General features: G+C 36.0%; 1 protein-coding gene and 1 long non-coding RNA gene across 7 annotated transcripts; one reads left to right on the plus strand and one right to left on the minus strand.

Annotated features, from left to right (window-relative positions):
• The first annotated feature begins 4,988 nt into the window (after nucleotides 1–4,988).
• TINAG (tubulointerstitial nephritis antigen) lies at nucleotides 4,989–99,834 on the plus strand. Of its 6 annotated transcripts, none has more exons than XM_032299735.1 (12): nucleotides 4,989–5,070; nucleotides 10,652–10,960; nucleotides 22,112–22,175; nucleotides 22,832–22,921; nucleotides 34,515–34,629; nucleotides 45,927–46,050; nucleotides 49,970–50,120; nucleotides 54,006–54,186; nucleotides 55,632–55,677; nucleotides 58,787–58,910; nucleotides 90,542–90,587; nucleotides 99,347–99,834. In XM_032299735.1, exons 1-12 carry the CDS (start codon nucleotides 5,004–5,006, stop codon nucleotides 99,479–99,481), a joined length of 1,452 nt encoding a protein of 483 aa, XP_032155626.1. In that variant the 5' UTR covers nucleotides 4,989–5,003; the 3' UTR covers nucleotides 99,482–99,834. The 6 variants fall into 6 exon arrangements, with proteins under 6 accessions (XP_032155626.1, XP_032155630.1, XP_032155629.1 ...); XM_032299738.1 differs by lacking the exon at nucleotides 4,989–5,070 and adding an exon at nucleotides 9,840–10,035; XM_032299737.1 differs by lacking the exon at nucleotides 4,989–5,070 and adding an exon at nucleotides 10,048–10,168.
• On the minus strand, nucleotides 91,506–93,068 carry LOC116565854. Its single transcript, XR_004275624.1, has 3 exons — nucleotides 92,988–93,068; nucleotides 92,717–92,722; nucleotides 91,506–91,716 (listed from the first exon to the last, which is right to left on the minus strand). It is a non-coding gene; the product is annotated as an uncharacterized LOC116565854 (long non-coding RNA).
• Nucleotides 99,835–144,179: the final 44,345 nt, after the last annotated feature.

Consider the following 144,179-nt stretch of genomic DNA (forward strand, 5'->3'; position numbering starts at 1 on the left):
TGTGTTTTTGTAGTGGCTGGTAATGGTCTTTCTACATTCAGCACTTCCTTCAAGACCTCTTGTAAGGTAGATGCGGATGTAGCAAATTTTCTTAGCATTTGTGTGTCTGAAAGATTTCTCCTTTGTTCATTAAGCTTAGTTTGCCTGGATATAAAATTATTGATTGGGACTTATTTTCTTTAAGAATGCTGAATATAGGCCCACAATCTCTTCTGGCTTTTAGGGTTGCTACTGAAAGGTCCACTGTTAGCCTAATGGGGTTCCCTTTGTAGGTGACCCAGCCCTTCTCCCTAGGTGTCTTTAAATTTTTTTCCTTCATTTCAGCTTTGAAGAATCTGTGTCTTGAAGACGGTCTTCTTGAGTAGTATTTCACAGGGGTTGTCTGCATTTCCTGAATTTGCATGTTGGCCTCTCTAGTAAGGTTGCAAAAATTTTCATGAATGAAATTCTGAAATATGTTTTCCAAGCTGTCTGGTTTTGCTCCCTGTCTTTCAGGGTTGTCAGTGAGTCGCAGGTTTGGTCTTTTTACATAGTTCCATATTTCTGGGAGATTTCATCCATTCTTCTTTGTTGCTTTTTCTTTATTTTTATCTGACAGTTATTTTGAATAACTAGCCTTTAAGCTCCAAGATTCTTTCCTCAGCTCGGTTGATTCTGCTGTTAATACTCACAATTATATAGTGACATTCTTGAAGTGAGTTTTTCAGCTTTATGAGATCTGCTTGGTTCTTTTTTAAAACGGGCACTTCATCTTTCAGCTCCTATATCATTTTGTTATATTGCTTAGAACCCTTGGATTGTGTTTTGCCCTTCTCCTGAATCTTGATCTTCCTTCTTATCCACATTCTGAATTCTATTTCTGTCATGTCACTGATTTTGGCCTGGTTAAGAACCATTGCTAGGGAACTAGTGCTGAGGAACTTGTTTGGAAATAAGAAGACACTCTGGTTTTTTAAGTTTCCAGAGTTCTTGTGCTGGTTTTTTCTCATCTTTGTGGGCTGATGTTCTTTCAGGCTTTGAAGTTGCTATTCTTTGGATGAATTTATCAAAGTTTTTATCTTATTTGATTTCCTTGGGTGTTTGCTTGTGGTATTAAGTGGGCTCAGTCAAGTGGCTTCATTACTAGAAGACATTAGGGGGAAAAGGTTCAGATCAGCACTCCTGAACTGTATACTCTAACTGTGGGGTTCTGATATTGGGCCCCTAGGCTTTGTTCTCCAGGCCTCTTGAGTTTAGGAACCTGCTGTGGTAGAGGGGCCAAGGTGTTCCTGGACCATTGACCACAACCCTCTGACGGGTAGGGCCAGTTGAAGTGCTTCATTGGGTGGTAGCAACAGGATCCATGCCCTTTCACACACGGCAGCAGAAGTAGCAGCAGTGGCAGTGTGGTGGGCTGCTCACTCAACTGGTGGGATGGGGCCTAGCTGGTTCAGAGGGCACCTTCCTGCATGCTGGTGTTCACAGAGGCATTGGTGGCAGCATAGGAAGGCAGGGATGCTGGCATCCATCTGTGCATTTGCACCAGCAGCAGTGTTGGTGCAGGCACGGGGCATTGGTGGCCTCCATACATGCGTTCACCCCAGCGGTGGTGGCGGTGCAGGGTCAAGGGGCCAGGCTGTTGCTGTCTGTGTGTGTGTCTACACTGGTGGCAATGGTGGTGCAGGGCAGAGGCTGGGCCACTGGTCTCTGTGTGTGTGCATGCATTCTTGCTGGTTATGACAGCAATGCTGGGAGAAAGCAAGGTGCACGCATGCTGGCAGCTGTGGCATGTATGGTGAACATGTCCATGTGCCCTGGTAGGGAATGGGAGGTGAGGTCCACTCACGCTCATGTGTGCTGAGAAATTGCTATGGGAGGGGGTGACTGTGGGCAAGTGTGTGCTGGCAAAGAAGCATGGGGGAGGCTTCATTTGGGGGAGGCTGCCAGTGGGCTGGTGCACACAGGCTGGGGCCCTTCTGCTGGATCTCTCCAATGGTCAGGTGTGGTCTGCCAGCACATGAGCTATAATGGGGTGGGAGGCACCCTGATTGGGCATTTGAGGCTGCACTTCAAGTAGACTCAGCCAGGCTAGGACCCCAGGAAGGGCCAGCAGACAGCGGGGACTCAGGTTGAACTGGCTGCCATCTCATGGGCAAGATCACCCTGCTCTGTTCAGGTCCAACAGTTCTGCTAAGACTGCTCTGCATGGTAAGCCTTTGGGGAAGGACATCCCTGGCCATTCTCCACTGTAGACATTCCCACACCAAATCTTCTGGGCTTTGCACAGGCTGAAGTCCTGTCCCTACCACCATTCTAAGCAGCTCTCTCTGGCAGCTCATGTGTCTACAGGAGGTGTAGGGGTCTCTTGCTGCCAGGATTCCAGAAGTTCCTGGTGACAGTGGGTCCTTCCTTGCCTTTTCAACTCACTTCTCTCCCCAGGAGTCATTGGGAGCCAGGAATGAGTCCCAGACATGGTAGCCCCATGCAGGTTCCTAGTTCTCTGCCTCTTAAGCCCAGCATCTGTGTCCTCCCTTCATTCATTCTCAAGGCCTTCTCTCCAAAAATCTGTTCAGTCTTCCTGATGTCCCCATCCCTCAGTGGCAGATGCTCCTCCTGGCTGCATGTAGTCAGCCACTTTTATTTATATTTTTATATAAATAAAACTGTCATGTTTTGAAAAATATTACTGATTCCTAATTGAACATATATCAGCAAAGAGGAGAAGCTTATGTTTGGTTTTAAGTCCTTTTAGTGTAAATGCATCTAGAGGTCACATGTCAAAAACTTTCCAAAGTCCCTTCAGACTTTGAAACTCATCAATTTAAAATCAACCTTTGGCAAAATATTTCTTTGCAAGTAAAGGAGCTTCTGTGTGGTTCCAGTACTTTCTCATCTATTATCTTATTTAATTCTCAAAGCAGCTCCCTAAGTTTGGTATTATACTTCCAATTTTGATATTTGAGTTAACCAAGCCTCTACGAAAATACCTAACTTGACCAGTGTCACCTGGCTAGGAAGGGATTTCAATCTGATTTGATTTGAATCCAAAGCTAAGAATCATTCCATTATGTCATGATGTCTCTCATAAAACAAATACATGAGGGATGTTTGGAATTTTCATATAGTTTGAGAGAAACTATTTTTAAAACCCAAACTTCCCATAGAGCCCATAAAGTTCTAAAATAAAACTCTTTGCCGAAGACTTACCACTGCATTAAGACTATTCAACCATCTTACTGACAGAGTCGTGCTTCAGTCCTGGCTGATGATGGGTAATGCCACTCATTTCCATGGCTTTTATCATCAGCTATGTGTTGACGGCTTCCAAATCTACACTGTAGCAATGATGGAAGTCAGTTTTTCATTAGACATATTCATCCAGATAACCCACTAGAATATCAAACTTAATAGGTTTCAAACTGAGCTCATCTGTGTCTTAAACTGCTTCTCCTAAGCTAATGTTACTATATAGTCATTTATGAAAGGAAAATGAAACTCACCTTAGGCAACCCTTATTCCTTTATCCCCATAGCCAATTTGACATATGACCCACTTAATGCTTTTCTTATTTAACTTTCTATTCCAGAACCACTTCTCAAGGGCAAGTTATCATCATCTTTTGCCTAGACTATTGTATAGTTTCCTGACTCACTCCCAGCCTCACAGCTCAGTATCATCCAATGCATCCTGTATTCTGCTAGCATAATAATCTATTGAAAATGCCATTCTGACCATATCCTTGCCTTGTTATGAATTTGAAATAACTTTCTATTTCAAGGATTCTTTGCTTGCTAAAAGAAGACACAGACTCTGGTCAATGTAAACCAAAAGAAAAGAAAAGGAACTTGTTAGAAGAACACTAATATTCATAGAAATTAAAGAAAAGTTGAATGACCAAGGATCTTGGTCTATAACTTATGATGAGTTTTGGAAGTGTTGGTGTCTGAATGACTCACCTCTTCCTGCTTTATATACTAGTCACTCCACCGAAGATTCAAATTGTCAGGAGAGAGTGATTGGCTTAGCTTATGTCATATGCAGACACTTCTGGGAAGTGATAAAGGTAAAGACCGATTACTGATGGTCTCACCAGGACTTTGCAAAGTGGGAAAAGAACAGATCCCCCAAAGAAGGCCATGTGCCATAGGAATTGTTGGGAGACCAAAAACAAACAACTCACATTTTTTTTTTTTCATTTTTAGAGTAAAGTCTATACTTTATACGATATCTTTGTCATTCAAGCCCCGAAGTGATCTGGCCCCTACCAGCTTTTCAAATATGCTATGTGTTATATTCTGTTTCTTGTCTAGAAATTCTGTCTACTTTACAAATATCCTACTTACCATTTAAGATTGAACTGAAATGCCGTTTCTTTAGCATTGTCTTCCCTAATGCTACTAGGAAGCATTGACGACTCTTTTCTTTGTGCCCCTGTTCGCCCTCTACATATGCCAGTAATAACACTTATCAAGCCTCAATGCAATGCTTTCTTTATAAGTTGGCATCTCTGGCCATACTGGCTTGATCTTTGAGGATTAGAATCAGGTTTCATTAGTCAGTATATTCCCAGAATATGGTATGCGTCCTGCAATACATTTGGAGTTCAACATACGCTTTTGAATAAAAGAATGAGTAAATAAAATGAACTTCTTTCCCAAAAACATTATACTACTACAAGCACCTTAAGAGAAAGAGCTAGCAGGCCTATTTCTTATTTTCAAGTGCCTCTTGTGAAATAAAGCACTAAATAAACATTTTTATTAGCTCTAGAAGTAATGTTTTTGTATTTCCCATAATGTTTTCCATTTAAGCATATTAAAATTAGATTTTGATGTAAAAAGAGATATTCTTATATGCACATATTTTTTTCCCATAATAACTTTTTTTCTGTTAGCTTTTTCTCCATTGTACTCTATTGCTAGTCTTTTCGTCTTCATGCATTTTCCTTCATTTTTTATTTTTTACTTTTTGGTTTCTTTGGGGTTTTGTCATTAGCAAGTTTGAATGGCTCCTACACAGTCTACATGGAGGCAAAGAACTGGCAACATAATCTCTGTGGGAGGCCCTTGAACCAGAGTGGAGATTGGTCAGGTGGGCAGTGAAATGAGGTTTTTGTCAGGGCCTCTTTTTCTCTTTCTTCCAGACTCAAATGGATGTATCATCTTGGCCTATTTGAAGTTTTCTTTGGTGCTTGATGGTCTAAACCGAATGTCCTCTCCAGGCGGTCTTAATTTGCAAATGCATACTACACAAATCACCATACTGTGCAGTTCTGTGTTGGGAAATAAAAAACGGAAAAAGATGTTGAAATTGCTGTTGCAAAAAAAAGTGAAAAACAAGAAGAAAGTAGAACTCAAAGTACCTGTTTAGTTATAATGAGAGGTTAGAAGGCCTTGAGCAAAATTGCAAAAAGCCTGGACCTACTCCACGATAACTCTTTTCCATTTCATGAGTCTGTTAAGTTCTTCATTTTTTTAAAACTTTTCTCAGCAATGTATGATTAGAGGCCAAATTTGCATTAACTGGTAAACTTTCAGAGAAGAGCGGAGTTTCACTTGAGTGCATAACACACAACCAATCAGTGAAAAACTCCACAGTCTTTCCCTAGATCTCTACCTTTGTCCCCCACTCGCCTTCCCATACTCCCTCTACCTGAGTAATATCTGCATTTGAAAAGGTTCTGGAAAATTTATTCATGTCATAGGCTAAGACCAGACTTCAGACAAGAGGCCAGGGTAAATATGTAGACAGAAACAATCATAGGATGGAGCAGGGAAAGGCTCACTGAGCTTGCTGACAAACACTCCATTACTGGCTGTAGGATACTGCTTAGGCACTTGAGCCACTCCTTCATCTGTAAAACCTAAAACAGGAACAGTACTCATACTGTTTGCCATCACAGACTGTTGCAACAATTACGTGAGATTTTATATATACATGCTAATACCTAGTGTGTATTGTGTATAAAATAGGCATTTATATATCTATATACAGATATATGTTGTAATTGTAATGTGGGCAATCTTCCAGTCTCCCATAACAGCTTAATTCAAAGATAAATGCATCCTATAGACAGAGACTTCTTTTATATCTCATTAAAATTCTTTATCTAAAATTTGAATTAACTCAGTTGAATAGAAATAAGAAGAAGGCAGCTTCAAATAATTAATGTATGGCCCCATGTGTGAGGAATGAGCACATGGTGCTCAGCAAGCATTTTCCCTACTCTTTGGTGCCACTCCCACCAATCCTTCTCACCTCCTCATGAGACCATCCTAGATATCTTGTGAAGCTGAAGAGATCAAGCCTTGACCTTCATAGGTGAGTTAATATTACTTATCTTACCAAACAGCACTTATTACCAAATAAAATTTTTTCACACCCCGTAATTGAAATTAATAAATTTCTAGTGATAGAAATTAAGACAATCCAATATATTGTTTTTAGCAAGCCTATCTTCCTGTTTTCTCTGTCTCTCTCTTACACACACACACACACACACACACACACACACACACACACACCCCGTTTTGCTCTACATTGAAAAAGGGACTGTATTATGTCCCTCAAAAAACACAGATAGGAGAAAGTGGCTTCGTAGACCATGATATTTCTTCTTTAAGGTTTACATTTTACATATATATATATATATATATATTATTTATCATACTTTAAGTTCTAGGGTACATGGGCAGAACGTGCAGGTTTGTTACATAGATATACACATGTCATGGCGGTTTGCTGCATCCATCACCCCGTCATCTACATTAAGTATTTCTCCTAATGCTATCCCTCCCCAATCCCCCCACCTCCTGCTATCCCTCTCCTAGCCCCCTACCCCCAACAGGCCCTGGTGTGTGATGTTCCCTTCCCTGTGTCCATGTTTTCTCATTGTTCAGCACCCACTTATAAGCGAGAACATGCGGTGTTTGGTTTTCTGTTCTTATGTCAGTTTACATCTTTAAATATATCTGAAAACTGCCAGTTATAAACATGACTGCAATTTCTACTTTTCAGTCCATTTTTGCAGCATCTAGCTAAGATCTTATGTCAGGAGGTTATTTGATAAGCTTCATTCTTTCCAAGATAAAATCAGGAGGTTGCAATCTCCTCCATTGTTTCTTGTGCAATGGAGGTAGCAAAAGTAATCATGAGAGGGACTGCAGCACTTTTCTTCTCCCCTAAAATGTCCCTCATCCAAGGTGAATGGTCAAGGGTGTCTGCTACTATCCTACCAATGGACTGAAGGAACTGGCTGAGAGGAAAGTTGATGGTGTATGGGACCTAAGAGGTAAGGGAAGGAATAAGGTAAATGGTGTCAGAATAAAAATCATAGATGGAATAATTATCTGGGAACCCTGGCACCTTATCTTCGGAGTCTAGAAGAAAGGAAGGTGGCTGAAAATGTAGATAGGTTTATGGGATTTATGACAGGAAGGTGTGGGATTAACATTTGCTATGTTTGTTTTCTTGGCAACCTCTGGGAGGAGGTCATCTCTAGAAAATGAGAAAGTGAGTTAGGAAGGTAAGGAGGTTTGTAGTAGTCACAAAGGGAAAGGGGAGACAAAGAAATGTAAGTAGCACTTAAAAGCTCTGCTAAAACAAATAACCCAAAATTTATGGTGTCAGCAATTTTATGCTCTAGTATATCATCTCCAGCAGCCCTCAATAGAGAAAGTAGAGGGGGCAAATGCAAATTGCAGGATTTATTTATTTATCAAATAAATATTTATTGAGCATCTACTATGTGTTAGGCACTGTGTAAGATGCTTGAGATAAACCATGACAGAATAGACAAAATTATTTGGTCTTTTAGTCTTCACATTTGGAGGGGAAATGCAGAAAATAAAGCCAATTAATAATATTATAGTATATCATGATAAGTACAGAGAAGGGAATAGAGCTTGTTGAGACAGAAGAGGGTTTCTCATTTTGGATAGGGAGTGTGAGAAAGACCTCTCTGAGAGGTTGAAAGAGAGCTATTCAGTTTTCTGGAAAGCATGATTCAGGCAGAGGAAACAGCAAGTGCAAAGGTGCTAAGACAGGAGTGTCCGTGGTAAGTTTGAGGAATGGGCAAGAAACCCAGTATGAGGACAGGACCAATGTGTGCAAGGAGTAAAATGGTATAAATTAAGTTCAGAGAGAGAAGGTTGGAAGTCCACTTTGGATAGGGTCTTGTGGCCCATAGCTTTTCAATTGATTCAGTGTTGAAAGTTTGAGGGACTATGAGGTGTAAGGACGGGGCACGGGAGTGTTGAGAATGTCAGTGAAAGTAAACTTCAAATGATCATTGAGAAGGGAAGGAAGTGAATCCAAGAGTGGGCAGGTAAATTGGGAGCCTCGTGAAGAATGGGAAGAGAATCAGGAGAATGAAAACATAGAAAGCAAAGGATGAAGAGTTTCTAGGTAGGGGGTATGCTTATTAATGAAAATTAACATTTATTTAGCGTGGCTGATGTTCTAAGTACTTTGTGTTATTATCACATTTAAATTTCTCACCCACCTGATGTGGTAATAAATATTATTTTCCAAATGTGCAGATGAGCAAATTGCAGCATAGAGAGAATAAGCCACATGCTCAAAGACATGCTGCTGGTCAGTGGCAGAACTAGGATTTGAATTCTATTAGTCTAACTTTTATGCTCCCTTCCTCTTTTCCCTGCAGTTTTGCTGAAGTATAATCGACAAATAAAAATTGTATGTGTTGGGCCGGGCGCGGTGGCTCACGCCTGTAATCCCAGCACTTTGGGAGGCCGAGGCGGGTGGATCACGAGGTCAAGAGACCGAGACCATACCGGTCAACATGGTGAAACCCCGACTCTACTAAAAATACAAAAATTAGCTGGGCCTGGAGGTGCATGCCTGTAATCCCAGCTGCTCAGGAGGCTGAGGCAGGAGAATTGCCTGAACCCAGGAGGCGGAGGTTGCGGTGAGCCGAGATCGCGCCATTGCACTCCAGCCTGAGTAAAAAGAGAGAAACTCCGTCTCAAAAAAAAAAAAAAAAAAAAAAATTGTATGTGTTTAAAGTGTACAACTTGATGTTTTGATATGCTTTGTATTGTAAAATAATCACCCCCATCAAGCTCATGGTGATATCCATCACTTCATATAGTTTCCATTTTCTTCTTTCTTTCCCTGCCCCGCCCTCTCTTTCATCTTTTTTTCCTTTCTTTTTTTTTTTTTGGTGAGCACACATAACATCTACCCTCCTTGAATGCTCATAAGACACCTATATGTCTAGAATGAATGTAGATCCATGGGAAGTGGCTGGTAGGAGGTCATTGGTAAGAGTTGATGGGAATGGAGGCAGTACTTTGTAGTAATTTAGTGACTCAGTAGATAGCAAGGAAGTGGAGGCAGCAGGTGTTGGATTGAAGAGACAGGGGCGTTATGGATAGTGACATCAAGATAATGTAGATTTTTTTTTTAAAGAGAGACTTACATTGGTTTATAGCCTGAGAGGAAGGTGCCAGAAGAAAATGGCACAATGAAGACAAAAGTGTGAGTTGAATAAAATATAGAGCAAGGTCAAGGAACAAGTTTGTACGGTTGGAGTTATGAAATAGCCTGGGAAAGGAATACTCCATTTTATAGACAAATAACTGAGGACCAGAGAAATGAATGGTGAACCTAAGGTTACAGAAACAAACAGTAGCTCAGGGACCAGAGTCCGGGTTTTCTGATTGCCAAGACAGGTGCTTTCCACTAGTTCACCCAGCAACTCCTGCTGAATCATCCTCTGCTGGTTACTTATCCTCATTCCAAAGGAAATTATTGTAGTTAATGAATAAATACAGTGTAGCCAAAACCCACTGTAAACGCACAGCTCTATAAAACACAAAAGACACCTTGTCCTTCCAGTTTCCTTCACAATGCCCTCCCCTCAGCTCATTCGCACTGAGTAATGACTTTTCTTGACTATAAACTGCTTTCAAGATACTGAAGCATCCCAGTATTTATACTAAGTGGGGACTCAGGTGGAGGGAACTAAGGTCACCCTCAGGGAATTTCTTGCTGAATTAGGTTCCACTAAGCCTTGAAATCAAAAAGTTTCTGGTAGGTAAATGGAGTACAGATGGGAAATCAAACCAGTGTGTGACTGGGCATGATTTAGAGCAACTGTTATTGATATGACAGATCCTAGCAAGCAACCTCATGAGAGCCTGGATTTTGGTTGCAATGCAAGCAGGTGAAATGAATAATTGCACTTTTGACTTTTGAATTTCCTGCACCTTGCCAGTGGTTATTACAGCCATAATCTGGGCCATGTATATTCTAAGGAGGCTTTTGATTTAAGAACCTAGATTTTTTGAGAGGCATGCAATGTTCATTGTACCTCTATGCATAAGATTTTATGTAGATACATTGATGATGCAAAATTTTTACGAAATATACGTTTTTAACTTTGGGAGAATAGTTTATTTCTAACATACATTATCTTGGTCAAACATTGAAATTCTTGATTAATGTTTAACTATAAGAAGTATACTCAGTTCAAGCAAAGGATCAGTTTCAGGTTTCAGGCTGAAGTGTCTTGATGACTGGAATTCAGGTTCCAAGCAGAAGCCCACAAGGCCAAGGGTACTGGATATAACGGAAGTGGAAGCTATACCTGACTTTTAGAGAATGTGGACCAGATATCAGATCTTAATCTTCTCTTATCTTACTACAGAAATCTGGATGGAGAAGCAGTATTTATCTCAAAGAGAAGTGGATCTAGAAGCTTATTTCACTAGGAATCACACCATTTTGGAAGGTACCCGATTCAAAAGATCCGTTTTCCAAGGGAGATACTGTAGGAATTTTGGTTGTTGTGAAGACAGAGATGATGGCTGTGTCACTGAGTTCTATGAGGCAAATGCATTGTGCTACTGTGATAAATTCTGTGACAGGGAAAATTCTGATTGCTGTCCTGATTACAAGTCCTTTTGCCGTGAAGAGAAAGAATGGGATCCTCACAGACAGCCTTGGTATCCAGAAGGTAGGCTTTGGGAATGTGTTTCAACATTATCCTCGTTCATAACAACAAGATCTGAAAAACTTTCTCTTTTTTTCTTCTTTATTTTTTTCCTTCTTTCAATGAAATAAAAACGACTACTGTGATTGAGAAAATAAATTTATTTGGATTGTTAACGTGCTTTTGTTTGGATATGGGGTTCCTGTGTAATACCAGCACCTTCAGGTAAGTTCTGATTTGACAGTCCTGAGTGCTGACTGGAATCCTGATCAGTGAGTTTTGAACACTCACTCAATTTATATAAGGATTACTTACAATTCTTTCTTCTCTTCTCTCTCTCTGCTTTGTATTGACATCAGGATTCTCAAGCCTTTTTGTTTGTAACCTCTTAGTCTCAAAAAAGTCACAAGATTTATTATCTGTAAATTTAGTTGTTATTTCAAGGGGCTAATAGACGCACTAGCATTAGAAACTGTGGTAATAGTAATGCTATTAAAACTAGGATAAAATAAAATAAAGTCAGTCACCTAACTGTAGTAAGTGGTACTACTCTGCCTAAGTAATAGCAAATATATTCTTCATGTGTATTTTTGTTTTGCTTCGTTTTTTTTTCTAGTCTGGGAATTTTAAAATTATCAAAAAAGAGGATTTCATACAAAGTCGTTGAAAATATCTAAGGTTAAATGGATAAACACAACGTAAAGAGGATGATAGTATTTACTATTGATCTAGAGGAGAATGACTATGGATTTTGAGCATTTGATATAGCCAAATTCTGCAACAAAATCAAACAAAATTCTACAACTACATTTAGATGAGGCTTTATTTTTCTGTCTCTTACTGTATTAAATCTCCTCAGCAGAACTTCAGGGTTAATCAGAGGTCTCTGTCACACTGTGGTAAATGGGCGATGGTGATTAGAAATCACAGTTAGAAGACACTTTAGGGTAAACTAGGGGCTTGGAATCCTTATTTCAAAAATCCTGATGTCATTTAAAAAGTCAGAGCAAGACTCTGTGTCAAAAAAAAAAAAAAAAAATCCAGATGCCATACCCTTTATTCTCAATAATGTCATCTTGTTTGTAAAATTTAGGAAATGCCTCTTTATGTGTTTACATATGCATTATTTTATATTTTCCACCTAACTGTTATTTATCCGAGGCCTTTACATTTTTCCAATAAATAGCTTTTCCTTCTTCCTTCCCTCCACCCCTCCATTCTTCTCTCCCTTTTTTCCCCTTCCTCCCGTCACTTTGTGTGTGTGTGTATGTGTGTTGCTGCTCTGTCACCCAGCCTGGAGTGCAGTGGCAGGATCATGGCTCACTGCAGCCTCGAACTCTTGAGCTCAAACAGTCCTCCTCCCTCAGCCTCCTGAGTAACTAGGACTACAGGTGTGTGCCACAATACCCAAAGCTATTTTTTTTTATTTTTTTGTAACGATGGGGTCCTGCTATGTTGCCTAAGCTGGTCTCAAAACTCCTGGTCTCAAGCAATCCTCCTGCCTTGACCTCCCAAAATGCTAGGATTACAGGAATGAGCCATTACATCCATCCTTTCCTTCCTTTCTTCCTTCCTCCCTATGTCCTTTCTTACTTCTTTTCCTTCTTTATTTTCTTCCTTCCTTCCTTTTATTCCTTTAATGTTTATGAGCCATTCCCATCTTTCCCCAATGGGAAACTCCTTTTAAAAAAATTTTACATACCCTTTTACAGCATGTAGTCTTATCTTGTACAGAGAAAAGGAGAGAGCATGTGCTTGAATTATTAATTTATGTAGACCATATTATGCTACAGGCCTCATTCTGTTTCTTGATTTTCTCAGACAGCAGCATGTTTTAAAACTCTTCCCATGTCTCCACGGGCTAGTATGACTAGTCTGTACCTTCTGCCTGATGCCTAATTCTCTATGATATCCCTTCATCTCATCTAATTCCCTGCTTCCTCCATGGTGGGTGGACACCTAGGTTGTCTACAGCTCTTTGCCATCATAAAGAAGTCCATGAAGGACAGCGTCATGCATGCCTTCTCATCAACTTGCATGACACAGGCAACACTTGGATTGCTGAGTCCCAGCTATGCATTTAATCTAAGTCTTGCCAGATAGCTCTCAGAAGTAGGTGCATGAGTTTATACTCCCCTAGTACTATATGGGGACACGTTTCTAACAGTATTATCCAGACGGGTAAGCTTTACTTACATAATCAGTAAAACATGATTTCTCATTGTCATTTTAATTTGAGTTTCTCTAATATCTACTGGGTCTGAGCTTCTCATAATATGCTCATTAATGTTTGCTCTCTTCTTCCTGTGATTTACTTTTTCCCATCCACAGCCTTGTAATACAACTTAATATCTGGTATAGCAAGTTAACTTATTCAACCCTCTTTTTTAAGGATGACTTAGGTCATGTAGACATTAATCTTCCATAAACGGTTATTGAATACACTTTTCTAGTTCCTCAAAAAACTTTAGCTAAAATTTTGAATAGAATTACATAAAATTTATAGACTTATTTGTACATAGTTGAACTCTGTAATGTGATGACATCTCATCAAAGAGTATAGGATGTTTCTCCACTTACTCTGATTTTTAAAAATATCCTTAAATAGATTGAACACTTTTCTCCATAGTAGCCTTATAATACTCTTTGTTTATTCCTGGATATTTTATGATTTATTTTGTATTGCTTTATTTATTTATTTATTTTTTGAGACAGGGTCTCGCTTTGTAACCCAGGCTAAAGTACAGTGGCACCATCATGGCTCACTGCAGCTTTGACATTCCTCAGGCTCAAGTGATTCTCCCACTTTAGACTTCCAAGTAGCTGGGACTATAGGCCCGTACCACCATTCAAGGCTATTTGTTTGTTTGTTTTTTGCATTTTTAGTAGAGACTGGGTTTCTCCATGTTTCCTAGGCTGGTCTCAAACTCGTGAGCTCAGGCATTGTATCACATATTTTAAAAATATAATTTATAGTTGGTTGGCTGTTGTTATGAATAAGTCTTATTTATTCATGAGAGCTCATGTCCTATGCGGCAATTTTTCTCAATTCTAATACTAGAAATGATAGCATATTTCTTTATCATTGTAAAGATGTCTACACCAAAACTCCAAAGTAAACATCATACATAATGGAGAAATTATGTATAGGTTCCCTTTAAGACTAGTAATAAAACATGAATGTCTACCGTTTTTGCTACATTTAACAAGAAGATTTTTGTTATGCTCTTAGAGAAAAAATGAAGTAAAAGAGTTTGAAGAAAAGAAATAAAACTTTCATTATTTGTGGATAATGTGACATTCTACATAGAAAAAATAAAACCAACAGAAAATAGCATTAATATGAGTTAGAAATATTTAAACCAGGGGTTTTTATTAAAAAATCCAGATGTTTAGCTACTCTTGTAAAGTTGAAATATCTGACAGTTCTTGGTCCAGGGTCTTGTATGGTAACCATCAGTTAGAGATGAGTGGTGAATGAAACCTTTTGGTAACGTTTACCTTTTGGTAAATTTCTATTTTACCGTATACCTCACCCCTTGCTATTTCCTCTCTGACCCACTTCTCTCATTTCTGCCAGGGGTTAATATGTCTGTAGTTTCTGTAAGTGGAGCTCCTCATTTTTGTACAATATACAACTTGCACAACTGCGCATGGTCCCTTGGGCCATTCCTATTGTATGTATTTTGAAATTGAAAGAAGGTGATTTCTTTGAAAATAGAAGGTATATTTCACAGAAAAATAGAAAATGTATGTTTAAAAATAGAAAATATTTTCTATTAAACATGTATTTCGCATGTATTGTCACATGACAAAAGAGAGAAGTTCAATGAAAATACACCTTTAAAATGTGATTTTAATGTTGAACTTCTCTATTTTGTCAAGTAGGTATGATCATTAAAATAATAGGTGAAGTTAATATATGTTAATAACATGATGATAATACATAAGGCATCATAAGGAGTCCTGTGCCTAGGATTAGTTAGTGTACTTATTTAAGTGTAGTTTCTAATAGTGACAAGATTGGGCAGTCAAGGAAATTCATCCCTCATAGAACCTGCGTATGGTAGATACTTAATTAGCAGACCCCTCTGTAACATACACGGAGTAGCAAGTTTTCTGCACTTGATCTTAGCCAAAAGGCCGAGTAGCAAGTTTTCCATTGTCTTAATGAACCCACTCTTCCTCCTCCTGCAAGCTAAGATTTATGGAATACTTACTGTGGAGCCAACAACTGTTCCAGGCACTTTTCAGTTATTCATTTATTCATTATTTAATTATTCATCGTTTAATTGAATATTACTTTATTTTAATTAAATAGCAGCTTTCTGAGAGCAAACGTGGTGATTTACTTATTGTATACTAGCTATGGTGCCATGAAGAGGGAGGCCTAGTAAATATTGGTTGAATTTGGATTAATTGATATTTAGAGGGTTTTAATTTTCTTTCAAATTTTATATTTGTTAAATTAAATAATAATGTACTTATATGATTTAAAAGAATAAAAATATTTTCATAAGTAGCTTTTCATGCATAAAGTAGTTTTTAAAAGATATTTGGAAAGTATCAAAGTATTATTGTCTGTAGTTTAAATGTGCAATTTCTTTATTATTTTGGATGCTGGAACATTAACAGGAGTAATTGATAGTGTTTAAAACTTTTCATATATCCACGATTGTGGTAAGCACTGAGGGTCATAAGAAAACAGTATTATAAAGTTCCAGACCTTGAGAAACTTAGCATCTACATAGGTAAAGAGACTTAGGTATGTGAAACAATTAGGAAGCATTGTGTGACTAGTATGCCATGTGCAGACAAAAAACCCTGGAAAGCTGAGTATATTAAAATGGTTAATGTTTATGCACCATGTAAGAATATGTCCGATTGGTGACAACTCTAACTAAAATACATATTTCTAACACATAGGATATTTTGCCTGGATTCACTTTGTCATTAGAGACCAGGCTCCATGCAGCCGTCTTCTTCACCATGCTGGAAAATGGCCCTTGTAGTCATTATCTAGTTTGGCTCTTCATGCTCCAAAAATATATTTGAGTCCCAATAAAACAAATGGGAAAATAAAAATTTAGTTTTCACATTTTGAGAAGACATTCTAAAGCACACCAGCACCTCTGCTTTATCTCTTTGGCCAGAACATAGTCACATGGCCATGCCAATCATCAAAGAGATGTTTTGCTTAGCTGTGTGGTAATGTGCTTAGCTATGAATGGGGTTCTGATACAAAAGAAAAAAAAGGAGAGAATGGTATTGGGAATAACCAGCAATCTCTGGCAAAAATTAAGAATGTAGAACCACATCACAACACAGTGACTATTTGGATGTCTGCCTTTTGTTAATTTTTTTTCAAGTCTCAGTTTAAAAGCATGAGCTGTAATGTTTTTAATGTGCTGAAATGTATTCGAGTTTTTCTTATTTGAGACATATAGCCCATACAAAAGAGTAGTTGCTATATCCAATTTTCTTCAATATCCACTTTTTCAATACCCAATTTTGCTTGAGAGCGAGAATTTTGCTAAGACTTTAATTTAGCGTTATGTTTTATGTAGAACATATGTTACAGGTATAGATTTTGCTCCATTCACTATGAAAGGAAGTAATTAATCATTTCATTTTGCAGCAAAAAGTTCACATTAGACTATAAGCACTTCTATTCAGATAATTTTTCTTCTTTTATCTTCCTTTTGAAAGTAGCTACTTGAAAAGAAAATAGTGCTATACAATATTGAAAAAATGTGCAAAAGTAGTTAAGATAAAAATACAATATATATTATTTACAATATTGTTTGCATTATAAAGGAACTTTCCTCTGAGATTCTATGATCACTCACTGATCTCGTAGATATTATTTTTCAGATATTTAGTTATATGGGTATTGTCTAGTTCCTCTTATTTTTCCTGTCCTAAGAGCTCTTTAAATCAAGGATTTAAAACTATGTACATTATCTTCAGGATTAGAAAAATAAAAATACTGGTAAATATGTTTTACTTTCTTCATCCTATGTTTTCTTTGCCATATCTGATGGTAATTTCCAGTAAAGTGTTTCAAATGTCAGGGTGGGTGTCGTGGCCCGCACCTGTAAATCCAGCACTTTGAGGTCAAGGTGGGAGGATTTCTTGAGGCCAAGAGTTTAAGACCAACCTGGCAATACAATGAGACATCATCTCTACCAAAAATATTCAAAGAACAAGACTTCATCTCAAAATAAATAAAAAAATAAAAATTAGCCAGTCATGGTGGCATGCACTGTAGTCTCAGCTACATGGGAGGCTGAGGTGGAAGGATCCCTGAAGCGCAGAAGTTTGAGGATGCAGTGAGCTATCATCCCACCACTGTGCTCTAGTCTGGATGACAGCATGAGACCCTTTCAAAGTAAAAAAAAAAAAAAAAAAACACCAAATATCAGATATGGAGAACCAGTGGTAGAGTTGAAAACAGCTAGAGTGAATTTTCTAGACATAACCTTTTGGTGCAGCAGATCTTAAGGAGAAAGTCTAGTAGACCATCTGTCATGAACAGACCTAAGCTAATTTGATTATGCACAATATGTGTGTGTATAATCCAAATCAAAGAAAAAAGATAAAAAATGTGTGTGAGTCACTGACATGTTTGAATCAGATAAGGGTTATTTACTTCTTCTCAGCCTCCTTAACTATACTACAATGACAATAAATCGCAGTCCATTCTTTGCCACATATGCTGACACTTATAAAAATACGACACAAACCAATTTATACAACCTCTGCAAGCTTCGTGAAGTCTCCAGTTTCTGTCCTTTTAGGTGTTCCCACATCTACATTGCATTAAAAATTTATTGGAGGCACATGTGATAACACTTCAGCGGTATGACTCTGTTACCTGTACAGTGGCTATCAGAGAATGACAATTCCTCCTACCTACTTGACTGGACACAGTACACAGGACAAACATCAATCCTAGAGCACCAAGCCTAAGAGTGCAGGTGCTTCTGAGTTTAACAGATACATATAAACTATGGGATATGAAGGTGGGGTGTGACTTTGACATATTTTAGGTAATCCTCATAAGTAAAAATTATAATTTAACCAATCGGAGGTAGTTACTTATCAAAATTATGCTGATTAACAAGTCATAAATTTTAACAGTAAAACTCATTTCTGACATTTATTATTTTAATACTTTAGTGTTGATCAAAATATGGATAATGGAAGCACTTGTAGCAGCTGCTCCAAAGTCTTACCTTTGAGAATGAATGCCACTGAACAACCCTTCAGGGGTGGAATCCTGATTAGAGCAAGTAACTGCCTTTCCTGCACTAAAGTTTAGATGAGCACAAATATTTGTAATACACTGTGGTGAACTATTTTAAAATAAATTATAAACAACATATTATTATCTTTTTGCAATTCAAGAAGTGACGTTTAGACCAGCACAGATACTTATAATACACTGTGATGAATTATTTTAAAATAAATTATGGGCAATGTATTATCATCTTTTCTCAATTCAAGAAGATAAACTATTTAATTTTCCAAATACTTGATTTGCCTAATATTACTTTAAAGGCTGTTAAAATTGCAAAACTGCCTTAATTTCAACAGTCATTAGTTTTTGCTTTGTTTTATTTTATTGGTCAATATACCGTGTGTGTAACCAATTGATTAATTAACTCACTCGGAGGTGCCCCAGACATACTTTACTGAGAAAGTGAAACTACCAGACAGGAATTCTTTCATCTCTTCACAATCAGAGTTTTCAACCTACCTCCATCTGGGTTACTGCTTACCTTGAATTGATTCCCTGTCTTGACCTCTGAATCCCATCTTCTCTTGTCTTTTCAGTACTTCCATCTTTACCATTCTCTCTCCCTTTCTTGCTCTTTCTCCTGAAGAATCTTTTTTTTTTTTTTTCTTTTCTCCTGGTGATATGGTTTGGCTGTGTTACTACCCAAATCTCATCTTGAATTATACCTCCCATAATTCTCACCTGTCATGGGAGGGACCCAGTAAGAGGTAATTGAACCGTGGGGCAGGTTTTTTTCCCGTGCTGTTCTCGTGGTAGTGAGTAAGTCTCACGAGATCTGATCATTTTATAAATGGGAGTTCCGCCATACACGCTCTTTCTTTCCTGCCACCATATGAAGCTTCCCTTTGCTCTTCCTTTGTCTTTTGCCATGATTGTGAGGTCTCCCCAGCCATGTGGAACTGTGAGTCCATTAAACCTCTTTCCTTTATAAATTACTCGGTCTTGGATATGTCTTTATTAGCAGTGTGAGAACAGACTAATACACCTGGATTAACCGTTAATTTATAAAATGTGTTTTTTTCTTTCCCAACTTTACAAAAGCTCTCCCTTAACTCATGCCTTTAACCAGGTACCATCTCATCCCCTTCTTTCCTTGCGTGGCAAAGTAACCGAAAGAAAACTTTCACTTCTTATTCCAAGTCTCTCATCTGCCCATTCCTACAGGAGGTGAACTTCCTGCAACTTCACTGAAATCTCTCTTGGCAGGGTTATTCGGCAATTCCCACATTACCAAATGTAATACTCAGATGTCTGTTTACTGGTTCTTGGCCTCTCCTCATTACTGTATGCAGCTGACCACCTTGAGTGTATGAAACACTTTCGTAACCCTGTTTTTGATGACACCACCCTTTCCTCAATTCCCGGTCCCTCACAGGCCACTTCTTCCCAGTTTCCTCTTCTGAATGTCTGTGAAATGTGGTGTTTTGAGCTCAGTCCTGGACCACTTTCTCTTATCTACATACACTCTATCCAAACGACTCTTAGTCTTCAGTTTAAAAAAGTAGATATGGATGTTGGTGTCTCCCAAATTCATGCTCCAGCCTTGGCTTAACTCTGGTCTTTTATAAACTGCTGTCGACTTGATATCTCTGTTAGGATGTCTAGCCTAAGTTTTATCTAAATCTAAAATATGCAATGTAGTAGTCTTGATTTCTTGACACAAACCTGTTTCTTATCTTAGTGATAGCTGCACCGTTTTTCTCCATTATTCAAACCAAAGTCCTAATGAGATAACTTTGATTCCTTTTTCTCTTTTTTCACCAAACTCAATCCAGGAGTGAGTCCCTTTGCATTACCTCCAAATTATATCCATCTGCTTCCCTCTATCCTCACTACTATTATGCTAATCCTTCATTCCTCTGGGAACCTCCACCCCAGTCAGTTCAACAGGAGTGATAAATGCGGAGATTAGGGCAGAGACATTTTGAGTAAGGCCTTATAGGTTACAATAAGAAGTTTGGTCTTACTCTAAATTTGATGAGAAACGACTTAAAGATTTTAAGTAGGAAGCAGCATTATATATATTTTTGAAGATCTCTGTAGATGCCGTGTGGGAAATGAGGGATCCGTTGGAGTTGGGAAGGATTTGTAGTAAAGCAGAGAGTGGACTGTGTCTGGGTTTTGTGTCAGCACCTGGACCGGGGTCAGGTGTAACCGAGTATGGCTTTTGTTCAACAGATTAATTCTCGTATGAGATTAAAGCGAATGTAGTGTCTCGTAGTTATCTCTTACACGACATTAAGGATGGATGACCAAGAAATGGAGGTTTTGTTAACATTAAATTTAGTGCTGATGATTTTGGGTGGCTTGGTAATGGCATTCTCCTGTCTTCAAAATTATTAGCTGAGTACAAGTCAGAGAAAGGACAGTCTTTTTTCTTTAAGGCCTCTTGAGAGCTCTGTTCCATTTATCCATGGAATTCATAAGTTGAACACTCAAGATTCACGAAGTATGATTAAAAATCAGCCTTGTTTTTATCCCACACTCTTGATTTTTCAGAATGGTTAACAAAGTACTTCTCTTGAATTTGAATGAAAACTTGAATTGTTGCATGGATTTTCTGTTGTTTCTAGATGATTAAAAAATTCTAGGATCTCTTGAGATTAGAAACATACCGTGAATTCAGTTATGATAGGTGTCTAATCTTATGTAGCAAGTAAAACCATGAATTGGATGTGAAGTTCAATCTTCCCCCATCTTGGGCTTGCTGCATGAGGAAGACTGTGGTCAGGAAAGAGGTGGTTTCTTTTCTTATACCATGATTGTGAACTATCAAAATTCCATGTGGAAGGGAAGCATAGATGCAAATACATAAATCACTAGATGTATTAAGTAAAATATTGAATTGTAAAACATTCAGGGGAGGGGCAGTTATGAAATATTTCCTATTAAAATATTTTTTGGAAAATCCAAGGATAGCTAATTCCCTAAGTGACTTTGTAACGTTGTGGCTAGAAGTTAAACCAGGTCTCTCAGAATGCTTTCTAATCCTATAGTTTGCCCTATGATTTTATGAATAAAAGATTAAAACTCATTTTGTTTAATTAGAGGCCATTGGCATAAAATATCAATTACTTGTTTCTGTCAAAAACAGTTTCACTAGACAAAGTTGAGTCCCTTTTGCTAATTCAGTGTTAATTTTAAATTTGCGCAGATCATATTTTCAAAAGGAATTTAAATTTTTAACCAGAGCACTATTTTTACAATATGTTACCAAAGGTTTTTATATGATAATTCATTGTTCATCATCTTTGAATAGTTGATATATTCTCATAAAACAATAACTAGTTTCAGTTAATAGTTAAGAAACATTTGGATTTGGAAGGCAAATGGCTACAATCTTATTGATTTCATGAATTGTCCCTATTCAGATCTTAAAAAAAAAAAAAATAGAATTTGTCATTGTAACATAAATTCCATGAAATTACTTGATATTTTGAGTCCAAAGTTATGAGCTATTTGGTCTAGTCATATCCAATTAATTATAAGCACTAAGCACTTATGAGACTTGATTAGTTGTTTTTTAAAATGAGAAATGCCATAAATCAATTCAAATACTATTATATTGCTTACTTACTTAAAAGCGGTATTTTTTGAGCATAGTGATTAATTCTTTGGTAATCCTGTTTTCATGCTTTACAAATCCTCCCTGTTGGAACATAATATGCAGTTTAAGGATAAAAGTATTGAAACAGGCCCAGAAGAATTTGATACACAAACCTTGGCATAAACCAGACATGGATTTCTATCAGCTTGGCACCAAACATTTCTGCCTATTTGAAAAGCTAACCATGATTTTTGATTACTTTTTATGTGAATGTACTTTATTACTTAGTTTAGCATTTTGATTTGTTTACGTGTTACTTTGACAGGTTGCTTCAAAGATGGTCAACGTTATGAAGAGGGATCAGTAATTAAAGAAAACTGCAACTCCTGGTAATAAATTTAAGTGGCACAGAACTGAGTTCTACTGTCTGTGTATGTTTTCTTCCAATAAAAGAAATATTTGTGAAACAAAACATATATTTAAGTACATATAGACAGAATCATATGTCATAAGACATCATATACCTGTACCTTTTTGTAAGTATATTTAATTTTAAGGAATTTTGAAAATTTAATCATGAATGTGTTTTAATGTTTGAGGTTGATGTTCTAGATAATAAATCTTCATCATACAGCAGGTCTGCGTTCATTATACCTCTTAATTATAATATTCTGATATTCTACAGGCAAATTGTGTTTTTTAAGCACAATAACTATATAAAAGCAGGCTGCTTTAAAAGGACTAGCCTGCAGAAAGCTTCCAAATACAAGTACATTGAATCTACTGTCCAAATTGGCTTATGTTTTCAAACTTTACGGATGTGTGATCATATCATTTGTTAATTGCCTGGAGTAGAGGATAACAGCATCGTGAGTGGTAGCTAACGTATGTTTTACCGTTTATTTTTGCCAAGAATCAAATAACCATATGGTTAACATTAATCAAGAAATTACATTTTATGCCTTAACAATGTGTAATTCTTGTTACTAAATGAAATATACTTCATAAAGACCAAGCCATTTTTGTAACTGTCGTGTCTTTGCAGCACATGCTCAGGACAGCAGTGGAAATGTTCCCAGCACATATGCCTTGTTCGTCCAGAATTAATTGAACAGGTCAATAAAGGAGACTATGGGTGAGAGAAATCTTGCTTTATATGCTTCTTGACACTCCCATTTACTCTTCAGGTTTCAGTGTATTGCTTGGTTTCTATGAATGGTCATTGTTTAAAAAGAAAGAGTGGGAGAGAAATAGGAAGGGAGATAGAAAACATTTAGAACTAGAATGCAAAGGTAAACATTAAATAACATTGAATAATTAACATGAACAAATAAGAAAGCTAGAGCATAGCTCTAAATTATCTGGGAAAGAGTAGCGTTATAGTGTAGGTAAGGGAAGTGTAGAGAAAGCTACTTTGGATAAGTATTTAGTCAATATCAGGAAGTCAGCAAAACTGATTTATTCGTAATAACCATCTCTCCCTCTGCTGCTGCCCTGACCAAGCCAATCACATGCTTAGCTATCATGGGTAGAATCTGACCTGAAAAGGATGGTAGTCGATCTTGACCCTCCAAATAACAAGCCAATCTAAATAATTTCACTGAAATAATGGTTCTCTATCCAATGTCACTTACAGTTGAATCAAAAGACAGATTGAGCTACTTTACTTTGCTGGTACACTAAAGATTGGGATGATTGACACTGAAACTTTGGAAATAGCTGATGCTCTTGTACAAACTGATAAATTAGGTGACTTCTCCATTTAAATAGAGGGAATTAAGACATAGGCACTGGCCCGGTGAGGTGTCTTACACCTGTAATCCCAGCACTTTGGGATGCTGAGGCAGGAGGGTGGATCACTTGAGGCCAGGAGTTCAAAAGCAGCCTGGACAACATAGTGAAACACTCTCTACTAAAAATACAGAAAAAAACTAACTGGGCATGGTGGTGCATGCCAGTAATCCCAGTTACTTGGAAGGCTAAAGCACAAGAATCACTGGAGCCTGGGAGGTGGAGTTTGCAGTGAGCCGAGATTGTGCCACTGTACTCCAGCCTGGGCAATGAGGGGTAAAATGCTGCCTCAAAAAAAGAAAAAAAAAAAAAAAAAAGAAAAAGATATAGGCACCAACACTGACTGTGATTACAGAACTAAAAGGAAGAGGAACAAGCTAGGTGGCATCTGCTTCAGAATTTCTCTGCTGCCATTGATCTAACCTTGATATACCCTTGATAACATCTACATTTCTGGAAAATACTTAACATAAAAAGATCTATTATCAAGCAGTTAGAAAAGTGAAATACTCTTGAGATGGATTTTTATAAAATAGAAGTATAATCTCCTTCCACACATAACATGTTATTTCCCAGCATAATGGGAACACTGAATTTCAGTGTATTCATTTTTTTTTCTTGGAAGATACAAAATATAGAAAGTCACATTTGTTGATATTAATATTCTTAAACCATTCTCAGTTCCTCTGCGTGTGTGTGTGTGTGTGTGTGTGTGTGTGTGTGTGTGTGTTAAACCACTATTTTAGATGATAACTTGATGACATTTTAAGTATTTCTAGGGAAAACAAATTATAATTTTCTGAGGCTAAATCATATTTAAATTATTCAAAGAACATGAGACTATGTGTCACCTTGAGAAATTATTTGAATCAGATTCCTGAAAAGGTTCAAATGCTAGACCTAATTAACATACATTTCCAAGAAACCAAAACAGAGCAGCCTAGCTTTCCACTGTTAAAAAGCATATGAGAAACCGCAGTCTAAAACAATGTGGTACACTTAAGAAAGTACACTTAGGGCTACAAAAGTTATTGGGAATGCTATTAGGTTGGTGCAAAAGTAATGGTGATTTTGGCCAAAGCTACCATTACTTTTTGCACCAACCTAATATCTCCCTTAGAAGGAAGAACTTTCTTTCTCTGATTTATTTATTTGGAGAATACTCTAGGACTACTTAACAGGCATGAGCTTTGCATTTTAGTAGCAAATATTAAAACACCACAGAACTTTAAAAGATTAGAAAGTGAAAGATAATCGGAGCAAAAGGAAACATACAAAGTTCTGATTTTCAGCTATTCCCTCTTTATGATGCTCAAATTGTTTTTATGCATGAAAATATAATCATGTCATTTAATATTTATTAAGTGCTTTTCAAAATAGCCTTTATCAAATATGCGATCTTTACTTTAAAACATTCCTTTCCCACATCTTGACAGTATTTTAGATCCAAGTCCTTACTTATTCTATGTAATGTACTTCAGTGCTTATTTATTCTCTGTGTTACTTTTTAGTGCAATCAGTCGATATTAATAAACCTATGTCCCCCTGGTGGCATTGCTGAGGATACAAATAAATAATTTTGGCCTGGCGAGGTGGCTTATGTCTGTAATCCCAGCACTTTGGGAGGCCAACGCGAGTGGATCACTTGAGGTCAGGAGTTCGAGACCAGCCTGGCCAACATGGTGAAACCCTGTCTCTACCAGAAATACAAAAATTAGCCGAGTGTGGTGGCACGGGCCTGTAGTCCCAACTACTTGGGAGGTGGAGGCACTAGAATTGCTTGAACCCAGGAGGTAAAGGTTGCAGTGAGCTGAGATCATGCCACTGCACTCTAGCCTGGGCCACAGAGTGAAATTCGGTCTTAAACAAAACAAAACAAAAGACAAATAATTTCTGTCTTAAAGGAATTTACCATATAGTTGAGGAGCCAACATTGCCATTACCTTTATAAAAGGATTTCTAATAATAGGGCGGAATATAAGTGCTAAATTAGTGGCACAAGTAATAATCAGCAAGTTAGCGGAATAAAGGGAGACACATAAGTATTTCCATTATCTGCTGGTGTATAACAAACCATTCCAGGATTCAGCATTTTAAAGCAATAAGCTTTTCAACTTTTCACATTAGCAATTTGGAATAGGTTCAACTGAGGCTCTTTGGTTTCTCTTTTCTGGAATTACTCTTGTGTCTATAGAGCCGCAACAGAGGCTGAATTGTCTAAGATGGCCTCACGCTATGTCTTGTGGTTAATGCTGGTTGTTGATTGGGCCATGTGTCTCCAGCAGGCTAGCTTTGGCATTTCCTCATAATTATTGTTCTAATGAGGCACAAGTTCAAGGTGCACAAGTCTCCCTTGAAGCTCATGCTTGAAACTTCCACAATATAAATTCTACCACTTACCAAGTTACTAGACCAGCTTACATTCAAAGGCTAAGTAAGTAGATTCTTTCTTATGAACTCAAAATTTGATCTACTGGATAAGCTGGCTTTGATTTTTCACTGGTTTCTCAAAACCAGCTCACCCCAAACTGCAGTGATTAACTCCTACCTATTCTTACTTACTGGCATCTTGCTCTATCTGGTTAACTTGAAAATTTGAAGTTAGTTTGGTTCTGCGTTTCTTTTACTCTCAGTCAGTAGTTATTGCTAACTGCCATACTAAAAGTTTCTCTTGGATATTTACTTCTTCCATTCTAGACTACAGTGTAATGCTTTTCTTTATCAAGCCTAATTTGAAATGACCTGACTTTGTTTCCAGAAATTCTCAATGGTACTGTGCTGCTTGTGAAATATAAGTATTGCCCTTAGCATAAATAACTTGTTGGTCCAAAAGTTTTTTTACTACCTTATCTTTTATACCATTTTCGGCCCTTGTGTCCCTATCCTCCCTCTTAGTTTAAGAATTTAACTTATCTGTCATTCCCTAAACATGCCATCCAACTTCAAACCTATGTGCTTTGCTCAAGAGTTGCCTTTTCTTTAAATAAATGCTCTCTTCTTTTATATCTGGTCACCAAACTTATCCTCAGCCTTCCAGATAGAGTACTAAATTTGCTTTATGTAAAAATGTGCCAACTCCTTCAGGCAGAGTTATGTTTGAATATTTTGATCATATTTTGATCTACTGCTAATAAATGACACAGGCTGAAGTCATTTCTATCTTTGTAGTCTTTCTTAAGGTATGAATTTCTTGAATGTAGAGAAATTTATTCATATCTATGTTCTCAGTGTTTATCAGAGAATATGATACATAAATTAAGAAAGTTCAATAAGTGCTAAATTGGATTAGAATGAAAGTTATGAGTCTAAATGAAGAAGGATGTTATAGGTTAGTCACACCTCTCACATTTTTTGAGCATATATTACAGTAGAACATATATTTTACTTGTGATCTAGTACACACACATGTGTACACACATCAACACACCCAGACACAGACACAGAGAACTTACCCTCACTATTTGTAATAAACTCTATTTCCTATTATTTCACCTATCTTCCATTTTATTTTCTTAAATTATCACCCTGCTCACCAAATTTAGTGCTTAATTAAATAACCTATGAATATCTCTGACCTGATGTTTGAAACCTACTAATGTAGGGCAACAAAAACATACTTTACTGATGTCACAGTTTTGCCCAAGGCAAGTCCTGTCAACCTTTTGAATTATACAGTATTTCTTGTATTCAGAGGTTCTTTTATTGAGATACCTTGGGTAATGAAGATTGCATTATAAATTGTAGCTGAGTTTCTAAAGATTTTATGAACTAACAGATCTTATACAAAAGAAAAGCATTAACTTGCCAGATATATTATTATTTTTTTTTATTGTACTTTATGTTCTGGGATACATGTGCAGATCATGCAGGATTGTTGCAAAGGTATATAAATGGCAAGGTGGTTTTTTACCTTCATTCCCCCATCACCTATATCTGGTATTTCTCCCTTCTTTGTCTTTCCCCACCCTCCCCACCACTGCTGACCCTCCCCTAGACCCCTCCACTGACCGCAGTGTGTGATGCTCCCCTCCCTGTGTCCACGTGTTCTAATGGTTCAACACCCACTTATGAGTGATAACATATGGTATTTGGTTTTCTGTTCTTGTATCAGTTTGATGAGAATGATGGTTTCCAAATTCATCCACATCCCTATGAAGGACACGAACTCATCTTTTTTCTGGCTGCATAGTTTTCCATGCTGTATATGTGCCACATTTTCTTTATCCAGTCTATCAATGATGGACATTTGGATTGGTTCCAGGTCTTTGCTATTGTAAACAGTGTCGCAGTGAACATAACGTGTGCATGTGTCTTTATAATAGAACAATTTGTATTTCCTTGTGTATATACACAGTAATGGAATTGCTGGGTCAAAAGGTATTTCTATTTCTAGGTCCTTGAGGAATTGCCACACTGTCTTCCATAATGGTTTAACTAGTTTATACTCCCACCAACAGTGTAAAAGTGTTCCTATTTCTCCACATTTTCTCCAGCCTCTGTTTTCTTCAGATGTTTTAATGATTGCCATTCTAACTGGTATGAGATGATATCTCAACATGGTTTTGATTTGCATTTCTCTAATGACCAGTGATGATGAGCATTTTTTCATGTTTGTTGGCCTCATATATGTCTTCTTTTGTAAAGTGTCTGTTCATATCCTTTGCCCACTTTTGGTTGGGTTTGTTTGCTTTTTTCTTGTAAATCTGTTTTAGCTCTTTGTATATTCTGGGTATTAGCCCTTTGTCAGATGGGTACATTGCAAAAATTTTTTCCCACTCTATTGGTTTCCAGTTCACTCTAATGATTGTTTCTTTTGCAGTACAGAAGCTCTGGAGTTTAATTAGATCCCATTTGTCTTTTTTGGCTTTTGTTGCCATTGCTTTTGGTGTTTTAGTCATGAAGTCCTTGCCTATGCCTATGTGCTGAATGGTTTTGCCTAGATTTTCTTCTAGGTTTTTATGGTGTTAGATCTTATGTTTAGATCTTTAATCTATCTGGAGTTAATTTTAGTGTAAATTGTCAGTAAGGGGTCCAATTTCTGCTTTCTGCACATGGCTAGACAGTTTTCCCAACACCATTTATTAAACAGGCAGTCCTTTCCCAATTGCTTGTTTTTTTGTCAGGTTTGTCAAAGATCAGATGATTGTAGATGTGTGGTGTTGCTTCTGAGGCCTCTGTTCTGTTCCATTGGTCTATGTCTCTGTTTTGGTACCAGTACCATGCTGTTTTGATTACTGTAGCCTTGTAGTATAGTTTGAAGTCAGGCAGCGTGATGCCTCCAGGTTTGTTCTTTTTGCTTAGGATTGATTTGGCTATGCAGGCTCTCTTTTGGTTCCATATGAAGTTTGAAGTGGTTTTTCCCAGTTCTGTGAAGGTCATTGGTAGCTTGATGGTGATAGCATTGAATCTATAAATAACTTTGGGCAGTATGGCCATTTTCATGATGTTGATTCTTTCCAGCCATGAGCATGGAATGTTTATCCATCTGTTTGTGTCCTCTCTTATTTCATTGGGCAGTGGTTTATAGTTCTCCTTGAAGAGGCCCTTTACATCCTTTGTTAATTATATTCCTACATATTTTATTCTCTTTGTAGCAATTGTGAATGGGAGTTCACTTTTGATTTGGCTCTCTCTGTTATTGGTGTATAGAAATGCCTGTGATTTCTGCACATTGATTTTGTATCCTGAGGCTTTGCTGAAGTTGCTTATCAGTTTCAGGAGATTTTGGGCTGAGACAGTGGGATCTTCTAAATAAACAATCATGTCATCTGCAAATAGAGACAATTTGACTTCCTTTCTTGCTATTTGCATACCCTTTATTTCTTTCTCTTGCCTGATTGCCCAATACTATATTGAATAGGAGTGCTGAGAGAGGGCATCCTTGTCTTGTGCCAGATTTCAAAGGAATGCTTCCAGTTTTTGCCCATTCAGTATGATATTGGCTGTGAGTTTCTCATAAATAGCTTTTATTATTTTGTGATATGTACCATCAATACCTACTTTATTGAGGATTTTTAGCATAAAGCGCTGTTGAATTTTGTCAAAGGCCTTTTCTGCATCTATTGAGATAATCATGTGGTTTTTGTCTTTGGTTCTATTTATGTGATGGATTACATTTATAGACTTGCGTATGTTGAACCAGCCTTGCATCCCTAGGATGAAGCCTACTTGATCATGATGAATAAGCTTTCTGATTCATTCAAGCTGTTGCATTCTCTTTGCCCGTATTTTATTGAAGATTTTTGCATATATGGTCATCATGGATATTGGCCTGAAGTTTTCTTTTTTATTTGTGTTTCTGCCTAGTTTTGGTATTAGGATGATGTTGGTCTCATAAAATGAGTTGGGGAGGATTCCCTCCTTTTGTATTGTTTGGAATAGTTTCAGAAGGAATGGTGTCAGCTCCTCTTTGTATGTCTGGTAGAATATGTCTGTAAACCTGTCTGGACCTGGGCTTTTTTTAGTTCATAGGCTATTAATTGCTGCCTCAACTTCAGCCCTTGTTATTGGCCTATTCAGGGATTCAACTTCCTCCTGGTTTAGTCTTAGGAGGGAGCAAGTGTCCAGGACTTTATCCATTTCCTCCAGATTTACAGGTTTGTGTGCATAGAGTTGTTTGTAGTAATCTCTGACGGTAGTTTGTATTTCTGTGGAATTGGTGGTGATGTCCCCCTTATCATTTTTTATTGCATCTATTTGGTTCTTCTCTCTTTTCTTTTATTAGTCTGGCTAGTGGTCAGTCTATTTTGTTGATGTTTTCAAAAAACCAGCTCCTGGATTTACTGATTTTTCGAAGGGTATTTTGTGTCTCTAACTTCTTCAGTTCTGCTCTGATCTTAGTTATTTCTTGTCTTTTGCTAGCTTTTGAGCTTTTTTGATCTTGCTCCTCTAGCTCTTTCAATTTTGATGATAGGGTGTCAATTTCAGACTTTGTTTTGCTCCTCATGTGGGCATTTATTGCTATGAATTTCCCTCTAGACACTGCTTTAAATGTGTCCCAGAGATTCTGGTATGTTGTGTCTTCATTCTCGTTGGTTTCGAAGAACATCTTTATTTCTGCCTTCATTTCATTGTTTACCCAGTCAACATTCAGGAGCCAGTTGTTCAGTTTCCATGAAATTGTGCGGTTCTGAGTTAGTTTCTTAATCCTGAGTTCTAATTTGATCACACTGTGGTCTGAGAGACTGTTTGCTATGATTTCAGTTATTTTTCATATACTGAGGAGTGATTTACTTCCAATTATGTGGTCGATTTTAGAATAAGTGCGATGTGGTGCTGAGAAGAATGCATATTCTGTGGATTTGGGGCTAAGAGTTCTGTAAATGTCTATTAAGTTCACTTGGTCCAGATCTGCATTCAAGTCCTGGATTTCCTCTTTGATTTTCTGTATCATTGATCTAATATCGACAGTAGAGTGTTAAAGTCTCCCACTATTGTTATGTGGGAGTCTAAGTCTCTTTGTAGGTCATTAAGGACTTGCTTTATGTATCTAGGTGCTCCTGTATTGAGTGAGTACATATTTAGGATTATTAGCTCTCCTTGTTGTATTGATCCATTTGCCATTATGCAATGCCCTCCTTTGTCTCTTTTGATTTTTGTTCATTTAAAGTCTGTTTTATCAGAGAGTAGGATTGCCACCCTGCCTTTTTTTTGCTCTCTATTTGCTTGGTAAATCTTCCATTGCTTTATTTTGAGTCTATGTGTATCTTTGCACATGAGATGGGTTTCCTGAATGAAGCACACCAATGGTTCTTGGCTTTTTATCCAATATGCTAGTCTGTGTCTTTTGACTGGGGCATTTAGTCCATTTACATTTAATGTTAATATTATGTGTGAATTTGATCCTGCCATTGTATTACTGGTTGGGTGTTTTGCCCTTTGGATGGTGTGATTTCTTCATTGCCTCATTGGTCTTTACCATTTGGTCGTTTTTTTTTCTGCAGTGGCTGGTACTTGTTTTTCCTTTCTGTGTTTATTGCTTCCTTCAGGAGCTCTTGCAGGGCAGGTCTTGTAGTGACAAATCTCTCAGCAATTGCTTGTCCATAAAGGACTTCCTTTCTCCTTCACTTATGAAGCTTAGTTTGGCTGGATATGAAATTCTAGGTTGAAAGTTCATTTCTTTAAGCATGTTGAATATTGGTCCTCACTCTCTCTGGCTTGTAGAGTTTCTGCCAAGAGATCTGCTGTGAGTCTGATGTGCTTCCCTTTGTGGGTGACCTGACCTTTCTCTCTGGCTGCCCTTAGTACTTTTTCCTTCATTTCAACCCTGGTGAACCTGATTATTATGTGCCTTGGGGTTGCTCTTTTAGAGGAGTATCACTGTAGTGTTCTCTGTATTTCCTGTATTTGAATGTTGGCCTGCCTTGCTAGGTTGGGGAAGTTCTCCTGGATAATATCCTGAAGAGTGTTTTCCAGCTTGGATTCATTCTCCCCATCATCTTCCAGTACACCGATCAGGCGTAGATTAGGTCTTTTCATGTAATCCGATATTTCTTGAAGGCTTTGTTCATTTCTTTTCACTCTTTGTTCTCTTTTTTTCCTTCCCTTCTCCTTTTATTTCATTGATTTGATCTTCAATCTCTGATATCCCTTTTTCTGCTTGATCTATTCGGCTATTGAAACTTGTGTATGCTTCATGAAGTTCTTGTGCTGTGTTTTTCAGCTCCATCAAGTTGTTTATGTTCTTCTCTAAGCTGGTTATTCTAGTTAGCCTTTCATCTAATGTTTTTTCAAGGTTTTTACCTTCCTGGCATTGGGATAGAACATGTTCCTTTAACTTAGAGAAGTTTGTTATTACCCACCTTCTGAAGCCTGCTTCTGTCAATTCGGCAAATTCGTTCTCTGTCCTGCTTTGTTCCCTTGCTGGTGAGGGGTTGTGAACTCGTGGTGGGGGAGAGACGTTCTGGTTTTTGATGGTTTCATTCTTCTTGCACTGGTTTCTCCTCATCCCTTGAATTTTTATAGTTTTGATCTCAGGTAGCTGCCTGGGGAGGCAGCCTTTCCTTTATCTACCTGTGGAGGTGCTGCTGGGCTGCCACAGATTCAGTAGAGCTACTGCATCTTTTATTTACTCAGGAAAATTAGGCTGGCTTCTGCAAAGGCGTCTTCCATTACGCCTGCCGAGCTGGATAAGTTCCTGGTCACTCTCTAACTGACATTCTGGGTGTCTAACTCTGGAGTGAGACTTTTTTGACCTGCTGGGCTTTGTGCGGCAGGGGGACTGATCCTGCCATTTGGGCTGTTTCCCTGGATTCCATTTCCCTTCTTACCAGCGGGACGGGTAGCTCCATCCCACTGGCTTTTTGGCTTTCTCAGCGTCTGCTGGTGCTTCTGCCTAGATCTATGCTGACTCCCCAGCTGGCTGAAGTTGCTGTTCTGCTCTGTTCAGGCAGCTCGCTAAGGCTTTTCAGCCCAGCGAAGATCTCCTGTTCTGTGGGTTGTAGAGGGCTTGGGTAAAGCACTGTATCCGAACCGAGGTCTCAGGGGGATCTCCCAGTCCTCCAGCTGGTTGCACGCTTCTCCTGGGTGGGGCAGTGCCCCACCTTGCTGAAAAATGCCCTATTTGCTTTATACCCACTGTCTGACCCGACCCACAAAATGAACATGGTACCTTTTTTGGAGGTACCACTCGGCTTCTGCATCTCTCTCGCGGGGAGCTGCTTTCTGGAGCTGCCTCTTATTCAGCCATCTTGGGATTGCCAGGTATATTATTAAAAATTAAGTTGTAGGCCAGGTGAGGTGGCTCATGCTTGTAATCCCAGCACTTGGGGAGGCAGAGGAAGGCATATCATCATCTACGGTCAGAAGTTTGAGACCAGCCTGGCTAACATGTTGAAACCCCATTTCTACTAAAAACACAAAAAATTAGCTGGGTGTGGTGGTGCATGCCTGTAACCCCAGCTATTCGGAAGGTTAAGGCAGGAGAGGAGAAGCACTTTAATCTCGGAGGTGAAGGTTGCAGTGAGCTGAGATGGCGCCATTGCACTCTGGCTTGGGCAACAAAAGCATAAAGTTGTCTCAAAACAACAACAAAAAATTTTCAATGTTTCATAATAGCCTATCACATTATAAACAATTTTGGTGATAAACATAACAGGACAGGATTTAGATTTGACAAAAGTACTGCAAATATATTGACCTCAAGTTGTAGATAGTTCAGAATAGCCAATGATTAAGTTTCTTGTATATTTCTAATTTTTTATCTACTATCATCTGTAAAAAATTTTTGTCTTCAAATTTCAATATTAAATTTTGAAGAGAAAGTTTTTTTTCTAATCAATGGCACAAAATATGTCTCTACAAAAATATGCATTTTTGTTACCTAATTTCACATCAACTGATTTTTATTACTGAGATGACTGAGCACTTAAATAAATTCATTTATTATATAATATAGAATATGTCAATATCTAATCAGCACTGATGTCATTTTTAAAAATTATAACTATTTTGTCATTCATTTCTTATGTATACTTTTTTACCTGGTGAATTTCTTTTCAAATCTAAATTGTAAAGAAAAAGTATTAAACTATTTAATGTATAAGTATATTTCTGTATATTTAAGCTTCTTTCTAAGATGCATTTAATGGCATTTAAAGGAAGCTGCATATATTGGCCTTATTAACACTTAATCCCTTTTAAGTGTTAATATGTATGTAAAAATTTCAATTTCTTAGCATTAGCCTATATGAATATGGCCTTGTGTTCCTCATATGAGTCACTAAAATTCGTAAAATGGATCTTATTTAGGAAGAGTATCTCATACCCTTGATTTTTTAAATTATAATTCATCATTTACATAAAGAATATCTAGCCTTCAATAATTCTCATTATGTGAGAATTGCTGCTGTTGAATTTCAGAAATATAAAGGAATGTGTGTTTACAAAAGTGATGTCACATAACCTGTATATATTTTTCTCTTTCATCTGTAAGGCAGTTGGACAGCACAGAACTACAGCCAATTTTGGGGAATGACTTTAGAAGATGGTTTCAAATTTCGCCTTGGCACCTTGCCACCTAGTCCCATGCTCCTGAGCATGAATGAAATGACAGTAAGTGTTCTTTCTGATTCATGTACGTGCATGTATTTGTATAAGTGTGTTCATGTGTACATCAAAAGCAGTTTAAAGTTACTAAAATAATGAGTTTTCAGCTTTCAGAGTCATAATTTTGTCACATAAATACAAAAATCCTTTCCCTAATGGTTGTTAAATCCCTCAAAAGCTTCATGTGGGCTTTGCAAATTTACTGTTATCAATTAGACATTGTCTCCTTAAGAATGATTGAGTGGGCTGGCAAGATGGCTGAATAGTAACAGCTCCAGTTGGCAGCTCCAGGTGAGATCAACACAGAAGGCAGGTGACTTCTGCATTATCAACTGAGGTACGTGGATCATCTCATTGGGAATGGTTAGAGAGTGGGTGCAGCTCACGGAGGGTGAGCAGAAGCAGGGTGGTGTGTTGTCTCACTCTGAAAGAGCAAGGGGTTGGGGAACTCCCTCTCCTAGGCCAGGGAAGCCATGAGGGACTATGCCATCAGGAACCATGCTATCTGGTCCAGATACTACACTTTTCCCATGGTCTTTGCAACCTGCAGATCAGGGGATTCCCTCAGATGCCTATACCACCAGGGCCCTGGGTTTCAAGTGGCCAAAACTCAGTGGCCATTTGGGCAGACACCGAGCTCAGGAGTTTTTTTTTTTTTTTTTTCCATAACCTGGAATGCCAGTGACACAGAAGTGCTGACTCCCCTGAAAAGGGGATTGATGCCAGGGTTCTGAGTGGTCTTTCTTGACAGATCCAACCCCCATGGAGCCCAGCTAAGATCCACTGGCTTGAAATTCTTACTGACAGCACAGCAGTCTAAAGTTGACCTGGGACACTCCAGCTTAGTGGGGGCAGGGCCATCCACCATTACTGAGGCTTGAGTAGACAGCTTTCCCCTCTCAGTGTAAACAAAACCACTGGGAAGTTTGGACTGGGCAGAGCCTACTGCAGCACAGCAAAGCCGTTGTAGCCAGACTGCCTCTCTAGATTCCTCCTCTCTGGGAAGGGTATCTTTGAAAGAAAGGCAGCAGCCCCAGTCAGGAGTTATAGATAAAACTCTTGTATCCCTGGGACAGAGCACCTGGGGGAAGGGGCAGCTATGGGTACAGCTTCAGCAGACTTAAACCTTCCTGCTTGCCAGCTCTGAAGAGAGCAGCAGATATCCTGGCACCATGCTCGAGCTCTGCTAAGGGACAGACTGCCTCCTCAAGACCTCTGTGCTTCCTGACTGGAAGACACCTGTCAGCAGGGGTTGACAGATACCTCATACAGGAGAGCTCCGGCTGGCATTGGGCAGGTTTCCCTCTGGGACAAAACTTCCAGAGGAAGGAGCAGGCAGCAATTTTTGCTGTTCTGCAGCCCCCTCTGGTGATATCCAGTCAATCCCTTTACTGGGGATATACCCAAAGGATTATAAATCATTCTACTATAAAGACACATACACATGTATGTTTATTGTAGCACTATTCACAATAGCAAAGACTTGGAACCAACCCAAATGCCTCTCAGTGATGGATTAGATAAAGAAAATGTGACACATATACACCATGGAATACTATGCAGTCATAAAAAAGGAGGAAGGATGAGTTAATGTTCTTTGCTGGGACATGGATGAACCTGGAAACCATCATCCTCAGCAAACTAACACAGGAACAGAAAACCAAACACTGCATGTTCTTACTCATAAGTGGGATTGAACAATGAGAACATATGGGCAAAGGGAGAGAAACATCATGCACCGGGGCCTATTGAGGTGAAGGGCAAGGGGAGGGTGAACATTAGGAGAAATACCACATGTAGATGATGGGTTGATGGGTACAGCAAACCACCATAGCAATGCATACCTATGTAGCTAACCTGCACATTCTGCATGTGTAACCCAGAAATTAAAGTGTAATAAAAAATTAAAATAGATAATCCAAAAAAGCACAATTGAATGTTCATTTACATTGCCAATGACTTCACACAAATAACAATTTCAGATTATTGGTTTTTCAGTATGCCAATGCTTCAGCAAATCATGGTTCCTATTTTTCTTTTTTACCTAAACATAGTCATTTTGTCCTGTCTGTAGGAGTATCCATTATCAGAATAAAATAAATGTTGGTATCTTCAGACATATATGCTATGATGATTAGTAAAAGTTGATCCTCAAAAATCCTCAATATTTTTGTTAAAGAATATCTTCAGATTTTGTCTGATGACCTCACAAACTCCCTTGTAAAATTACCTCAATTTTCCTAACATTCGTATACTTTACACTATTATACTGGTTTTTCCCCTTTCACTTTTTAGAGACGTCATCATCTGCTAATAGGTACCTTGCACAAAGAAGTTTCTACCTCACTTGTTATTACAAACCTCTTACTCTCAGAGCTGCAATGTTACCACCCAGTGTGTGGTGTTCCCCAGGCACATGTATTTCCCAGTTGAGATGTTGATTGTATTCAAGGCCTGTTATGAATGCTCAGGGCAAAGTGGTGCTTCCAGGCTGCTGGAGTGTAAACTCTCCGTTCCCCAGTGAAGACATCTGGTCCTGGCTGCCTGGAAGCTCTCAGCATCTTTAGCAAGCAGGATTGTTGTTTGCTTTTGGATGAGTTATAAATGCACGGGTTTCTCTTTAAATGTTTAATGTACTTTGCTTTTGAGTGATCATCACCTGAGTTATTATTCTGACTCAAGTTCCAGTAGCAGGGCCCTCTAAATTATAACTATTATCAGAGAAGTTAATAACAGACATTTATTGAGTAGGTGTGTGTTAAAGTACTTAGCAATTTCATACATGATCTCATTTAATTTCCCCAGCAGCATGATGTAGTGGATACTATGATTACTCACATTTTAAAGGCAGGCAAATTGAGATTGGGAAGTTAAATCACGCTGAGATTGAGAGAGGTTAAGAGCCACCCCAGAATTACTTGTATTGCATAGCCAGGACACATCTGAAAAATCTGTCCCTCTAAAAAGTTATTAGAGTTCCAGTAGAGTCAATAAGCGTTGGCTAATTCAGGTTCAAAGTAGTAAAAAGACTTAATCTCTTAACCAAAGCTAGTTTTCTGAAATGTTCAGCTTTGATTATTTTTAGGTCTCCCCTACAATAAGGAAGATTTACATCTTTAGAGATGTGGCTCCAATTTGTGGTTTTGAGTGACCTAACCGTATGGTCAACTGAAAAAGAGTAACGTTTTTCTGTTTTATGTCTCATTTTTGTTCCTGTCCAGCAGGAAAAAAATAATAGGCAGCAAGCATTATTTAAGAAAAAGGGACAGCCCTTTATAAGGTCTGCTCTTTCACTTGCTTTTATTGAGGGCCATGGTGGGCCACACACTCACTTATGTGTGTCTATATATTTCCTGAAAATTTTATTTCTAATGTATCGTTTGTAAACTAATTTCTGCAGCTTGGAATATTTTATGTTCTAGAGAAAACGAGTTACATTTCTTTCCCAAGTTTCCACTCACTATAGCAAAAAAAAAAAAAAAAAGAAATTTAATTCAAAATCATTTATTGGCTCCTGGGGATTTGTTTGCATAAAAATCACTGTGGTGATATTTAAATTAAAACTCTTAATTATGAGTTGGGAAGAATTTAAATTACCTAGTGCTTTGAATTATTGTAATAAGTTACAAGTCCTGGAATTGCCAAGTACTTCCAGGAAAGCAATAAGAAAAATTTAACTGAACCAATAAGAGTTCTATTACGCTTAGCATATAAGTCAAGGAAATGCATCTTATTTCTAGGGCACAGTAGTTAAGGACTAAATTTCTGAATGTTAGAGATGTTTTAATATCTAGCCAGGTGAAAGAGAATCAGAAATAATAGCAGGTATTTCTAGGAAGAACTTGAAGTATGAACTGAGTTGAACTGGAAACTATAGGAAGCTGTAGCTACTATTTAGTTCTATATAGCTAGTTCTTAGCCTGTTGATTACATAGAAAAACCCAATATGTGATATCAAACTACCTCCAAGTACAGTGACAATGAATTCCTTTTTGTGGGAATTCTTCTGGATAACTGGTTCTCGCCCCCCCACTGATTTTTTCTAACTTTAAAAAAACTGTTTTCAACATACATACTATGCATATAGCTAGGGTTAGGCAGTAGCTAACATATGATTTAAAGCATACTGAAAAATTTCCATGCACCTCTGTCTCCAAATATCTCCTTGGCCATATTGCTTAAATAAGAGTTGGGATTTGGGAAATTATTATCTCTGGGTGGGAAAGATGAGCCATGAGTCATCCTGAATTCTTGAGAAAGCTCTTTCCTTCCCTGGCTGCTTTTCTGGCTTCATTCCTTAGCTTAAGTCATTATTCCCATAATGCGTCTACTGGCTCCTCCACTTACTGCCTCAGGCTCCTTCTGCACAAAATGCCAATGGTGGTAGTATCTAGCTCATAGGGTTGCATAAGTCCCATCAAATACTGGATGAGAAATGCTTAGCACAGTACTTTAATATAGTAAAGTATTAAATGCTATTATATAATATAAAGTTGTTCTTTCTCCCTTGTATTGACCTTGGGAGAATAGCAGTGTTCTGAGATAAGTTAATGTTGTAAGGACTAAGTTATTAAAACCTTCATTATTTGGAGCATTTCGTTTGATAACGGTGTAGCCCTGGATTTATTGGCTCTGATAGAGCTTATGTATTTCTGGCGAACTGAGAGTTCTGTGATGCTCTCCTATCAAATCACAATCAACTTTGTACCTGATTGTTTTGTCAGACATAATGTTCAAGTGCTTCTGAATTTGGGAGATAGTGCCAGGAAGCTTCACTTGTGTTATGTCTTCTTATAAATATTAAAAATATTTTGAAAAAATAATGTTTTCACACAGAAATGTGAAAATTAAGAGTTCATTTATATGCTTGACTCCGTTAAAATTTGTTTCTTTAACAATTTTGAAATTATTTATTCCCCAAGGAGACAAATTAGGTTACTAAAGTTATTAACTGTAAATATTATGTCTAAGGCGGAACTATTTGGAAACAATTAAAATATTAAGGCTAGTATGGCATTTAAAACCTGTTGGTAGACTATATTATATAATATCAGATTGATGTAAGTAAAACATTCTAAAATTGTTTGGGTCAACCTCATAGCCAACCAGTATGGCATCTTTTCTCAGTCATCCAATATATTGGCATTAGCTAACAAAGAAAAATAATCTTATGCTTTCTATAGTTTGCTGGAAATTAAGGAATTATTTTATAATAAATCTTTTAAAGCTACTGATTTTTGAGATGAGGAATGGAAAATTTTTTTTAATCATCTGGGCACTTTATTCTTACACATAGCAGCTGACTGACTAGATTTTTTTCTCTAGTCATTTGTTATAATACAAGGATTTTTTTTTTCCTTTCAGAAATATATTTCAATGACAGCCAAGTATTGAGGCATGAGAAATACCTTTGAACATCTCAAAGTGAATTTTCCAAGTTTAGTTTTTACTGTTGATGGGATTTGATTTTTTTTTTTTTTTTTTTTTTTTTTTGAGACAGAGTCTTGCTTTGGTATCCCAGGCTGGAGTGTAGTGCTGCTATCTCTGCTCACTGCAAGCTCCACCTCCTGAGTTCAAGCAGTTCTCCCTGCCTCAGCCTCCTGAATAGCTGGGATTACAGGAACCCACCACCAAGCCTGGCTAATCTTTGTATTTTTAGTAGAGATGTGGTTTTGCCATGTTGGCCAAGCTGGTCTCAAACTCCTGACCTCAGATGATTTGCCTGCTTCGGCCTCCCAAAGTGCTGGGATTATAGGTGTGAGCCATGGTACCCAGCTAGGATTTGAAATTTTTGTTTTGACTAAGAATAACCCTGTCTGAATAAATATCTCCTACTTGATCGCAATACTGTATGCCACCCTTATGAACAGAAGCCTCTCTAGAAACCGAAACATTGAGTATTAAAATGAAAAACACAGTTGTATAGTTATATACTTTATATAATATTGAGCAATAATGACCATTTTCTCCACAAAATTGTTGTTTAGCTCCCACACACATGAACGTAAGGCAAATGGCATCAGGCTTCTGGAATACAGGAAGACTGATGGTGCCGCAGAAGAGGGACAGGGCCAGATGCTATGTGGAGTCTGTGTTTGTATATGTTTCCTTCAGCTCATCTCAGAATTTTCTCATCCATGTAGGGAAAAGCTGATGATAGAATAGGATGATAGTTGTTCTTGCTGTCAATGAATTAAGAATTTTAAATTTCAAAGAGTTTCAAATTGTCTTTCTTCTTACTATTTTCTGTCCCTCTCAGAATGGAACCTCACACCCTTCGGTAAACTTTAGAAAATATACACCTGGCCTCACTCCTTATTTACCAGCAGTGTAGCAGAATGAATGTATCTCAAATCAGTTTTCAGGTTTCCAGTTTGATTTTTCTGCGCTAGCCACAGTGTGATGTACAACACTGTGGTAAAATTGGGGTGGCTTGAACGGCACAGTAGGACCTAATTGATTATTGCAGAAGAAATCTTCACAAACAAATGTAAAAATTTATTAATTTATTCCCTATGAATAAATGTTTTTGGTTGTTAAAAAGTAGCTCCCTAAAGTGATTTCATGTGTTCATAGTACAGGCACCTACTGTCTGGCCTCCCCATGTCTGGGCCTGTCTTGTCCTAAAGTATGTTTCATAAAACACTAGTTCATTGATCTGCTTCACAATAAAAATGATATGAAGTAAATAAAATAAAATAATATATTTTGCACTGGGCCAGATCCTAACCATTTAACATCGTGAACATTATTACCATGTTTTAGAGCTCACGTACACTAGCAGTTTATAAAAAATACTGAGTGAAGTCAAAAATCTAATTTTCAAAACTGGTGTTTCTCAGAACTATTTTATTAACTCCCTTTGTAATTATGTATTAAAATTCTTCAGAACTAATGTTCTAAGGAACTCATTTAGGGAAATATCACAGTTCATTCATTTTCAGATGCACATTTTTTTTCACTTGTTAACACCTCTAAAATTGAGATGCTTTCTTAAATTTGATGATGTCTTAGGTTCAATGAAAATATGACATTGCCCTAGCCACTTTAATGGCAAATATGTGTGCTGTTTTCGTTATGATTAGGCTCAGCTGAGAGTGACAAGAATTCAAAATGACAATTCCTTAAATAAGATAGGAACCAATTGCTCACCAGCAAATCTAGAAGTGGGTAGCCCTGCGCTGGCATTGTACTCTATGCTGTTGGATACCCACACTTCTTTCTTCTTGTTGCTCCATCACCCAGCACCTTTATCTCCAAGATCATATAATGTTTCAAGGGGACTGCTGTATGTCAATCCATAATGCCTACTGAACAAACATGCCAGTGGTGTTTTTGCCAGCAGAAAAATACAAAAGATCAAGACAAAGGATCAAAAGTCAGGGGCCAGCTATCTCTTAAGGAAAGATGAAGCTGCCAAATGATACTTCTGTTTACATTCCATTAGGGTAGAGCTTAGTGATAGCAGCCTGGGTAGGGAGGTTGATGGGGGTGTGTGAGGTGGGGCTGGGAAACATAGTCACTTTTTGAACCTGAATGTGCTAGATAAAAGTTCTATTCCTTTGAAGAAAAGGCAGAACTGGAGATGAGCTAACACTACCTGCCATAGGGCAGTCACTGTACATATTGATCTTTACAGGAAAAAGATCATTAAAAAATTACTCTATTATAAAAAACTAGAGACATATCAAAGGATACCTCTTTTAAAGGTAAGGCATAAGGACAAATATTGAAAATGAGAAATTCATTTAGCCATTAGCAACTAGAAAATTAGCCCTTTTATCCCCAGTATCAAATAGTTCTGAAATCTCTTGGTATTCATGGTCCCTGGGCTTCAATTGTAAAGGTCATGCCATAATTACATTCTCTGTTGCTTCATTTGCTTCTCAGGTCACTATGAGCATCCAAGTTTAAGTGGGTAGGGGGAAATACAACTAAAGATAGAGGGGCTGATTCATACATGGGGTGTTATACAGATAGAGACTCAATTGTAAGAATGTCTAGAATTTATTCTGAGGTTCCTGAGAAAATTGATCAGTTTGTCTCCAGCTACTCTGTGATGGCATTTCCACCATGCTTTTAGAGATTTTAATTTGATTAAATGCAAAAGTTATACAGTTCTCCAGTATGTATCATATTTAATCCTCATATTTGCCCACAGTATCTTTAATTTCTAATTTTTAAATGGAAATACTGAAGCAGGGAGACTATTCACATTGAACCTCAAATTTGGCTAATATTGATTTGAAAATATAATTAGATCCTGATTAAAATATTTTTCAACATTACGATTAAAAGAATTAAGCATGTCTATATGAAATTCATCTCTTAAAAATGAATTTCTATCTACTTAAGCCAGTGCCATTTTGGAATTTCTGTCACTATCGGCTGGTCTTCTTGATTCTTTTGCTTTATTAACCAAAAAATATTAATTAAAAACAAATGTATCATTCATTAAGGTCACAATTCTATTACCAATTCCTAACAGCTGTTATTCTGTGATGCTTACCTTTATTTAGAAACTCTAAAAAACTTAACAGAGGAAAACAGTATTTTTGAAATAATGAGATAGAAAATTTTCTGTGTTTTTACAATATCATATTAGCTGATAACATGAGGTAAATAAAAAATATGTATCTGCTGGGCCTCAAATCCTAGGAGCTTGTTTTTAGGAAAAGCAGTAATAAATGTAAAAATCTTGAAAATCCAACAGATGAGCTTCATAAATTGATCTGTATTAGTGGATTGGTAAATATGTTTTGAATAAAAATGTCATTTTGTTTGTTGTTTATTGCCTTGTCTTAATGAGAAGGATTAGCCCTTTTTTTTTTAATTTTTAAGGAAAAGATCATAAAAGCTACAAATACATGCTGGTATTATAATTTAACTTAATGTGACTGGAAGAAAACATACTTTTACCAGATGGATATGTATTTCATTATTATTATTAAATATGTATTGAGTATTTCCCATATGCAAAGCACTCTGGTAGGCTTTCAAATGTGGAGGTCAAATTCTAAATAACCAACCCTGCTGAATTAATTTTTAATTTATTAATTGTTAATTAATTTAAAGTAATAGTTATATGTTCATTGTATCAATAGAGCAGAAGGAACATGCCCTAGCTTTGTCATTAAATAGAAATTTTATTTATTTTATTTTTTTTTAAATTTTAAAGCAATAAAATAATAACTGGTACTCCATTTCTCTGAAAACATGAGGCAACCTAGTATTATAAATGCTTAAAGGCGCACTGACGAATAATATAAAATTGGAAGGCATGAGTTTTAAGATATGTATATTTCTGTCTCAGCTAGAAAGGTACCTTTCGAAGTGAGTCTATATCTCTCAAATTATCTACCCAGAGCAATAAATACGTTTTGCCTCAACTCTAAGATTCTGCAATGCAGTTCATCTAATGGCATCAAAACTTCCGAATCACTTGGTTTTCTATGATACTATCCTTCAAGTTATCATGCAAGCACTTCACAATGATTTGCTTGATGTTTTTGGCGTTTTCTTACATCATCTAAATAGCAGTAATGGAACTTAGGATATAGTTCAGGTGGTAATAGTTCCCTAAATCAAAACTGAACTCCCCTATTAAAATACAAATTGATAAATTATTTTGGATGAAACTCTTTTCAAGCAGACGTGTAAATTCTAAATGTTCCTTGTTTTAGCCTTGGAAGCTGTTACGTACTTATACTAGAAGTAATTTTTTTTTTGCAAGATACCAAGCAGATCAGTAATATGACTGGTTCAAGTCAAAATCATAAAACTTTTACATTGGTAGAATTTTGTATTTTACAGACATTTTACTTCTGCTGCAAATTATCCATTTATTTTTGATAAAGTAGGGAAACAATAGAAATGAAAGTTAAGAATTTTGAAACTTGGGTGTAGTCCTAGTCCAGTCTCGTTCAGCTGAGGGACTTAACATGTCTTTTAACTATTAAAAGTTAGTTTTCTCATTCACTAATAGAGCTAATAATATTTGTCCCTGATTATATCACATAGGAATATTAAGAACATAATCAGTATGAAAACATTAACACACTTTCAAAACTTTAAAGAACTCTCAGAAATAATTGGTGTGTGTGTTGTATGTGGGTGAGAACATGTATACGCAACTGATAAAAAAATTAATAAATTGTTTATAAGCCTGATTGTTTTTGGAAGTAAAAGTCATCTCTTTAGAAAAGTTTGGGAAATAACAGGTTATTGTGTTCTAGATTTTCTTTTAATGAAATGACCAGAACAAGTTTCATGCAATTTAATTGCCTTCTTGGAAAGATGGTGGCCAAAACTGACTTCGTCAGGGCTTTAACCTGGGCCCTTAAGACACCATGGTTTTGCACAGTTGCTCTTAGACACTTTCTAAAGTCCTTTTTTTTTTCTGAGATGAAGTCACACTGTTGCCCTGACTGGAGAGCCGTGGGGTGATCTCGGCTCACTGCAGCCTTCGCCTCCCAGGGTCAAGCGATTCTCTTGTCTTCTTGCCTCAGTCTTTCAAGTAGCTGGGATTACACGTGCCCACCACCACACCTGGCTAATTTTTTTTTTTTTTTTTTTTTTGTATTTTTAGTAGAGATGAGTTTTCACCATGTTGGTCAGGCTGGTCTTGAACTCCTGACCTCGTGATCCACCCACCTTGGCCTCCCAAAGTCCTGGGATTACAGGTATGAGCCACCAAGCCTGGTCCTGAAGTCCTTTTTAGTATACAAGAATTTTATAAATATTGTTCCAGTGTTAGTATTTGTGCTGCTGAAGTAAGCACAGATTTTATAAATATCAACCAATTCATCCCAGTTTTATTTCCTAATAGCTGGTGCAAAATTGATGTGGTCCTTGGGGCTCTATATACATATAATACATAATTGTCAGAAATGTACCCTTTCAAAATTAATTTCATCTCAGAATCACATACACTCTTTAAAATAGGAGAGAAAAGTAAACATTGTTTATGAGGACAAATTTGAATAATACCATGTAGTCTTCCTACGGATGAGGAAAACTCTGATTCAAGGTGACAGAAACATTGGCTGATAGTTTTGCACTGTGCGGTAACCTGGAAAAACCATTCTATGTATTGTTCTCATGACTTTGTGTTAGGTTATGAGTCCCCACATTGAATTGTCATTTTTAACCATAAAGTGAAATAGAAATTCCACATAGCTATAGTTCATCTGGAAACTTGGATGTGTTTTTAAAATAATTGTAACTTTATAAAAAGGCATGACATTTTCCTATTGAGACATACTTGAGAAAATCTCATACATGTACCTTTTCTTTTTCTTTAGGCTTCTTTACCTGCAACAGCTGATCTTCCAGAATTTTTTGTTGCTTCTTATAAATGGCCTGGATGGACTCATGGCCCATTGGATCAAAAAAATTGTGCTGCATCCTGGGCATTTTCCACTGCAAGTAATAAAGTCATTTTAATTCCTTCCTTATAAGCTACCCCTTTTGTCTCTAGAGACTGAGAGAATAATTAAACAATTAGAATATTTAAATATTAGCATATGATCAAATAAAATCTCATTGTGAATGAAGAAAGTAACCTGAAGATTATGTAAAAAATCCATTTTTCATCTAAAAGTTGTATTTTATTTTTAGAGTGCAATTTTAAATAGCGAATCAAAAGAGTGACAAAATAAAATTGCTAAAATGCATTTGTCTATTCAGAGTTAAGGCCAGATAATAAAAAGATGATTAAGGTTCTTCTTCATTCATATATTATTTATGATTCCAATATACATATAGATACACCCACATAAACCTCATTTTCTTTTTTCTTTATATAGCTTGCAAAACTGTAATTAATCTAATTTGGTATAAAGTAAGACTTTAAAACTAATAATGGATCAAATGGATTTTATTTCATTTTAAATAAATATAAGCAAATATATAGGTTCTGACTCAAAAGTAACATAACTGATCTTCTAATCAGATTAGTTTCCAAATTAAGTCTACTGTTACTCAAAAAGTATAAACAATGACTCTTTTATAGTTTTATGTAAGTTCACAAGTCCAGTAAATTAATTACAGGCTAACCCTCAAATTTGGTCACCAAAATTATCCTCAAAGGAGTGCTGAATATATTTCAGCAATTAAGTGAAAGCTAACATGATGATGATTGGCCTTCATTAAATTATTTTCATAAAACTAAGCTCTAGGGCTTGCAGGTAACTTTTAACAGTGCAAAAACAGTTTAAAGTCATGGAAGGATTGTGAATAAGCACATAGGCTCTTTGAGAGGGAGAAGCCAGCTCTGAAAGGTGGCATATTCTGGAACAGAGAAATGCTGATATCTTTGTCTAAATATCATTGCTCCATGGTATCAATCAGACAATTCCAGAAATACCTTTGTTAGTGCCATAATGGTAGCCAAGCTCACCCCAAATGGCTACATCTGTCAATTCACTGCTGCCCACACCCCCTCTCTGGCTGTCTTATGCTGTCCTTGATGTGTTAGGGACACACATGGAGAACTTACTAAGCCAAAATTTGTTTGCCTATTGATAGTTAAGACAAGATAATAAAAAGAAGATTAAGTTTGTTTCAGATGGGTGGAGAGAGATTTAATATAATAAACCATCTGCCATTTTTTGTTCATGTGGTTAATGTGTTACACCTAGCAGGTGATCAATAAGAATTTTGTCTAAAATTTACATTATGCCAATATTTCTGAAGATGTCTAAGGAAAAATGTTAGTGGTGAAATGCTGAAAGCAACTTGCTAGGCTGGAGGATTTATTTTGGTGTTCCAGGTCACAACCCCACAGACAGCCTCTGTTCTGTGCCAAGTCAGGACTGTTCCCCTACCTAATGCATGGATCATCAGAGAGAGGCTTCCTTCTGTGATTCCAGAGGATGTAGTTTTGTATCCTGTGTATTCAGTATGATAAATTAGGGCATTTTTTTTGTTGTTGTTAAAGTAAATTATAAAGCTCTAGAAAATTATGTGAGAAAGCATTAGTTACAAAAAAGGATTATCTCTCAGAGAAACTAAAAGCTATAAAATGGAATAAATAAGACTCTTGACAATATGCACGTATATTTTAAAAAGTTATTAATCAAATCAAATTCAAGCTGTTTGTCAGAAGCTGAAGAGATGAAGGTGTTTGTTGTAGTGGGAGTAATACGTGTCACATACATTTGAAGACAGAATAAAATAAGCAGGGGAAAGAATAGAGCATGTCTCAGAGGTAACGTCCAGTGAAAGTTTTTAAGAAGAGGGTGGGAAACAATTGGTTGAAATGAGTCACTCTTAAATCTTCTGACCTTTTCTAAATATTTCATGTGAATTTTGACTAAACCACCACTGAGATTCAGAAATGTCGGTATAAGAGCAACTTATTGCATAACATTAGGATTTAAAAGACTTATCCTTTAGATGGAATCTACAGATTCATGAGGCTGGAAGAGATTTTAAAGGTCACCCTTTTCAAGCCTGTAGTATTATAAAGGAGGCCCAAGTAGGTAAAGTGGCTTACCTGAAGCCAAAAGATGAGAAATATCAGAGATATCCCTGGAAACCAGGCTTCCAAATTTTGGGCTACTATTTTATCTACACTATAAAAAGTATTTTCTAAATGAAAACACAGTTTCACCAACATTTTAAAAAATTTTAATTTTATTCTAAATCTTTGTGCTGAATGTCAAAGCATTAAAAAATTTCTCCTTTCTTTGATGAAATAGGGAATTATTTTCTTGACACCATCAGAAGTTGTATAATGTCATTTGCTCCTATGAAATATATCCTAGTACAGTAGTAGACGGAAATCGAGTAGGGAGTTGGAGGTTACAAATTTAACACATATTGACATCTAAAGAATGCCAGCAATTGCCCTACAGCATTGTAACATGCCGCAGTTACATTAAAACCGTGTGTATACAAAGATACATATGTAAATTAATTAAATGGATTATTTTAGAAAAATTTTAAATTGGCACCTTGAGGAGTTTCAGGACACTGACAATTTTGATGAGAGAAATACTATAGCTTTCACTAAGAAAAGTGAATGAATGGAAGAAAGGTTATTATTTTGTTGCCGTTAATTAAAAGTGAGTAAGAAACTAAGCACCAAGAACAAGACTGTACCAGATATTCAACAACAAAAAAAAGTCTGTACTGAAGTAGTACCCACTCCAATTTTTTCGTGATCTCCTTACTCACATTAGTTTATTTTGGTACCATGATCAAAATGATGACATGTGTAGGATTTTGCTATTGGTTGATTAGTTTCCCTAGTCTATTATTCTACGAGGGAAGAAGTATCTCTCTTGTTTCTTGTTCATCATTGTAATTTCCAGTGCTACAGTGCCTGTCAGCTAGTAGGTGTTTAATAAATGTGTTGAGGAAAGGAATGAACCAATAACAATGACAATTCTAGGGAATTATTTAAACAAAAGAAGTTTTAATAATAAAAATATTTGTGTGTGTGTGTATATATATATATATATATATGACTGTCATAACTATATTACTAGTTGTATATAGCATTACATATAATCAATTACATATATAGCTATTTGATAGTGTATATATAATTATATAGCTATATGTGATAAATCATATATGTAACTAATGTTAGTTAATAATTACAACTGTTAGTAATTGTAACTAAATAAATATATTCAGCTTGTTTTATATATAGGTATAAATAAGCTGAATTCCATGTCTACTGAAACAAGATTAAGATAATAATGTTATGAGCACAAAAGTGTGCAATGTAGCTTTTAGATATTGTAGAAAATAAATTCATATTAGTCTCAATTAGCTTAAGTATTGTCTCCTGGGTAGCTAAATTAGATACCAGTTTAAAAACAAAGGATTCAATTTTATTCCAATATAGTAGATGACTGAGGATGAATTTCCAGTTAATATTTCTATGGTTAGTTTTCTTGATTACCCCAGTTCCAGTTTAGTTACACTCATTTAGAAAACATATATTGCCCATGACTACATGCAAGATACTGTTCTCGGTGCAGGAAATAGAAATATAAGGAACTTATGGCTCTCGCCCTCCAAGAGTTTCACTTGACAGATTCCTTGATGAGGAGTTCAGAAGTATATAGAACATCAAAGGAAAAAGAAACCAGAAAAATCTTTGAAGCAAATAGGACAATGGAATAATATCAAAATAAGACAAAAATTATGACAAAGTATGACACAGTTCAACTGGTTGGAATACATAAATATATATTAATGCTTTTTGGCTTTAATTATTAATTATACACAGTTTTAAAGACTAGCTTAGGGTTCAAACAAAAAGGATTATGTATGTTATTAGGAATGCCATGTACCATTTGAATGTTAATTGATACTCTGTTTGAAACAGGTGTGGCTGCCGACCGAATAGCAATTCAGTCTAAGGGAAGATACACAGCCAATCTATCCCCTCAGAATTTGATCTCTTGCTGTGCCAAGAACCGTCATGGATGCAACAGTGGAAGCATCGATAGGGCTTGGTGGTACCTGAGAAAACGTGGGTAAATAGCTGCCTAACGTGTTTCTAGGATTTTTATGAGTGGTACATTGTGTTAGAACAAGGAAAAGAACCACAGTATTTTAACAAAAAAAATTTAAATATATATATATATACACACACACACATACACACACACACTATATCTATATGAATATAAATATGCTATTTAAATATACACTATATTTGTTATTCTATTGAAATTAGAAGCTATTAGACATACTTCTTGAAGAATGTATGTATTTCTAGCTAAATTAATATAAATTTTACTTTTGAAGATGCAAGTAAACATTTCTTCTTGTTGCTCTGATCCAAGTGAGTCCCCACAGACAGAATAAAGTAATCGGGGTTGCAGATCTCTCTGCCGTGCTTCTCAGTTACCCAGGTTGATGAATAGATAATGCCAGGGAAAATTAGGCTAAAAATAAGAATAATAATGTAAAGAAATAATTTACAGTTGTTTTAATTCATCAGTATGGTTCATTAATTGTCTCCAACCCATCCGATGAAAAAATGGGAGGTTACATTTCCTTAGTCTCATGGAGCCTGATACCCATATAACATCCTCTTTGTCTGCTATAAGAGCTGATCCACCAAAAAGCTGAATTATTTAGCTAAGGAAGCTGCTTCTGATAAAGAGTGGTGTGTATATGTACTGCTCACTTGCTCTTCATCATTCACTCAGTGCTCTGGGTCTGCTACAGGACCAGTTAGATGCTATAGAAGATAGTGGATGTCATATTTTGTTGGGTTGCAATAAATTGCTTTAAATCTTTTCATGTTTTGCCTAAAATGTGATGCTTTGAATGGGCAACTTAGGCTGATACTTTCCTGGTGTACTAGTGCTTGGTTGGTTTCTGTTTTGTATTATGATAAAAAATAAAAGCCCTTTAGGAGCTTAAAAATGTAAATTATCATTGAGACCCAACTAAATCTCATTGTATTGGACTGCTTGGGGTGCTGTAACAAAATTCCGTAGACTGAGTGACTTAAACAGCAAACACTGATGTTTTGGAGGCTGCAAAATTCAGGACCAAGTTGCTGGCTGATTAGGTTTTTGGTAAGGGCCTTATTTCTGGCTTTCAGATGGACCCCTTCTCGCAGTGTCCTCACATGATGGAAGAGAGCTCTGGTTTCTTCCTTTTCTTATAAGGGCACTAATGGCACCTTATGATGGCCCTACCCTCGTAACATCCTTTACAGTGAATTATCTCTCAAAAGCCTACCATCAAATATCATTACATTGGGTATAAGTGCTTCAGCATACAATTTTCTTTCTTTTTTTTTTTTTTTTTTTATTATACTTTAAGTTCTGGAGTATGTGTGCAGACCGTGCAGGATTGTTACATAGGTATACACGTGCCATGGTGGTTTGCTGCATCCATGCCCGCATCATCTACATTAGGTATTTCTACTAATTTTATCCTTCCCCAATTCCTCCTCCTCCTGCTATCTCTCCCGTAGCTCTCCCATCCCCCAACAGGCCCTCATATGTGATGTTCCCCTCCCTGTGTCCATGTGTTCTTTTTATTCAACATCTCAGTTTATGACTGAGAACATGCGGTATTTGGTTTTCTGTTCTTGTATCAGCTTGTTGAGAATGATGGTTTTCCAGCTTCATCCATGTCCCTGCAAAATACATGAACTCATCCTTTTTCAAGGCTGCATAGTATTCCATGCTGTGTATGTGCCACATTTTCTTTATCCAGCCTATCATTGATGGGCATGTGGGATGGTTCCAGGACTTTGCTATTGTAAACAGTGCCCCAGTAAGCATACACGTGCATGTGTCTTTATGATAGAATGATTTATAGTCCTTTGAGTGTATACCCAGTAATGGGATCACTGGGTCAAATGGTATTTCTATTTCTAGGTCCTTCAGGAATTGCCACACTGTCTTGCACAACAGTTGGACTAATTTATACTTCCACCAACAGTGTAAAAACATTCCTATTTCTCCACATCCTCTCCAGCATCTGTTGACTCCAGATTTTGTAATGATCACCATTCTAACTAGCATGCGATGACATCTCAAAGTGGTTTTGATTTGCGCTTCTCCGATGATCAGTGATGATGAGCTTTTTTTCATGTTTGTTGGCTGCATAAATGTCTTCTTTTAACAAGTGCCTTTCATATCCTTTGCCCACTTTTTGATGGAGTTGTTTATTTTTTTCTTGTAAATTTAAGTTCTTTGTAGATTCTGGATATTAGACCTTGGTCAGACGGGTAGATTGCAAAAATGTTTCCCATTCTGTTGGTTGCCAGTTTACTCTAATGATAGTTTCTGTTGCTGTGCAGAAGCTCTGTTTTGGCTTTTATTGCCATTGCTTTTGATGCTTTAGTCATGAAGTCTTTACCTATGACTGTGTCTTAAATAGTATTGCCTAGATTTTCTTCTAGGGTTTTTATGGTGTTAGGTCTTATATTTAAATCTTTAATCCATCTGGAGTTAATTTTTTATAAGATAAGGTGTAAGGAAGGGGCCCAGTTTCAGCTTTCTGCACATGACTAGCCAGTTTTCCCAACACCATTTATTAAGCAGGGAATCCTTTCCCCATTGCTTGTTTTTGTCAGGTTTGTCAAAGATCAGATGGTTGTAGATGTGTGGCCTTACTTCTGAGGCCTCTGTTCTGTTCCATTGGTCTATATATCTGTTTTGGTGCCAGTATCATGCTGTTTTGATTACTGTAGCCTTATAGTATAGTTTGAAGTCAGGTAACATGATGCCTCCAGCTTTGTTTTGTTTTTGCTTAGGACTGTCTTGGCTATGTGGGCTCTTTTTTGGTTCCATATGAAGTTTAAGGTGGTTTTTTCCAGTTCTGTGAAGAAGGTCAATGGTAGCTTGCTGGGGATAGCATTGAATCTATAAATTACTTTAGGCAGTATGGCCATTTTCATGGTGCTTTTTAAATTGACACAGTTCAGTCCACAGCACTCATCATTTAATACAAATGTAATGCATTTAATGCAATATATTTTAGGTTGTTTTGAGTGTTTTCAATGGTTTTGCTTTTGTCATATTCTTTCCTCAGATAGTCATACTGTGTTGCACACTATTACATTTTCAAGAGCCAATCCTAGTGGATACTTCTATGGCCATTTCAGCACAGAATATTGACAATATCATTTCTATGATTTTATTTTCCTTACATTTACCTTTTTATTCAATATTATTAAGTTGGAATTTGTGCTAAATAATTTGTACTTTGCTATGTTTAGTTTCAAAATCAGAAGTGAAAATCATTTTCTCTGTCTTTTAGATCATACACACATCTGATCGTTTTCTACTTTATTAACTTTAAATATTATACTAATAACATGCTGTTGCTCCCAATGTACCATGAACCACCGATATATAATAGTTTGTATTATGTGAACATATCTATACCTTAATAAAAATATAAAAACATGAAAACAAAACAAAATAAAAACTTTAATGCTACAGCTTGCATAATTTTAATATCCCATCTAGGAATAGTCAGATTCATTGTCTTATTTATATTAAATTTAGCTCTTCCAAATTATAATTACATATACAGGTTGAAGTGGTCCTTCTCCTATTAGTATTACCACAGACTTAATATTGACAGCCATTTTTTAACTTCAGGAAATTCTATACTACAGATACAATTATTTATTAAAAATTGATTGAAGCAAGATTTTAAAAATTATAATGAAGTAATAGGAGGGTAGGGAAGAGTGTAATGTCATTGAGCTTCTGTCACTGTTTTAGTCATTATTAGTCACTATAATCAGTCACTATTTTGAAAATTATGCATGTAAGTAATCAGAATAATTAATGAATATTTATTCAGTAAAATTAAATATAAACAGGATATTATGGCATTTTCCTAAATACTACCTTTGTGTTTTTGCTTATTCCTCATAGGCTGGTATCCCATGCATGCTATCCACTTTTCAAGGACCAAAATGCTACAAACAGTGGATGTGCCATGGCAAGCAGGTCTGATGGACGAGGAAAACGGCATGCCACAAAGCCGTGTCCCAACAACGTAGAAAAATCTAACAGGATCTACCAATGTTCTCCTCCATACAGAGTCTCTTCCAGTGTAAGTGTAAATGCAAAGAACCAAGAATAGTTGACTTTCTCAAACGTATGTAGCTCTGCTGTAACAAAAAACAATTTAAAAACTATTTAAAACTATTATATTCTAAAATAATTATATTATTTTCATGTATGATTTTTAATATTTTTAAGTACTTTCAGTTTTGGTATCATGTCTTACCTTTGTAATATTAGCAGTGTAAAAATTGACTTCAATTAAAAAAATGTCCAAGGAAATAGGGTTTTAAAATTATGTTTCGTAATATGTATATATAAACATATTTGAACTTGACAATTAAAAGCTAAGTTAAACACTTTTTCACTGACTTTTTGGTGGAGTTAGCTCATTTTTCCAATCCTTTGTCTCATTCAACAAAATAATTTAAGAGGACCTGGGTCTAATAGGAAAAATACTCCCTTGGATTCTAGGTTGTCTGTTAAAAGCCTCAGCAAATTTACTTCACCATATCAGTGTTACCCAAGCCTTCTCATTTTCAGAATTTGCGAACCTCCAGTGCCTCCCAGCTATCTCCAGAAGACAATTCAGTATTTAACCATGGCACACTGGCCTTTCATGAGTTGGTTTTGACTTACTACTTTTGTTCACTTATGTCCTGCCAGCATCTGCCGCTCTATAGGGACGTATGTTCCTTATATACAGAACTAGTCTCTGTTCCCCAGATACACCGTGCTGTGTTATACTTTTCCACTTACCTAGGTGATAATTCTTCAGATGCAAATGGTTATTAAACCTTTCCATTGAGAATGCCAAACAAATGTTAAGGCCCAGATAAAAACTTTATCTTCTCTGTGAAGTTTTCCTTGATTTCTAGGCAGCATTAATTTCCCTTTTTTGTTTGCAACCATAACACTGTGCTTGTCTCTACAATTGATCTCATTATATAATAATGGAATTAGTAGTGTCATTCAACCAAAATGTAAATACCTTGAGTATAGGTGCAGGGTTAATACTTGTTCCTGTCATAGTTTCTGGCAGGTACTTTGTGCTCAGCGTGCACAGAGTGAATGAATGAGTGCCCTGCCGCCCTGCAGAGGGCTGCATTATACATTAGGAGACATCATAGACATATTTGTACTAAAACTACTGTAACACTAAACAATCATTTGAGATAGTTCTTGTGAGAAAAAGACTAGTGGTACTATTAATCTCCACTATATCCACTCTATTGTTTTAACTTACCTTATTTATTTTTTTAACCATAAAAAGAGATTGTATTTTATCTCCACTCCAAAATTACTATTTAGTGATAAATGTCATTAAAATAAATGGATGCTTCCTGTCTTTAACAATTTCATTAATGCAGCATAATAACATGAGTTTTTCAAAGGACAATTGGGAGTGAATTGCAAACACTTAACATTGCACACCAATCAATATGTTTAGTATGCTCTGATAATGATATTGCTCATCCATATTTTTCCATCCAGGAAGCGGAGATAATGAAAGAAATCATGCAAAATGGGCCAGTTCAAGGTAAGCCTGGATGAAATATAGTTTTCTCTTATTCATTCTTTTAATAAGCAACATTACATTGAGCTCACATAATAGGAGTTTAATAAAAGAAAGAAAATTTTCACTTTAAGAGTATTCAAAAGGGTTCAACAGTTATAAAATTAGTGCAGTTTTGAGAGATATGCTTAACTATATCTTAATTAGCTGCCATTTTATTTTCAGAAGATAGAGTAATTTAAAAATTGAACTCTTAAATACTACATATTTGATGAATGTCTCCAGAGTCTTTTCAGAGTGATCATGGGCCAACAGAAAGTCAAACATGAAATGCCAACTGATTAATTTGTAATGAAGTTTACTTTATTCAGTCACATTTAAGAATCATACATAGTGTTTTCTTGTCTTCAGTTTAAATGTATTACGTAGTGGATTAAAACAAATTGAGGATTAATATTTTCCTTCTATTAGCTCAAAGTAAATAAAGTACACCGGTATAATTTTGCATTTTACAAAAGGCTATTGAATTTGATCAATTTTGTAAATGTTTTATGTGGAGTAAACTAACAGTAAATAATAAAATAACAGTTACTTATTGTACATTGCCTTTGATTTATATTATCTCTGATAATAATTTATTTTGCTTACCTGTTGAGTTTTATTTTGCACCAATGGCCTGGATAAGGGTAAATTCACAGAATGTATTCCCTGTATAAACATTGGCTTGAAGTGCATGGAAAAACAAATCCAATGAGGCCAAAAATGAAAATTTACGTTGTGAATTCTGAAGGGCCTGGAATATATTATCAATAAAGTGGAATAAAAAATAGGCCAAAATTAAATGTAAAAACATTTGGTGCATACTTAAGGAACTAGTGCCAATTTTAATTTTTCTGAACACTGATCTAATTATATTGGTTACATATATATAGACAGGAATCATAAATTTTATAATTGTGTGGGATGAATTTTTATTGATCATTTTCACTACTTGGCATTTATTAGGAACCACAGCTTACATAAACATGTCCTGAATTTAATTTTTAAAAATTGTGGGACGTTATGTAAAACCTGAAACAAATGAAGGAAGTTTTCTGTTCCCCCTTACAGCTTTGTAAGCTGTGTATTTGTTGGTCATTTTAAGAGTAAGGGGAATAATCTTTAATTTCAAGGCATGCTCCACTAAGTGGTGCTTGTGTGACAAATTTAAAGGCTCACAGGCATTTGAACTCAAGGTTACATTAAAAAATCCCAACTTTGGCATTTGCTATTTAAATAACTGGGCAATTTACTTAACCTTCCAGAATCTTCAAGTCATTGTACCATCGTTTCAAGCATTTTTCTTCCCTCTCTCCCTCTTTTTTTAAATCAGTCAAACAATTTTGAATTGTAATTATTTCAAATTGAGAAGATGTAAATACCTTAGGTTTATTTTATGGCCATATACTGAAATGCTCATAAATTTCAAAGAATGAATCAAAAATAAAGAATAACATTTAAAAGCAATAAAGCAAAAATGCAAGTTATTCAACACCCAATTTACAAAGGTTTCTTGAGAACCTGCTTCCCACCCGCCTAAGCCAGGAGCAAGAGATGAACAACAATCAAGGCTCTCATCCATGTTAAAATTCTGTATCACGAGTTTACTGTAATTTTCCAAAAGTAAAATTGCGTGATCATAACTTATACAGTTATATTTGTGGATTTAAGTGGGTTTATATATTTGTGAATTAACTGGGTTTGGTATCAGAAAGAAGCCATCTTTCAGGTAATTATAATGGCTTCTCATCCTTTTTCTTTAGTTGGCAGTGTTTTTCAGGAATAATGAATATATTTTGTTTATGACGCTTAGAGAAACGTTGAATCATAAGACCTAAGAGAGTGAATTGTTCTATAGAAAAGAAAAACCATAGCAATATCTTTACATTTTTATAAATGAATAGAATGTTGGTTGACTCTTCTTGCTATCAATGTTACGGGATTGCCTGGTTGTTATTGTCTGGCTTTGCATACAGCATTTCCCCTGTCTCAGCACAAAAGAGTGTAAAAGGAGATAGAACCCTGAATGAATAACATTGAGTACATTCTTCTAAAACCTGTAGGATTAAAAATAAGTCTAGGTGATGGAAAGAGAACAAAAGCAGAGATCTGCATAGAGTACAGTTACATAAATTCTTAAAATCCTATAGGAATGTGTTTTAGAGTAGATAAAGAAGTTTTAACCTTTTGTGACTATTTGCATAGCATCAGAAAAGGCATGGAACATTGAACACTGAAACAAAAAGTGGAACATTACAAAGTTATATTTAACTTTGGAGTATAAGTTTTTGTTTTAAGGATCTGTCAAACACTACGTTAGTTCCTATTTTATTTAAAATGCTTGTCTAATTAAGACAAGCATTTTACACAGTTATCAAGATATACATATCTAATCCCAACTAAAAAATTTTAAATTCATATGTTCTAGAAGAGAAGTTTAGAGTCTTCATCCTGAATTGCCATAGCCCTTCCACAAAGCAGCACACAATAGAGAAATGAAGTAATCTAGGTGAGGGAATGAAGGACAGGTGTCTAAAGTGTAAACTCCACTTTTCCAAGTGTACAACACTGCTTATCTCTCCAGAGCTGGGAGGATGAAATCCTGTCAAAGTTTTCTTTTGCCAGGAGTTTGCTTTTTTTATTCCAGCTCACCAAAGAAAGATTCGTATTTACTTATGAGGATTAAAGACAATTGTTTTAAGCCCAGTTTGCTAGGCTTTGCTAGCTTAATTGGAGCTTTAAGAGGCTTGTGATAAAGCACAAGGTTAATGGAGAAATAGCAATCACAGACCAAGTATAGTGTGCTTTTTCTGCAAGGGCTTAATTTTTGGTAGTAGAGTCTCTGCTGATTAGACTAGATGGTGTTTTAAAAGCATAGTGTGTACTTAATAATTCTAAATAGTTAAAAGTTGTTTTTATAAGATAACAAAAGATATTTCAACTAATTAAATTAAGTAGGGAAGAAAATAAGGCTGAATTGCACAATCCCTTCTTAGATTCAACTCCTTGCAATTTACCCATTGATTGTTCTACGAAATTTTCTGGTGGCTTTTAAAGATATTTTAATGCTGTGTTCTGTTGAATTTTATTTTAGCCATAATGAAAGTCCATGAGGATTTCTTCCATTATAAGACAGGAATATATAGACATGTTACCAGCACAAATAACGAATCAGAAAAATTTCAAAAGCTTCAGACACATGCAGTCAAACTCACTGGGTAAGGCAATTAAAACAAAATACTCCTGTAATGCTTTTGGAAAGTGAAACTGAAAATAAGAATATGTAATGTTTTAAATGCTAGAATCCCTTTTGTAGGAGAGATTGTGATATAAATGAAAAATGATCTAAACCTTGATACTATTTAGTCATTACTTTAAAGTCCAGTAAAAGGCTAACTCGGCATTTTGGGGACAAAATGATCATATTCTAGCTCTTACTTCCTGTCACTATGTCCTTAAGAATCTGTTCTAAGGGCAAGGAAAATATATTATTGAAATAACTTCTACATATGGCATAATCAAGGAAAGAGAGCAAATCCAAGGTGTATTATGGTTTGAGGAAACTGTTTTGAATAGAATTGCAAATAGCAAAGATTAAGCAGGAAGAGAAGTAAGGTCACCTATAATTCAATGTAAGGTTACTTTATGTGAGAATTGCAGAAAGTAGATTGATCAAATTTGTAAGTAAAATATATTAATCTATGCAAGAGCAAGAAAGAAGTTCAGAATTTGGTGGTGGGATTTCAGGAGTAGGTAATTTTAAAAATAGGCCCTATTCTGAAAGACAGTGTGGTTAGGAGACCACTTTCCCAGCACCTTCTCAATTTGTTCTGACTAAAACATCTCATAATGTCTCCCTCTAATTCAAATGAAATGCTATAAAGTTTTCTTGTCCATCTAAAATCCTCACTCTTCTCATCTTGCATATTATGGTAAATAACTTCATTCCTATTGAACATGTCCTTAATGACTTAATTTTACTAAGCCTACACAAAACAACCTCACCTACAATCAAATTATCTTCTCCTTACTGATCTTTGAAACACCTTTAAATCACTTCTAAGCTATGTAGACAAACTATCCTGTGTGACGTCTCTTTAATCGTTGTCCCTATTTTGTTTTCAATACTCAAATATTTCAATTAAATAATCATCACTTTTTTTAATATAAGATAATACTGATTTTACGATGCATTGATTTCAGGAATGTGAAAATACGAAGAATATGATGTTTCATATTAATGTAGGATACTAAATCTACAAATGGAAAAAATGTAATGCATATGTGTATGTACGTATTTATAAATGTTTTCACCATTCAGAGATAATAACCTCTGTTGAAATTTCTGAGTATTTTTAATGAATCTCCTAGGTATATAACTATAGAGAAACAAGAAAGAAAGAAAAGAAAGAAAGAAAGAGAAGGAAGGGAGGAAGAAAGGGAGGGAGGAAGAGAGGAAAAGAAAGCGATTTCACAGGAAAACAAGATACTGTAGTACTTCAGATCTTTTGAGAAGGAAAATTTTTCTAATGTTTTCACTGACAGCGTATTAAAATGCCAGTTTCTAACATTCTTTCAAATACTGCATTTGAAAGAAATGCTTTTCCATTTTAATAGGGTTATAAAACTGAATAGTTTTAATTATTCAGAATAACATCTTTAGAAGCCTATGGTAGCTTCCTATTACCCTACTTTTTAAGGTTATATGGAATAAGATGATTGCCTTAATTTTTAAAAAGTGTATCATTTTTAATAAAACGAAGTCATATTCACTACTAAAATTAATAACTAAAAAGATATTAAAAAAACCAAAAACCCAAATCAGGCCAGATGCAGTAGCTCATGCCTGTAATACCAGCACTTTGGGAGGCCAAGGCAGGTGGATTGTATGAGGTCAGGCATTTGAACTCTTATCTTTACCAAAAAAATACAAAAATTAAGATGGCCAAATAAGAACAGCTCTGGAGCGCAGGTCCCAGCAAGAACAATGCAGAGGGTGAGTGATCACATTTCCAAACGAGTTTTTACTGCCTGCAGACTAGGAGATTCCTGGGCAAAAAAGTGCTATGAATTTCCAGCACAGCTGTTTCAGCTAGTGCAGCTGGTTTCAACACAAAAATTCATACAAATCTGGGCAGCCATTTCAACTGGTGCCTTGAACACCTGGGAGACTGAGCCACCCATTTAACTGAAAAAGAGGGGGCTGAAACAGGGAGCCAGGTGATCTGATTCAATGGATCCCACCCCTACAAAGACCAGCAATCTGAAATACTCGGGTTTGAGAGTTTCACAGCAAATGCAGCTGGAGCCTGGACTGTCCAGCTTGATTGGGGGAAGGGCATCTGCCATTACCAAGGCAGTCCACCATCACTGAGACAGTCCACCATTACCAAGGCAGTTCTAACTGTATCTCTGTAAACAAAACTGCAAGGAAGTTTACACAGCAGCTGGGCAGAGCCCGCAGCAGCTCAGCAACACCTCTTCTGGCAGACTGTGACAAGACTACCTCCTTGCAGGGCAGGGTATCTCTGAAAAAAGGCAACAGCACATCAGGAACTTATAAATAAAGCGCCACCTTCCCACCACAGAGCACCTGGGAAAAAGGCAGTTATAAGTTCTGCTGCAGCAGACTTAAACATACCTGCCCAGCGGCTCTCAATGGAACAAGAGCTCCCAGCACAGCACTTGAGCTCCTATAAGGGACAGACGGTCTCCACAAGCAGCTCCCAAACCCCTGTATATCCAAAGAGACACCTTGTAAAGGAGAACTCAGGCTGACATCTGGCCTGTACCCTCTGGGACGAAGATAACAGTAGAAGAAACTGGCAGCAACCGTTACTGTTCTGCAGCCCCTGTGGGTAATCCCCAGGCAGGTAGGATCTGGAGTGGACCTCCAGCAGTCCAGCAGCAGAGGGGCCTGACTGTGAGAAGGAAAACTAAAAAACAGAAAGAAATAGCTTCAACATCAACAAAAAGGATGCCTACTCAGAGACTCCATTTGAAAGTTACCAACTACAAAGACCACAGGTAGATAAAGCCATGAAGATGGAAATAAACCAGCACAAAAAGGATGATAACACCAAAAACCAGAACACCTCTCCTCCTCCAAGGGATCGCAACTCCTCACCAGCAAGGGAACAAAGCTGAATGGAGCATGAGTCTGATGAATTGACAGCAACAGGCTTCAGTAGGTGGGTAATAACAAACTACTCCGAGCTAAAAGAACATGTCCTAACCCAATGCAAAGAAGCTAAGAACCTTGAAAAAAGGTTTGACAAAATGCTAATGAGAATGAACAGTGTAGAGAAGAATATAAACGACTTGATGGAGCTGAAAAAAACAACACAAGAACTTCACAAACCATATAAAAGTTTCAATAGCCGAATTGACCAAGCAGAAGAAAGGATATTAGAGATGGAAGATCAACTCAATGAAATAAAATGAGAAGGAAAGATTAGAGAAAAAAGAGTGCAAAGTAATGAACAAAGCCTCCAAGAAATATGGGATTATGTGAAAAGACCTAATCTGTGTTTGATAGGTGTACCTGAGTGTGATGGAGAGAATAAATCCAAGCTGGAAAACACCCTTCAGGATATTATACAGGAGAACTTCCCCATCTAGCAAGGAAGGCAAATATTCAAATCCAGGAAATACAGAAAACACTACAAAGATACTCTTCAAGAAGAGCAACCCTAAGGCACATAATCATCAGATTCACTAGGGTTGAAATGAAGAAAAAAATGTTAAGGGCAGCCAGAGAGAAAGGTCAGGTCACCCACAAAGGGAAGCGCATCAGACTCACAGCAGATCTCTCGACAGAAACCCTGCAAGCCAGAAGAGAGTGGGGCCAATATTCAACATCCTTAAAGTAAAAAACTTTCAACCTAGAATTTCATATCCAGCCAAACTAAGCTTCATAAACCAAGGAGAAATAAAATCCTTTATGAACAAGCAATTGCCAAGAGAGTTCATCACCAGCAGACCTGCCTTACAAGAGCTCCTGAAAGAAGCACTAAACATAGAAAGGAACAACCCATACCAGCCACTCCACAAATGTACCAAATGGTAAACAGCATTGACACAATGAAGAAAGTGCATCAGTTAATGGGAAAAACAACCAGATAGCATCAAAATGGCAGGATCAAATTCGCATGTAATGATATTAACCTTAAATGTAAATGGGCTGAATGCCCCAATCAAAAGACACAGACTGGAAAATTGGATTAAAAAGCCAAAAACTATCAGTGTGCTGTATCCAGGAAACCCATCTCACTTGCAAGGACACACATAGGCTCAAAATAAAGGGATGGAGGAAGATCTACCAAGCAAATGGAGAGAAAAAAATAAATTAATTAATTAATTAAAAATAAAGAAAGAAAGAAAAAGGAGGAGTTGCAATCCTAGTCTCTGATAAAAAGACTTTAAACCAGCAAAGATCAAAAGAGACAAAAAAGGGCATAACAATAGTAAAAGGATCAATACAACAAGAAGAGCTAATGATCCTAAATATATATGCACCCAATTCAGGAGCACCCAGATACATAAAGCAAGTTCTTAACGACCTACAAAGAGACTTAGACTCCCACACAATAATGATGGGAGACTTTAACACTCCACTGTTGATATTAGACAAATCAACAAGACAGAAAATTAACAAAGATATCCAGACTCGAACTCAGATCTGGACCAAGCAAACCTAATAGGTATCTACAGAACTCCCAACTCCAAGTCCACAGAATCTACATTATTTTCAGCACCACATCACACTTACTCTAAAATTGACCACATAATTGGAAGTAAATCACTCAGCAAATGCAAAAGAATGAAAATCATAGCAAACAGTCTCTCAGACCACAGTGCAATCAAATTAGAAATCAGAAATAAGAAATTAACACAGAACCTCACAACTTCATGGAAACTGAACAACTGGCTCCTGAACATTGACTGAAAAAACAATGAAATGATGGCAGAAATAAAGATGTTCTTCGAAACCAATGGGAACGAAGACACAACATACCAAAATCTCTGGGACATATTTAAAGCAGTCTCTAGAGGAAAATATATAGCAATAAATGCCCACATGAGGAGCAAGGAAAGGTCTAAAATCGACACCCTATAGTCAATATTGAAGGAGTTAGAGGACCAAGATTAAAAAAACTCAAAAGCTAGCAGAAGACAAGAAATAACTAAGATCAGAGCAGAACTGAAGGAGATAGAGACACAAAAAACCCTTCAAAAAAATCAATAAATTTAGGAGCTGGTTTTTTGAAAAGATCAACAAAATAGAAAAACTGCTAGCCAGATTAATGAAGAAGAAAAGATAGAAGAATCAAATAGATGCAATAAAAAATGATAATGGGGATATCACCACCAATTTCACAGAAATACAAACTACCATCAGAGATTACTACAAACATCTCTATGTACATAAACCAGTAAACCTAGAAGAAATGGATAAATTCCCGGACACTTGCACCCTCCCAAGCCTAAACCAGGAAGAAGTTGAATCCCTGAATAGACCAATAACAAGGGCTGAAGTTGAGGCTGCAATTAATAGGTTACTCACCAAAAAAAGTCCAGGTCCAGTTGGGTTCACAGCTGAATTCTACCAGACAGACAAAGAGGAGCTGGTACTACTCCTTCTGAAACTATTCCAACAATACAAAAAGAGGAAATAGTTTCCAAATCATTTTATGAGACCAACATTATTCTGATATCAAAACCCGGTAGAGACTCAAAAAAAAAAAGAAAAACAGAAAACTTCAGGCCAATATCCATGATGAACATAGATGCAAAAATCTTCAATAAAATACTGGCAAACTGATTGTAACAGCACATCTAAAAGCTTATCCATCACAATCAAGTAGGCTTCATCCTGGGGATGCAAGGCTGGTTCAACATACACAAGTCTGTAAACATAATCCACCACATAAACAGAACCAAAGACAAAAACCACATGATTATCTCAATAGAGGCAGAGAAAGTCTTCGACAAAATTCAACAGCACTTTACGCTAAAACGTCTCAATAAACTAGGTATCTAGGGAACCTATCTCAAAATAATAAAAGCTATTTACAACAAGCCCACAGCCAATATCATACTGAACAGGCAAAAACTGGAAGCATTTCCTTTGAAATCTGACAAGGATGTCCTCTCTCATGACGCCTATTCAATATAGTATTGGAAGTTCTAGCCAGAGAATCAGCCAAGAAAAAGAAAGAGTATTCAATTTGGAAAGGAGGAAATCAAATTGTCCCTATTTGCAGACAACATGATTTTGTATTTAGAAGACCCCATCATCTCAGCCCCAAATCCCCTTAAACTGATAAGCAACTTCAGCAAAGTCTTAGTATACAAAATCAATGTGCAGAAATCACAAGTTTTCCTATACACCAGTAACAGACTAACAGAGAGCCAAATCAAGAGCTAACTTCCATTCACAATTGCTACAAAGAAAATAAAATACCTAGGGATACAACTAATAAAGGATGTAAAGGACCTCTTCAAGGAGAACTACAAACCACTGCTGAAGGCAATAAGAGAGGACACAAACAGATGGAAAAACATTCCATGCTGGTGGTTAGGAAGAATCAATATTGTGAAAATGGCCATACTGCCCAAAGTAATTTATGGATTCAACACTATCCCCATCAAGCTACCAATGACCCTCCTCATGGAACTGGAAAAAAACACCTTAAACTTCATATGGAACCAAAAGAGAGCCCACATAGCCAGGGCAATCCTAAGCAAAGAGAACAAAGCCAGAGGCATCACGCTACCTGATTTCAAACTATACTACAAGGCTACAGTAATCAAAACAGCCTGGTATTGGTACCAAAACAGAAATATAGACCAGTGGAACAGAAAAGAGGCCTCAGAGGCAACACCATGCATCTATAACCATCTGATCTTTGACAAACATGACAAAAACAAGCAATGGGGAAAGGATTCCCTGTTTAATAAATGATGTTTGGAAAACTGGCTAGCCATGTGCAGGAAGCAGAAACCAGACCCCTTCTTGGCACCTTACCCTAAAATTAACTCCAGATGGATTAAAGACTTAAACATAAGACCTAAAAACCCTAGAAGAGAACCTAGGCAAAACCATTCAGGACATAGGCACAGGCAAGAACTTCATGATTAAAACACCGAAAGCATTGGCAACAAAAACAAAATATACAAATGGCACCTAATTAAACCTCAGAGTTTCTGTACAGCAAAAGAAACAATCATTAGAGTGAACCAGCAGCCAACAGAATGGGCAAAAAATTTTTGCAATCTACCCATCTGACAAAGGGCTAATATCCAGAATCTACTAAGAACTAAAACAGAATTACAAGAAAAAAACAAACCCATCCAAAAGTGGGTGAAGGATATGAACAGACACTTCAAAGAAAGACATATATGAGGCCAACAAATATATGAAAAAATGCTCATCATCACTGGTCATTAGAGAAATCCAAATCAAAGCCACATTGAGATATCATCTCACTCGAGTTAGAATGGCAATCATTAAAAAATCTGGAGACAACAGGTGCTGAAGATGATGTGGAGAAAAAGGAACACTTTTATATTGTTAGTGGGAGTGTGGAAGACAGCGTGGAAATTCCTCAAGGACCTAGAAATATACAATATACAAATTCCATTTGACCCAGCAATCCCATTACTGGGTATATACCCAGAGGATTATGAATTGTTTTGTTACGAAGACACATGCACACATATGTTCATTGTGGCACTGTTTACAATAGCAAAGACCTGGAAGCAACCCAAATGCCCATCGATGATAGACTGGACAAGGAAAACGCAGCACATATATACCATGGAATACTATGCAGCCATAAAAAAGGATGAGTTCATGACCTTTATAGGGACATGGATGAATCTGGAAACCATCATTCTCTGCAGACTGACACAGGAACAAAAAATCAAACACTGCATGTTTTCACTCATGGGTGGGTGTCGAACAATGAGAACACATGGACACAGGGATAGGAACATTACACACTGGGGTCTGTTGTGGGGGCTAGTGGAGGGACAGTGGGGGGTGGGGAGATTGGGGAGGGATAACATGGAGAAATGCCGGATATAGGTGATGGTGGGGGATGGAGGCAACAAACCACATTGCCATGTATGTACCTATGCAAGAATCTGCATGATCTGAACATGTACCCCAGAAGCTAATATATAATTTAAAAAAATTAAATGCTAAAGTTAACATTTTCAACAAAAAATATACAAAAATTAGCTGAGCGTGGTGGTGGCAGATGCCTGTAATCCTAGCTACTCTGGAGGTGAAGGCACGAGAATTGCTTGAACCTTGGAGGCAGAGGTTGCAGTGAGCTTAGATCTACACACCTGTCTGGGCAACAGAGTGAGACTCTGCCTCCAAAAAAAAAAAAAAAAAATCCCAAATTATGTCATATTAATGCTCAAGGATTGTTTTAATCATATTTGTTTTTTTTAAAAAAAAACAGATAAGTCTTACTTTTCTATTAGTGAAAAGTTAGACAAACAAAAATAGACAATACAGGATATAGCATTTAAAAATATTGCTATTGAGGCTAACTTTACTTGAATTAATAAAATTTAATGAAATTTAATGAAATGAGATAATTGTAATTCTTCAACAAAGGAGATGTTCTTGTCTAAATCTCTCTTCATTTATTGTAGTCTCTAGGCCTCTTAGCTATTCAAGGACATGAAGAAGCAATTTCTCCTTTTTCTTCTCTGTCATCAATTTTATTTCTGCCACCATACAAATAGTGCTGTTATCTCTCAGATTTAAAAAAAAAAAAAAAACTCAACACTTTCTTTGGACTCTCCTTCCTCCACATCCCATTTATGTTCACTCTTTATAGCAAAATCCTTGCAAGATTTGCCTGAAATCACTTTTAATTCTCTTTCCAATCTTTCTTAAACTGTACCAATTATGTTTTCATTACCCCCTTTCTCTTCACAAATATATTTATTTCAAGGTTATCTAAGGCCCCCACGTTTCAAATTCATTGGTCAGATCCCAGAGTTTCCTCATCCTCTTCATCTAATTTTTTTTTTTCTTATTGGCCAAAACTTTGCAGTGTACTTTTTTGCTGTATTTTTCCCCTGTACTTTTACACTTCTTAACTTTGAAATGCCCCAGTCTCAGGTCTTGGTACTTCTCATGCTTCTAGTCTCACTCATTCTCTGGTGAGCTCATCATTCTGAGTCATCCCGGCTTTAAATATCATCTAAAAGCTGACATCAACTGAATTGATATCTCAGCCCACATCTCTGCTGAACTCCAGACTCATACGTTCCATGGCCTATTTGACATCTTCACCTGGATACATTATTAGGGAGGTAAATGCTTCAAATTCGGTACTTCCAAAGCCGAACCCCTGATCTTCTCTCTTTTCTCTTTGTTCTTGCTAAACAACGTCAGTCTTTTCTATCTTAATTAATGACAGCTCTGTTTTTCCATATTCTTTGCTGGAACTTCACAATTTACTTTCAATATGTCACAGCCTCTCTTGGCCCTTTCACCTTACATCCAGAACCCAACCACTGTTCACTATCTGAACTACCATCACCCTGGCCTGAGCCACCATTACCTACTATTTTGCACTTGGATTACTGAAGTAGCTCTAACAGATTTTCCTGCATTGATCTCTTCTCCTCAGCAGACTAGTCTCAACATAGAAAACGGTGTTTTCCCTTAGAAATTTTAGATCTTGTCATTCTTTGCTCAGAACTCTGCAATATAGTCCCAATTCCATCAGATTAAAGGCCAAATTTCTCACAATGGCTTACAAGGGCCAACATGTTCTGAGGACCCTCCTTCTAGCCTACTTTCGTTCCCATCAACTTTCTGATCTCAACTCCTACCCATCTGTACCTTAATTTCCTGCTCTAGTGATTTTTAAATGTTTCAGCAACATGCACCCCAGGGCTTTTTCTCTGCCTAAAATGCTCTTCTACTGTATATCCAGTTCCTTAGTGTCTGTGTCTCCATCTAGTCTCTGCTCAGGTCTCACCTTCTCAGTATGTCCTCCCTGGCTGCCCTATTTCATTTGTGACTTGACCCCTGCTCCAGCAATCTTGATCCCCCTACCGGCTTTATTTTTAAAAATTCTATACAATTATCACCTTTTAACATGATGTATAATTTAATTGGCTTTTTATGTTGATTGTGTATTATCTGTCATCTTTACTAGAATGAAGTTCCAAGAAAGCAGGTGTCTGTATTATTTACCGATGTAGCCAAACCACCAAATACGTACTGATCTGCTGATCCATAATGCGCTAATGTTTTCTCTATTCAATGAATGAATGAGTTTTTTCTGTATGTTCTGCACTAGTTTTCCTTTGCTGTTACTTATCTTTACATAGAGAAGTTACTTGTCCAAAAAAATAAATTAGGGAGAAATTAGAGGAGAGAGCTGAGACACTCCTCAGCTTTGATTCGAGCTTGTAAATGTTGAACCCATGCTCATCAAATCAGCCTTTTCTGTTGTCCTGGGAGTTCTGCCCTTAGTTTATAACTAGATAGTTTGGTGAGACTTATGGTAAATCCTTTACTACTACTCTTTGCCTTCCTTTTTGTTTCACCCTGCTTGGTTGTAATGCATTAATGCCATTTAATTTTGCTTATGAATCTTAGAAATTAGTGCAATAACTGAAATGAATAAATTAAAAAGTAAAATTTTTAGAAAATCACAGGGAAGAATTAGTATAAACACTGAATTTTTTTTTTTCATCTTGTCATTCCTGTTTATGGAGCACAATTTTACTGCAGATATACAGTGATACTTTGTTTTATTATGTTTTGGTTTCTTGCTGTATGTTTTTTTGTTTTGTTGTTTTTTTAACAAATTGAAAGTTTGTGACAACCCTTTGATTCACGTTTGTAAATGTCGAACCCGTGCTCATCAAATCAACCTTTTCTGTTGTCCTGGGAGTTCTTCCCTTAGTGCATAGCTCAGCTCTCATAGTTTGGTGAGACTTAGATATAATAAATCCATTACTACTACTCTTTGCCTTATTTTTATTTTACCCTGCTTAGTCATAATGCTGTGTTTTTTTTACAAATTGAAAGTTTGTGGCACCCCTACATGGAGAAAGTGTAAGGATAGAATTTTTTTTTCCCAACAACATGTGCTTGCTTGAGTATCTGAGTTACATTTTTGTAATTTTCATAATATTTCAAACTTTTTCATTATTTCATGTATTATGGTGACCTGTGATTGGTGATCTTTGGTGTTACTATAGTAATTGTTTTGTGGTGCCACAAACCATACACATATAAGATGGCAAACTTAATTGTTCAATATTGTGTTATGTCCTAACTCTTTTACTGATGGGGCATTATCCCATCTCTGTCTTTTTCTCAATCCTGTCTATTCTCTTAGACACAATAATATTAAAATTGGGGTAATTAATACTCCTATAAAGGCCTCTAAGTGTTCAAGTGAAAGGAAGATGTATTAGTCTGTTCCTATACTGCTGTAAAGAACTACCTGAGACTGGGTAATTTATAAAGAAAAGAGATTTAATTGACTCACAGTTCTATAGGCTGTACAGGAGGTATGACTGGCAAGGTTTCAGGAAACTCACAATCATGGCCAAAGGGCAAAGGAGAAGCAAGCATGTGTTTACGTGGTGACAGGAGAGAGAGAGAGAGAGAGAGAGAGAGAGAGAGAGAAGAGGAAAGTGCTAGATCTCATGAGAACTCTCTATCACTATTACGAGAACAAAGAGACGGAGATCTACTCCCATGATCCAATCACCTCCCACCAGGTCCCTTCTCAATACTGGGGATTATAATTCAACATGAGATTTAGGAGGGGAGACAGAGCCAAACCATATTGGAAGAGTCATACTTTAAATCAAAAGCCAGAAATGATTAAGCTTAGGGAAGGAGACATGTTGCTGGAGATTGACCAAAAAATTAGGCCTCTTGTACTAAAAAGTTGACCAAGTTGTGAATACAAAGAAAAAACCTTGAAGGAAATTAAAGGTGCTAATCCAGCAAACATACAAATATTAAAAACAAAAGCAACCTCATTGCTGAAATGGAGAAAGCTTTAGTGGACTTGACAGAAGATCAAACAAGCCACAACATTCCCTCCAGCCAAAGCCTCATTTACAGCAAGGTTTTAACTCTCTTTAATTCCATGAAGGCTGAGAAAAGCAAAAACTGCTGAAGAAAGGTTTAAAGTTAGTAGAGGTTGGTTCATGAGGCTTAAGGAAGGCAATCATCTTCAAAATATAAAAGTACAAAGTGAAGTAACAAGTACTGATGGAGAAACTGCAGCAAGTTATCCAGAAGATCTAACTAAGATACTTGATGAAGATGGCTACACTAAATAACAGATTTTCATTGTGAGTGAAACAATTTTCTATCTGAAGAAGATGACATGCAGGACTTTTATAGCTAGAGATGAGATATCAATGCCTGGCCTCAAAGCTTCAAAGGACAGGCTGACTCTCTTTTTAGGGTCTAAGGCAGCTGATGACTTGAAGTTGAAGCCAATGCTTATTTACCATTCCAAAAATCCTAGGACCCTTAAGAGTTATGCTAAATCAACTCTGTGTGCATTATAAAAGTGGCACAACAAAGCCTGAATGACAGCAAATCTGTTTATGACATGGTTCATTGAATATTGTAACCCACTATTGAGATCTGCTATTCAAAAAAAAGAAATTCCTTTGAAAATATTACTTGTTATTGAAAATGCACCTAATCATCTAAGATCTGTGGTGGAGATGTACAAGGAGATTACTGTCTTCATGTGTGCTAACATGATACCAATGCTATAGCCCATGGATGAAGAAGTAATTTCTACTTTCAAGTCTTATTACTAAAAGAATGCATTTCACAAGGCTATACCTGCCATAGATAATTATTTCTCTGATGGATATTGAAATTTGGATAATTAATACTCCTATAAAGGCCTCTAAGTGTTCAAGTGAAAGGAAGATATATTAGTCCATTCTTACACTTCTATAAAGAACTACCTGAGATTGGGTAATTTATAAAGAAAAGAGGTTGAACTGACTCACAGTTCCATAGGCTGTGAGGGTGGTAAAGGCAATTGAAAACTTCTGGAAAGTGTTCTGTGTCCTAGATGCCATTGAGAACACTTGTGATTGATAGAAGTTCAACATATCAACATTCCCAGGAGTTTGGAAGAAGCTGATTCCAATCCTCAGGGATTATTGTGAATTTCAAGATTTCAGCGGAGAAAGAAACACAGATGTGATGGAAATAGAAAAAGAACTACAATTGGAAGTAGAGCCTGAAGTTGTGACTGAATTTCTGCAATTTTATTTTATAAAGGCATGGTAGAAGGTGGTAAGAGGACATAAGATAGATTTGGCCGAATTTTGAAGATATGAGAAATGTCACTGAGGAAGTAAAGTCTGAGCTAAGATTTATGGATTGTATAGAAACATACAAAGGGAGCAATTTGTGTGAAATCCCTATGGTTAGAAGATTACACAACACTGTGGGAACACAAAGAAGATTGCAATTGCTGTATCACAAAAGGCAGAACTTGTAGGTCATATCACAGATTTTTGTCAAGGATGTTAAGTATTTGGTTAAAGATAAAAAAAAGGAAAGTAATTGAAGTTTTTTTTAAGTAGAAATGGCATAATCTTTGTTTGCATTATTTAATGATTGCTCTGAGTATAAAGTGTGATATCGAGGCAAATTTCAGTATTACAAGTAAAAGATAATAGTTTGGACTTGGTAAGATGGTAGAAGAGTTAGGAGATATGAGTAGTTAAGATATATTTAAGGAGAAAAGCTACAAGACATGATGTGAGTTTGTATTGGAGCTTCCCATGGTGAAGGAGAAGTCAAGAGCGATCCACTTTTAGAATTATGACTTGATGGGTAACAGTGACATACAATGAGATAGAGAAAAAGTCTAATGTGGGACCTCATAATTTTGAGATGTTTTTGAGACATAAAAGTGCCAATGGATATCAGAAAAGATAGGCAAATTTATTGATCTCCAAGGAGAGAGAAAAGTTGAGCATGGATGGGGTATACAGAAAACAAAGAAAGAGAGACAAGACAAAGCCATAGGACTCCGTATTTATTTACTGACTAGAAAAGGGTGAGTTTACAGAGATAGAAGAGACCAGTGAGGTTTAAAAAGAAAAAAATAGAAGAGAGTTGCTAGTGTAGGGTTTCTTAGAAAGCTGGAAGCCTGGAAGTGTTGGGATTCAAAGGACATACACAGAGATTGGTCTTAGAGAGGGGACCACGGGTAACTCTTGCATCAGGAGAGAAAATGAGGTCAGTGAAAATGTTTTGGCATTTAGAGTAGTGGTAAGTTTAGAAAAATTTCTGTTGGATTGCCTCTTTTATCTCCAGGAACTAGAAGATTAGCTTATCTATAGAAAGAAGATGTGGTTGGAGGAGAGGAATGTATTGTCAGAAATGTGAAGAAAATAGGGTTTGTGGTGGTCATCTAGGTGTTTAGGAGGGGAAGATGACCAGGGAACCCAAAGGAATTATTCGGCCTTGGTAATGTTATCATTCTGTCCTCTTGTGTGTGCTCTCTGAACACAAGGTTTGATTTGTTACCAAAATGACAGAAAGACTGATAAATGACATAAGACTGATAAAAGAAGAGAATTGAGGAATTTGGAGGAGATAGAAAAATCATTTAGTCAAAATAGACTCAAAGTATTTAATTCAAATATACTATTTCTTGTTCACATAATACTTTGTCATGATAATTCTGATCTCAATGATTTTGGGATTCTTTAGTTTCTTTTTTATTTTTTAGACTTTTAAAAGTCATTATGAGAAAATAAAAAGTAGTTATGTAATAATAAAGAAATAACATTTTACAGGTTAAGGATATAGTGTTATAAAGTAATTAAAAGCCATGATTTTCCATATTAGGTGTCTCATTATGTTGCCATACTTTTGTAGTCATAAACCATTGATATCTCTATATCTATCTGTCTGTCTACCTACCTACCTACCTAACATCTGTCTGTCTAGCTTTGGTGAAAGATATTTGTCCTTTAAGAGAGCATAAAAATAATGCTTCAGGATGGAATTTTAATGTATTTTTTACCACATTTTTCATACAAATACATTTTTAAAAATCCAAGATCATAAAATTATTATTTAGGGTATTTACAAATTATTTGACATAGTTTTATTGGGGCCACCACTTATTTTTCTCCATTTATCTTTTCTTTTTCCTCTGTATTTTTGAATAACAACTAAATGCTAAGTCTGAATTTTCATGCTATGTTACATTTAACCGCTGGCAAATTGATCAGTTCTGAGCAGATGTTTTAATTAGAGGTTCTTAATGGATGGGGAAGTCTAAGACAGTTGAATGAACATTTCTACTATGCTTATTTGGCAAATGCAAATAAATGTGAGGTAATTAGTATAGACTTAGCAAAAACATTTAATTTGGATTTTAGAATGTCTTTCAATTGCATAAGACTTCTCTCTCCCTTGCACTTTTCTTTTTTGGTGGGGTGCACTGGTTTGAATAACAGTAGCCACTACAACAAATAGACTCAAAGTATTTAATAATTCAAATGTATTTATAGAAGTTTATTTCTTGTTCATATAACAGTTTAAGATGGGTGATTTTAGTTGTTGCCAGACTCATTTATATGGTTTCAGGGCTTCAGCTCTTTCTATTTTGTTGATCTGTCATCTGTGATGGTCACATGTTGTGATCTCATCCAGCCTAGGGACAATAAAGATGAGCATGAGGAAAGCATTCTCATATGTACTTCTTCTTTCTTTTTTCGGAGATGGCGTTTCGCTCTTTTTGCCCAGGCTGGAGTGTGGAGTGCAATGGCGTGATCTTGGCTCACCACAACCTCTGCTTCCCAGGTTCAAGTGATTCTCCTGTCTCAACCTCCCAAGTAGCTGGGATTACAGGCATGTGCAACCACGCACAGCTAATTTTGTATTTTTAATAGAGACAGGGTTTCTCCATGTTGGTCAGACTGGTCTCAAACTCCCGATCTCAGGTGATGCGCTCGCCTTGGCCTCCCAAATTGCTGGGATTACAGGCGTGAACCATTGCACCTGGCCTTAAATGCACTTCTTAAAGCCTTACCTCAGAAACAGTCCATAACTCCATTCATACTTCTTTGGCTAGAACTTATTCAATGGCTCCACTCAAATGCAAAGGTGACTGGAAAATGGAAAGACTTGACAGGAACATTTTAATAGTATTATATTTTGGAGTAGAATTCCAAATTTGCATAAATTTTAAAGGAAAAAACTATTAGAGATTCAAATTTTGAGTTTCTAGAGAGCTACCTTAGTCTGTGTCTCTCAGGGTTTCTGAGATTGTATATTCTCTTTTTAGAGAGTCTTCACTGATAAATTTAGAGAATCTCTGCTTTACAAGCTTGAATAGCCAGGTACAATGGTGTATCTGTACTATCAGCTACTTAGGAAGCTGAGGCAAAAGTCTTATTCGAGTCTAGGAGTTCAAGAACAGCCTGGACAACATAGAGACCTTGTCTCAAAAATATGAATAAATTAATACTTGCTTTTGATACCAAGGATATCCATAATCACTGTAGTGGAACTGTCACTAAACAATTGTAGTAGAACTGTCATGAGATACAAACCTCATACTTTTAAATCCTTATGAGATGGGAATTATTGCATTTTTCCAGAAATAAGAGATTCAGAATGTTAAGAAAACTCTTTAGGTTATCTGACTTCAAAATTAATGGTCTATAAATACTATATATACACGTGTGTGTGTGTGTGTGTGTGTGTGTGTGTGTGTGTGTGTGTGTGTCTGTGTAGACAAGAAAGATTCCGTGTCAAGGTTCCTCAAAGTCTGGTCGCCTCCTAGGTTTGCTCAAGCAATTTCTATATTCCCTCTTTTACTTAAAAATTCTTTAGAATAAAACAAATGAAGGGGTTTTCATACCTAAATTCTATTCTTACTTGCATTGAACTACATGTTTAACATATAGATTAAGAACGTTTGCTTAATTTTTCAACAAGAAACTCTTTAAAAACACGTAATATGTGTCAAGTGCCATGGTAGACATTAAGAATACAAACATCAATAAGATGGTGCCTCTGTCCTCAATGTCATGAGAGAGAGAGTGAGAAGAATGAGAAAGAGAGGAGAGAGAGAGGAAAGAGGAGAAACAAATGCCAACGTCCAATATCTTAAGTGCATAGATGGAGATAGGATAGGAATATATATTGAGTAATGAAGACGTGCATTATCTAGGAAGTCACATAATTCCAAATCTGGGGACCAGGGAAGGTTGCCAGGAAAAAGTGGCACCTACTATGAATCTAGCAGGACAAGTAGAAAGTATTAAGGATATATGAAAACAAAAGCCTGCTCCAAGAAATATGAGCAGGAAATGCCTAATCTCACAGTGAAATAGAATATGACATGTTAAAGGAATCTGAAAGAACTAATGGGTAGAGTGTGAAGCAAGGAGGAATCCAGTGAAAAATGATACTAAGAGGTAGCCAAGTCAGGGACATTCTTCTACTTAATGATGACTGTTTATTGATCTTGGAGCCTATCCTGGCTTTGTTCACTGTCTCTGAGTTTTCTTCAGATTCTTCCATTGTTTCTATGTTAACTTACATGCCTTTGTAGCAACATTGTTTGGTTTACAGTGTGAGTTCTAAGAAGTGTTCATGTGCCATCTCTTTTCCTTGTATCCTGTGAAATGATGTTCCCGAAAAGCGACCAATATGTCTTTCACACTTGCAAGCAGTTCAGTTCAGCATCCTAGTTCTCAGTGAGTCTACTTTGAGATAAATCTGAGTTCAGAAACTGTTGCCAAAGAAAAGAAAGAGGATTCAGTAAACTACAAGGTACATGGTAGAAGCTGAATAACATTATAAAGTAAAAGTTATGTTTTCTTGATGCACTTTGGCAGATATGACCTCCGGGAAATACATAAATAAATTTACCTGACCTTGAAGTACATATAGTCTAATAGTGGAGACAGCTATAGAGACACATGTAATATTGTGAATTCATTGGTTTAGAAACGAATGGCCTAAAAGTGTATCAAAGCAAAGAGAAGATGAACACTACCTTTGTGCAGGTGCTATAGAGATGGTACAAGTGAAAACTAGAGTAGAAAATGGCCCTAGATTTAAAGGTGAACATGTTAATTATTCATTTGAGCATCCTCTACTGTGAACCTTTATTGTTGTTCTTTGTTCATTTTTCTAGTAGAGTACTGGTTTTTAAAACTTGTTGTGTATGAGCTCATTATGCATTGGAAGCTGTCTTAGTTCCTTCAGACTGCTGTAACAAAAATACCATAGACTGGGTGACCTACACATTTATTTCTCACAGTGTTGGAGGATGGAAAGTCTAAGATTGTGGTCCCAGCATATTTGGTGTTTGACGGAGGGCCTGCTTTTTTGTTCATAGATGACTGTCTTCTTGCTGTGTCCTCACATGGCAAAAGGAGCACGGGAGGTCTCTGTGATGTCCTTTATAGGGCTAATCCTATTCATGAGGATTCCACCTTCATCACTTAATCACCTCCTAAAGGCCCCATCTCCTAATACCATTACATTGGGAGTTAAGACTTCAACACATGAGTTTTGAGGGGACACAAACATTGAGTCTATAGAGAGGAAATATTCCCTTATAATACTGACTAAACCCCATTATTGTTGGTTTTTGTAATTTTATTTCTGATGATTTTAACCTGTATAATATTGTAAATTTTATTGTTTAAAAATTATATATTATACATATTGCAAGTCACATATATATTATACATATTATATATAATATAATGTATTATATATAATGTATAAATATATTTACATATTGTATTAAAGTAATTATTAAATTATTAGTAATTAGACAATTAATGATTATTATACGTTATTAAATTATTAAAGTAATTACGTCAAAAGTATGCCTGAAAAATATTTGGGCATATAGTAAGTGATAAAGACCTAAGTTTTTTCTTCAAACTCTAAAACAAAAAGCTTAAATACTACATAATTAATAATGTACATTTTCCTCACTTTTTAAATGTATTTTATCGTTTAATAATTCTTATATAAAATTATTAGGGTTTGATTCTGGGGTGTCTTGTTCAAAATACTCACTATTATAATTCAACTTCTTCCATTTTGTTTTACTACCAGATATTGTACGCATTGCTTCGTTGCTCTTATTTTTCTCAATATTTACGTATTTTCTTGTTTATTTTTCCCAGTGAGATTAAAAAACAAAGCAAAACCTCAGAACAACTAAAATTGAATATGGTTTTTTTTAATTTATAAGAAGACAACTGTTTTTTTTACTCTTAAAAACTACGATTAAGTACCCTGCATTTTGTTTTCTTTAGAGAAATGTTATTTTTCAAGGATTCTTAAATTGAAATTTTGAAGGCTTGTACATTTTTTATTACATATTCGAAGCCTACATGTAGATATGTATGATATATGAAATACATTCAGATATATTTTTAAATAATGTTTACTATTTTCTGATTACAGAAGTAATAAAGTAGATATTTGACATTTTTGAATTGAACTTCTTTTCATTTCTTTTCTTTTCTTTCACGGAGTTTTGCTCTGTCGCCAGTCTGTAGTGCAGTGGCCCAATTTTGGCTTACTGCAACCTTTGCCTCTCAAGTTCAGGTGATTCCCCTGCCTCAGCCTCCTGAGTAGCTGGGACTACAGGTGTGCACCACCACACCTGGCTGGGTTTTTGTATTTTAGTAGAGATGGGGTTTCACCACTTTGGCCAGGATGGTCTTGATCTCCTGACCTTGTGTTCTACCTGCCTCGGCCTTCCAAAGTGCTGGGATTACAGGCGTGAGCCACTGCACCCAGCCACCATATATAATGTTTCTAAGACAAATTTGAAACATGAGCTGTAAGGCTGGTATTTGAAAGTAAGTCACTTAATACTGTTGATCTTCATGAGCTTACTTTTCTTCCCATATGCAGTAACTCTCACACAATTTTTAGAAAATCACTTTGGCTTATAAAAAAAAATAACATTCAGTGATAGAGAAAATTAGTGAAATTTAGAAAGAAAAAGAAATTTGGTTTATTGATCTGGAAAGAAAGATACTATAACATACATTAAAACAACTCAAAAGAAAACCAAAAGCTTGTTTCATGCTTATTAAATTCTTCAGGACTTTTAGAATGCAGGAACACACATATATATGATCATTTCTATATGTATACTATATAAATAAACATAAATTTAAGAACCCAAATATAATTCAGGATTTTTGAGCTAAAATATTATAATCTTGTTGTTAAAGTACATTTCTATTTTTGGCTGTATTAGGATTAGGTGCATGGTGTTGAGTTAATGTACGGAAAGTACTTAGAACCATGTTAATTAATTGAAGCGCTGTACACAGAGTTAGGAGCAACTATTTCTATTTTTCATATAATCATCATAATTATTGCCATCATGATATTTTTACAACCAGCCCACCAATCTTCATGATTTAATTTTCTGAAAACGCATAAATTTAATCTGAGTTGAAAATTAGATTAAGTAAGTGATTATACGGTAAACCATTGAGGAAATAAAATAATATTACCCCATATAGCTTTAGGGCCAGATAGTTTAATGTGAATTTTTTCAATGAAAAGTTACCTTATAATTATCTCCAGAAATTTTTAAATTACTGAAATTTATCAGGAAACTGAAGAGAAATGGCCAAACAGGGTAGAGAAAACAAGGAGGATTTGATGTCACACAGACCTAGGGGAGAGAGAGTTCCAAGAAGGCAGGAACGGTCCGTAGTGTGAAATATTGCTGAGATGCCAAATAAAACCAGGCCTAAAAAGTACCCATTGAAGTCTGAAGAAAAAGAAAGAGTAAATTACAATTGGTTCCTGCTGAATCTTTGAGTTTGTGTCTGCTATTATATTTGTATGCACAAATTTCATTATAATATTACTTTATGCCCACCTTAAGTCCTGACAAATATGATTTCTATTATGTGAGTTTACTAGGCATTAATACATTTCTATATTGTGTGTGTACTAAAGGTGATGAAAAGATTATACAAAGGCTAAGGAAATCCTTTGACTGCTATGTTGAATGACTTTCAAAAATATTTGAACCTTACTAGAAAGTGAAAATAATGCAACCACTATAAATTATAAAATATAAATTATGAAATATATAATATGAAATAGAAATTATTTCATTTCTATACCTTCAAGTTTATTCTTAATTCAAACTTTCAAAAAATTTTGTTGACTGATGATTGTGTATCAGGCATCCTGTTAGTGCTGGAGATACATAGATGAATAACATGGAGAGCCTCAATAAATAAAATAAAGTAAATTATGACCCTCAGATTTGTTGTAGCTATCAATCAGTCACTCAAGGAGCCACGGAGAGGTCCCACAGGACTGTTGAGATCTTTCCAGCTGAACTCACTGACAGAAGAGTAGAGGTGCAGAGGACCCTGGGGATGTTGAAACTGATAGATGGGCTTTATTTTTTTTCTGTTTTCAGTGCTGATTGAATCATGTTGTCTTGTCTGTCAGTACTGAATCAACTTGACAGGACAGTTTGTGCTCCATTTGTTTCGTCTTGTTTGTCACTGATCCTTCATTGATTCATCATCTCAAACACTGACCAGGTCTGTTTCACTCTGTAAAGTGCTATTGCTATGAACTGGCCTATTATGAAACAAAGCAAGACAAAACAAAAAACAACAGTAAGAAAGAAAAGCTTTCTTTTTATTCAGGCAAAGGCATTGTAGAAATGTTGTTTTTGAAAGAATTCTTAGAAAGCTATTTTGACATTCCAAAAAAATGTCACTTACAAAACCTGTGTGTTTGTATCAAAGACACACACACACACACACACACACACACACACACACACAGATCTTTTTGGCTTGAGGTCAAGTGTAGGAATGGTCTTGATTGTGAAGGAATGCTTTATAGCATAAAGAATGAAGGTACTGGAGTCAAGCTTAGGTTCAAATGCTAGTTCTGTCCTCGCTGGGTGATCTCAGGCAGGCTGTATGATCTCTCTACATCATGGCTTTCTCATATGCTCCCCTGGGATAGTAAGTTTCCCTCTGTCTTATTGTGAGGATTAAATGAGACAGAGTGTCTGCCCTCTTATGCTCACTTTAAGCTTTCTTTAATTTTTAGTATTCAGACTCTCTTCAACTTTTTTTATTACTCTGAATGTATTTTCAGAATTATTTTAAAAAATAGAATTTAGAGTGATTCTAATTATGATATTAATGAGTACTTACCTATGTGATACAATTTTACACTTGTTTTAAAAATTATTTTATTTTGATCTACCTTACTTTGATTATACAGGTAGATAAATAAAGATAGTAAAAAAAAAGAGAAATGTAATGATAGGAATAAATGATTTCTTTGGTAAAGGTGATAAAATTTTTTATAATCCTAGATAATATGATTATATTTGTACTAAGAAAGCCAGGTAAGCAGTAGGAATTTGTTCATTTATGCTTAACTTCTAGTGAATTGCGTTAAATCACTGGTAGAAAACAAAACTTTTTTATCAAGGACAAATGTAGTGCATGAACCAACAATTCAATTAAGGAAGGTGATTACAGGCAGTTCTTTAGATTTATAGAGATCTAGGAGCAATGGCTTATACAAAGTTTGAGATTTTGCTTTAGTAGATTTATGGAATGGCTTTCAATTTGCTTTGTTTTTTGCTGTTGTTGTTGTTGTTTTTGAGATGGAGTTTCGCTCTTGTTGCCCAGACTGGAGTGCAATGGTATGATCTTGGCTCACTGCAACCTCTGCCTCCTGGGTTCAAGCAATTCTCTTGCCTCAGACTCCTGAGTAGCTGGGATTACAGGCAACTGCCACCACACCCAGCTAATTTTTGTATTTTTGGTAGAGTCATGGTTTCACTATGTTGGCCAGGCTGGGCTCGAACTCCTGACCTCATGTGATCTGCCCACCTTGACCTCCCAAAGTGTTGGGATTACAAGAGTGAGCCACAACACCTGGCCTCAACTAGTTTTAATGTCCATAGACACTTCAGATTTTGGGAGGCCTGTGAAATAAAATGTTATTAGCCCCTGGCACAGTGCTACCTTCCAAAGTTAGCTTAATAAATAGTTTTTGGTGATTTTATTTTATGATCTAATACCTCTGTCATAGGTGTTGCTCTCATATTTTCAAAAATAATTGAATTCACATAGCGATTTAGAAAGTTTGTGAATTTCCAGAGATTTGCTGGTGGAGGGAGAGGACATCAGGGCTAAGAAGTAAGGTGGCTTCTGACTTCTCTCTGTCAACTGAAGTATGGATTGATTATCCCATGAAAAAGAGAGCACTTGCCGGGTTATTACTATATATCTGTATATCCCACGTGATATTAGGTTACCATTGCAGAATCTAGGATTAGATTTTATCCTATGCTCCAAGAATATAACGTGTGTGTGTGTGTGTGTATGAATGACAATTCTAATGAATGAATAAACCAAGAGTTTTGTTAAAAGGCATATGTTGCTATGGCAATTTGCAATGTTTTCTCTACACAAAACTATCTAGGATATTGCTGATTACTTCAATAAGACCAAAGAAAATGTCAGCCGAAGTCTGTGCTACAATGAAAAGGAAAAGGGTTGCAGAAAAAAACAAATTTTTCACATGATTAATGAAAAATGTGATATTAAGTGACAACTTTGATTTATTTTGATCCTTAAAATAAATGCATTAAATATTACTCTTCTCCGTCCCCATCATTGTCACAATTGTGTTCGTTACATTTCTTGTTACAAATGAGACTTGGATGTGATAAATGTAACCGTGGCTAGAATATTGCTTTGATGACCTAACTGTTTCCCCTACTTCCAACCCTACACTTTTCCATTTATTAATGTATCTTGTTCACCATCACTAGTTTTATCTTCCTATGGCTGTCTACAATCCCTCTTTCTTCCAAAACTTTCATGATTTCTCTGTGAATGCATGAAAGCCAGTTCCTTACATTATGTGATGCTCTTCTTTCTCAGATATGCATTCATTTCCCTTGGTATCTTCTACAGATTATCAAAGGCCTATTATGCCTTTCCTCTTCACCAGGGCTAGACATGATTCTACTCTTTTCTGCCTTTTTCTAGTTCTAATTTTTATTGCTTGTGTCATTATCTGCTTCTAAGACACTAGTGACAATTTAGCCATTTAATCATATAATCTTGAAATGTTATTGAATGTTTTTGGGTCTTAGTCCCTTTATCTATGAAATACATACATTGAATTAGAGTCAGATTGGCTTTGTTGTAAGCCATGTGGTCTTGGCTACTCAACTCTATTATTAGCTGACATGGACAATATGCAAAAAAATGAACATGGATATTTCGTGAAATTTATTAACAAAAACAGGTATCCCAGGCTAGATTTTGCCTACAACCATAGCTGGCCAACCCTTAGAGTATGCTATAATTTGCGTCTCCTTCCAGTGCTAAGATTCCATGCGAAGGTAAAAAGACATTTGTATTCCTAACATCAAAGGGATAAAGTTTTCCCTTAAAGTTTCTCTTTACAAGATATTACCTTAGTCAGTTATCACTGATAGTGATAAGTGATTTTGGTCTTTGGTCTCTCTTTGCTCAGCACATGTCACATGGTTGTAGATGATTTCATGCATATTCTCTCAGCATAGTAAATACAGAAGGACAGTTCTCTCGGTTCGACAGCAGGTCATTCTGACCAGAGCATGAGCTGGGCACACACATTTACCAATTTTCTCCATACTTCTTTTCATAGGTCAAATTACATGTGATACTACACTTGCAATCTTTTTGGTTCCTGATACTTCAGGATATAAGGAATATGGTTGGCACAGTATGGTGTTGTTTAAATAATTAACATTAGGTACACAGGATCAAGTGTGATATTAATATTTTCATGCAAAAATTATCTTTTATGAACTGTCATCTGCTCCTTAATCTGTGATAAAATTTGTAGCTTCCTGGCAGAACATATCAGTAAAAATACCTGATCTTAGATATATTGAACCTTAGCTTGATTAACATTTTTCTCAAGTAGAAAATTAAGGGGTGGTGGAGAATGCTCACATTTCATTTTGCTTTCTCATGGAGTCTATTTTTAATCCATGTTTGATCTAGCATTAATTAGCACTTTTTCACATTCCATACCACTTCATTTACTAGGAATTAGCTTTTCTTAAAAATGAAGTTCCTAAGCGTCTCAGGTAGAACATTTATAAGAAAATAAAAGCCTCCATATCTTTGCCTTATTCTTCCTGCAGTTATCTTTCAAATTTTTGTGTAATGGGAGCTAAGACTCTATCTGCAGTCTTACTTCTAAGAGCAAAATCCTATACCCAGTGCAGTCATATCATTGTTATTGACTTGAGCCGATCTAGTGGCTTCTTTATCCTGGCAGCCTATCTGACTTTCATTTCCTTAATAAGAAGGGTTGGAGTTCCATATCAGGTTATATGATATATTTGCTCCTTGTTTTTCTCCAAAATTTCCTGTTCAAGGAGGGTGTACTGCATAAAATGTCTTTACATGTGTACTCTTTCAAAACTTTTTTTTATCTGTCTGGATCTATATTCACTAATACAGGGTTATTGTCTGCCCAGAAAACAAGAATTTGAATCCCTGTTATCAGTCTGTTGGGTACATGCAGCAACCCCAGAAACAGCAAACCTTCAAAAATATTGCAACTTTTTTGCCTGGGTGATTCTGCTGCAGTGTAATATATCTACCATCATAATAAAAAAGTTATTTTTTCTTATCCCTCTAACTCCAGATTCTTAGATGGTTGTGAAACTGCCTTTAAGGAATCCAGTCCCTAAGCAAATGTAATCTTTAATGTATGAGTTAGGACATAGTTATTCTCATCACAGAATTCCTGTAGAGAAAGATTGTTTCAGAATTTCTTTTGACAATTAATTTTTCCTGGTTCTTAGGCTGATTGTTTGTCAGAAACACAGAAAAGCCGTTAATTTAAAGGTTTATGTGTAGCACCACTACCAGCAGAGAAAACCCAAAGGAAGGTGAAGCAATTGTGTAACCGGTCTTTGGGAATAATAAACTAACCAGATAATCGGAATCACATCTCTGCATAGTACGAAGTGCGCTTCAAGTAGTACACATTTGATGTACCTGTTCATTCAACTTTGAAATGCTGTTGATAACCTTGACTATTTCTCATTCCTTTCGTTCCATATAAATTGGCCAACAAATTCCATCACTTGTACCTTCTAAGTTGTTGTCAAATTGGTTCCCTCTTATTCATTTCCTCTGCCAGTGTACTTCAATTCACCAGCTCAACACACATCTACTTAGGGTCAACTAGTGAAAGTCATTGCCCTAGATGTTGAGGATACAACTGTTAAAAGAACAAACAACATGACTTTACGGGTCTTAAATTCTTATCCAGAATTTCATTGTTTCTTGCTTGAACTACAACATTAATCTTTTGCTTCTAGCCCACTCTGCTGGTGACTACACCCTTCTGTAACACCAGAGCTGTCTTTCTAAAAGATAATCTGGATCATGTCACATTTCATATTCAAATGGCTCTTTATCACCAAATCTGTAAATGCCACGTGTGGTAACCATGAGTACTTCTGGAGGCCTGAGCCACACCTGCCTAACTTCATGCCCCGTCACTCTCATCCCTGTTCTTCAGTCACAATGGTCCAAGTGCTGCTCCTAGAATAGGCAGAGATGAGGTTTTCATGGTTCTTGTGACTTTGCACCTGCTGATTTTGCCAAAAATTCTACACTCCCATTTCAGAAGAAATGTCTAAAGTCATCTTTGCCTTTGGCAGAGAGTTAATATTTTCATCTGGTAACTTGTAGAAATTTTCAAAACTTGCTTCTTTTTCAAAGTGACAGTTATAGAATTCTGTTTATTTATATTCTTGTTTTTCATTCCCCAACATCACTCCCATTAGACTGACAGCTTCTTGAAAGCAAAAGATGTGTCTTCTTTGGGCTAATCCATAATTTGTTGAAAAAAGTAGAAATTAACAAGTGTAGTATGCAGGAGAGATCCTGTGCTTACCTTAAAAGCTATAGTTATGAGAATATAAATATTTCTTTAATGAAGTTATATTTTCAACCCTTTCTTATTTACAACATCTTATCTGACTTCACTGGGTGTATGGGCCTCAATGACAAACTCTACCAAACCAACGAAAAGAAAAAAAGTGATCATTAAAAATCATATGCAAATTATTTGGTTCCAATAATTTTACTATCTAGACATAACTTAAAATAGGGTTTAGAGAAGTTTAGTATTTAGCACATTTATCTAAAAAGAACACTATACAGCCATAAAAAACGATGAGTTTGTGTCTTTTGTAGGGACATGGATGAATCTGGAAACCATCATTCTCAGCAAACTGACACAAGAACAGAAAACCAAAAACCACATGTTCTCACTCATAGGCGGGTGTTGAACAATGACAACCCATGGGCACAAGGAGGGGAACATCACACACTGGGGTCTGTTGGGGGATGGGGGACTGGGGGAGGGACAGTGGGGGGGCGGGGAGGTTGGGGAGGGCTAACACTGGGAGAAATGTCTGTTGTAGGTGATGGAGGAGATGGAGACAGCAAACCACCTTGCCTTGTATGTACCTATGCAACAATCCTGCAAGATCTGTACATGTACTCCAGAACTTAAAGTACAATTTTTTAAGAAAGAATAATATCCCTTTTAAAAGGAATGTGCATGGAAATATTAATAACCTTAGAAGTACAGGATCTTAAATCAGTCTTTTATGGGTTTTAATACCTTACTCTGCAGGAACTTTACGGTCTTTCCATAAAGACTTTTCATATTATATAAAAAAGTAGTGTTTTCTAGAACTCATGAAAAATGGTCATATAAAATGAATCCTGAAGGAACAGCTTAAATAATTATGTGCATTGAGTGAGAGATGGAAACAAAGTCTCAGTGCAGGGAGACAGAAGGGCTCAGGCAGCTCTCCGGCATCCTTAGGGAATATGGTAGATGGGCTAACAGCTGCCCAGATTTTTTCAAAACCAGCATATTTCCAGGTACTACTAAATTTTGAGGGGAAAAGGTATTAATGGGTCTTAACAAATAATTGAAATAATTTAATTTAATGAAGTAGAAAAAAGAACCATTTTAAGTAGATTTCCTTGAGGCAAAAAAAAAAAAAAAAGCAAGCAAGCAAGCCTGTATTAAGATCTCTCAAGCTTGTGAACCCACTGTACTCACAAGGGTATAGAAATAACCTCAGTAGACCAGCTGCAGTGGTTCGCACCTGTAATCCCAGCATTTTGGGAGGCCAAGGCAGAAGGATCACTTGAGGTCAGGAGTTCAAGACCAGGCTGGCCAACATGATGGAACTCTATCTCTACTAAAAATACAAAAATTATCTGGGCTCAGTGGCATGTGCATGTAATTTCAGCTACTTGGGAGGCTGAGGCAGGAGAATCGCTTGAATCTGGGAGGTGGAGGTTGCTATGAGCTGAGTTCTTGCTACTACACTCCAGCCTGGTGACAGAGCTAGTCTCTCTCTCAAAAATAAATTAAAAAATAAGAAATAACCTCAATAAAGTAAGGTTCTGGTCTATCTAAACAAATGTTTGTAAATAATCTTAAAATGAAAAGGTATACATAAAGGGAAATAGAGTATACATAATTATATTTAGAACAAATATAAATATAATGAAGGTCCTGATGTCTTCAGTGACAGCCACTGACTTACAAGAGAACATTTGTGAAAATACATACATATTTCTAGAATTTCCAGCCTGTTGCTCTAATAGTGAGCAAAGGAATAGGACCACCATTTAGGAACATAGATATATTAGGAAAAAAATGCCCTCAGGAAGACAGGAACTCCTTCCGATAAGTGAATAAAATGAGTAGCCTTCTTGCTTTGCACTAGTTAATCTTTATTTTAGTTTGAATGAAGGTATTAACCACAGGAATTTGCTATAATGTCATTGGGGAAACAACCCATAGATCTATTTTTTTTTCTACGACATCCCATTGAAACTCTATGAAATATTTTTACCATCTTAGAAACTGTCTAGGGAAGATAGAGAAGAGAAGAGGCAGCTGAAGTTTGCAATGCAAATGTTAAATCCTGTGATGAATAGACTTTGCTTGTCATTTGACACAGAGGCTGTAACACAGGTGAACTAACTGTATAGTAGCTTCTGTGGTGATGCTTTTCCTTGTGTGATATTTTCTTTTCATTTGAATTTTGCATAAAGGTTAATACCTTTTGTTAATTTTTTTTTTTTTACCAGCATCTTAGTCTCTGAAAGTATTAGACTCAGTTGCCTTACTTTCTTTTTCCTCTCTCACCTCTAGTCAATGACTGGGATAATTGGTTTGGCTGCCTATTTTAAGAAAGCATATAACAATCTGAATGCTGCTCTTCTCTCTGGGTTTAGAATGACAGATGTTTAAAATGAGCATCTTAAAATTATATATAATAAACATGTTTATTGAAAATAAACTTTCAGCAACTCTAAAGAGCTGATAGATTTGCAAGAATTATTGTCTTTTACATCATTGATATTATCATTTGGAAAATCGTAGCAAAATATATAGAAAGATCAAAAATATATTGGCAGTTGAACAAAAGTGAAAGTAATAGTTTGTATTTCTTAAAAGTTTCCAGACTAAGGGAGTTTATTTCACTTTTAATTTATTCAGTAATACTAAAATAATAAAAAGCATACACTGCATTCCAAAGTGCCTCTTCTCCTTTGTACAGGTATGTCTTTTTTATTTCCACTTCTTCCCATGCACTATCCTCAATGCACTGGAGCTCAAGAAGTTTGAAAGATCTTACAAAGAGCACAGGAAATCTTTATCACTTTGGTTTTATCCTCTTTTTGAGTACTGTTAAAGTATTATAGAATATACAAACTTTTTATGAAATAGCTCTTTTAGGTTTTAATAAGAAGTTTGACTTGTCCCTTTCCCAGCTCCAAACTCAGCTGAGTCCAGTGTAGTAGCTGAGCTCAGACAGACCCAAGGGAGAGAGAACAAATTATACTCAATTGCTACGCGTCTGTTTTGTTCAAGGCTTCATTACTGACTCTAGTTTGTCATGCCTGAACACTTCTTTCTTGATTGGGAATTCTTTTATAGGAGGCTCCATGGTGGCTTTAAGCAGGACTGTCTCCACCTTCTCACCATACCTTGAGGGATCTCAGATATTGGGTCCCTCCCCTGCTGTATTAGAGTTAAATGGTCCCTTAGAGTCTTCTGATTTAGTCTTGGATTTTGTATTTTGCACAAATAGCTAACGTAACTGTTAGCCGGACCAGCCGAAAGGAAGTTTGATGGGTAAAGATTTTCTGAAATTGTTATGACAGCTTTTATAAATAAGTAGAAATGAGTGCTTGAAGATTTCAGATGTGATCTACTACTTGAAGAAGGTAATGGACTTTGAATATTTTGCGGCACTTATAGTGATTGGTGAATCTTTTCAATGGTGATGGCTATTTAAAGAAAAGTTACAAGAACATAAATGCAATTAAAAAACTGCAAAATGTCTTTGGAAATTCAAGCAGTTTCAACTTTCACATTTAACTACCCAGAACATTGGGAGCAGGGTACCCTTGTATGCAGCAGAGAACCAAATGAGATGGCAGTCAGTGCAATTACCACTCCTAGTCTCTGTCAGGAACAGGAGAAAGCAAAATTGTTCTTTAGTGTTTTCTCAAACCTTGAATCACTTTTTATTCCCTTACTCTCATGCCAAAGGATCCAAATAGATTATATATATAAACTCCCTATATAATCTATATAAAAAAATATATTTTTGAGTGTCCCAAGAGCCCTACCACAAGCTTGTCACCTTTAGGCACTATCTCTGTGCTGAGGTGCCATCACTCTATTCTGTGCCCTATTAAAAATAACCTTCTTCAAACTGATATGTTGGAAATTTGTATTTCTCCTAGGAATGTTTGTTTTGTAATGGCAGATCATAATTTAGCTTAAAGTAGCCCTGCTGTTGGAAGTTTAAACATTAGGTTTATGTTAATGGGGGTAATACATGGGCAGAATTAATTGTAGTCTCATAATTCACCAAATTACATGAAAGTAAAAACACACTGCAAGTGGGGACTATATGTCTGTAAAAGAAAAGCAACATAATATATTAAGATGAATGTGAGACTTGGAGTTCTGGTTCAACACTTACCAATGTATGATATTGGACAAGTCTCCATTATCTCAGTAAATATAAAAATAGAACAGGTTAATAATACCTACCTCACTGGATTTAATAATGAGAAAAAATGAAATCATATAGGTTTAGGTCTTTTATAAGCTGTTATGTGCCACATTCAAAATGGACCAGGAGTGGGAACATAAGCTTCTATCTCCATCCATACATGCGTTTACAAAAATTCTACTTTAGGCACAAAGCCACTGTTTAAAATAATATGTATACATAAATATTTTTTCATAAACTCCCTCATCTACAGAATTATCTGTTTTCATTATGGTTTATGTCAGTAGTCTTGGAAATGTTTAGTTTATGCCATTTAAGGTAGAGTTTCAGTACTTTTAAGTCCTTTTAAAAACCTTTGTCCCTAAGTTGCCTTAGTCTTTCTCTCCTTTGGTAAATGAGTTTGATTTCAAGCCATTTATATATAGATGAGTCTGTTCTGTGCATGTAAATAATATGGTAAAGAAGAAAGCTATACGAGCACATTTTTGTAGGGCAATGGTGACAGTTCCATTGTGAAACAGAATGGGGCAAAGAAAAAACACAAAAGACGTAGTAATGAGAACAATCTGCATTCTCTCAAGAAGCAAACCGAACATATCAACTATACCAATCTTTACTATTGTTATTCATTGTAGATGGGGCACACTGAGAGGAGCACAAGGGCGGAAAGAAAAATTCTGGGTATGTAACTTTTCCCAGTTGAATCCCTGTTGTGAAGTGAATATGTTTGAATCTTCTGTTCCTCTACCTGCCTGGTATTATTTAGTCACATCCTCAGTTGTGTAATATTTGTTAATAACATCGGCTTTTTCTCCAGCATAAAACTGATAAATATTTATATTGTATTTATAGTTTTCCTCAACTCCTATTTGAAACTGTAAAAAAAAAAAAAAAAATCAGTTTTTTTCCCAACTTGAGAATCAACTTTTTGTTCTATTATCTTTTATATTAAAGTAATGATTAAAATTCATTCATATATATGTATATGACAATGAACTTTATGCTTTTGTTATGTTAGTATCTCATATATATGGTATATTACATGTATGTATCCTATAGGTTAAGGCTTTTTTTTTCCTTTTTGCCAATTATAACATACACATGTGCCTTTACTCAGAACCAATGTCTAGTCACAAAATAATAGAAAGTTTCTGTTATTTTGGCAATTATAACAAACACATGTGTCTTTACTCAGAAAGAACCAATGTCTAGTCTCAAAATAACAGGTAAGAAACAATTTACAGAAGATTGAAACATATTACCTCAAATATTCGATTTGCTACAAGCTGGTCAATTGTCCTAAGTTCTTATGTATTTTTTATACAAATATAATAAAGTCTAGGTGGTAATACTTACCATAGAATTTAAATTTGAATGTACACAGTAGAGGGCATATTTTAGCTTACAAAACGCTAGATGCTAGAACTTGTACTTACCAGAATAATGCTTGGTGTATTTCTTCATGAGGCACTCACAAAATTCAATCACCCAATTATGTGGCCATACCTTATATTTGTGTTGTTGATATGTGGAAGCCTTATGCTTTTAAGTAGAAGGGTTCTCCTTTATATTTAAACTGAGTTTTAAAAAATCTAATTTTTTTCATTAAAATAAAACAATTAGTAGCCAACAATTAACATTAATGTCCAACAGTTAAAATAAATAAGTTATAAACTAGAATACATTATATGAATACCAAACAATTGTGTTTCTGCATAGGATTTTTATTAAATAAATTTGAACAGCTATTTAATCTCATAACAATGTAATATTTAGAGACAAAACCAAGTACTTTTACTAATGTATTTAACTCTCAACAGTTCTTGGCATATAGCACTTGATGGGTATTTGTTGAGTGAATATGAATGAATGTGCAGAGGAAAACATTTTATGATTCTTTCTTCTTCAACCTGATCATTCCCACCTTAGATCCCTACCTCTAGGTAGTGTACATGTACACACACACACACACCCCAAGTATGATTAGGTAGTCACTCATTTTCATATATTTAACACATACATGCACACTATCCTTTTTAACTGGTTGTATTTACTACCAATTCGGAACTTACTACTTATCAAATATCTTCAAAGAAAATTTTATTTCATGGGGCTAGGGGTAGGATTTCTTTCTGCTATGAATTTGTTTCGATAAATTGTTGAATGTAAGCAGTATGAATATAAGAATCAGACTAAAATTTATAATATTTTACACATTATTGGAGGCTTTTTTCTCTACTAAACTGTGTTCTCCTCATCAGTCAGGATTACATTAGACTTATTTACCAATGCATCTCAAGGGTCAAGTACTGTGATTGGTACATAGTGAGAATATAAACAAAACTCATGGAATGAACAAATGAATAACTTTAGCCTCCACATTCAGGAATAATTAGTCAAGTAATTAAAATAATTTTTAATAAAATATACTAGTGGTTTAATTAAAAGATGGAACCTTTAAGTACTGTTAGACTATTTTGTAAAGAATTGTGAAGGGTCTGAGATACTATCTCACTGATATAGATGATATAGATGTAGGTATAGATATAGGAGATATAGCACCTGGGTCAGAAGTAAGGAGTCCTTAACTAGATCAACAAGCAGAGTAACATAGCAGCATGTGTCCTCCACACCTTAGTCTTGCGGCGATGTGATAAGAGCCAAGTTAGCTGTTTACATCTCCTAAATGAGGGACAAAGAACAATTTCTCCATTTGTTTACTGGAGAGAGACAAGCAGATTTCTCCTTCCCCAAAGGAGGGAAAAAAACTTTCATTCCATTATGAGATGAAGAAGATCCTGTGTTCTCACTAAAAACTTTAGAAATATAAGCATGTCTTTCCAAGGGCCAGATAAGCAGCAGATAAATCTCCAGATGATGGGCTGTATCTCTTTTGACATGTAAATACCAAAGGAGACAATGCCTCCATTGTTCTGATAACTTACAGCTTAATTTAGGACCTTGTCTCTTTTCTTTTTGAGCCTCTTGAGGAGACAAGAGAAGTTTTGTTATCCTTCAGATCACATCATTAACTGGATGAGTGGCTACAAAAGAATATTTTTGGGAGAAGTGAAAGGAAACATTCCCTATCTTTTAATTATATGCAATGTTTTGTGGGTCAGGAAAGCCAAAACTTTATTCAAGAGCACTGAGAAATCTAGGGAAATTTTATTTCTTCACAATTATGTATGGATGTTTCAAAGTATTTACAAATAGTCCTGTGACATAAACCTATTTTTATAATAAAAATATTGGATGGCTTTCACTGTTGAGTAAAATGTAATAGATAGCAGCAAGCCATAAATCTACTAAGTAGAAAATAACAGAATTTTTCCAAAATTGTGTTTTTTAAAAATGAGAGTGCTGAATCTGGAGAAAATTTTTTTTGGCCTAGGACCATTTGGCAGGTTTGCGCATGAGGTTTATAACAGGCATGCTATGAATTTGTTTGGATTAAATTATAAGAGAAGTGAAGAAGAAAGATGTGACCAGCAACAAAGGGAAAAATACTCTCAACAGAAGCAATAGATAATACTTTAGGTATGGGCTTTAAAACAACCATTATTTTAAAAAATTAAGAAAGATCTAGATGAAAAGATGGAGAATTTATGTGTGTGTCTGTGTGTGTGTGTGTGTGTGTGTGTGTGTGTGCGCGCGCGTATATATATGAGTTCCTGAATTTATGAATGCGAACATTGCAAGAAAATCATACTTAAACATTTTATGATCAAACAGCTGAAGATAAAAAATAAACAGAAATTTTAAAATACCCACCCTATTTAAAATGACACATTATTATTATTATTTTTTAAAAGCAGCACTGACTGACAGCTGGCATTTCAACAACAATAAAAAAGGAAATTATAAGTCTACAAAATGACATTGTTAAAGTGCTTAATAAAATAATAATATTGATGATGTAGAAGATAACATGACAACATAGAATTTTATACACTATGACATTTTTTCTTCAAAATAAATACAAAGTTAAGACTTTTTAGACAAACAGAAGCTGAAATAACACAGTTGCAAAACACATACACCAAAAGTCACAGAAAAAAAGTAGACAAATATTTAAACATATCTCAGTATCTCACAGAAATAGCAGCTAAAAATAAGAAAATGCATGAGAGATTGAAAAAAAAAACTATCAGCCAGCTTTATGTCATTGAAATTCATAGGATATTACACATAAATATTGATTAAAAAAATTTTCTTTAAATGTACATGAAGTATTTGCCAATATTGACCACATTTTGGGCCATAAGGCATGTTCAATAAATTAAAAAAATGGAAATTGTACAGACTATACCATGATGAAAATTTTGTAATTTAGCTGAAGCAGTACTGAATGTAATAAAAAATGCATGCATTAAGAAAGAAGAAAGGTTAAAATTGATGCACATATTTTTTAAAAGGTTGAAAAGAATAATTCCATAAGCTAAAAAATTTAAACCGAAGATAAAATGAAGGAAATAATAAACAGAAGAACAAAACAGAAAGAAAAAGAAAGCAGGTGTATTATAACAGATGAAAATCAACAAAGCAAAGAGTGGATTTTTTGCAAAGATTAAATGTCTAGGAAGACTGAAAAAGAAGGTGAGATAAATTACCACAGAAGTGAGAAAAGAGAACATTGCTGCCGATTCAATAGATAGTAAGTAGGTAAGAAGAGGATATTATTAAAAAGTTATACCAATATAATTGAAAATATCGATGAAATGGGTAAATTTATTGGAAAACAAAACTTATCAAAAACCCACACAAAATGAAAATTGACTAAACAGTTATGGAACAATCTGAAAAAAAAATTGAGTCTATTTAAATTACTCTCACAGAGGAACTCAGGCTCAAAAGGCTTCACTGAATTTTTCCAAACATTTAGAGAAGAAATAAAACAAATTCTCCATCAAAGTTTTTCAGAGAATAGGAAATAAGAAATAGTTCCAAACTCATTTTATGAAGCACTGACACCAATACCAGAACTTGACAATACAAAAAAGAAAAATTATAGGTCAATATCTCTCATGAGCATAAAATTCCAAGCAAAATATTACAATTAAGAAATATATAAAACGATAATACTCCATAAATTTCACTTATGTCAAGAATGCAAGGTTGGTTTCAAATATTAAAATCAGTCAATATAGTTCATCAATATTTAAGAGTCAAGGAGAAAAAAAAAAAAAACACATGAATATCTTTTTTGTTTGTTTGTTTTTGATGGAGTCTCACTCTGTTGCCCAGACTGGAGTATAATGGCATGATCTTGGCTCACTGTATCCTCTACCTCCTGGTGTCAAATAATTCTCCCTACCTCAGCCTCCAGCGTAGCTGGGATTACAGATACTTGCAACCACGCCTGGCTAATTTTTGTATTTTTAGTAGAGACAGGGATCACTATGTTGGCCAGGCTGGTCTTGAACTCCTGACCTTAGGTGATCAGTCTCCCAAAGTGCTGAGATTACAGGCATGAGCCACCGCACCTGGCCTGAATATCTTAATTGGTGCAGAAAATGCATCAATAAAATTCAGCACTTAGTGTACTATTGTGTAACAAACTATCACAGATTTAGCAGATTGAAACAACATACATTTATTACCCCAGTGTTTTTCTGGGTCAGAAGTCCAGCGAACCCAGCTGGAGTCTCTGCTCATGATCTCACAAAGATTCCATATAAGTGTTGTTTGGGTTGTGTTTCTTTCTGGGGCTCATAATCCTCTTCTAAGCTCATGTGGTTGTTGGTAGACTTTTGTTTTTCTGGTTGTAGGACCAAGTCCCCATTTTCTTGCTGCCTGAGGATATTATCAGCTCTTAGAGGATGCCTGAAATTCCTTCCATGTGGCTCCCTCTCACAGATTTTTACAGAACCTCTCTCAACGTGGTAGCTTACATCTTCTAGACCATTAGGAAAAACAAAATTTCTGACTTCTATATCCTCTTTTAAGGGACTCTGTGAGTCATATTTCGTCCAGGAGCCATAGTTTGCCAATGCATAGGTCATAGAAATTTATATACATACGAAAAAAATTAACCTAGATCCCTTCCGCACTAAATACAGACAAAAACAATTTGATAAGGAGTATAGACCTGAATGTGATTGCAAAATAATAAAGTTTCTCAAAGAAAACATAGGCAAATAAGTTTGTGATATCTTTTAGAGAAAGCTTTCTTAAATCAGGAACAAAATAAATAGCCTTTTTAAAAATAAATTATCAGGCTACATTAAAATAAAAGCAACTATTGAAAAGATAGAATTATAAGAAAAAGTAAGCCACAGAATGAAAATAAAATTATCTATCTATCTGGAAAGATATCTGATAAGTCCTCACAAATAGAATGCATAGGCATTCTTACACATATATAGGAAGACCAAGATAACTCAATAAAATAAAACTCTTAAACAGAAACGTCAGAAAAGGGGGAAATCCAAATGGCCCAAATGGCCATGTGAAAAGGTGATCAATGTTGTTAGTTATCAAGGAAATGCAAATTAAGACCACAATAAAATATCACTTCATATACACTAGACTGGCTAAAATTAAGAGGATTGATAATAGCCAGCATAGATAAAGATTTGGAGTAAATAGAATCTTATACTACTGATGCATGTGTAAATGGAACAGCTACTTATGTTCATCATGTTTATCACCAGGAGAATGGGTAAACTGTGGTCTAGTCACACATTGAAAATACACAGTAATAAGATGAATTAATTGCTTACATATGCCAAAACATAGATGAATCCCAGAAACATTATTTTAAGCTAAAGAAGTCACCCTCAGTATATTTTGCATTATTCCATTGTTGTAAAGATCGATTATAGGAAAACCTGATGGGGAGGGGAGGGTGGATGTTGACTGGAAGGCAAGATATTAGACCTTCTGGGGTGCTATAAATGATTAATATCTGGATCTAGGTGGAGATTTCACAAACAAATTTCATAAACACAAGTATAAATGTATTAAGTTGTATACTTAAGATTAATATACTTTATACGTATGACTGTATGTATCATATATATTTTTTTATCTTAATAAAAGATGAAAAGTTAAGTCTTTAGAAATTTTCTCTCCTGCATTGCCATCATTTTCTTTATAATTAAATACAAAAAAAGTAGGCATTTGGAAGAAACAAACAAAATAAGTGCTGAAATAGAATAAATGAGAGTAGGAAGAATAAGATTAATAAACAAGATACATGTCCTGAGGTATATTTTATTAGCATTCATTTTTACAATGCCCACTGTTTATAATTGTATGGCCTTTCTTGCGAATCTATGGTTAGCTCTCATTAGCACATAAATTCACGTTTGCTTATACAATTTTTATATGCCTTTTCCATATTTACCAAGAGTCGAATTATGAAATTTTGAATGGTAATATTCTTCAGACATCCAAATGAGAAAAGGTACAGTGTTACGTATATTTGCAAGAATTTACAAATATTACTATTTGTAACCATTTGATATGTGGTGACTACTTTTATTTGGTACATATAGATATATGAACTGACTAGAAAATATGAAAATTGGCAGTTAGTTTACTTCATCGTTGCTAGAATTCTCACACACATTGATGCTGTTTCCTTCTCAGATATTCAAAGTCCATTTCATCTTTGAAGTGATAAATTGAATTTATAATTTTAGACATAGTTTTGAGAGAGCTCCTTTAAAGTGTCAGGTTGATTAAGGAGGAAAAGAGCCAAATCTTAAAAAGAAATGCTAATGAAAGTGGACTATTTATTAAAATTAATATCATGACAATTTCTGATGCTCAGTCTGCCCCTCTCTTACATGGTAGAAAAGAGTGAAAGCTCAATTCAACACCTTATGCCTTGAGAATGTCAGTGTAGATAACACCCAGGAAAATTTTCTGTCTTAGTCCCAGTGGAGGGTAAATGGGAAGCAAGTGTGAGAGCTAATTTATTGGGTTTTTCTGCTGCATTTAGTTGTAGACCTAACTCCCGTCTGTGTGTCCTTTGGCCTTCATGATAATCTCCATATACTCCATTGATGTTTTTGCTCTATCACACACTTATTCATTCAAGCTTTTAACCCAGGAGTCATTTAGGACTTACTCCAATCGCCCAACCATTTTTGCATTTTAAAAAGGAGAATTAAAAAAAAAAAATCTAATTCCTATTTATTTTACTTTCTGAAGATTTCTCAAATACTTTATTTTCTCTTATCCAACTTTATTTTCTCTTAGCCAATTATTATACAAGTCTACTAACCAGTCACCCTGCTTCTTGTCTCTACCCTGTTAAATCCATCCACTTCTTTTCATATAGGATAATGTAATCACAGTATGAATTTGCCCACCTTCTTTCCTGCTGGAATGAGCTCAATGGCTTGTCATCATCTTTCCCATTATTTTCTCATTATGGATGTTCTTAACTCCCCTTCCAGCCTCATAGCCTACCATTCTGCTTCCATCTCATGATCTAATTATAACAATTTTATTGCTTCATTTCACTACTTCATGCTATTTCACACTTTGGTGTTTATGCTTTTACTGTTTCTTTTTATGCGAATCTTTTTCTCCCTTTTTTATCTGATGAATTTATTCTCAGGCTTTAATATGTGTCCCATGTGACACTTCTTCAACAATGTCTTCCCTGAACCATCCAAGTAAGTGTGATGCCCTTTTTCTGACCTCAGGAATTCTACTGTGCATATTTCCATCTTAGCACTGGCCTTATGTTGGTCATCCTTCCTTTGACTATAAACTTCCTGAGCATAAGATAATTTATTATTTATCTTTGGTCTTCCAGTCCTTAATACAGGCTGTTGTTCACATAGTAGACACTATAACTGCAGCTTGCATGCCATCTTCTGATGGGCCATTTCAAACACTCATGCATATGTTACCTTTGCACTCTGGGAAATTCAGAAAGTAACACCAATTCTGGCTATTGCCAACACACATACATGCCTGTATATTAGTATACCTGATACATAATACAACCATTAATTAAAAATATGTAAGTTTTTGATAATTATAGTCTATAATAAATCAAAGGCATTTAAAGTTACAAATGAGGCTGGGCATGGTGGCTCACGCCTGTAATCCCAGCACTTTGGGAGGCCGAGGCATGCAGATCACGAGGTCAAGAGATTGAGACCATCCTGGCCAACATGGTGAAACCCCGTCTCTACTAAAAGTACAAAAATTAGCCAGGCATGGTGGCACGTGCCTGTAGTCCCAGCTACTTGGGAGGCTGTGGCAGGAGAATCACTTGAATGTGGGAGATGGAGGTTGCAGTGAGCCAAGATTGCACCACTGTACTACAGCCTGGGGATAGAGCGAGACTCCGTCCCCCCCACCAAAAAAAGTTACAAATTAGTTCCCCATTTTTTTAATACCAAAGTTTGTTACTCAACTTTTTCTTTTTCTTTTTTCTTTTCTTTTTGTTTTGTCTTGTTTTGTTTCTTCAGATTGCTGCCAATTCCTGGGGAAAGTCATGGGGAGAGAATGGCTATTTCAGAATTCTTCGAGGTGTAAATGAGTCTGACATTGAAAAGTTGATTATTGCAGCTTGGGGCCAACTGACAAGTTCTGATGAACCATAACGTATTAAATTTCCAATAACCCCCTAAATTTGAAGTTGAGCAATGTGAAGTTCTTGGTGACAGTGGAATCTTTGTCTCTTCACCATGTTAACATAATGTATCTGTTTTCTTGTTGTAGTCTATGCTTCTGCTTTCTTCATATTACTGAGCATAAAAAACACAAATAAAGGACAGCAGAGTGCCTAAGTGTCTTTAAAGTTCCCAGGTTGTCTTATTTTTCTGTCATGATGGTATCCCTTTTGCCTTTAATTGTTCACAAACGGTGTGATAGCATCTGTCTTAATAGTTTTTAGCACTTATTTGTAGAAATGGTGTGATTTCTCTCTTTGACCGATCAGGACCTTAGGCAGCAAGAAACAAATTAGAAATTCAGTGATTTGCCATCTTTATAACTTTCTTTTCATCCAAATAACACTTTCTTAGTTCAAACCTTGCTTATGTTTTGCTTAGGCAGTGGAAATACGTTATAAGTTGTTTATCTCGATAACTTAACATTTTGTTTCTTCTCATTTGCCTAAATCTGCCTTGTAATCTGGCCATAAAAAGAAAAGCAACACTCGCCAGGAAAGAACTACTCTCTATTGTACTCTGCAATGGCCTGTAATGTGGAGATGACAAGTAATGGAAAAGCTTGGAGGCTAACAATAGAAGCACTGTTCTGACATACACACATTTCTATTTTTGGAAGCTGGTATATTTTATGTAAAGTCTATTAAAATCAGCTGCAAAACTACATTTGGAAAGATAACAAAACATTTACTACCCCAAAACAGCAATATGATGCCATGATTCAGAAAGAATATATACACACTTTTATCACAAATACACTTTTATCACAGTTCACTGCTTGAAATTCTAAAAAGTAAGCTAAATTGGCACTCATTTGCATGTAAATTTTAGTTCTTTATAGTCAGATAAACAAAAATAGCATCATAGCAATGGTTGAGAAAGGACATAATCTTTTAATAACTAACTGGCATCTAAAATGGAAACTAGTAAACACAGAAACAAATCTGATCAGTAAGTGAACACAATTGATCATAAATACAACTGTGGGCTCTCCATGGCCTGAATTTCTGGTCACTATCATCTATTTTGATCGTTGGGATTTTTTTCTGTGATTGTGTCCGAAGATGTCCTGATTAGAGAAGCTAGACATGATGAAAATGTGATGGAACAGAGCACAGAAAGGTGAAGTGTTGTTGCAGTTGTTGATTTCTTCATTAATCACTGTAGTTTTATCAGAAGCAGCATTTATTCACTTCTTTCTCCCTTAGAAAATATACATGAGGGTGAGTCACCTTGTTGGGGTTGGCTGATGTTTCCTCAAAGGGTTGAGAAATAATTTTTTTCTCTGTTTGGGGTCCTCTAGAAGTAGCCCATAAGACAAAGTTTTGAGCACGAACAATTTGGTTAGGCCATGAAAAGAACACTAAGGTAGTGAGAAGTGACATGGGCTGGTGATGGTGGACAGAAAAGGTGCATTGACCTAATTTTTATCCCACTGGGGACTCTTGCTACATTCTTTAGATCTATACCATCTGAGGAAAGAAGTGTTCCTTGGTTGAGGACTGTTCCTGGGGTCCGTGGATTCCTTGTTTTTTCCAGTCTGGCAAAAGAGTCAGAGAAAATAGGTTCCAGTATCAGAAAAAAGTCAGAAGCAAAGAAAGGCAGGTTCTGGTAGTTTGAGGTCCACTGCAATGGTACAGATGAGGTAATGTGGGCAGGGCATCAATAGTGTCTGCAGTGGGTGTTAAAATACTTTTAAAATGCTTTTTAAATGCTGAAGACTGCTGAAGTAATAAATTCTAATGCACTAAAGTGCCAGATGAATAACATGTCTGTAAAAAAACATGGGATTATGTTGATCCACTTTTGCTTCTGTTATGCAAATGGATGAAAGATATTGGAATTAATTTTTCCCATTGTGGTTTGTGAGCTTAGGTTCTGCTGTTTTCAAAGGTCCTACCTTTCTAATGACACCAAATGATGAGGAAACTAAATCCAAAGTGAAAGAAAAAAGAAAATACCACGTTAGTAAGACCCATAGGAAAGCACAGTGTGTTCATGTAGCAATTACAGACCTAAAGAAGAGACAGAAACTAGTTGGGACACAAGTGTACCGATGGGATAGGGAAAATGTTGTTACTGAGGTTTGCTGAATCAGTGTCTTCCCTTGAATAGTGTTGTTTATCATTTTTACAACTTTAAAGAGCTTGTTTAGTTTTACTTATTATTCAAGGGCTCTGAGTCAACTTTCAGAAACTAATGATTAGTATATTCCTTGCCTTACTCTAGTGATTGAGTAACTATTTGCAGAATTAATTTGACTGATGCCTAGATGGCTTCCTCCCACAAATTAAAGTAGAAAAAACATTGAAGATAAGGGTGTATGGCCTCCTCTACTTCATGATGTTTGTATTATCTCATTTTATTCTAAATAACAAATAAGCTTCCCCAGTTTTTTAAAATACATGTTCAAAAATTTTCCTAAAAATACATAAAATGGAATGAAGTTTATTAGTTGGGATTCAACCATTAAAAAGGAAACCTCTGTAAGTCATTTGAACAGAAGAAATGTAGTGAAAGAAATTGCTTACCTAGGCAGCGGGGAATCTGGAAGGCAATGGGGGGTGGTGAGACAGCCCAGAGCTGAGCAACAGTAGAAAGCTGCCATCACCTCTAGACTGAGGGACAAAGAAAAGACAAAGGTGGGTAACTGGAATCTAGCGGCTGGTGTTAACCCAGCAGTTGCTGTAAGCATGACTGCCCTGTCTGATGGAAGCTGGGGCCATGAAAAGACATGGTGATGCCAAATTTGCCAGCTGAGGCAGAGGAAGGTGGAGAAACACCGTGGCCTCCCTGTTTGTCATGCCCTCCGAATGCTGATCAATACCTCTCATTGGCTGACTCAGCTGAAAGACATCTGGTATCAAAGGTTATAAAATGGAGCTGTCAGGGTCAACCCCACCCCTTTACCAGATACATGGGAGAACAGGATAAAGGTGAGGAAGAAAGGGTAAATGTAGAAAATGAATATTTGACTCATATAGATATTGGAAATTAAGATTACATAAAAGAATATTCTATCAACAGTTACTTTATAAATAGTTTATCAGCTTGGTCCCTTTGTTAATGTGTATGTCTTAAGTACTATAATGCTTGCTATTATACATCCCTTTTTTGGTTAATCTCTGTTGACTTATAGATAATATATGATAATCTATGCAAGAAAAGATGTTTTCCCACTGCCTTCACAGTAGTTTGTAGAACTCTGTCTGAGGTTTACTATCATTGTGAAGCAGCAATGTTGTTTGGGGTAAGTACCTGGGGTTTGTTGTCTTGCACCAAGAAATTTTAGGACACAGACACACACGAGGAGGTTAAAAGCCGAGGTTTAATAGGCAGAGAAAAGAGAAAGGAGAACAGCTCTCTCTCTAGTTAGAGAGATGGGCTTCTGATTGTACACGTGGCTGACGAGGAGAAGGGAATATGGAACCACCAGTTTGAACATGATTGGCACAACATCTATGTCTGTAGCTCAGTGTTATAGGCTGCTCTTGGTTAGAAAGGAAAATGATTTCAGGCTGCTTTTCATTTAAAGGAAAACATTACTGAGGACTTAAGTATCCTCGCTATCTGCCTAAGTGATTTCTTCTTAACTCCTATATCAACTGCCTATCAGAACGATTATGATAATCTCATCTCAGGATATTTATTTTTCTTTGGGTGGAAGTTGATTTAATTTCAAAGAAAAAAAGGGAGGGAAAAGAGAGTAGTACCTCACAAACCACCATTTTATGAAATGTGTCAAGAGAGAAGAGCATTAATACATCAGGTGTCATTGTATCAAGAAGGAGACTTCTAAAGAACACACAGACATTTCTTTCCTAGAGATGTCAATGAGAATGGAAAAAAGCATCAGCCCAGCACTGTCAAGAATGAAAGACTGAATGAAGGGAAAAGACTTCTCCATTTCTAGCCATGAATACTATTATGCATTATTTTGATACTATATCTGATAGAAATGTTTAAAAAGTAATTGATAGGTAAACCTAATAGAGTGAGATTTCTCCTCAAGCACCAGTAAGAGCCCCATTAATTAGAAAAAAATAGAAAAACACTCTCGCCTCTATATATCATCTCTGCTCTATAACCTCTACCCTTGTCAAGAGTTTAGCTTTACGCTTCTCAAGTTATTCCATGAAAGACTGGTTGATATAGTCTTTGTGTCCCCACCCAAATCTCATCTTGAATTTTAACCCCCATCACCCCCATGTGTCAAGGGTGAGACCAGCTGGAGGTAACTGAATCATTGGTGGTGGTTTCCACCATGCTGTTCTCATGGTAACGAGTTCTCATTAGATCTGATGGTTTTATAGGGGGCTCTCCCCGCTTTGGTTGGCGCTTCTCGCCATCTTGTGAGGAAGGTGCCTTGCTTTCCCTTCACCTTCTGCCATGTTTGTAAGTTTCCTGAGGCCTCCCCAGCCATGTGGAACTGTGAGTCAATTAAAACGCTTTCCTTTGTAAGTTTCCCAGTCCCTGCCAGTTCTTTATAGCAGTATGAAAACCAACTAATACACTTGTCTTCTGAGATCATAAGGGGAAAATGTCTAGTTATATTGAATTTAAGCTATATGTTGTACTCTGTACTTGAAATATGCACCGTTCACAGGCAGGCTGTTGAGAAATCCAGCAGCAAGTCTAGCACCAGCTGGATTTCAGTCCTCTCTCACATCAACGATGCATCCTTTCTAGTGGTCAACATGTTCAATTATATACAATAGCTCCACATCTGACCACAGACTCTTTTCTCCTAAAAATTCCCATTAAATCACACACTATCCAGTCAATATTATTGTAAGCCTGCAGGCTGTTAGTTACTGTGGTGGGTGTTTAGTTTATAACAGGGGACCCTCAATGCAGACAATCCCTGCCCTCTGTTAACTCACAAATTACTCTTTAGTGAAAAGCATTTTGGGAGATAACTGGCCTAGATACAGTTTTAAATAGAAAGTTATGTAACAAGCTTTTAGAGAGAAGCTGGAATACTCTGAGTTTTGATATAGCAGCGAGCGTTTATCTTTATCTGTAAATCACCTTTGATGCCCCTATCGAATGTAACCTTAGGCTAGCTATAGCTTAGATCTGAGCCAGTCTGAAATTTCTTGTGACAGTGCATTGGTTTATAAAGTCAAATCCTGTGCCATGTTAATGCTATGAAAGTATGTGAGAGAACATTTTCCACTTTGTCCCAGGACTCATTCATGTAAGTAAGTTATCTCAAGTTTTCAGTCTTTGTTCAACAGGGGCTATTGCAAGTGATGATCCCTGACTTGCCAGATTTTAGCGAGCCACAGCAGATAGGTAAGCCAGCTACAGTTCCATGGATGATCATTTCTGTCGGGTCCAATGTCCCTGCTCATTAAATAAGAGGGCAGGAGGAAATTTTGGAGGTGATGGATAAGTTTATGGTGATGATTTTATATACTTATCTCCAACTTACCACGTTGCATACATTATATACGTACAGATTTTGTATGTCAATTATACCTCAACAAAGCGGTTTAAAAGGAAAATTCACTTTATCTGTAAAAACTTGTCTTATAATATCAGTGACTGATTGGGAGATCCTCATACTGGCCAATATTTCATAGTATCTTCTGTAGCAGTCTTCTAAAATAGAATATTTATAACAAATGCATGCCTAATGAAGCATGACAATAAAAGGAACACTTGGCAAATAAAAGATAAAACATTATAGATATAATTTTATCTACCTGGGTACTCTTTACCTATTCCATTGCTTTGCTTCAGCTCCAGAGAGAACCACTATCCAAAATTTGTGTATGTCATTTTAAGTAGATTTATTATATACCTAAACAATCTACTGTTTAAATTTACTTGGCTTTATTTCTTCCAAATTGCAATCATTGTGCATATAATACTCTTTACTTTTCCAAGATTTAGCCATTTAGCTCGTTGCTAGATTTATTTGCTATTATGAACAATGCTGTTATGAACATTCATGTATGTCTCTTGTCAAATGAGTAAGTTTCTTGAGTGTGGTGGGTCTACAAGTATGGTTCTGGGATCAGAAGCATTGATTCCAACCACTCATGAGCTGCTAGAAATGCAAATTCATGGGTCCCAACCTAAGCTAATAAATTAAAATCTTCGAGGAAGGGTACAGAAAATTTTAATAAGCCCTCTGAGTGATTTTGATGCATGATAATATTTGACAATCATTACTGTATGGCATATATATGTATATATTGATATGTATGGTATATATATCCGTATAATAAAATTATTGTTATACCATATCTAAATTTTGAATTGTGTAAAATAATGACATATTGTTTACCAATTTTTATATGGGTATCAGTAATATATTAATTCCCATTAATGGTCATTCTCACTAACAATAGATATTTTCCAATCTCTTAATGTTTTCCATTCTCCTAGGTATAAAACGATATTTTATTATGCTTTTAGTGGGGAGAGACAGAAGAAGACAGAGGAGAGAGAGAGAGAGAGAGACAGATATAAGAAATCAAGCACTATTTTGGAAGATCCTACAGTACATTTTTGTAATCTATTATTTTTTACTTAACAATCCCTATCTTATATTAATAATCTTTTATATTATAATTAGTTCATATTTAAATCTCCCTAATTGTCCCCAATATATTCTTTTTTATTTTTTAAACTTTTTTTGTTGATATATAATATTTATACATACTTACAAAGTACACGTGATATTTTCTTACACGCATAGAACGTGTAATGATCAAGTCAGGGTATTCAGAGTATCAACATCCTTGAGCGTTTGTCATTTCTATGTACTGTGAAAATTTCAAACCCTCTCTTCTAGTTGCTTTATCCAAATCCAGATCAAAACCAGGATGATACATTTCACTGATAGTTATATCACTTCAGGGCACTTTTTAAAATGACATTAATTGTTAAAAGACAAAACCAGTCATCCCATGGCTAGGGACTTTTTTTTCCTTCTTCTTCTTTTCAAAAATAATTAATGGGTGTTCAGTTTTACCAAAATAAGTTTTTCTTGACTCAAATAGATAGTTATGCACTTTTTATAAAGATTTTCTTTTTTCCTTATCCTTTCCTTGCCAGCTTTTAATAGTAAGATGATTTGAAGGAGTTGGGGGAGTTTTACCTCTTTTGTTTATTTTGGAGAGATTGTGTAAGGTTATAATAATTTGTTTATTGATAGCATACTCAATAAGCCCATTAAACCACCAAGACATGGTATTTCCTGAAAGTAAAAATCTTAATTAATGATTGAATATCTTTATATAAATTTTGCCAAGCTATCTTTTCTTCTTTAATGATAAGAAGACATACATATATGTGTGTGTGTATATATATATACACACATATATACACAGATATTTACACACATGTAAATATGTATATTATATACATAAATTTGCTTATTTCATGTAAGTTTTCATATTAGACTATATTAACATCATGTATATAATTATATCAGTATTATTAATATTGTTTTAATCTTGCTGGATCTAAATTTGTTTCTCACCTTTACTTCTAATGTTATTTATTCTTTAATTTGGAAATTCGCCTTCTTTTTCTTACTTTCTGGACAAGCTCATCAGAGATTTATCCATTCATTTCTCTTTTCAATGAAATACGTTTTGGTTTTATTGATACTGTCTACTGTATCTTTGTTTTCAGTTTAATTAATGACATTTTTATCATCTTTCACATTCCTTAGAATCTATTCTGATAATTTTTTCAAGCTTCATATGTTGGCCCCTTGGCTTATAAATCTTTTGCTTTTCTTATTTTCTAGTCTAGACATTTATGCAGGTTGCTCTGTAAATGATGCCCCTCAGTATAATCATTGTTTCCTTTAACTCTTTATAATTATCATTACTCATTTTTTTTAAAAAAAGCACATTTTCTGAATAGCTGAGCCTGGAGTAAAGTTGTATCAGTTCTATTTATATTTGATTTCATATGTACTCTGTTCAGTAAGTTTCCAAATGCAATGTAGAAATAATTTAATAGCATTATACGCAAACTACGTGATTTGAATACCTAACTACACGGATTTACTTTGTGTTGCAAGAAACATGTTTTATTTATTTAGGTCTCTGATATATATTTGAAACTGGAAAATTCACAATAGGCTAATTCGTGGGCTAGCTGACTCATACAAGCCATGTTTTAAACAAGGGGTCATGCTCTGTGTCCAGACTGCTAAGTGGTAATGCATTAATTTTAGATAAAAACATTCTTTTTTTCCCCAAGAACTGCGAGATATAGATTTTTTTTATTAGCAAACTAGATTCCCACAGAGACAAAGAAAATAGAGTAGTAAAAAGTTAGCTGACATGTAAATGACTTTGCCATTTAAAATTCTGTTTCAGGTTCTATAGCATGTTGTATTTCTCTTTAAGGTTTTTTAGTATTTTGGTATGTTAATTAACAAGTACGTTACTAGTAAAGAGATATTTGTCTAAAAAAGTAAAGTTTATTCATATTGTTGCAATAATATGAGCAATTGCCATTTACAATCTTTTTAGCATTTAACTGACTCTATCTAGTTTATACTTTTGGGTTATGATTTAATATGGTATGAGGCATCTTTCTTAGGATATAAATATTAGTTTAGATTTGAAATCGTTTCACAGGTAGACAAGATCCCATTTTTATTATTTGATAGAATATTTTATATATTGACATACAAACAATGCTTAAAAAGATCATATGCTTAAAATGATTAATGCTTAAGATGATGACATAGTTGAAGTAATAAGAACACCATTTTTCCTATTTTAACACAGTGATAAAAGACACTTGTGAAACAGTAAAACTAGACTACAAACGTCCTTATGAATATGAATTACCAGGTACAATAGCTTTGAGACCTTATGGAAGTTGCTAAATCTCTATGCTTTATTCATTCATATGCAGCTAAATTATCATAATCATGATAACATTTACTGAACTTTTGCTGTACACTGACCTATATGTTAAGAGCTGTTCATACAGTCTCTCACTTAATTTAGGAGGCATCCATGTAGCTGAATGAAATATGACTTAAAAGGGACTCAGGCTGGAGCTTCCTTACTAACCTAGAACTTTTCTCCTCATCCTAACATGATGGGAAACGCAGTGAAGGCAGAAGGAAGAGGGCAAAGATGTTTCAGACAAGTCTTAGAAGCAGCTCTCTCACTCCCTACAATCACATCCTGCAGGTGGCTTAAGGGCAAACAGCTTGCCCTCAAAGACATTCTGTGTGAGGCCAGCATCCACATTTTCTGAACCAACCATGAGGATGCCTGATTGGATATGTACAAATGTACTTAGGGAGATAGGAAATTATTCTAGTTGACATTACAACTCTGTGGAAAATCTAGGACCCATGAATACTGTGTCTGTAGAGGTCTCTAAATAGACAGAAATCCACTTTTCCCTAGTTTTCAAGTAATTCACTAAGGAATGCCAGTGGCAGGGAGGTGGGGTAGGGAATGAGGGTTTCCAATTGCCAGACAAAATCTGGAAGTAATTATTTATGATTTTATTTTAGGAGATGGCAATGGGAATGTCTGTCTTCCAGGATTCTCAGGCTTGCTACAGTGAGCAGGAGGGACTCAGCTTTAATTTGCTGCCACTAGTTTTAATAATCCAGTATATTTTATGGTGAGAACAGACATACACATGCGCACACATGTGCACACATATGTGTACCCATGGTCACACATAGTCTTTTTTGGGAACTTTGGAGGTAGAAGTCTCTTTTATGTGTATGTTTGGAGTTTTATTTAAATTGGAATTTATCAAGGGTCTGCTCTGAGTTAGACTCTCTGCTAGGTACTGGGGATATTTTGGACAAAAAGTCAGATTTTAGCACTATTCTTATGGAGCTTTTAGTCTGGCATAAGAAAAATAGGTATTAAATAATTATAATAAATTTTAAGAGTACCATGTTGGAAGAAGTTCACAGGTTATACAAAGCTGTAACAGGAGAAATTGCTATGATTCAGGAAGTTGGTGAAGGCCCTTTTAGGAAAAATGCTTAGATTGATACCCGAAAGAAAAGTAGGAGTAGGCCAGAAAAAGCAAGGCGTAGATGGCCTTAAAAATAATCTTTTTGGGAGGTCTGGATGGAGGAGTTATCTGAAAGAAGTCAAATAGAGATTCACTCATAAGTGAGTCAGAGAGCGGCAGGGATGAGACTAGAAATGTGGGCAACAGGCTGATTGTAGAGGACTGCATTAACTGTGTTAAGAAGTTTTGTCTTTATCCTAAAAGAAATGGGAGACAACTAGGTGGAGGATAATTGGGTGAAGTAGGGTGTGATGGGTTGGGAGGAGGAAAGGACTAAGGTAAATTTGGAGAAGTGGCAGAGCGCAGGTCCCTGCAGACCGGAAAAGCCATGGTAAGGAACTTGGTCTTTATTCCCAGGCAATGGGAAGCCATTGAACAACTATAATCTTAGTGACTGCTGTGTGAAAAATAGATTGGAAGGGACTAAAGAGAAGGCAAAAACCATTATGCAAGCTATTTCAGTAGTCCAAATAAGAGGTAATGGGCTCAGATCAGGGCAGTAACTAAGAAAAGAGAGATAAGAAACTGGGAAGAACAGAGAGTTGAGCACATAATTAAGGAAGACTTTAGGTTTTTCCCATGACCAAATAGGCTGAAGATGCTGTTGTTTATGGAGATAGAAAAGAATGAGAAAAATCAGTTAATAAGGATGAAACTAAGAGATCACATTTGGACATGCTAAGTTCATATGATTTCAGGTTTTCCACAATCCTAAAGTGACATAAGAGATTGAAAGGCTGCTATTTACCAAACACAGACAAATAAATGGTAAGAGTGGTCTCTAAATTTGAATAAATTTGACATAGTAGAATAGACTAGAGATTGACAATTGCAATGGATTAAGGATGGCTCTGCCCTAAACTAGACAGGAAAAGTAACATCATGTCCACAGATGCCAGTATGGGTGGGTATAGATAATGGGCTCCCACTGGCCTGCTAGGATTCAACGAACACTAAGTAAGTCCTAGGAGTTAGCCACCTCCCAGAATGCAACCAGGAAATAAATAAAACTTCAGTTAACTAATTTTGAAATAGATATGACTATGTTTAACCAACAATTATCTAATATTACATTTTTGCTCATAATACTGAGTAGGCAATTAAAATAGAAATTAAGTCATATTATAAAAATACTAAAACATACATTGTATGTATGTATTTCTGTATATTTGTATAAATACACATGCCTATATCTACATATACCTACACACACACACAAATACAGGTGTGTATGTGTATCAGCATTGTTGATTGAAATATTCTGGAGAGAGGATACTTGCATCCTCAATAATGCTTAATGCAGTGATTGTTCTCAACAGGTATTTAATATATGCTTGCTGATGAAGAACCAATATATATTTTTCTTTTTTTAAACTGTACTTTAGGCTCTGAGGTACATGTGTAGATCACGCAAGATTGTTGCATAGGTACACATATAGCAATGCGGTTTACTGCTTCCATCCCCCTGTCACCTACATCTGGCATTTCTCCCCATGTTATCCCTCCCCAACCTCCCCACCCAACACTGTCCCTCCTTGGCCTCCCTGTAACAGACCCCAGTGTGTGACACTACCCTCCCTGTGTCCCGTGTTCTCATTGTTCAACACCTCCCTATGAGCGAGAACATGTGGTGTTTGATTTTCTGTTCTTCTGACAGTTTGCTGAGAATGATGGTTTCAAGATTCATCCATGTCCCCATAAAGGACACGAACTCATCCTTTTTTATGAATGCATAGTATTCCATGGTGTATATGTGCCACATTTTCTTTGTCCAGTCTATCATCAGTGGGCATTTGGGTTGGTTCAAGGTCTTTGCTATTGTAAACAGTGCCGCTATGAACATACATGTGCATGTGTCTTTGTAATAGAATGATTTATAATCCTTTGGGTATATACCCAGTAATGGGATTGCTGGGTCAAATGGAATTTCTATTTCTAGACCATTGAGGAAGTGCCGCAATTGTCTTCAACAATGGTTGAACTAGTTTACACTCCCACCAACAGTGTAAGAGTGTTCCTATTTCTCCACATCCTCTCCAGCATCTGTTGTCTCCAGATTTTTTAATGATCACCATTCTAACTGATGTCAGGTGGTATCTCAATGTGGTTTTGATTTGCATTTCTCTAACAATCAATGATGATGAGCATTTTTTCATGTGTTTGTTGGCCTCATATACGTCTTCTTTTGCAAAGTATCTGTTCATATCCTTTGCCCACTTTTGGATGGGTTTGTTTGTTTGTTTTTGTAAATCTCTCTTAGTTCTTTGTGGATTCTTGATATTAGCTCTTTGTCAGATGAGTAGATTGCAAAAAATATTTTCCATTTTGTAGGTTGCCGGTTCACTCTAATGTTTGTTTCTTTCACTGTACAGAAGCTCTGGAGTTTAATTAGGTCCCATTTGTCTATTTTGGCTTTTGTTGCCAATGCTTTTGATGTTTTAGTCATGAAGTCCTTGCCTATGCCTGTGTCCTGAATGGTTTTGCCTAGGTTTTCTTCTAGGGTTTTTCGGTGTTAGGTCTTACGTTTAAGTCTTTAATCCATCTGGAGTTAATTTTAGTGTTAGGTGTCAGGAAGGGGCCCAGTCTTTGCTTTCTGCACACTGCTAGCCAGTTTCCCCAATGCCATTTATTAAACAGGGAATCTTTTCCCCATTATTTGTTTTTGTCAGGTTTATCAAAGATCAGATGGTTGTAGATGTGTGGCGTTGCCTCTGAGGCCTCTGTTCTGTTCCATTGGTCTATGTTTCTGTTTTGGTACCAGCACCATGTTGTTTTGATTACTGTAGCCTCGTAGTATAGTTTGAAATCAGGTAGTGTGATGCCTCTGCCTTTGTTCTTTTTGCTTAGGATTGTCTTGGCTATGTGGGCTCTCTTTTGGTTCCAAATGAAATTTAAGGTAGATTTTTCCAGTTCTGTGAGGAAGGTCATTGGTAGCTTGATGGGGATAGCATTGAATCTGTAAATTACTTTGGGCAGTATGGCCATTTTCACAATATCGACTCTTCCTAACCATGAACATGGAATATTTTTCCATCTGTTTGTGTCCTCTCTTATTTCGTTGAGCAGTGGTTTGTAGTTCTCCTTGAAGACATCCTTCACATCCTTTGTTAGTTGTATTCCTAGGTATTTTATTTTTTTTGTACCAATTGTGATGGCAGTTCATTCTTGATTTAGCTCTCTGCTAGTGTGTTATTGGTGTATAGAAGTGCTTGTGATATATGAACATTTATTTTGTATCCTGAGACTTTGCTGAAGTTGCTTATTAGTTTAAGGAGATTTTGGGCTGAGATGATAGGGTCTTCTAAAGATACAATCATGTCATCTGCAAATAGAGACAATTTGGCTTCCTCCTTTTCTAATTGAATACACTTTTTTTTTTTCTTGCATAATTCTTCTGGCTAGAACTTCCAATACTATATTGAATAGAAGTGGTGAGAGAGGGCATCCTTGTCTTGTGCCAGATTTCAAAGAGAATGCTTCAATTTTTGCATATTCTGTATGACATTTGTTTCTTGTAAATAGCTTTTATTATTTTGAGGTATGTTCCTTCAATACCTAGTTTATTGAGAGTTTTTAGCATAAAGGGCTGTTGAATTTTGTTGAAGGCCTTCTCTGTATTTATTGAGATAATCATGTGGCTTTTGTCTTTGGTTCTGTTTATGTGGTGAAGTATGTTTATAGACTAACATGTGTTAAACCAGCCTTGCATCCCCAAGATGAAGCCTACTTGATTGTGGTGGATAAGCTTTTTGATGTGCTATTACAATCCGTTTACCAGTATTTTATTTAAGATTTTTGCACCAATGTTCATCATGGATATTGGCCTGAAGTTTTCTTTTTTTGTTGAGTCTCTGCTGGGTTTTGGTATCAGGATGATGTTGGTCTCATAAAATGATTTGTGAAGGATTCCCTCTTTTCATATTGTTTGTAATAGTTTCAGAAGGAATGGTACCAGCTCCTCTTTGTATGTCTGGTAGAATTCAGCTGTGAACCCATCTAGCCCTGGGCTTTTTTTTGTTGGTAGGCTATTAATTCCTGCCTCTACTTCAGCCTTTGTTATTGGTCTGTTGAAGGTTTCAGCTTATTCTTGGTTTAGGCTTGGGAAGATGTAAGTGTCTAGGAATTTATCCATTTCTTCCCAGTTTACTGGTTTGTGTGCATACAGTTGTTTGCAGTAATCTCTGATGGTAGTTTGTATTTCTGTGGAATCGGTGGTGATATCCCCTAAGTTTTTTATTTCATCTGTTTGATTCTTCTCTATTTTCTTTTTTATTAATCTGGCTAGCAATCTGTCTATTTTGTTGATCTTTTTTAAAAAAAAACAGCTTCTGGATTTATTGATTTTTTTGAAGGGTTTTTTTTTTTTTTGTATTTCTATCTCCTTCAGTTCTGCTCTGATCTTAGCTATTTCTTGTCTTCTAGCTTTTGAGTATTTTTGATCTTGCTCCTCTAACTCTTTTAATTTTGACAATAGGGTGTCAATTTTAGATCTTTCCTCACTTCTCATGTGGGTATTTATTGCTATAAATTTCCCTCTAGACACTCCTTTAAATGTGTCTCAGAGACTCTGGTACATTATGTCTTCATTCTTGTTGGTCTCAAAGAACATCTTTATTTCTGCCTTCATTTCATTGTTTATCCAGTCAACATCCAGTAGCAGGTTCAGTTTCCATGAAGTTGTGCAGTTCTGAGTTAGTTTCTTAATTCTGAGATCTAATTTGATTGTCCTGTGTTCTGAGAGACCATCATGATTTCCATTCTTTCGCATTTGCTGAGGAGTGATTTACTTTCAATTATGTGGTCAATTTTAGAGTAGGTACAATGTGGTGCTGAGAAAAATGCGTAGTCTGTGGATTTGGAGTGGAGATTTCTGTAGATATCTTTTAGGTCTGCTTGGTCCCATTCTCAGTTTAAGTCCTGGATATCCTTGTTAATTTTCAGTCTTATTCATTTGTCTAATATTGACAGTGGAATGTTAAAGTCTCCCACTATTATTGTGTTGGAGTCTAAGTCTCTTTGTAGGTCATTAAGAACTTGTTTTATGCACCTGGGTGCTCCTGTATTGGGTGTGTATATATTTAGGATCATTAGCTCTTTGATGCATTGATCCTTTTACATTATGTAATGTCCTTCTTTGTCTCTTTTGATCTTTGTTGGTTTAAAGTCCCTTTTATCAGAGACTAAATTGCAACTCCTGCTTTTTTTTGCTCTCCATTTGCTTGGTAAATCTTACTCGATCACTTTATTTTGAGCCTATGTGTGTCTTTGAACTTGAGATGGGTTTCCTGAATACAGCACACCAATGGGTCTTGACTTTTTATCCAATTTGCCAGTCTGTGTCTTTTGACTGGAGCATTTAGCCCATTTACATTTAAGGTTAATATTGTTATATGTAAATTTGATCCTGCCATTGTTTTGCTAGCTGGATGTTTTGCCCATTAGTTGATGCATTTTCTTCATTGGGTTGATGGTCTTTACTATTTGGTATGTTTTTGGAGTGGTTGGTACTGGCTTTTCCTTTTATGTTTAGTGCTTCTTTCAGGAGCTCTTGTAAGGCAGTGCTGATGGTGATGAAATCTCTCCGCAATTGCTTGTTCTTAAAAGATTTTATTTCTCCTTTGCTTATGATGCTTAGTTTGGCTGTATATGAAATTCTAGGTTGAAAGTTCTTTTCTTTAAGGATGTTGAATATTGGTCCCCCACTCTCTTCTGGGTTGTAGAGTTTCTGCCTAGAGATCTGCTGTAAGTCTGATGGGCTTCCATTTGTGAGTAACCCGACCTTTCTCTCTGGCTGCCCTTAGCATTTTTTCCTTCATTTCAACCCTGGTGAATCTGATGATTATGTGCCTTGGGGTTGCTCTTCCTGAGGAATATAGTAATGGTGTTCTCTGTATTTCCTGGACTTGTATGATGGCCTGCCTTGCTAGGTTGGGGAAATTCTCCTTGATAATATCCTGAAGAGTGTTTTCCAGCTTGGATTCATTCTCTTCATCACATTCAGGTACACCTATTAAATGTAGATTCAGTCTTTTCACATAATCTCATTTTTCTTGGAGGTTTTGTTCAATTCTTTTCACTCTTTTTTTCTCTGTTCTTTCCTTCTCATTTTATTTCATTGAGTTGATCTTCAATCTCTGATGTCCTTTCTTCTGCTTAGTCAATTTGGCTATTGAAACTTGTGTATGCTTCACGAAGTTCTCATGCTATGTTTTTCAGCTGCATCAAGTTATTTATATCCTTCTCTAAGCTGTTTATTTTAGTTAGCATCTCATCTAACCTTTTTTCTAGGTTCTTGGTTTCTTTGCATTGGGTTAGCACATGTTCTTTTAGCTCTGACAAGTTTGTTATTACCCACCTTCTGAAGCCTGTTTCTGTCAATTCGTCAGACTCATTCTCCATCCATCTTTGATTCCTAGCTGGTGAGGAGTTATGATCCCTTGGAGGAGGAGAGGTATTCTGGTTTTTGGTGTTTTCATCATTTTTGCACTGAATTCTTCCCATCTTCATGGCTTTATCTACCTGTGGTCTTTGTAGTGGGTGACTTTCAGATGGGGTCTCTGAGTGGACATCCTTTTTGTTGATGTTGACGCTATTTCTTTCTGTTTCTTAGTTTTCCTTCTAACAGTCAGTCCCCTCTGCCGCAGGACTGCTGGAGGTCTACTCCAGACCCTGCTTGCCTGAGGATCACCCTCAGGGGCTACAGAACGGTAAGAGTTGCTGTCAGTTTCTTCTTCTGTTATCTTAGTGCCAGAAGGGTATCTGCCAGATGTTGGCCTGAGCTCTCCTTTATGAGGTGTCTCTTTGGGTATATGGGGGTTGGGAAGCTGCTTAAGGAGACAGTCTGTCCCTCATAGGAGCTCAAGTGCTATGCTGGGAGCTACATTGTTCTGTGCAGAGCTGCTGGGCAGGTACCTTTAAGTTTGCTGCAACAGAACTCATAACCACTTCTTTTCCCAGGTGCTCTGTCTTAGGAAGGTCAGTTTTATTTATAAGTTCCTGTCATGCTGCTGCCTTTCTTCATAGATGCTCTGCTTGGCATGGAGTAGTCTAGTCATGGTCTGCCAGTAGAGGTGTTGCTGAGCTGCCATAGGCTCAGCCCAGCTGCTGTGTGAACTGCCTCAGTATTGGTGGACTGCCTCAGTTATGGCAGATGCCCTTCCCCCCACTGAGCTGGACAGTCCTGGGTCCAGCTGTGCTTGCTATGAAACTTTCAATCCAGGGCTTTTCAGATTGTTTTGTGGTGTTGGTACCCACCAAGCCAGATTACCTGGCTGCCTGTCTCAGCCCTCTTCCTTTCAGTTGAATGGGTGGCTCTGTCTCTCAGGCATTCCAGGCACCAGATTTGTGTGAGTTTTCGTGCGACAACCTGCGGCACCAGCTGTGCTGAACACTTGTTGCGCTTTTTGGCCTGGGAATCTCCTGGTCTGTGAGCAGTGAAAGCGTGTTTGGAAATCTAGTGAGCACTCACCCTCTGCATTGTCCTTGCTGGGAACTGCACTCTGGAGTTGCTCCTATTCTGCCATCTTGGATCCTCTGGATTGAGGAACCAATATTTTTAAGCACAGACAAGATAAATGAGCTGCTGCAAGGTTTTTGTGAGCTCCCTGGGTTTGGCCAGTTTAGTATCAATAATGTCTATAGAAAAAAATAATTATAATTACTAAAGATACCAAGAAAAAAATGTGTTTTAATACACCAGGAATTTAGGCCTAATATGATGCAAATAAATACACAGACAATTCTTACTAAAATTTAGATGGTCCATTCCTTGGCTACATATACAAACACTTCATGTTGATGAAATTATATGTATTCTTTTGAAATTTGTACAATAATAAAATATCTAATGATAGAAATAAAAATATTACCACTTATGCTATTTTTGCTCTAACAAATGCTAAATCAACTACAAAAGTTTGATTTTAAAAGAGAAAATAAGACAAAAAATCAAACCCCTGAAACACCACGCTTCTTCATTTGTATAAACACTAAGTAAAATAGCAGAACAGCATGAGCTCTGCCTTTTTTGACTTTGTAATGCTCTGTATGAAACCTAATTTAGACTTGGGAAAAATTATATCATCACCAAAACTAGCTTTGTACTCAAAGCATTAATGAGAAATGAAGGACTTTTCAGTGAAGTGTAAAGAAAGGATCCTTAGAAATGGCAGGAAAATAGAAGATGAAAAGACTTTGATTTTGACTCTGTGGGGGAATTGAGAGCTCATGCAAAGAAGGCATTACTTATTGTGTTAATTACCTAGCAGGATCATCAGAATTCTTCTCCTGCACCTTCTCAGCATTACTGTCTAATGTCTTCCTACTTTGTTTTCTGGAAATGAATTTAAGCCTCTGAATAGATTCTGTGGTGGAGTCACTCAATAGTTAGTAAAATAAATAGTACAAATACAAAAATGACAGTTTTTTCCCAGTATGGGTATTTCCCAAGCAAGACTGCTGGCAGTATAAGTAAGTGAGATATTATGCTGTCCATATGTTATTATAATTTGAACCCTGTTGATGAGTTATTTCAAAACTGAGTTGAGAGAGATATGCATAGAAAAAGCTGTGCTGCAATTAAAATACCATCTTTAGTGGTGATTCAAAATAATTATGAGTATTTCTTAAGAAACCAATCACTAGTAAACTGATACTCTGTACTATCTAATATATTCTAGATGTGACACATGAAAATGATGAACTTATTTGAAAAATGACAAATGACTTTGGTACAATATATTGCATATATGTATAATATTGTTTTATATAAATATAAAATACTGTTATAACTATATATTGTTTTATATATAAAACAGCATTTTATATTTATATTAAATAATATTTTAGATAGATAGAGGGATAGATAAGTAGGTAGGTAGTTAGTTAGATAGGTAGATATGCCTGAATATCATCTTCCTGAAGAATCAAATGTGCCAAGTGCCATGCATTATTTCTGAGACCTTTCTTAAATAAAATTTGGATCATTAAATGATACTGTTTCGAAATTAAATTTCCCTTTTCTTTTGAAAACTGGTTGCAAGTAATTTTTTTGAGAAAAAAATCAGAAAGCTATAGCCAATTAAAGTAAGCTAGATAGGACAGTTATTGATTTGTGTAACTGGGAAAAATAGAGGTAGAGCTAGGCCTGTGCCTGGGTTAACTGGATGGAGAGCCTAAATGGTGACATCACCACACTCTCTCTCTTTTCTTTATTGCCCTCTTTCTCTGAAACTCTTTGAGCTTCGACCTCATTATAGACAATAAATAATGATAATGATGATGATGATGAAAATAACAATAAGCAGGCTTTATACATACTGCAGGGGAATTAGTCACTCATGGCTTTAGGCTTTCAGCCTTCTAACTTAGTGATCACAGAGGAGTGATTCTCAAAGTGTGGTCCTTGCAACTAGCAGCAACATCAACGTAGAAACTTATTAGAAATGTGTATCCCAGGATCACATCCGATCTACTCTGAAACTCTAGATCTGGGGTACCTCACTTAAAGTCTGTATCTTAACATACCTTCCAGGTGATTCTGAAGGATTCTAAAATTTGAGAAACATTGCCCCAGAGAAAAGAATGAGTGTCTCTTCTTTCAGCATGCAACAGTCTCAGAGTGGGATTCTTATTGGTGTGGCTTCTATCATGTTCACACTTTTGAATGAATGACTACATTCAGAAAAGTAGAAAATGGTAACAGTGTTAGCCCAAATTATATGTTCACAACTATGAATAGGAGAATGACATGCTGTGTCTAGAAACCCCTTTAGAGTCACATGGGTAAAGCAAGAGTAGACACTATCCTCAAAGACAGTGTTGATACCTAATAAAGAGAGAAAGTGTGCAGTACTGACTAAAACACAGTAGACCTTCTCCAACTCAAAAATGACCATGTTTTAATATTTATTGCATAACATTTCTTGAAAGAAACACCGAACAGGTACAGATGCTACCAATTATGTATTAGTAACATTCTTGGGAAACAAGAGTCTTGTATTATTAGCATTACCTTTTACCACTGTGGAAAATTACAACATATAAAGGTTAAATTAGTTGTTCAAGGTTACTCATCTAATTATAAAGACAAAACTAGACTACAAATGTACAACTGGGCAAGCTGGGAAATGTACTCTGTTGCTCAATATTTTGCTAGTATATAGTTTTGTAATTTTATTGAAACTGAATTTTGCCAGTGGTTTTGCTGGTGTGATCCTATGGTTAACAATATCTGGATGATAACATTCTTTCCCTCACCTGGTTATTTAACTTTATGTAACTCAAACAAAATATGTAGAAAAGAAAATAGATTATAGATTAGATTAATTAGCCAAGGTAAAAGAGTATGTCTTTATTGATGAAGAATATCTCCTAAAACTTGAAGCTATCAAAGCTACCTGGCAATAGCATCCCTTGAAAAAATTGTATCATTAAAAATCCCAAAAGCTAGAAAGTCTACATTAAAAGAAAACAAATAATGTTTATACCTTAAATCTAACAAAAGTTCAACTCTGAAAGCACAGAGAGCAGCAGGCTTCATTAATCTTGTCACTGTCAGATGTATTTCAGCTAATTCCAATGATACTTTTTAACTCTTTGAAGAACATAATTTCAGAATCTACCTTGATTACTTTTTCAAACAACTATAACTAAGATATATAAACACTTTTAACTTTATAATTTAAAAATAAAGCTTACCTGTGAACTTCTTTTCAGGGAAGTACCTAAAAATCAATAAGCTATGGGATATCTCCACACAGAAAAACATAGAGGATGGTTAAGATCTATTTTTTTCTCCTGACTTGTTCCATAGATGTCTACAAATAAGAATAATGTTTTTGCAAAGTTGTAGTAATCATCTCTCATTCAGAGATGCCCAAAATATTTTGAAAATTCACTTTACATTTTGAGTACTCTATATGGACTTATGTTATTGAATGCTGCATTCATTCAATAAGGTAGGATTAATAAAATTGTATTCCACAACTTCCCTTCCAAGACAGATGCTTTAGGTTCCTTCAATGAGATGCAACCTCCTTGAACTTTGATTTGTAATTTATCTATGTGAAGAAACAGGCTCAACATGGAAAATGTACTTGGCTGGGTTGGGTAGAATCAGATTCCTGTTTGCATGGCTAACAGCAGTGACAAATTCCTAATCAATCCAGTTCAGTGTGGTGTTTCTGGGGCTGGTATTGGTAATGGGACAGCTTCTTGAATTAGGAATCTCAACTGTGGCAGAGCCAAAGTTGTTCTGATGCCATTAGGATCAGAAGTCTTTTCAGGCCAGTTCTGTGGTAAGAAATGCTTCTGGCAATGGAGTTTGAAGCTCAGTGATTCTGTGAGCATTCAATATGTCTTAATCAATTCTTTTCTGCTTAAAGTAGCTAAGGGTCCAGAAACTAAGGACCCCAAACAATACAAAAAAATAAGGCATTCTAAAACATAGTTGCAGATGTAAGTGTATTGGAATTAATTTTTACCTTCTACAATACTCTGTAAGAGAATATGTTGAGATTAATTGGATTGAACATTAGCAGGGATACCAAGGTGACTCATGTTTTTCAATGTATCCTACCAGAAGAAACTTTACTCTACCAAGAAGAAATATACTGTGTATTTTTCTTTCTTATTCTATTGGACTGGTGTAATATCTCTTAATGCTTATTTTATCACAGGTATGGGATAAAAAAGAACCATGATGAAGGAAAAAACAGTATTATAGTGGTATAAGTTTAACATTGCTTTTAAGAGTTAAAAAAATGAGATATAAAATGTTTGCTTAGGAATTGTGAAGTTCTATGTCCTATTCCCTACTACATGCTTTTGGCGGGATCACTTTATTCCCTGGGAGTTGGTGTGCTCTTCTATAAGACAAGGAAAATAACTCATTTTTCTATCTCATTGGAACATTGTCATAAAGAATATCTTTCAAAATATTTGGTGTTGAAATGAAATATGACTTATCCTTGTGTTCGAGCAATGTGTCCTCCATAAAACAAAAATCTCTTTCTCAAAAACAAGTAAGTGTATGGTTCAGGAAGAAAACTGCAGGCCGATACCCCATATCGTGTTTTGAAAAGCAAATAATTTTTATAAAGCAGAAGAATATAATCTATTTCTAATGGAAAAAAAAACCATTATTTTGAGATGCACTTGAATGTAAGAACTGATTAGAGCAAAATCATTTAGTCTATAAGAAAAAATGGAGAGTTTTTTGAATGCTTTTATTTGATTTCAATTTTGAAATCTTGAGCTAATATGAACATGCCAGCCAACAATCTTCCATTTATTTATTTATTCTTTTTCCATAAGGACTAAAATCTTCAGAATTATACATGGCTTTAGATAATTTGTTTAGGGATACAATTCATCTACAAGGAATAATAATTTCTCAGAATTAATTGAGAGAATATGTAAATCCAGCTTGGGAAGGTAGATCATGCCTATAAAACCAGCACTTTGGGAAGCTGAGGTGCATGGATTACTCAAGGTCAGGAGTTCAAGACCAGCCTGGACTACATGGTAAAACCCTATCTCTACTAAAAATACAAAAATTAGCCAGATATGGTGGTGTATACCTGTGGTCCAAGATACTCAGGAGGCTGAGCAGGAGAATCACTTGTACCTGGGAGGCAGAGGTTGCAGTGGGCCAAGATCACACTGCACTCTAGCCTGGGTAACAGAGTGAGTGAGAATCAGTAAAAAAAAAAAAAAAAAAAAAAAAAAAGTGTACATAGATCCCAGGAATAGGTATTCTTACACATCAACCATAAGAAATCTGTTTTCTGTTGACGGCCACTTATGAATAAATATAAAAAAGTAGTTAACAAAAAATTGAAAACCTGAGTTACACTTTAAGTCTTGGGATCCTGTGACTGGTCAGGAAAAGTGGGAATGGAGAAAAATATTAAACATTCATTTTCTATGTTATTTAAAAATTTAAGAGAAGAGAAAACTCTGTTACAATATCCAAATATTGAAGGTTTCTAATATATCATAAAACATGAAAAACTCCAATAAAAAGCAGAATAAAATAGAGAAAAAAGTGACAAATAATAAGGATGAAAAAAGAAGGAAGAAAAGAAAGGAATAAGAGTGAAGAAAAGGGAACTGAGTGAGAGTGAAGTGGAAAAGAAATATGGTGATGAGGAATGGCTCAAATTTTCTGCTGCTCAGCTGTCCTTCCATCGATTTTTATCCAGCCTATTTAGCAAACATTGATTGAGTGAGAACTCTAAATATTGAGTATACAATGACTCAGTGAAAGTGAAGATGGGAAAATAATTACCCAAATAAGTGTTCAGAACAAATCATTTGGCTCCACAAAGGAGAAAATGATTATCATTTAGGGTGGAAGAGAGATTATCAAGGACAGTGTCACTATGGAGAAGACATGCAAACTAGGCATTGATAAAGAAGTTGGAATTCTATAGATTGAGAAATAGAATGGCGAAGGACTGACAAATGAAGAATGTGGCAGAAAGATAAATTAAAAGAACAATAAATAAACTATTTGACTCTTCTCACCTCTACCTAATCCACCTGATTTCTGTGTCTATGCTGCATTCTGCTACATTTTGCCAAGTCAAACAGACATACCTAAGGACACTAAAGATTAAATCTTTGAAATTGAGCCTTTTTCAAAAAACTCTGAGTTGGTCCTCAAAATGTATCAATTCTCATCACTCCTTAGCCCCTAAAGACCTCATTTTGATATTTAAATACATCATTTTTGGACAGGCCATGTAGGTATGCATGGATAGGAACTCTTTCAACAACCAATGCAGATTTAATTTTAGCAAATATTCATGGCACAGGTGAAATTAATCTGAGTTGTTCTCATAAAAATATTTCTATATAGTTGTATGCCATAGTATCATTATGTATTCTTCATAACTATGTTATATATTATCAAATGTAACTCTATTGGTTACTAAGATTATCCTTGTTAATGTTCAGGCCATACACAGTGTCACCTATTCCCACTTTCCATTTCCTGTTTGTTCACACTAAGGTGAATATTTAATGGAAGAGCAGGTGAACAGATAGATGAACTCACATTACTTCTCATATTTTTAAAATTTTATTTCTTATCTGTCCTGTGCCTTGACTAATAACTGATTTCTTCAATTTTAGGAGATAGGCAAATTTCTTCCCACATTCTCTCTCATCCATCTCTCAAATCCTGTTCTGGATCTCTGTATTCTACTTTCCTCTTCAAACAGGTATTTATTGGATGTAGAGATGCTTACTGGACTAGAAAAATATTTCAACCTTGTTTCTGTGGGGAAAATGTGTAGATGTCTCTCCCTTCAGATACACTGTGAACAAGGAACAGCTGGCTGCCCGCAGAGGTTTTCATTTACCATCCAATGTAGTTTCTTTCCTATCTTTCATATATTCTACACATCAACTCTGAGATTTCCTGGGGACTTGACACACTTAAACTGTATTTATTTAGGTATATAGGAATTTTATGTGTTCCTGATGTGAAAAAGATTTTATTTATTGGAAATTACAATTTTTTTTCACTTTCTATGTTTAAAGATTGCCTTTCTGACTTTTAGAAACCAGAAAGAGTTCAGTAAATGTTATTAACATACATACACAATATCCTTCATTTTATGCAACTAGGTGGAAACCGTGCATTAGAGAACACAACTAAATGGACATCGATTACCCATAAATGTGAGGAGAGAGAACAGCATGGGCTTATGTTTGCCCTTTGATCAAGTTCTGTTTCTTACAGGATTCAGGATTTATATGGAGCTAAAAAGTCCACACAGTTGTTGAAAAGGCCTTCAGTACAAAAGAACAAAGTGAACACAGTTAGCTCCCTGTAAACCAAAGAAATCTCAATCAGGGCTGCAAATATTAATCATTATGGCTTTCACATTCACTAACTCTGAAATAGAAAAGACGGCTGAGTCCCAGTTAAAATTCACACAGCACTGTTGAAGTCAGTGATAGGTTTTGAACAGTACCTTATCAAAGCACAATCCACTCACTGAATTCAGTAATTTTTTCATTTAATAGTCTTGAAAAAGTTTCAATATTTTTCTGATATAATTTTAAGATAGGTGATTAATTGAAATAATTTATACATTTTCCCAAGGTAGGCATAAAAAAGATAATGAATGGTACAATCAGCTCCCTTTCATAATTTAGAATAAAATCTGTACACATATGCCATGGATTGCATTAATCTGACTTGCTTTTTTTTTTTTTTTTTTTTCTAATTACATAATGGGCTTTTTTTTCTTTTGATCTCATTGAAATACAGATGTTTCAGATGGCTTAGATTTTACCTCTTAACCACAGCTGAGAAGAACTGGGAAGAGAGTAAGTTATAAAATTTCATTTGACTTTGAAGATTATCAGGAGGCTTAACAAATTCTCCAAGTTGAAGTGGAAGAAAATCTTAGATTAGTGCCCAGCACATTTCTCATCTTCAAGTAATCTGGTTATTATCATTTAGTTTTAATAACAATTGCCATGGCAAGTGTTATAAGAAGGTTATTATTATATGTTTTGGCAATGTAGCCAGCACTATGTTAAGTAAGGTAAGGGACCTGATATGTACTCTACCTTTCTATTAATTCTCGCAACATGTCTCCCTTAATAATAACTGTTTTACTGATGAGAAACACGGGGCCAAGTAACTTAGCACATTTGATGTGGCTTGTATGTGACAGGCTAGGATTTGCACCTGGGTTTGCTTCATTTTAAATCTGATGTGTCTATTCACTTTGATATACTATATCAGAAAGTAGGGAACTCTAGATCTTGTGGATTATGAGAGCTTAGTATGATTATACATTTTTGTTATTTGTCCTAATAGCTTTCTATACATATTTACCATGTAAGTATATTAACTTAGGAGTTGTTAACACTGAAGAGCTCATCCAGACCACATTACTGGCCTGTGATTCACTTGGACTTTGACCATCTCACAAACTAGTACTGACTCAGATCACACGAATCAAACATACATATACAGAACATGTAATACTGCAAAATCTTCTCTCATTCTTTATCCATTCGCCCTTTCCTTCATTTTGCCCTCAAGAAATATTATGTGCAAAGTACCTTTCTATGCAGAGAGGAACTTATGTGTTGCAAAGTCCCCGACTGTCCTCAAGAAGCTAGGACTGTATCGCTAGAGCTGGCCCACCAAGTAACTGTCATGCAAGCACTACAGAGGAATACTTTATTTAAAATCAAAACTTACCTTACCACTTTCTGCCTTCTGAGATGAGTAGCAGGATTTATGTCAGCAAAAACCCACATCTACTGTTGCTTTTTTTCTTACCCAGAAGCTGATGGAAGAAAGAGATACAGAAATGTATCTGCTAGTCATTCTTTCCTGATAAAAGAAAAAAATGGGTCCTTTACTAGAGAAGTCATTAATGAGTCTTTGCCTCTGCAAAAGTGAACCCTGCACCCACTAGTTGATGAAGAACTAAATTCCTCAGCCTTATAACATGGAAAGGAATTGAGTTTTCTAGCAGAGTCCAGGGGTGTTAAGTCCTGGGAAAACAGAGATAGGAGGAGAAGACTGCTAAGAAGTGGGGGTTATGCAACACGTACCTATGGAACTCCCTTATTGCCCTAAAGCATCAGTCAGTGTGCCTATAAAATGCTCTGAATGTAGTTGGAATCCCTTTTTGGGAAGGGTAGACAAAAGAACAGGATCACAAAAAATTAAGCAAATTGCTCACTGAAGTCAGCACTGACAGGAAGTAAAGAAGGTGGGATGCATATGGAGCCAAAATTCACCTAAAACAGAAACTCGCAGAAGTAGCCATGAGAGCCTAGGCCCTAGGAAAACACACAGGAGTGTCTGTGGTGGGGTTATTAGAATACACACTGAATGTGGAATGACAAACATACCAACTTTATTTACATTGTAGAGTACAAGCTGATCTTAAATGACAAATACATGTTATAGATGGTATGTGCCCAAGGAGAAATATAAATAAGGTACTCCATCCGGGAGCACAAAAGTAAGTAATGTTCTTTAGACCATAGCTGAGACAGTTGTAAAGGTAGGTGTGGTCTATATCAGAATGAGATTCTGGAAGTCCTGGTGGACTCCTAGTCCCAGGAGTCAGCTTCACCAGGAGAAGCTAGAGAAGGAACAACTGCTAGGTGACAAGGTGACAGGCTCTTTATAGTCCTGCAAGAAGATCGTTTGTACTTCACAGGAAGGTGGGCTGAAAATTTAAGCAACATTTTTAGAGTTAGGTACAAGGTAACTTGTATATCTTGGATTAAATGCTGATTATAAAACTTCTTTTTTTCAAAAGACATTTTGCTCTTTCCCAGCAGTTGTGATGTACAAATTTTTAATTTTTATATAATGAAAATATGCAAATGAGGGCTCTTGCCTGAGTGCATAGAGATAATTAATGGAGTCCAGGAACTTAAATAAGGGGAACAAATTGCATCTTCATTTTCACTAACATCTACCTCAAATTTAGCCACTTCATTAATTTTGAATATAAAACCAAACTTGTTTAAAATTAAGCAATGCTTGTGACTTTGTCACCCAAAGAAGTGTACATATCCTGATAGCTCATTAAAGTTATTGCAGTACTTTAAAATATCATTTGTGCTCATTGCTACTTTGAAAATATGGCATTATTAGATCTCTCACTAGATAAGCCATTTAATATGTTAATGAACAAACACATATATTTTTATTTCAATAATAGAATTTCAATATAACTAGCTTCTTTGTCATACCCAGAATTATATGCATTTAAAACCTCATCCTGAGAAGAGGTCCATGGTCTTTACTAGAATACCAAAGGCCTCCATTGCACAAAAAGTTGAACTCATGGGCAAAGGCATTTATTTTATTCAATTTTCTAATTTTTTTTTTTGAAATGGAGTGAATAACTCATGAGGAGAGTGAAGGCTGCATAACAATTCTCATTAGCCATTTTCTCCTTGTAGGGCAAAAGAGAAATCGTAGGAAGGGGGAATGTTGAGTCTTGAGGTAAGAGCCTAGATTCATTAACCTGATGAAAAATTGAGGGACCTGGAGCCAGGGCTCGTCTGTGTGGGAACAGTGCTGCATCCCAGCACTGAGTGGGGACAGGCATGCTCCAGCTTCAGAAGGTACTAAGAGAATTGTGGAGAGATTTCAGACCTAAACCAGCTCATGTTCCACATTAGGCCTAGAAATTGTGCTGGATACTTTTTTAATTTTCCTTTAATGCCAAAGTGTATGTGAATATTTATTTCACTATACAAATAGGTTGCAATAGTTGATTCTTGATAATCAAGATAAATGTTTGATTTATGTAGTCTGAGGATCCAATGTATTGTGATTCATCTTAATTCGTTATTGATAAAGTTGATGCTTTCATTGAAATGCTTCTACTTTGATCACATTTATAAGGAAATTGAAAGCTTTCACAGTTTGAAATACTTTATATGTCTGTTAGGAATGTGAGTCTAGTAGAAAGACAGTGATTTGACACATCTGATTGCATATTCATAAAGCATCAATATTGAGCCATGTTGTATTTTAGTAAAACTTTATAATTAAAATTATAATTGCATTTTTTCAAACACATTTTCCCTGCTAGCAAACTTTGGGTCAGGATGTTTAAATTAGTAAAACTTACCACAAAATCATTATTTTTAAAGGTGAATCATACATTTTAATAAATCATTACATGTGAACACACCCAGAATGCTAACAAACAATTTTATCATCACGTATGTTGGAGTAAATTTATTACCTCCTTAAGACCTGTCCAAGCAATATTATGATGATTCTTCTCCAAAAATGCCTGTTCTCCCAGGTACTTGAGGTCATATTTTAAAAATGCTGTTCTCCCAATTCACTTATTTTTACTAGTAAAATCTGCTTATCTTGCAAGACTCAGTTTATATGTCACTTCCCTCAGCAAGACCTCCCTGATGACTGTGGTGCAAGAAATCTCTACTTCTACTGTTCATCACCACTAATTTTATCTTATTGTATGGTAATATATATATTGACAAATCTCTTACTCTTTTTGAAATTCGTTTGAAGCCAGGAGAACACCCTATACATCTTTGACTCTTTTACAGTCTGTTCAATATAATTGACCTAAAAATATGTAAATGAATAAATTATAAGGTTATTTTAAGAATTAAATAATGAATAAATGGTTATTAAATACATTTTATAGTATTTAAATTAATAAATCAAATCATGTGTCTGAAATAGACTGTATTTTTCAAAAAAGACTCCTTTTGCTTGGTTGGCTATTTCTGAGAAAGTAGGCTCACAGATTCAGTTACAACTAGGTGGGTTCTTCCAACTCACTCCCAGGGCTATTAGGAAACAACTGATGGACAGGGTTCAAAAAACTCAGTTATGCTGGACAGATTTTGTTAAATCATCTTTTAAAAGATAGTTTTGAAATGCATTCAGGACTTTGTCGTACAAGTTATTAACCTTAAGTAGAAGAAACTAATAATATTTTCTCTGTATACCTTAAATATAACAGAGATAGTTCCATTTTGTAGCCCTTCTATAGAGAAAGGCCTCTGCTATCATGTGTCTTCTTAATGTGTGTTAGTGTCTTCACAAACACCGAAAAATTCTTACTTCTGTAGCTTTAGAGTTCACGGCAGTTAGAAAGTAACCTACTACTCAAAACTCAAGATGAAAAGTTGGCTTAAAATGTCAGAAACACAGCACTGAACCAGGCGTTATCTTCCATCAGACATTTTGTAGATATTAGAGCAGTGAACAGAAATTTGCCCTTTCCCTGAGTGCTGAGACTTTTGTCATAGCTGTGTCTCTGCCATGGGTTCTGAGGAGAAAGTGTCAGTTACATGACTATGTTCCTTTCCTGAGGCTTTACTTCATGTTCAGTGTTTGAAATGTAAATTATAAGCCCTCTACAGCCATATCTAGATATACTTGTCTTACTGGAAAAGACAATCTTGAGAAATTTTAGCATCAAATTAAAAAGACAGTAAGCATACACAGCTGTATAAAAAATTAATAAAAATTTTAAATTCAAAAAGACTGAGTTGTGCTGTACTTTCTAAGAAGGAATATGACCTTTGTCAAGTCTCTGGCCGTTTTTTTTTTGTTTGTTTGTTTGTTTTTAAGCAAACAGATACTAAGCTCACAAAGTTAGGTGTCAAATAACATAATATGCATAGAAACACATTATGAATTGCATTTGTTTTACAAAAGGAAAATTTTTTTTCCACATCCTCATTATTCATGTGTGTAGGTGATGTGGTAAGATTTATGTTGACATATTGAGGACCTAGGATAAGTCTCACACTTCAGATAATCTTTACTTTTTGATTGAAATTTTGACTTTGTATTAAAATTTCAGAATCAATAGTAATAAAACAAAACTACCAACTATAAATGTCATAGCCAGTTGGCCAGAAGGAATTATTGCATGGAGTAGATGAGCTAATTGCTATTTAAGTTTTTCTCCAGCTCTAGTTTCTATTATTCTTGCCAAGAATTGGTTAAGAGTTTGGAGAAAGAGACAAAGTTTTGCTCTTAAAAATGTTGTAATCCTTTAATTTCTTTAAAAACTTAATAACTAAAATAAGACATGCTCGTATTTATAGCTGAAATAAAATAGGTTTAAGGAATTCCTATCACTTATATACCTAATCAAAACAATTATCCTGTAAAGTGTATCAAGATGCTAGATAGTTTTAGAAATAGTAATTTTCTAGGATACCAAATCTGGAATCTGATAGGAATTAGAAATCACAGCTGATAGAATATGGGCAGTTGCTTAGCAGCTGAAGAGTTTAGTAATTAACAGCTTGGACTGTTTGAGTTTTAGCCCCAACTTTGCCAGTTACTAGTTGTGTGACCTTCAGCAAGTTACTCTAAGTCATAGTTTCCTTTATCATTAAAAAGGTCATAATAACAATAAGAAGCATTAAGAAGATGTGTGATATCTTGTAGTGATTTTGTATGTTTTTGATATCAGGGTAATACTGGATACCTAAAATAAATTGAGAAGTATTCCCTCTTTCTCTGTTTTCTGAGAGTTCTTTACTTGTTATAACTTTCTGAGATTTTTGGTAGAATTAATAGTGAGGCCTTGTTTTCTTTTGAGAAGAAGCTGGATTATATGTCAATTCTTCAATGATATAGGGCAATTCAGGTGTTCTATTTTTTTATGTCAGTTTTGGAAATTTGTGTCTTTGAAATGATTTATTGGTTTTAACTAAATTATTATGTCAATTTTATTGGTACAAAGTTGTTAGTGACATAGTCTTTTATCATTGTAATATTTTTAGTTTCTATATCCTAGTTGCTTTGCTTCACTTATGTTTCATTGCTGTGATATGAACATATTGCATAAAATCTACTTCCTTAGCAAATTTTTAAGTGTATAATACATTATTGTTAACTATAGATACAATGTTGTATAGTAGATCTCTAGAGATTATACAACTTGCTTGACTAAAATATTAATTTCTGTTATAATCTTTATATTTCCTTCCTCCTGCTAACTTTGAGCTTAGTTTAATATTTCCTTCTGGTTCTGTAAGGTTTAGAATTGGGCTGTGTATTTGAGATCTTTCTTTTTTTAATTGTTCTTTAAGTTTTGGGGTACATGGACAGATCTTGCAGGATTGTTGCAAAGGTACACACATGCCATGGTGGTTTGCTGCCTCCTTCCCCCCAACACCTACATCAGGGATTTTTCCCAATGTTAACCCTCCCCAACCTCCCCAACGCCTGCTGTCCCTCCCCTAGTCCCCCACCCCACAACACACCACAGTGCATGATGTTACCCTCCCTGTGTCCACTTGTTTTTATTGTTCAACACCCACCTATGAGTGAGAACATGCAGTGCTTGGTTTTCTGTTCCTGTATCAGTTTGCTGAGAATGATGGTTTCCAGATTCATCCATGTCCCTACAAAGGACAGGAACTCATCCTTTTTTATGACTGCAAAGTATTCCATGGTGTACATGTGCTACTTTTTTTTTAATCCAGCCTATCATTGATGGGCATTTGGGTTGGTATCAGGTCTTTGCTATTGGAAACAGTGCCACAATGAACATATGAGTGCATGTGTCTTTATAATAGAATGATTTATAGTCCTTTGGGTATATACCCAGTAATGGGATTGCTATTCCAAATGGTATTTCTATTTCAAGATCCTTGAGGAATTGCCACACTGTCTTCCACAATGGTTGAACTAATTTACACTTCCACCAACAGTGTAAAACTGTTCCTATTTCTCCACATCCTCTCCAGAATCTGTTGTCTCCAGATTTTTTAATGATCACCATTCTAACTGGAGTGAGGTGGTATCTCAATGTGATTTTGTTTTGCATTTCTCTGATGACCAGTGATGACAAGCATTTTTTCATATGTTTGTTGGTTTCACATATGTGTTCTTTTGAAAAGTGTCTGTTCACATCCTTTCCCACTTTTTGATGGGGCTGTTTATTTTTTTCTTGTAAATTTGTTTAAGTTCTTTGTAGATTCTGGTTATTAGCCCTTTGTCAGATGGGTAGATCACAAAAATTTTTTCCCATTCTGTTGGTTGGCGGTTCACTCTAATGATTGTATCTTTTGCTTTGCAGAAACTCTTGAGTTTAATTAGATCCAATTTGTCTATTTTGGCTTTTTTTGCCATTGCTTTTAGTGTTTTAGTCAGGAAGTACTTGCCCATGCCTATGTCCTGAATGATTTTGCCTAGATTTTCTTCTAGGGTTTTTATAGTGTTAGGTCTTATGTTTAAGTCTTTAATCCATCTGGAGTTAATTTTAGTGTGAGGTGTAAGGAGGGGGTCCAGTTTCTGCTTTCTGCACATGGCTAGCCAGTTTTCTCAACACTGTTTATTAAACAGGGAATCCTTTCCCCATTGCTTGTTTTTGTCAGGTGTGTCAAAGATCAGATGGTTGCAGATGTGTGGCATTACTTCCGAGGCTTCTGTTGTGTTCCATTGGTCTATATCTCTGTTTTGGTACCAATACCATGCTCTTTTGATTACTGTAGCCTTGTAGTATAGTTTGAAGTCAGGTAGCGTGATGCCTCCAGCTTTGTTCTTTTTGCTTAGGATTGTCTTTGCTATGTGAGCTCCTTTTTGATTCCATATGAAGTTTAAGGTGGTTCTTTTCAGGTCTGTGAAGAAGGTCATTGGTAGTTTGATGTGGATAGCATTGGATCTATAAATTACTTTGGGCAGTATGGCCATTTTCATGATATTGATTCTTGCTAACCATGAGCATGAGATGTTTTTCCATCTGTTTGTGTCATCTCTTATTTCGTTGAGCAGTGATTTGTAGTTCACCTTGAAGAGGTCCTTCACATCCTTTGTTAGTTATATTCCTAGGTATTTTATTTTCTTTGTAACAGTTGTGAATGGGAGTTTGCTCATGATTTGGTTCTCTGTTTGTTATTGGTGTATAGGAATGCTTGTGATTTCTGCACATTGATTTCGTATCCTGAGACTTTGCTGAAGTTGCTTGTCAGCTTACGGAGATTTTGGGCTGAGATGATGGGGTCTTCTAAATATACAATCATGTTGTCTGCAAATAGAGACAATTTGACTTCCTCTTTTCCTAAATGAATACCTTTATTTCTTTTTCTTGCCTGATTGCTCTGGCTAGAACTTCCAATACTATATTGAATAGGAATGGTGAGAGAGGACATCCCTGTTTAATGCCAGTTTTCAAGGGGACTGCTTCCAGTTTTTGCCCATTCAGTATAATATCAGCTGTGGATTTCTTGTAAATAGCTTTGATTACTTTCAGATACATTCCATCTGTACCTAGGTTATTGAAAGTTTTTAGCATAAACGGATGTTGAATTTTGTTGAAGGCCTTCTCTGAATCTATTGAGATGATCATGTGGTTTTTGTCTTTGGTTCAGTTTATGTGATGGATTACATTTATAGATTTGCATATGTTGAAATAGCCTTGCATCCCTGGGTTGAAGCCTACTTGTTCGTGATAGATAAGCTTGTTGATGTGCTGTTGCAGTCAGTTTGCCAGTATTTTATTGAAGATTTTTGCATTGATGTTCATCATGGATATTGGCCTGAAGTTTTCTTTTTTAGTTGTGTCTCTGCCAGGTTTTGGTATCAGGATGATGTCAGTCCCATTAAATGAGTTAGGAAAGATTCCCTGTTTTTGTATTGCGTGGAGTTGTTTCAGAAGTAATGGTACCAGATTGTCTTTGTACATCTGGTAGAATTCAGCTATGAACATGCCCGGAACTGGACTTTTTTTGTTTGTTTGTTTAGTAAGCTGTCAACTGCTGCCTGCGCTTCAGGCCTTGTTATTGATCTTTTCAGGGATTCAACTTCTTGGTTTATTCTTGGGAGGGCGTAAGTGTGCAGGAATTTATCCATTTCTTCCAGATTTACTGGTTTATGTACATAGAGTTGTTTGTATTCATCTCTAGTGGTAGTTTGTATTTCTGGGGAAGCAGTGGTGATTTCCCCTTTATCATTTTTTATTCTATCTATTCGATTTTTCCCTCCTTTCTTTTTTATTAATCTGACTAGTGGTCTATCTATTTTGTTGATCTTTTCAAAAAACCAGCTCCTGGATTTATTATTTTTTTTTTGCAGGATTTTTTGTGTCTCTATCTCCTTCAGTGCTGCTCTGATCTTAGTTATTTCTTATCTTCTGCTAGCTTTTGAATTTTTTGATCATATTCCTCTAGCTCTTTCAATTTTGATGACAGGGTGTTGATTTTAGATCTTTCCTTGCTTCTTATGTGAGCATTTATTGCTATTCATTTTCCTCTAGACACTGCTTTAAATGTACAGGTATTGATCGACATACGACCTATGCAACTATACGACCATTTGACTTTACGACCACAATCGCTAGCCATGACTGCTCTGCATCTGGCAGCACAAACGTTGCCCAGCTGGGCGTACGACAGTGCGGACCAGCTTCCGGCAGCACTACCATCTCCGCGTGTGCCATTTCAACTGTACATATAGCCTACTCAACTTATGACCAAATCGTGTTATGACTGGTCTGCCGGCCCCAATCGTGGTCGTAAGTCGAGCACTAGCTGTATCCCAAAGATTTTGGTATGTTTTGTCTTCATTCTCATTGGTTTCAAAGAACATCTTTATTTTTGCCTTTATTTCATTGTTTATCTATTTGTCATTCAGGAGCCAGTTGTTCAGTTTCCATGTCATTGTGCAGTTTTGAGTGAGTTTCTTGATCTTCAGTTCTAATTTGATTGCACTGTGGTCTGAGAGACCATTTGTTATGATTTTCATTCTTTTGCATTTGCTGAGGAGTGATTTACTTCCAATTACGTGGTCAATTTTAGAATAAGTGTGATGTGGTGCTGAGAAGAATGTATATTCTTTGGATTTGGGGTGGAGAGTTCTGTAGATGTCTTTTAGGTGCACTTGGTCCAGATCTTCATTCAAGTCCTGGATATCCTTGTTGATTTTCTGTCTTGTTGATCTGTCTAATATTGACAGTGGAGTGTTAAAGTCCTCTACTGTTATTGTGTGGGAGTCTAAGTCTCTTTGTAGTTCGTTAAGAACTTGCTTTATGTATCTGGGTGCTCCTGTATTGGGTGCATATATATTTAGGATAGTTACTCTTCTTGTTGCATTGATCCTTTTACCATTATGTAATATCCTTCTTTGTCTCTTTTGATCTTTGTTGGTTTAAAGTCCATTTTATCAGAGACTAGGACTGCAACCCCTGCTTTTTTTTTTTGCTCTCCATTTGCTTGGTAAATCTTCCATCTCTTTATTTTGAGTCTATCTGTGTCTTTGCATGTGAGATGGATCTCCTGAATACAGCACACTGATGATCTTGACTTTTTATCCAGTGTGCCAGTCTGTTTCTTTTGATTGGGGCATTTAAGCAGTTTACATTTAATGTTAATATTGTTATGTGTGAATTTGATCCTGCCATTTTGTTACTGGCTGGTTGTTTTGACCATTAGTTGATGCACTTTCTTCATTGTATCATTGGTCTTTATCATTTGGTACACTTTTGCAGTGGCTGGTACTGGCTCTTCTTTTCCATGTTTAGTGCTTTCTTCAGGAGCTCCTGGAAGGCAGGTCTGGTGGTGATGAAATCTCTTAGCAATTGCTTGTTTGTAAAGGATTTTATTTCTCCTTCACTTATGAAGCTTAGTTTGGTTGGATATGAAATTCTAGGTTGAAAGTTCTTTCCTTGGGCCAGGCGCGGTGGCTCATGCCTGTAATGCCAGCACTTTGGGAGGCTGAGGTGGGTGGATCATGGGGTCAAGAGATCAAGCCCATCCTGGTGAAAGCCCGTCTCTACTAAAAATACAAAAAAATTAGCTGGGCAGGGTGGCGCGTGCCTGTAATCCCAGCTACTCAGGAGGCTGAGGCAGGAGCATTGCCTGAACCCAGGAGGCAGAGGTTGCAGTGAGCTGAGATCATGCCATTGCACTCCTGCCTGGGTAACCAGAGAGAAACTCTGTCTCAAAAAAAAAAAAAACAAAAAAGAAGGTTCATTCCTTTACGGTTATTGAATATTGGCCCCTACTCTCTTCTGGCTTGTAGGGTTTCTGCTGAAAAGTCTGCAGTGAATCTGATGGGCTTCCCTTTGTGGTGACCTGGCCTTTCTCTCTGGCTACTGTTTGCATTTTTTCCTTCATTTCAGCCTTGGTGAATATGATGATTACGTGCCTTAGTGTTGCTCTTCTTGAGGAACATCTTTATAGTGTTCTCTGTATTTTCTGGACTTCAATATTGGCCTTCCTCGCTAGGTTGGGAAAGTTCTCCCAGATTTTATCCGGAAGAATGTTTTCCAGCTTGGATTCATTCTCCCCGTCACATTCAGCTACACCGATCAAGTGTAAATTAGGTCTTTTCACATAATCCCATATTTCTTGGAGGCTTTTTTCATTTCTTTTCACTCTTTTTTCTCTAATTTTGTCTTCTTGTTTTATTTCATTGATTTGATCTTCAATCTCTGATATCCTTTCTTCTGCCTGATTGATTTGGCTATTCATACTTGTGTATGCTTTGTGAAGTTCTCGTGCTATGTTTTTTAGCTCCATCAAGTCGTTTATGTTCTTCTCTAAGCTGGTTATTCTAGTCACATTTCATCTAATCATTTTTCAACGTTCTTGGTTTCTTTGCATTGGGTTAGAACATGTTCTTTTAGCTCAAAGAAGTTTGTTATTACCCACTTCTGAAGGCTGCTTCTGTCAATTCATCAAACTCATTCTCCATCCTGTTTTGTTCCCTTGCTGGTGAGGAGTTGTGATCACTTGGAGGAGGAGAGGGATTCTGGTCTTTGGTGATTTCATCCTTTTTGTGCTGATTTCTTCCCATCTTTGTGGATTTATCTATCTTTAATCTTTGAAATTGGTGATTTTGGAAGGGGTCTCTGAGTGGACGTCCTTTCTGTTGATGTTGAAGCTATTTCTTTTTGGTTTTTAGTTTTCCTTCTAACAGTCAGGCCCCTCTGCTATAGGGCTGTTGGAGGTTCACTCCAGACCTTGCTTGCCTGAGAATCACCCGCCAGGGTTGCAGAACAGCAAGGATGGCTGCCTAATCTTTCCTCTGGTAGCTTCATCCCAGAAGGGTACCCACCAGATGTCAGCCAGAGCTCTCCTGTATGAGGCATCTTTTAGGTTATGCGGGGGTCAGGGAGTTGCTTGAGGAGGCAGTCTGTTCCTTGTCTGCCTGCAGAGGTGCTGCTGGGCTGCCACAGGCTCAGTCCAGCTGCTGTGAAATCTTCCTCTAGCTTTTGTTTACACAGGTGAGATTAGAACCACCTCAGCAATGGTGGATGCCCTTTCCCCCACCAAGCTCAATCATCCTGGGTTGAGCTAGAACTGATATCCTGGCTGTGAAACTCAAGCGTGAGGGCATCAGTTTGCTGGTCTTTGTTGGGGTAGGACCCAGCAAGCCATATCATCTGCTCCCCCCTCTTTCTGGGGAACAGGAAGCTCGGTCATGCAGGTGCTCCTCTTGCCAGCCAAAATGTCTGCTCAGATCTGTGCTGACAACTGCAGTGCTGGCCAGAGTGGTCACTCAGATCTGAGCTAGTAATTTGCAGTGCTTGTCGGCCCAATGGGGATCTTCTGGCCTGTGGGTTGCAAAGGCCATGAGAGAAGCACAGTATCTGAACCAGAGTGCTGGAGGGGAATAGTCACCAATCCTATGCCCAGTTCCACTTCCCCCTCCGGGTGAGGCAGTGCCCCTCCCTGCCTCTGTTTGCCTTCCTTGGGCTACACCCACTGTCCAGCCAGTACCATTGAGATGAACCTGGTACCTTGGTTGAAAATGCAGAGATCACTTGCCTTCTGTGTCACTTTAACTGGGAACTGCGCTCCTGAGCTGTTCCCTTTTGGCCATCTTGGCAGAATCCTTTTATTTTATTTTTTTTAATTTAGGTGTGTATCACTATAAATTTCCCTCTTAGTACAACTATTGCTACATCACATAAGTTTTGGTTGTTGTGTGTTTTCATTTTTGTTTATCTCAAGATATTTTCTAATTTATCTTTTAATTTCTTCTTTGACCCATTGGTTGTTCAAGAGTGTTGTTTATAAATTTCTATATGTCTGTGAATTTTTTATTTTGCAAAATTCTGTATATGTTTGTTGGTTTCATAGGTCCATAGTTTTATTCACACCCTGTCTTTCCTTATTGATTTTTTTCTTGATGTTCTGAAATTATTAAATATTGAAATTTCCTACTATTATTGTGTTGCTTTCCTACTATTATTTGAAATTCCTACTATTATTGAAATTTCCTACTATTATTGTGTTGCTTTCTATTTCTCTCCTGTTTTGTCACTGTTTGCTTTGTATTTAGATGCTGTGCTGTCAGATGCATATATATTTATAATTTAGAAAACTTCCTGGTGGATTGATCTTTTTATCATTATAAAATGTCCTTTCTTATCTCTTATGACAATTTTTGGCATAAAGTCTATTTTGTTTGATATAAGTATAGCCACCCTACCTCTCTTTTGGTTCCAATTTAAATGAAATGTCTTTTCTTACCCATTCCCTTTCAGCAAACTTGTGTACTTATGGCTAAGGTGAATTTCTTGTAGACAGCATATAGTTGAATCTTTTTTTTCTAATCCATTTAGCAACTCCATGACTTTTTATTGGGAATTTATTCCATTTACCTTTAAAGTAAATAATGATAAAAAAATTAACTATTGCCATTTTGTGAGTTGTTTTCTGTTAGTCTTGTAGTTATTTTGTTTGTGTTTTTCTCTCTTTCTGTCTCTGTGTTTTGTTTATTTTTTTCTATCTGAAATGCTTTGATTTCTGTGTGTGTGTGTGTGTGTGTGTGTGTGTGTGTGTGTGTGTGTGTGCATGCATTCTATAGTTTTTTTTATGGTTACCTTGGCACTTAAGTAAAATATTTTATAATAGTCAATATTAAGCAAATAACAGCTTATGTTCAATTGTATCCAGTAACTCTAACTCGTCTTTGTCCATATATTTATATTTACCAATGAGTTTCATACTTTTCTATGCTATTGTGTTGCTGTCTAGCATTTTTGTATTTCAGGTGAAAAGCACCCTTTAACATTTTTAAAGACAGGTCCAGGGATGATGAACTTCTCAGCTTTTGTTTGATTGGGAAAGCTTTCATCTATCATTCATTTTTGAAGGACAGTTTGACTAATATAATATTAATATAGTATTCTTACACTTTCTTCGTAATCAAATTTCATGAAAGACAGCTGTATTTATGGTTTCCACTCTATTAAACCATTCAGTCTTCAGTTTGCTACAGTCTGGTATCCACTCTTGACAAGTTCAGAATTAGCCAGAGATTTAACTCTCTGCACATGAAGTCTTGACATAAAAAATATGCATACAAAACCCCTATAGTGTTCCGTAAAAGCGTCCAAAACAGACAGAAAAAGAAAAAATAAAAACTACCTGCAATTTTCTATGCCTATATCAACAGATTTTAAAACAAGCTTTTCAAATATTTATAAAATTTAAAGACCTTTTAGAGAAAATTTAATCAACAGAATATGGTCTAACTTCTCTTTACAGGTAAAGATCCACATTCTATAGGGGTAAAAAACTGTTTAGTCATACAGCGAAAAAATTAGGGCCATAATTTTTATTTGTTGGTATCTGGGTAAAATGTGTTCCTACTCTTTCAATCCAGACATGTTTATCAGAAACATTCATAACATATAATTCTTGACAACCTAACAGATTTATAACATATACTACACTTACATAGGCAATAAGGCAGATAAAGCTATTATAAAAAATTTAAATAATATGCAATCAGAACACTTCAGAAGATTTTTAAGTGAAAATATCTGTCTTTTGCCCTCACTATCCTCACACACCAATGAATAGATACGCAAAAGAAATTAACTCTTAAAGGTAATGAGAAAAAGATAAGTGGTTGGCTTCAAATGTAACTCCTTGGCCACTGTAGTATTTTAGAAACCCATAGTCTGATAACCAACTTCCTGTCCTGTTACTCTATAGTAATGCCTGATTGTTGACATGCCTTTCCATATTGGCTTTCATGACTCCTTAAAGATGTAAACAGGTCATTAAACAGAAATGATGGCCTGATCAAGAGGAAATGATGGTGGAAACACTTTGACTCTTGGTGTTTAGCATGCCAAGGACTTGAGATTTTTGAGATATTTACTTGAGGAGGGTAAATATTGGAAAATAGGTGAATGTGGATTCGCTTGTGTGTACTCAATCTTAGATAAGCAGTTATCTAGCAAGAGAGCCCCAGCTTCAATGAGCTGTCTAACCCTAGCTCAGAAGGAAACTGATATGAACCTATTTCCTACCCAAAACAAATAAAGCATTGGACAAAATACACAAAGTAATTATTTTAAGGCATTGAGACAACAAATAGCATAAGAGTATTTCCCCTTGAATAGGAAAACAAAATTAATTATATTATCACTTTAATTTTCTGTCTAAAGGCAATTTCTTGAAGAGAGAGAGAGAGAGAGAGAGAGAGAGAGAATGTGTGTGTGTGTGTGTGTGTGTGTGTGTGTGTGTGTGTGTGTTAGGGAAAATCCAAGCAGAGCGTGAGGCTCTTGCTGAAGTAAGGAGGCAGAGAGTAAAGTTGAAGAGGCTGGACCAGCCAGAGTTTACAAGGTAGAGAAACAGAAATGAGGGAGTTATACATAGTAAGACCTCCAGAAATCTACATGCTAGTCTTCCTGAATCTTTGGCTGAACACTAATCTGTGCATATCTAGGGTAGAACTTCAGGAGACTAGGCAAGAACAAATGTCAGGAAGTTATAAGGTGATCAGTTTCTCAAGTTTATACAGAATTAGGAGATACTTAAATTTAATCCAATCAAAATGGATAAAGGTTATTGAAAACTTGGACAATCAGTAGAGGTCATACAAGGGTCCTGTTTTAGTAGGTGTAAATTTTCCCTAGAATAAAGACTATTCAGACTATAGTACTTAAAAAACAAGTCTTTTTTTTAAAAAACTTGTATTTTAGGTAGAGGGGTACAAGTGCAGGTTTGTAATACAGGTAAATTATGTGTCGCAAAGGACGGTGTACAGATTATTTTGTCACCGCGGTATCAAACTTAGTATCCATTAGTTACTTTTCTGATCCTCTCCCTCCTCCCACCATTCACCCTCCAATAGGCCCCAGTGTGTTGTTCCCTTCTGTGTCCATGTGGTTTAATCATTTAGCTCCCATTTATAAGTGAGAATATGTGGCATTTGGTTTTCTGCTCCTGCATTAGTTTGCTACAAATAATGGCCTACATCTTCATCATGTTCCTGCAGAGGACAGGATCTCATTCTTATTGATGGCTGTGTAGTATTCCATGGTATATATATGTACCACATTTTAAAAATCCAGTCTACCACTGATGGGTGTTTAGCTTGATTCTATGTCTTTGCTATTGTGAATACTACAGCAATTAACAAAGGGGTGCATGTGCTTCTATGATAGAATAATTTATATTCCTTTGGATATATACCTAGTAATGGGTAGCTGGGTTGAATGGTAGTTCTATTTTTAGGTCTTTGAGGAATCTCCACACTATTTTCCACAATAGTTGAATTAATTTTCACTCCAACAGATAGTGCATAGGCATTCCTTTTTCTCCACAACCTTGCCAGTACCCATTATTTTTTGACTTTTTAATAACATCTATTCTGACTGGTGTGAGATGGTATTTCACTGTGGCTTTGATTTGCATTTATCTAATGAATAGTGATGTTGAGCTTCTTTTCATATGTTTTTGGCCACATGTATGTCTTCTTTTGAGAAGTGTCTGTCTGTGTCCTTTGCCCATGTTTTAATGGGATTGAAAACATGAGACTCTTAAAGATTAATCTTATCTAAAATAACTTTCTGCCAAAACAAACTTCTATGCTCTTTAAAGAAACACAAAAATATGTAAACACTCAACAAGGTAGTATATGCTATGTTTTATATTCAATAAACGCTTTCTAAATATATTAAGAGGTAGTAAACAGACTCAAAACTGAGAAAAAAATTAATATAAACCAACTTAGAAATGACAGAGAGGGTGGAATTAATAGACATGGCCTTTAACATAGTTATTATTAATGTTATCCGTAAGTTGAAGCATTTAAAGAAAAATTTAAACATAATGAAGAAATAAATGGATGATAATAAAAACAACCACACAGAACTTTTGGAGATGAAAGTTAAAATATATGAAGAAAAAAAATCACTGGATGACTTTAACTGCAAATTAGACTCTACAGAATAAAAGATCAGTGGACATGAGAAGAGTCTATTCAAAATTAAGCAGATAAATGAGAATGAAAAAAAATCGTGCCTCAGTGACTTGATATGAAGTGGTCTAATGTCCATGGGATTTGAATTATAGAGTGAGCAGAGAAAAAGATAGGAGCCAAAAAAGCTGAAGAAATACTGGCTGGGAATTTTCTAAATTTAATGAACAATATAAATTTATCATGCCAAGAAGACTGACAAACTCCAAGCAAAATAAATACAAAGAAAATCACATAATAGCATATAATAAAAAATTGCTAAAAACCCACAATACCTCACTCAGGTATCTGTGCTCAACCAGTAGGTCATCTGTGGCTCAGCTTGCTCATCTTGACTGTGTTCTCTCAGATATCTGAAGCTTGGCTAGCCAAAATTCACTACTCAGATCGATGTGGTTCCTCATCCTTCAGCAAGCTACCTCAGGATTCTTTACATGGTAGTTCTTGGAATCCAAGAAAGAAAGTAGAGATAAACAATGCCTCATGAGGCTAAAGCTCATAAATGGAACATTGGCTCTTTGTTTTCTATTGATCAAACTATGTAGAAAAAAATACATATATTTACATGTGTGTGCATAAACATATATATACACACATATATACACACACAGGTAAAACACATTTTTAGAAAAATTATGTTTAGAAAAAAATCTCAACTGGTAGGAGAGTATAAGAAATACTTGGAAGTTTGAAACAAGGAGAAAACTTAAACCCAGAGAGGTAAACTAGTGCCAAGAGCATATAGAGACCTAATGATGTGTCTGTTGGGTTGGAGACAGCTGGCAAACTCCAATGTGCGGGAAACATCTCTGACATTGTATCATGCCTGACCCATTGAAGGTACCAATTATAGTGGCATAAAAAGCTGCTTTTCAGAGGACAGTGATGAGACTGCTCATTTGTCCCTGTTTTTTGAATAGGAGAATTAACATTTTTTTTTAAATGAGGAACTCCTTAGAATTCTTTTTTTTTTTTTTTTTTTTTAAATTTTAGTTTAAGTTCAGGGGTACAAGTACAGGTTTTTTACATAGATAAACTTGCATCATGGAGGTTTGTTGTACAGATTATTTTATCACCCGAGTATTAGGCTTAAGAACCATTAGTTATTTTTCTTGATCCTCTCCCTCCTCCCAACCTCCACCCTCCAAAAGGCTTCAGTGTGTGTTGTTACCTTCTATGTGTCCATGTATTCTCATCATGTAGCTCCCACTTTTAAGTAAAAAAATTCAGTATTTGGTTTTCTGGTCCTATGTTAGTTTGCTAAGGATAATAGCCTTCATCTCTATCCATGTCCCTGAAAAGAACATGACCTCATTCTTTTTCATGGCTTCATCGTGTTCCATGGTGTATATGTACACAAGCCACACAAATCCAAATGAACAAGAGACAACAAAAACATCAAACAACAGAATCAAACCCTAACGTTAGCAGTTTAAAAATCTAAAATAAAAAGAAACAAATAACTTATAAAACTCAGGTAATATTAAGATAATTATCAGAAGAAACAAGATAGCCCCAAATAAAGGTTAATATTGAACATATGATGCAAATAAGAAGTTATCAGAATTGCCCTGATAATTATGAAAAATGATTAAAATGTTAAACCTACAATTATGATATAATAGAGAACAGTGAATAAGCTAAACCTCAAGTTAGACACAACTGAAGGTATTAATAAATTGGATGAAAGATCTAAAATGAAATCCAGAAAAGTTAGAAAAAGAGATGGAAAATATCAAAAAGAAGTTAAATCACATGGATAATAGAATCACAAATTTTGATAATTATTTTATCTAAATTCCAGAAGAAGCAAATAAAGAGATGTGGAGGAAATAATATCTGGCTGCAGAG

This window comes from Sapajus apella, unplaced genomic scaffold (assembly GCF_009761245.1).
Source record: "Sapajus apella isolate SASKATOON/1434 unplaced genomic scaffold, GSC_monkey_1.0 scaffold41, whole genome shotgun sequence".
In the NCBI taxonomy this organism is placed as follows: Eukaryota; Metazoa; Chordata; class Mammalia; order Primates; family Cebidae; genus Sapajus; species Sapajus apella.

Coding starts and splice junctions, on each gene's coding strand:
- TINAG (XM_032299735.1), top strand. CDS start 5,004: ATGGAGGCAAAGAACTGGCAACATAATCTCTGTGGGAGGCCCTTGAAC. Junction 50,121..54,005: donor TGGTACCTGAGAAAACGTGG/GTAAATAGCTGC, acceptor TATTCCTCATAG/GCTGGTATCCCATGCATGCT. Junction 54,187..55,631: donor CATACAGAGTCTCTTCCAGT/GTAAGTGTAAAT, acceptor TTTTCCATCCAG/GAAGCGGAGATAATGAAAGA.